General features: G+C 44.1%; 28 protein-coding genes across 33 annotated transcripts in view; 19 read left to right on the plus strand and 9 right to left on the minus strand.

Moving 5' to 3' along the window:
• The window catches only part of BDCG_16582 (uncharacterized protein), a gene marked incomplete at both ends in the record, with an annotated part of 1,158 nt that extends 242 nt beyond the window's left edge, over positions 1–916 (minus strand). Inside the window, 2 exons of the mRNA XM_045425797.1 lie at positions 1–24; positions 799–916. The exon at positions 1–24 is cut by the window's left edge and continues 242 nt beyond it. Coding sequence (XP_045280043.1) covers positions 1–24; positions 799–916 — 142 coding nt within the window. The remainder of the gene's footprint in view (positions 25–798) is intronic.
• A 21,147-nt stretch (positions 917–22,063) lies between these two features.
• On the plus strand, positions 22,064–26,790 carry BDCG_02412 (uncharacterized protein). The gene is made up of 2 exons (XM_045417952.1): positions 22,064–24,876; positions 24,970–26,790. Exons 1-2 carry the CDS (start codon positions 23,370–23,372, stop codon positions 26,178–26,180), a joined length of 2,718 nt encoding a protein of 905 aa, XP_045274641.1. The 5' UTR covers positions 22,064–23,369; the 3' UTR covers positions 26,181–26,790.
• On the minus strand, positions 26,472–31,810 carry BDCG_02414 (carboxypeptidase Y). Its single transcript, XM_045417954.1, has 5 exons — positions 31,745–31,810; positions 31,356–31,581; positions 30,769–31,276; positions 30,628–30,687; positions 26,472–30,538 (listed from the first exon to the last, which is right to left on the minus strand). Exons 3-5 carry the CDS (start codon positions 31,226–31,228, stop codon positions 29,421–29,423), a joined length of 1,638 nt encoding a protein of 545 aa, XP_045274643.1. The 5' UTR covers positions 31,229–31,276; positions 31,356–31,581; positions 31,745–31,810; the 3' UTR covers positions 26,472–29,420.
• Positions 26,806–29,110, plus strand: BDCG_02413 (40S ribosomal protein S18). The gene is made up of 3 exons (XM_045417953.1): positions 26,806–27,279; positions 27,372–27,537; positions 27,973–29,110. The coding sequence occupies exons 1-3, from the start codon at positions 27,276–27,278 to the stop codon at positions 28,268–28,270; spliced, it is 468 nt and encodes a 155-aa protein (XP_045274642.1). The 5' UTR covers positions 26,806–27,275; the 3' UTR covers positions 28,271–29,110.
• Positions 31,811–34,343: 2,533 nt separating the features above from the next.
• BDCG_02416 (guanine nucleotide exchange factor SDO1) lies at positions 34,344–36,833 on the plus strand. The gene is made up of 3 exons (XM_045417955.1): positions 34,344–34,799; positions 34,884–36,476; positions 36,526–36,833. Exons 1-2 carry the CDS (start codon positions 34,727–34,729, stop codon positions 35,879–35,881), a joined length of 1,071 nt encoding a protein of 356 aa, XP_045274644.1. The 5' UTR covers positions 34,344–34,726; the 3' UTR covers positions 35,882–36,476; positions 36,526–36,833.
• On the minus strand, positions 36,229–39,416 carry BDCG_02417 (uncharacterized protein). The gene has a single exon (XM_045417956.1). The coding sequence runs from the start codon at positions 37,796–37,798 to the stop codon at positions 36,956–36,958; it is 843 nt and encodes a 280-aa protein (XP_045274645.1). The 5' UTR covers positions 37,799–39,416; the 3' UTR covers positions 36,229–36,955.
• BDCG_02418 lies at positions 38,670–43,575 on the plus strand. Of its 2 annotated transcripts, none has more exons than XM_045417957.1 (4): positions 38,670–39,382; positions 39,456–40,026; positions 40,082–40,590; positions 40,694–43,575. In XM_045417957.1, the coding sequence occupies exons 2-4, from the start codon at positions 40,004–40,006 to the stop codon at positions 42,538–42,540; spliced, it is 2,379 nt and encodes a 792-aa protein (XP_045280044.1). In that variant the 5' UTR covers positions 38,670–39,382; positions 39,456–40,003; the 3' UTR covers positions 42,541–43,575. The 2 variants fall into 2 exon arrangements, with proteins under 2 accessions (XP_045280044.1, XP_045280045.1); XM_045417958.1 differs by having other exon boundaries at positions 38,751–39,347; positions 40,694–43,296.
• Positions 43,576–44,850: 1,275 nt separating this feature from the next.
• BDCG_16583 (glutamate decarboxylase) lies at positions 44,851–45,440 on the plus strand (the record flags this gene model as incomplete). Its single annotated transcript, XM_045425798.1, has 3 exons — positions 44,851–45,074; positions 45,209–45,236; positions 45,354–45,440. 3 exons carry the CDS (start codon positions 44,851–44,853, stop codon positions 45,438–45,440), a joined length of 339 nt encoding a protein of 112 aa, XP_045280046.1.
• Positions 45,441–45,455: 15 nt separating this feature from the next.
• On the plus strand, positions 45,456–46,167 carry BDCG_16584 (glutamate decarboxylase; the record flags this gene model as incomplete). Its single annotated transcript, XM_045425799.1, has 3 exons — positions 45,456–45,549; positions 45,753–45,855; positions 46,020–46,167. 3 exons carry the CDS (start codon positions 45,456–45,458, stop codon positions 46,165–46,167), a joined length of 345 nt encoding a protein of 114 aa, XP_045280047.1.
• Positions 46,168–47,106: 939 nt separating this feature from the next.
• On the plus strand, positions 47,107–48,845 carry BDCG_02420 (uncharacterized protein; the record flags this gene model as incomplete). The annotated part of the gene is made up of 3 exons (XM_045417959.1): positions 47,107–47,208; positions 47,467–47,787; positions 47,898–48,845. The coding sequence occupies 3 exons, from the start codon at positions 47,107–47,109 to the stop codon at positions 48,108–48,110; spliced, it is 636 nt and encodes a 211-aa protein (XP_045274646.1). The 3' UTR covers positions 48,111–48,845.
• A 2,439-nt stretch (positions 48,846–51,284) lies between these two features.
• BDCG_16585 (uncharacterized protein) lies at positions 51,285–53,565 on the plus strand (the record flags this gene model as incomplete). Its single annotated transcript, XM_045425800.1, has 1 exon — positions 51,285–53,565. The coding sequence occupies one exon, from the start codon at positions 51,285–51,287 to the stop codon at positions 53,481–53,483; it is 2,199 nt and encodes a 732-aa protein (XP_045280048.1). The 3' UTR covers positions 53,484–53,565.
• Positions 53,566–53,581: 16 nt separating this feature from the next.
• BDCG_16586 (uncharacterized protein) lies at positions 53,582–53,947 on the plus strand (the record flags this gene model as incomplete). The annotated part of the gene is made up of 1 exon (XM_045425801.1): positions 53,582–53,947. The coding sequence occupies one exon, from the start codon at positions 53,582–53,584 to the stop codon at positions 53,945–53,947; it is 366 nt and encodes a 121-aa protein (XP_045280049.1).
• Positions 53,948–54,762: 815 nt separating this feature from the next.
• On the minus strand, positions 54,763–56,477 carry BDCG_02422 (heme-binding peroxidase). The gene is made up of 2 exons (XM_045417960.1): positions 55,835–56,477; positions 54,763–55,758 (listed from the first exon to the last, which is right to left on the minus strand). The coding sequence occupies exons 1-2, from the start codon at positions 55,942–55,944 to the stop codon at positions 54,966–54,968; spliced, it is 903 nt and encodes a 300-aa protein (XP_045274647.1). The 5' UTR covers positions 55,945–56,477; the 3' UTR covers positions 54,763–54,965.
• Positions 56,478–56,587: 110 nt separating this feature from the next.
• BDCG_02423 (uncharacterized protein) lies at positions 56,588–57,383 on the minus strand. Its single transcript, XM_045417961.1, has one exon. The coding sequence runs from the start codon at positions 57,317–57,319 to the stop codon at positions 56,894–56,896; it is 426 nt and encodes a 141-aa protein (XP_045274648.1). The 5' UTR covers positions 57,320–57,383; the 3' UTR covers positions 56,588–56,893.
• Positions 57,384–58,168: 785 nt separating this feature from the next.
• On the plus strand, positions 58,169–61,976 carry BDCG_02424 (uncharacterized protein). Its single transcript, XM_045417962.1, has one exon. It carries the CDS (start codon positions 60,396–60,398, stop codon positions 61,587–61,589), a length of 1,194 nt encoding a protein of 397 aa, XP_045274649.1. The 5' UTR covers positions 58,169–60,395; the 3' UTR covers positions 61,590–61,976.
• A 13-nt stretch (positions 61,977–61,989) lies between these two features.
• Positions 61,990–63,765, plus strand: BDCG_02425 (oxidoreductase). The gene has a single exon (XM_045417963.1). The coding sequence runs from the start codon at positions 62,308–62,310 to the stop codon at positions 63,157–63,159; it is 852 nt and encodes a 283-aa protein (XP_045274650.1). The 5' UTR covers positions 61,990–62,307; the 3' UTR covers positions 63,160–63,765.
• Positions 63,766–64,330: 565 nt separating this feature from the next.
• BDCG_02426 (tetratricopeptide repeat domain-containing protein) lies at positions 64,331–66,932 on the plus strand. Its single transcript, XM_045417964.1, has 3 exons — positions 64,331–64,664; positions 64,744–65,013; positions 65,080–66,932. The coding sequence occupies exons 1-3, from the start codon at positions 64,394–64,396 to the stop codon at positions 65,793–65,795; spliced, it is 1,257 nt and encodes a 418-aa protein (XP_045274651.1). The 5' UTR covers positions 64,331–64,393; the 3' UTR covers positions 65,796–66,932.
• Positions 66,933–67,204: 272 nt separating this feature from the next.
• Positions 67,205–67,785, plus strand: BDCG_02427 (uncharacterized protein; the record flags this gene model as incomplete). The annotated part of the gene is made up of 2 exons (XM_045417965.1): positions 67,205–67,245; positions 67,344–67,785. The coding sequence occupies 2 exons, from the start codon at positions 67,205–67,207 to the stop codon at positions 67,783–67,785; spliced, it is 483 nt and encodes a 160-aa protein (XP_045274652.1).
• Positions 67,786–67,968: 183 nt separating this feature from the next.
• On the plus strand, positions 67,969–69,526 carry BDCG_02428 (uncharacterized protein; the record flags this gene model as incomplete). The annotated part of the gene is made up of 2 exons (XM_045417966.1): positions 67,969–68,359; positions 68,667–69,526. The coding sequence occupies 2 exons, from the start codon at positions 67,969–67,971 to the stop codon at positions 69,524–69,526; spliced, it is 1,251 nt and encodes a 416-aa protein (XP_045274653.1).
• An 848-nt stretch (positions 69,527–70,374) lies between these two features.
• On the plus strand, positions 70,375–75,026 carry BDCG_02429 (Pro-apoptotic serine protease NMA111). The gene is made up of 5 exons (XM_045417967.1): positions 70,375–71,520; positions 71,619–72,600; positions 72,664–73,979; positions 74,065–74,262; positions 74,366–75,026. The coding sequence occupies exons 1-5, from the start codon at positions 71,101–71,103 to the stop codon at positions 74,531–74,533; spliced, it is 3,084 nt and encodes a 1,027-aa protein (XP_045274654.1). The 5' UTR covers positions 70,375–71,100; the 3' UTR covers positions 74,534–75,026.
• On the minus strand, positions 74,301–81,036 carry BDCG_02430 (ankyrin repeat protein). 3 transcript variants are annotated; one of them, XM_045417970.1, is made up of 7 exons: positions 80,159–81,036; positions 78,439–80,077; positions 78,301–78,356; positions 77,455–78,232; positions 75,285–77,364; positions 74,815–75,213; positions 74,304–74,721 (listed from the first exon to the last, which is right to left on the minus strand). In XM_045417970.1, exons 2-5 carry the CDS (start codon positions 78,861–78,863, stop codon positions 75,294–75,296), a joined length of 3,330 nt encoding a protein of 1,109 aa, XP_045280052.1. In that variant the 5' UTR covers positions 78,864–80,077; positions 80,159–81,036; the 3' UTR covers positions 74,304–74,721; positions 74,815–75,213; positions 75,285–75,293. The 3 variants fall into 3 exon arrangements, with proteins under 3 accessions (XP_045280051.1, XP_045280052.1, XP_045280050.1); XM_045417968.1 differs by having other exon boundaries at positions 75,298–77,364; positions 80,159–80,925; XM_045417969.1 differs by having other exon boundaries at positions 74,301–74,721; positions 75,298–77,364; positions 78,439–80,534.
• Positions 81,037–82,033: 997 nt separating this feature from the next.
• On the plus strand, positions 82,034–84,399 carry BDCG_02432. Of its 2 annotated transcripts, XM_045417971.1 has the most exons (3): positions 82,034–82,852; positions 82,911–82,981; positions 83,045–84,399. In XM_045417971.1, the coding sequence occupies exons 1-3, from the start codon at positions 82,533–82,535 to the stop codon at positions 83,914–83,916; spliced, it is 1,263 nt and encodes a 420-aa protein (XP_045274655.1). In that variant the 5' UTR covers positions 82,034–82,532; the 3' UTR covers positions 83,917–84,399. The 2 variants fall into 2 exon arrangements, with proteins under 2 accessions (XP_045274655.1, XP_045280053.1); XM_045417972.1 differs by having other exon boundaries at positions 82,034–82,981; positions 83,045–84,313.
• A 5,408-nt stretch (positions 84,400–89,807) lies between these two features.
• BDCG_02434 (uncharacterized protein) lies at positions 89,808–91,387 on the plus strand (the record flags this gene model as incomplete). Its single annotated transcript, XM_045417973.1, has 6 exons — positions 89,808–90,111; positions 90,166–90,293; positions 90,348–90,414; positions 90,691–91,117; positions 91,252–91,288; positions 91,349–91,387. 6 exons carry the CDS (start codon positions 89,808–89,810, stop codon positions 91,385–91,387), a joined length of 1,002 nt encoding a protein of 333 aa, XP_045274656.1.
• A 321-nt stretch (positions 91,388–91,708) lies between these two features.
• BDCG_02435 (uncharacterized protein) lies at positions 91,709–94,391 on the minus strand. The gene is made up of 2 exons (XM_045417974.1): positions 93,494–94,391; positions 91,709–93,432 (listed from the first exon to the last, which is right to left on the minus strand). The coding sequence occupies exon 2, from the start codon at positions 93,311–93,313 to the stop codon at positions 92,261–92,263; it is 1,053 nt and encodes a 350-aa protein (XP_045274657.1). The 5' UTR covers positions 93,314–93,432; positions 93,494–94,391; the 3' UTR covers positions 91,709–92,260.
• Positions 94,392–94,615: 224 nt separating this feature from the next.
• Positions 94,616–99,803, minus strand: BDCG_02436 (inner centromere protein). Its single transcript, XM_045417975.1, has 6 exons — positions 99,271–99,803; positions 99,083–99,176; positions 96,563–98,989; positions 96,269–96,508; positions 95,889–96,203; positions 94,616–95,837 (listed from the first exon to the last, which is right to left on the minus strand). Exons 1-6 carry the CDS (start codon positions 99,450–99,452, stop codon positions 95,205–95,207), a joined length of 3,891 nt encoding a protein of 1,296 aa, XP_045274658.1. The 5' UTR covers positions 99,453–99,803; the 3' UTR covers positions 94,616–95,204.
• A 34-nt stretch (positions 99,804–99,837) lies between these two features.
• On the plus strand, positions 99,838–103,014 carry BDCG_02437 (acyl-CoA dehydrogenase). The gene is made up of 9 exons (XM_045417976.1): positions 99,838–100,561; positions 100,668–100,825; positions 100,925–100,982; positions 101,049–101,134; positions 101,211–101,300; positions 101,391–101,643; positions 101,749–102,072; positions 102,169–102,264; positions 102,348–103,014. The coding sequence occupies exons 1-9, from the start codon at positions 100,355–100,357 to the stop codon at positions 102,402–102,404; spliced, it is 1,329 nt and encodes a 442-aa protein (XP_045274659.1). The 5' UTR covers positions 99,838–100,354; the 3' UTR covers positions 102,405–103,014.
• A 6-nt stretch (positions 103,015–103,020) lies between these two features.
• Positions 103,021–107,174, plus strand: BDCG_02438. Of its 2 annotated transcripts, XM_045417978.1 has the most exons (7): positions 103,021–103,547; positions 103,722–103,769; positions 103,853–103,933; positions 104,055–104,086; positions 104,158–104,275; positions 104,349–104,545; positions 104,623–107,174. In XM_045417978.1, exons 2-7 carry the CDS (start codon positions 103,754–103,756, stop codon positions 105,187–105,189), a joined length of 1,011 nt encoding a protein of 336 aa, XP_045280055.1. In that variant the 5' UTR covers positions 103,021–103,547; positions 103,722–103,753; the 3' UTR covers positions 105,190–107,174. The 2 variants fall into 2 exon arrangements, with proteins under 2 accessions (XP_045280055.1, XP_045280054.1); XM_045417977.1 differs by lacking the exon at positions 103,722–103,769 and having other exon boundaries at positions 103,021–103,476; positions 103,871–103,933; positions 104,623–105,972.
• A 1,042-nt stretch (positions 107,175–108,216) lies between these two features.
• On the minus strand, positions 108,217–109,882 carry BDCG_02439 (APSES transcription factor Xbp1; the record flags this gene model as incomplete). Its single annotated transcript, XM_045417979.1, has 4 exons — positions 108,217–109,133; positions 109,190–109,274; positions 109,336–109,451; positions 109,534–109,882. 4 exons carry the CDS (start codon positions 109,880–109,882, stop codon positions 108,217–108,219), a joined length of 1,467 nt encoding a protein of 488 aa, XP_045274660.1.
• Between the last annotated feature and the right edge of the window lie 3,440 nt (positions 109,883–113,322).

Raw genomic sequence — 113,322 nt, forward strand, 5'->3', positions numbered from 1 at the left:
AGCTCTTTATAGTGAATGCTTGATCTGCAGCAAATGTCAATTGTTATTTAACTTCTGTCTCAGCCTGTCACTGTGTACACAAGGCCTCAATCTTGTTTAGAATCCTTGTACATGTATGAAGCTTCAATTCTGGTTCAGCAGTTTCAGCTGCTTTTCTTACTGTTTTGAGTAAATTCTCTGAGAGATTCTGCATATCTTTCAGTTCAGGTAGCAGAGAAGAGTGTTGTTTATATTGACTAGAAGAGATATTCATTTCAGTGATTTCTGATTGATTGTATAATGTCTATTATTATATCACTTGTATTGTTATATTGCTATATCACTCTATCACTATATTGTTATATGATTTCTGTTATCATTGTATGACTTCAGTGATGATCATCTCTTCTTTTATTCTTCTTTTGAGTAGAGAGTGAACTTCTTTGAATCTGGTTCACTGCTCTCATTCTCTTTCTCACATCTCATCTGTTTGTGTCTCATATGTGGTATTTGTCTGAGTGTGGAGTTTTCTCTTAACAAGCAAAGCAGTATCAATTAGATGTTCTTCTGCTCACTGCTCTTTGTATGCTATCTTTTGAGATGTTTCTAGAACCACTCTGACATGATAACTATGAATTGCTTTGTAGACAGAATTATCATGTCCTGGAGAAGCCTGTGCTTCTCACCAGTTTTTAGACATGCTACCAGATGTGATTCAAAGGTTGCTTAAGCCAGTGTACAATTACAGGCGTACACCGGCTTCTTATATATTGTAATATCATACACTAATTTAATTAGCAGCCGCTATGGCCCCTTTACACTCGTACGCGTACGCTAGTAGTTCGGAAGCGGCCGCGGTATTATCCGACGGTCGTACGTTCTTCCGAACCACATCTAGACTGGCCGCTGGGACCATGAATTTTACATTTAATCTCATTTGATCTGATCTCATACATTTCTTGATGTGAATCCCACTGAGACTGGCTATCAAAAAAACATGCAAAGTGACTATATATCAGATTTTAAAATGAAATCATGACTTGAAAAAAATGAGAAAGTGGTCTCATTTAGTCTCATTTAGTCTCATTCTTAACATAAAGTTACTATTTTTAGACATTTTAAGGTTTTTTTTTAGACTATTTTTAATTTTTTAAAAAGTAACGCTTTTTGGTAACACTCAAATGAGATTTAAAGTCATTTAAAGCAATAAAAATAATTTAAATTGAGAAGTGGAAATCATGGTCTCATTTGAAAAATGTAACAAGAGTAGACAGTAAGTCTCACTGAAACAGTATGAAACTACTATCTAATGTTAAAACCATGTAATAGAATCAGTCGAATTGGTAATAAGACTATCAAAAAATCTAGTCCTGGTCTCAGACACAGTTACACAGTCAGTCTAAGTATATCTGAATGTAAGAATATATATAATATCTGTTTTAATAGTATACTGATGATAGTGAATCACTTTATCAAGATAACACACTTTATATTCACTCACAAGAACTTGAAGTGAAAGAATTTAACTCATATCTTTGTCTGCAATGTGATCTAATTATATGAATTATCTCTGAATATTATCTCAGATAGAGAATCAATCTTCACAGAAGAGTTCTAATCTGATTTAATAACTATACTAAAGATCTCATGAGATCTAAGCACAGCTTTTCATCAATAGACAGATAATCAGATAGAATATCTGATAAGTATATTAAAACAGTATCTGCAGTGCTTTATCAATTATAATCAGAATGACTGAGTATATTAATTATCACTTACAGAGTTTATATACAATAACTTAAAGTATGTTAGTACAGATAAAACTCTTTTTAAGATACTCACTGAAACTTATCTGTAAATAATCTTGATAAACTCATAATAGTACACTATAGAGTATGATGATATCTGTGAACAGACTGAGAGAATTCAGAAGATTCAGAAGAAAGTCTGTGAATTCTTAAGAAAGACTTAAAAGTATCAGAAGAGATACTATGACTTTAAATATATTATAAAGAGTTTTAAGAAAGATGATAGAGTCTGACTGAGTCTAGAAAATATCATTATATAGAGATCTAGTAAGAAGCTGAATCTCTTACAGACAGAGTCTTATAAGATTATAAAGAAAGTTAACTCACAGTTCTATAGATTGAAACTGTTATCTGAGTTATAGATATATAATATTTTTTATATCTCTTTACTTTATAAATATAAGAAATTCTCAGAAGAGAATTCTGTGACTTATCACTCTATTTACAAAGTACTAGAGAGTGAAAGAGAATATTAGATCAAAGAAATTATTAATTCAGAGAAGTGAGATTATAAGCTCTGATTCAAGATTCAGTGCTAAGAGTATTCTGATAAAATGAATAAGTTCACTTGAGAATTATTCAAGTAGATAAAACATCTGCAGAAGCTAAGACATGACTTTTATACTGTAAATTCTGATAAGTCAGAATAGCACAGTCTTCACTAAGAACTTGATTATAATAAAGATATTAACACTGTCATTTATAAATCTTAGTCTATAAGATAATGAGTTTCTACTGAGATGAACAGTCTATAGTATATATAAAGAGAAGAAGAAATCATACTCTTATTAAAGCTAAAAAATAAGAAAATAAAAACAGAGCTGTAAACACAATTTAGAGATTAATAAAGAAAAAATAAAGAAAACTCATACTCACATTCTCAATATCTGTAACACTCAATTCTCTTATAACTATTAATTTCTCTCTTTAAAGAAGCAGAGAGTATTATATCTATGATACAGATAATTATTATATTTAGTATAAAGATTATCAGAAATATACAGACTTCAGAGAAATCAGACATCAGAGTATACATAGTTATAACAGAGTCTTGAGAGCTAGTTATCTGTGTATATAATCAGATATTTCTTATAAAACTGTATTCACTCTCTCAGTTATACTGAAGTATTCAGTCTGAAAATAATTAAGATGCAGAGAGAGAGCTTATCTACTTAGATTAACTCTTATCACAAATTTATAACATTCATATTATCTTAATTACCTGAATTTTACAGATACTTCAAGACTCATCTCTTATTAACAATGAAATTGCAAAAATATGTCACAGTGTGAGAATCATTAATAGAGAATCTAGATATATTTATATATATCTGATCAGAGATTATGTAGACAGAGAGAGAGTAATTATAAATCTGTGAGATTACAGAAGACACTGATAACACTGAGAGCTTTGCAAGAACTATTAGCTAAAATCTGTAAGAAATTACTTATAAGAAGACTTACAGTAAAGAGAGAGACTGTACTACTTAAAGTCAGAAACTGATCTGAGAAAGATATGAAATTAACTGCTAATCTGAAGATTGAGTGCAGTGATAAAACTGAGAGAGATGAAAACACTGTTATAAGCAGTGATATCTCTGCTTTATCAGTCAGTAAAAAGTGATCAGAGAAGTTACAGAGATATTCATAAGAAGCTCAGTAGCAGTCAGACATTGTTTACAAAGATATTAAAATTGAAAAATTTTTATTCTTGAGAAGTTCTTGAATTAATATATAGATATTGTTAGAAATACTCTCTCTCTATTATCTAAGCAGAAACACTTTATAAATGAATAAGAATACTCACAGTTTATAAGAATGAGAGCTGTTATAGAAAAAGAGAAAAGAAGATAAGATTTTATAAACAGATCTGAGATATTTATACTACTCTAGAGAGGTTTACTTACACTGTAAGTGATCTTATAAAACAGCTAGATCACTCTAGTAAATAAGAGTGATTATAAATTACAGATCTGAATCTTTCTATATAACTATAAAGAGTGATTGCAGACTATGAATATCTTGATTCTATAATTCTACAGAGTTGATAAAAGAATGAAAAATTCCTCACAATTCTACAGTATCAAAGAACAATGATTCATGAGAATAAGTAAAAGATTAACTCATAAATACTTCTTCTTAATAAGAATAATCTCACAGAGAGTAATTCATCTGTAAGATAAATTTATATAATGATTACACAAGAATCTCATGAAAATAATTGAGAGTTAACTGAAACTCTTCTGTATAAAAGATACAAGATGAATCTGTGTGATAATCACATAAGAATCTTGTGAAAATAATTGAGAGTCAATCAGAACTCTTCTATATAAAACATGTGAGAAGAATCTGTGTAATAGTCAGAGAAGAATCTGTAAATTATAAAGAATCTCATAGAATAAAAAACTAAGTAAGAGACTCTTTTTTCTTCACAGTAATAAGAAATTTTTCCTCACTGAGATTTTTTATAGTTATGAAGAATTTTTAGTAAGTATCACTGCAGTACTGAGCTGATTCTATAAAGTCACTCAGTGAAAGACTTTACAGATAAAGTCTTAGAGAGAGAAGAGTATATAAGAAATTCTACTTCTTACAGATTCTTTATCTCTATTTCTATCTCTTATATAATTAATAGAGCTAGCAGCTCTTGACTACATACAACTATATAGACTGAAGTTTATAAATACTATTTATAACTCAGCTTGAATACTATTATATATTTAACTTCTATATTTATCTTTCTACTGTGAATACTTCTAGTAGTTAACAGTATATATCACTGTCACGCTTCCGGCCGCGTCAAGGCCTCGCTGCGGTTCCACACGGTCCATTGCTTCCATGCGGATGATTTCATTCATCCCGCAGGCCGTCTGAACCGGTTAGCAACCGCCCTATGACATTATTTGAATATATCATAGAAAGATCTGATTGATGAATATGAGAACCCTGCTTCTATACAAGGTCAGCAGATTACTTTTCCTTGATAGTGAGACGCCGCTGAGGTATCACTCTGGCTATTCTCACTCATGAAATGAGAGGAGGTATTCACTCATTGTCTATATAGAATAGCTAGATACTGACTTCTTATAAAAGAAGTCAGTGATTCATCTTTTTCTTCTACTGAAATATATATAAGAGTTACTGCATATCTCATACAATCTTCTTAGTATACTAAGTACCACATCTGTGATATTCTTGCAATAACCTTGTAGTCTATGAGCTTGCTATTTAAGCAAGATAGTCAAGCTCACTTATACAGCTTCTCAAACAACTACTTCTATATAACACTGCTGACTAGTCACTGCTTCAGTTCTGTTATATTATAATTCAAATCACTTGATCTGATTACACATTTGAATCAGTTGAGTTCTAACAGACTGATATAATCTCATGTATCTGTGCTGAAACTGATCTGATCTCACTCTCTGAGAGAAACACTACATTATTTTCTAGAGTGTGTACATCTCTACTTCAGCAGAAATCTGAGATTTCTGAACCTACTGTGCATTTTGACATAGGCCTTTCAACCGCCCTGTTATCATCGCGGCCTCTACACATCTACATCTATTATGAAGATAGAGAGATTAAGATCAGAGATTCACTGAGATATAAGAGAAATATCTTGTCTGAATTTCACAGCTTTATCTGTATTCTTGAACAGAAATTCCACCTTAATCTGAGCTAGTATAATACTCACAAGATATAAGTAATATACACTGTCAATCTTCTTGAAGGCATCTCTGTGACTACTTGAGCCATCAAGAAGAGAAAGCTTGAGTGTATCAATGCTGTTATGACTTGAGAAGAATTCAAGAACTTTCTACTGAATTAAATTGAAGATCACTGCAACTGTGACTTCACAGCAGCACAGCAGTTCAACTCATTATATCAATGAGATGATGAGAATTCTTTCAATTTCAATGCAAGATTTGAAGAATATTGAGAGAAACTGACTGATAATTTGAATCAATTAAAAACACAGCTTTATCTCATAAAGCTGACTCACAAGATGTGAATAATAATATCATAATATCAGAGTTCATCAATCAATTGCACTGAGCTTGTCAACCTGGCTTCTCAGATCTATTTAAATAATCAATTCTCTGAGAAAAAGATCAATAAGATCTCTTCTAAGCAATTAATAACAGAATCTAAACAGCATCATAATGACTTCAGTACAGAGAAAGTAAAGAAGAATTCTAAGTATTCTGATTCTTCACTTACTGTGAAGAAATATTAAAAAAGATTTGATAAAGATCTCTGTTTCAACTGTGAAGCTGATAATCACTATATCAGTGATTATAAGAAGCTGAAGAAGAGAAGAAACTGAGAAAATATCTTCTCAAAGTTAACTTCTCTTCTGACAAATGTATCTACAGAAGATAAAGAAGAGAAAGAAAAGAATTGATAATTCTTACATCTCTGAGTTCATATTACAATCACAATGTATACTCTGAATGAGAAGATATCAGTGAGATGCCTACTCAACTTCAGAGCAGATACTAACATCATATTCTATTTCTTTTCTTTAATGAAGAGTTGAAAGAAGATAGATTCATCAGACTATGTGAAATTTACTGATGAAATGAAATATCACTATTTTAACATAATTCAAGTAAAGTGTATAATCACAGACTCTGAAGAAATCTTTAAGAAGAGCAGTCTGCTTCTTCACACAGTCAATATCATAGATGAGAATGTTATTCTAGATCTTCTATAATTGAGAGAAAACAATTCTCTCATTGATTGAGTCACTCAGATGTGATGATATCATCTCACTAATGAAGAGACAGTGATAGAGAAATCTGAAGAGTTTCATCAGAAGAATCTTGAGAAAAAGATTAAGTTGATATACTATATAGCAGATGATTAAGACTTAAGAACAGATGAAGAAGTCATCATTCTCACTACAAGAATAGCAGTAGTATTTATCATTGAAGACAGATATATACAATGTCTCTTTACAGATTTTAAGAATGTCTTTTCAGAAAGAGAAGCAGCGAAGTTTCCTGATATTAAGATATGATATAACATTTATCTTGAAGACAGTGCAACAGTGCTGTACAGGCCTCTTTATAACTTGTCTGTAAAGAAGTTGAATATTCTACATAAATATCTTAAAGAAGCACAATCAAAGAACTGAATACATTTATTAAAGAGTCTGACAGAGATGTCTATACTCTTTGTACTCAAGAAGAATGATAGACTACATCTATGTGTAGACTACAGAGATCTTAATAAGATGACAGTTAAGAATTACTATTCACTACTGTTAATTAATGAGATGATTGATTAATTATCTGAAGCAAAGATGTTCTCAAAGATTGATATACAGAATGTCTATCATAGAATCAGAGTTAACAAAGATAACATTTGAAAAATGACTTTTCATATCAAGTACAGTAATTTTGAATATCTTGTTTTATCTTTTGATCTTTGTAACACTTCAGTCATCTTTCAGACCTATATAAATGAGACACTGTGAGGTCTTGTCAATGTCTTCTGCATAGTATATCTAGACAACATTTTAATCTTCTCAAAATCAGAGAAAGAATATGATATTCATGTTCAAGAAGTGTTAAGTCACTTGAGACAGTATTAACTCTATGTAAATACTGAAAAATGCTTATTCTACATGCAGAAGATTGATTTCTTAGATTATATTATTAAGATGAATAGCATTTCAATGAACAGAAGCTGAGTCTCTGTCATTGAGAACTGATCAGTGCTGTGAATGTACTGTAAGATACAGATATTTCTAGAATTTGCAAATTTCTATAGATAATTCATCTATGTATATTCACAGATTACTGCCCCTCTTACAGATCTGTTAAAGAGAAGTATGAAAGACAGAAAAATGAGATCATTTATTCTCATTTAAGACATTATACAGGTATTTGCAGAATTGAAACAAGCTTTCACAGATATCACAATGCTGAATCACTTTAATCTTAACTTACTCAGTCAGTATGAGACTGATGTATCTGAGAATGAGATCTATGAAATCTTTTCACAGTTGATACTGAAGATCTTTCAACATTGAAAGAATCAGAGAATAATCATCTCTGAGAAAACAGATAATGAATTGTCTGTGAGAGAAGACTTTTTCACAGAGTCTATAAGATGCTGTGAATGAAGATCAGTGATCTTCTTCTTCAAGAAGTTATCACTCACACAGAGAAGATATGATACTTATAATCAGAAGATGTTAGTAATTATTGAATTTTTTAAGATCTGATTGTGGTTCGGAAGAACGTACGACCGTCGGATAATAACGCGGCCGCTTCCGAACTACTAGCGTACGCGTGTAAAGGGGCCATAGTGTACACTAATTAATTTAGCATACAAGATTACAATATAAGAAGTCAGTGTACACCTGTAATCATACACTGGCTTAAGCAACCTTTGAATCACATCTGATAGCATGTCTAAAAACCAGTGAGAAGCACAGGCTCCTCCAGGATGTGATAATTCTGCCTACAAAGTGATTCATAGTTATCATGCCAGTGTGATTCTAGAATGCCTCAAAAGATAGTGTACAAAAGACAGTGAGCAGAAGAGCATCTGATTGATACTGCTTCACTTGTTGAGGAAAAACTCCACACCCAGGCGAATGCCACGTATGAGACATGAATAGATGAGGTGTGAGAAAGAGAATGAGAGCGGTGAACCAGATTCAAAGAAGTCCACTCTCTACTCAAAAGAAGGATAAAAGAGGGGGTGATCATCACTGAAGTTGTACAATGATAACAGAGTGATATAGCGATATAATGATATAGTGATATAACAATACAGCAATATAGTGATATAATGATATAGCAATATAACAATACAGTGATATAGTGATATAATAATACAGTGATAATAATAGACATTATACAATTAACAAGAAACCACTGAAATGAATACCTTCTCTAGTCAATACAAACAACACCCTTCTCTGCTATCTGAACTGAAAGATATGCAGAACCTCTCAGAGGGTTTACTTGAAGCAGTAAGAAAAGCAGTCAAGATCATCAAACTGGAATCAAAGCTCTGTACATGTACAAGGATTCTAAATGAGATCAAGGCCTTGTGTACACAGTGACAGGCTGAGACAGAGGCCAAACAACAATTGACATTCACTGCAGATCAAGCATTCACTATGAAGAGCTTCACTGATGCAATCATCATCATCAATAAGAATAGAGAAAACCAGATCTTAGACCTGCAGCAGAAGATTGAACATTTACACAGACAGATGACTACACTGAATCTGAAGATCTCATCACAATCATTCACAATCTCTTCAGAAGCATACACATCATCAGAGACTGCTGCACAGGATGAGAATTCAAGCATGAGATATATCAAGTCAGAAGATCTGCTGGAGTCACTAAGCTTCAATAGCAACTGAAAAAATGATGCTGCAATCAGCTGGCTAAGTCAGATACAATCATATTATCAGATTGAACATGAACTCACAGACAGACAGTTAACAGAATTTTAACAAGTCTTAAGATCTGCTGCATTCCTACATGAAAAAGTGAAGTTATTATAAATGACTAATGAAAAGATGAATCTCACAGACCTGAAGCAATATTCATTCTCATAAATATAAAATGAGTTTTTCAAGTGAATCTTACACAACTTTGAGAAAGTGAATACATGAGATAAGCATTATAAATGCTTCACTGAGTGTAGACAAGTGAGTAATCTTACATCATACTTCACACACTTCAGCTTACACTATCTCACATTGAATGAAGAGCTTTCAACATCTTTCTGTTTACAGATCTTCATTCATAATCTTACATCTGAGTTGAGAGTGAAATGAAAATGCTTAACCTCACAGCCAGGCACAGTGAAGAAAGCATATAACATTCTCATTATACAGGAATAAGCAAGCTAATTGCAACAGAAAATACTGCAATTGAGTATGTCTCAGTAAAGAATGAGTAATCAGACTTCTACAACACAAGTTATACATCTGAATACAATGAATCTAGATCTGAATGCTATCACTAAAGCACTGAATCCCCTGAAAAAGAAATCCCCTGAGTGAAAATCTTGATGTCACAAGTATCAAGCTTGTTTCAACTGCAAATGTCAAAATCATGATGCAAAAGATTGCACTCAGCATACACAGTTAAAAAACTAGCAGAATCAGTGAGCTCAGAGACACTCACTGATATTCTATGAAAAGCCTTCAAAGTGAAAGAGATGCTCATGTTAGATGACTCTCTGAATTCTGCAAATGCAAAGAAGAAGCAGACTTCTGACTGAGATACAGATGAGAATGAAGTGAACACTCATCTCAATGCCTTGAGACCTGAAATGTTAATGTATAAGAGGTACTTGAGTAAGAATTGAGAGATGACTGTAAAAGTGTTAGCAGACACAGAAGCTTCAACACAATATATTGATGATTATATAATTCAAAGATTGAAAGAGATTCACTGAGTGAAGAATCTTCAATATATAAGATTATCTGATAATCAATATTTGATATTACCTGCAAAAGTAAGAGTTCCCTTGCACTTCAGAGAATGATCTTGCTATATTTGAGCGTGAGAGCTGCAGAACATGGAATACAACCTTATTCTCAGACTCAATTGGTTTCAAAGGTTCAATTCACAGATTCAATGATGTACATGTCATATGCAGTTAACTGATAGGAAGAAAATGATTCATACAATTCTATCAACTGATATGAGAAGAATATTTCACATCTCTGATATAGAAGGATTAAATCTGCTTACACATCAACAAGCAAAGAGAATAATTTGTAAGATCTCATTCAAAAGCATTCTGTATGTTATACAGGACCTGGAAGCAGAGGAAACCAAGATAAAAGATATGCAGGAGAATAAGCATATGAAGAAGCTTCTGAAGAAGCATGGAAAGATCTTCTGAACAGATCTTTCATCAGAATTGCTGCCAGAACAAGGATTCATACATGAGATTGACACAGAGGATGCAAAACTAGTCAATCAGAATGCATACCCTCTATCACAAATGCATCTTGAAGAACAGAAGCATCAGATCACAGACCTTCTAGAATATGATCTCATATAACTCTCATCAAGCACATGAGACTTTCCAGTTCTATTTATGAAAAAGGCAGATAAAGAGTGACAGATGTGTATCAATTATCAAGCACTTAATAAGCTAATGATCAAGAATGAATATTCACTGTCACAGATTCAACAACAGTTGAATACAGTTGAAAACACCTGATATCTATCAAAGATCAATCTTCTCTCAGAATACTGACAGATTTACATAGATAAACTATCAGTCCTGTGAACTGCATTTAATACACAATGAGAGAAGTTCGAATTTCTAGCAATGTCATTCAGTCTGACAAATGCACCTGTCATCTTTCAAATAATGATAAATACAATTCTTCATAAACAGAATGAAATCTCATGCCTTATATACCTCAATGACATTCTAGTCTTTTCAAACTTATATAATGAATATCTGAAGTATCTTAATAAAGTGCTTACAACTCTGATAGAGTATAAGCTCTATATCAAATCAATCAAGTGTGTGTTTGAAACAGAAGAGTTGAAGTTCATGAAACATGTAGTGAGTGATGACTGTATACACCTCATTTCAGAGAAATTGAATGTCATAGCAAATTGACCACAGCTGAGAAATGTACACTATATACAACAGTTTCTTGAGTTAATCTCATACTACTGCAGATTCATCAAGAATTTCACACAAATATCTGCATCACTCTTAGATCTCTTAAGAGAAACAGATGCAAATCTGTGAAAGAAGAAGTTTCATTCAATCATCTGAAATGCCGCGTGCGAAGAGGCTTTTCTCACACTGAGAAAATGTGTAACAACATTCTCAGTGCTTATTCAATCAGATCATAATAAACCTTTCTACATCAAGACAGACACATTCAAATGAGCTATCAGAGATGCTCTTCTACAGATGAGCAAGAACAGCAAGCTGCACTCAGTGACATACAATGATAGAAAACTATCAGATGCTGAGCTCAATTATCCAGTGTATGAAAAGGAATTACTAGCAATCAAGCACATACTGGCATTGTGAAATAGATATATCAATAACAGGCATACAACAATAGTGATCACAGATCATGAAAGTCTCATCTATTTACAATCAACAATAAAACCTTTCAAACATTTAGTACATTGAATCTCAGAGTTTCAAGCATATAATCTTCATATCAAATACTGAAAGGAATCAGACACAGTGATACTGAATGCAATCAGTCACAGACTCAATTTCATGAGTGAGAGTTCTACAAACCAGGTATAAGAAATGTTCATGTTAAACATGCTGAGAGAATGCAAGGAATCAGAATAGATGAACATCATAATCTCTCACTTAAAGAATGACAAGATGTCAGATGACAAGCATCTCATGAAAATAGTAGAAGAGATGCTTCTGAACTTCAAGCTGAGAAAATTAAAAAATGATATTGTGCTTTATCACAATCTAGAATACACAGAAGCTCTCTATCTAGAACCTTTATTTAGACACAACTTAATGACTCATATGTACAAGGAATTCAGTCACTTAGAAAGCCCTGAACTCATGAGTGTATTCAAATCAAGAGTATACTGGCCAAGCATGGCTGAGAACATTCAGATGTACACTTACAAGTGCCTGAATTATCAGGTTGTGAAAGAATCTAAGAAAGGATTGAAACACAAGAAAGTACAACATCAGATGAAATATACAATACAACTGTTTAAATGATAAGAAGTGAACCTCATAGACATATTACTGCAAATATTAAATAGAAATCAATGAATAATCACTGCTATTAATTACACTACTGACTGACCAGTCATAAAAGCAGTTTCAGAGATAACAGAGAAGATGATAGTGAAGTTCCTACACAATGAGATCTATGTCAACTATAGAATGCTGTGTGAGATTCTAACTGATAACAGTGTGAACCTCATAGGAGAAGCAGTGAGGCATTTCATGAGTCAGTTACAGACAAGACATTGTAGAACAACATCATATCATTCATGAATGAATGAGAAGATGAAATGCTTGAATGAAATCTTGAGCAACATGCTGACAAAATATCTAGTGAGCAAGCCTATGAGACTATGAGATGAATATCTCAGACAGGTGCTGTTGATCACACAGATTCAACAGTATGCAGTCTCCAAGTGTTCACCATTCTACCTGTTGTATGAATTGCATCCACACATCCTGGAGAATGCTTTGAAAAAGGTGAGAGAGAAAGCAGTTGCAGACACAGCAGGAATAACAGTTATAGATGCAGCAGAAACAGCAGTTGCAGATGCAACAGTCACAGATGCAGAACCAAGATTGAAAGAGATCAGCCATGCATGCACAAAAGCTAACAAGTTACTCCTGAACTGAGCAATTCAATTAAAAAGAATACAAGACTCACTTGTTAAGAAATTGAGTCTCAAGATGAGAACATGAGTTCTTGTACACAATGAGAGTTCTGAGAAGTTTCAATCTAGATGATTTGAGCTATATAAGATACTCAAATCACATTCTCTGAGAACATACACATTGAAAGAATCAGAGAGACAGATCTTACACAACTTAATCAATGATTCACAACTTATGAAAGTAAAGATGCAAGATCTGAGCAGATTATAATCATTCACAGCACTATTATCAGCATTGAAAAAGAAGAGACTTACAATTGAAAAGTCTCACAAAGTAAGAGAAATCATAGACACTTATGAACCAGATGATCTCACTTATTTCAATCTTTTCACAATTATAAGAAAAGAATGGAAAGAAATGAAGAAATCAGACAAATATCACACTTCAATAAGTGATGAGACTGTAGCTAGTCATATAATAACACATCACAGATAGCAGATATAACACAGTAAAGAGCAGTCTTAAAGCAGCAGACTTGTACATGAATCAGATTGCAGAAGAAAAAGAAATTCAGAGTTGAATTCAACTGTTTACATCAGTTCAATCACAGAGATCACAGAGAATAAACTATCTGAAATATCTGCAGACACATGAGATTAAGTCATCTCAATCTCTGAGAACACTCAGAGATCAGATGAGATTAGTTTCAATAAGCTGTTCACTGTAGTGATCTGAACAGATGAAGAGAGACAGTATAATATGCAAGACAGAATTACAAAAAGTTGAAAGCTGTCAAATCTAGTCACTGAACACTGTATCATATAGAGGTCATATAAGAGTAGTGACTAGCAGATAGAGAAAAAGTGTAAGAAAAGAAATAATGAATTGATCATTAACTGTAAGAGTCAGTTACAAAAGACAAATGTTATCATACACATCTTATTCATTTTCATACATCACACATTTAATCTATTTCCAATGCCATGCCACCCGAAAAATGTCAAAAACAAAGAAAATCTCAAAACTCAAGATTCACAAGAAATTCAAAGGCTGCAAGCCACTCTCACAATAACACTGTACATGTCTTCAATTCCTCTATCACTCTGTATATAACATTAATGTCATTTATCACAAGATTGACTGAAATACCAATATAGAAATGCATACACATATGTGTAGAGAAATTGAAGAAGAGCATGAGACCTGCAAGACCAGAAGCCAGAGCAGGGGGAATAAAGACAGAAGAAATGAAAGAGAGAGATGCAGAATCAGACAAATAACAGAAGTTATCTGAGACTGAACACTTATGACTCAGTGTGCACATGACCTTCTCTGCAGAAGAGGAAGAAGAAGCAACAGAAGAAGCTTAAGAGTAGAAGAGAGTAGTCTCAGCAGTATTATCATCTTCAATTAAAATGATCTCTGGCACTGAAGCAACTAAGAACTATTATTAGTATATAAAATCACAAAAACAGGGATAACAATTACTGAATGAACACTCACTGGCCTTAGAATTGTACACATAATTACAATACACATGAGGCTTCTCAGAAAGAGAGAGAAGAATACAGAGAAATACAGAAAGCAGAACACAGCATGCAAACAGCTCATTCTCACAACAATATCTCAGACAAGATATACAAGCCTCACATCTGTGAGTGTAAAAGAGTACAACATTCATATTTCTATTTCTGAAAACACAGATATTCTTCACCTGTATCACAAAGTCAGACAACAATCATCAGAGAATAGACTGATATAAGTCAATTATTCTGAAGATATTAGCCAGAGTGAATATACCTGCAATATTGAACTTTACAGTTATAAAAAGCTTCTTAATGTCTGTGAACATCATGACTTTGTGCACAGCAAAACTCATAATGATTTTTTCTAAGAACAGGAAAATCAGCATCAGAAAGAAAAAGATGAAAAAGAAAAAGACTTACAATCTCAACACTGTTGAAGAGAGAAGTGATTCTCTGAAATGAACAGATAATTATCTCATCACAAATATTTAAAATAAATATAATAATCAGCATCTGTAACTGAACTTCAAATAATTATATTATATATTATCTTCATATAATAAATCATTCTAGAGATCAGTAAGAAGGGCAGGAGTATACATACTAAGAGACATAGTTCATTAAGTCTACACAACATCTCCTTAAAATGAGAAGAGCTAGTAACAAAAGCAGAGGCAGCAAAATCAGAGATCACAGGAACAGAGGTAGCAGGAGCAGAAGAACCAGACACAGAGACAAGTGTAGAAGATTGAGAAGTAGCAGAGAAAGAGACAGAGAAGAGAGTAGCAGAGAAAGAAGCAGCAGAAGAGGTAAGAGAGAACACAGAAGACTCAGTCACATATGACACAGACAATTTCTTCATTATCACATTCTTTAAGTTCTCAATCAAGAATGCAACATCAGGTTCACTATCATTGACAGATGCAGATCTGTCAACACATGAAAATTCTACACAAATAAAAACAAACATATCAGCATCTGCATTCACACAAAATTGTGCCAGAAAACATGATCAGAAACCCGCTGAGAAGGAAACAGTTGAGAGTGTATGAGAAGATGAAGAAGGTGTGTCATCATTCATAGTAGTATGTTCTGGCAATTGTTAGAAGATAAACAAGTCCTGATCATGTTTCACAATGCATTACACTTACTGCTAACAAACTGCCCAGTATGAGCACTATGATGACACTTGTTGTAGAAATGAAGAGCCATTGCCAGAAACATGTACAATGTGATAGATGAACAGATAGAAAGAGTTGAACAGAAGAAGAGATAGAAATCTTGAATGATGATAGCATTCAATGATGATGAAATGAAGAAGATGATTGAAGAATGAGAAAAGTTAGTAAATGAGTGATATAATATAGTGAAAGTTTCTTTGTAAGGATGTACACAGAACACTAGCTGAATCAGAAATAGGCCACACAATTGTGAAACACTAGTGGTGAGCTAATCCACATGAAGCTAGGGTGTACAACATAGTCACATGAGTGTGACCAAATCTGATGAGGGAGAATGTGATTCAGAAGAACATACAATCATCAGATAATAATGCAGCTGCTTCCGAACTACTAGCATACACATGTAAAGAGGCCATAGCATACACTAATTAATTTAGCGTACGAGATTACAATATAAGAAGCCGGCGTACGCCTGTAATCGTACGCTGGCTTAAGCAACCTTTGAATCACATGATGATATTATCTTCAGAGTAGTAGATACTCAGTGTAAGTTCTCACTAATCATGCAAATCTGTGTTACTTCTTAATAACAAAGAGCTTGACAGAATGTCAAGCCAGATGAATAAAGCTGCTTTCAGAGTATGATTTCTATATTTAATACTGTTTAGATCAGCTTAACTCTGCTGATATGCTGTCTAGACAGCTCAATTATAATATTATTGATGTGAAGAAGAATTCTATAAAAGAATCTCTGTCATCACTGCAGAAGAAGCTGACTGCAGAGGATTGAAATTCTCTAAAGCTCAGAAACAGTGCTGAAGAGACAGCTGTGTAACTCAGTATAGAAGATAAAAGAGAATTCAGATTCTTGTAGAAGACTAACACTGAAGATCATAAGCTTCTTATATCACATCTTATAATCATTGAATTGATAAAGAATGAAATGATCTACAATCTTTCAATCTGACTACTTTTAAAATTCATTAATAAGTTACAGAAGAGAGATGTCTCTACTGCAGCTTAAATTCAGAAGTTGAAGAAGAAAGAGTTCAGTTTAAACTTGAGAGAGATAGACTCTGAGTGAGATGATACTGCTAAGAAATCAAGTTACTGATAACTAGAAGAATGTGAACTTCTACTGCTGAATGATTCAGTCTTTGTCTCTTATAGCAGAGCAGTGTATCAGAAGTTATTAAGAATTCATTATAATAATTCTCATACAGAGCACTTCAGATTAGAGAAGACTGAGAAGCTTCTAAAATATAAATACACTTAGAACAAGCTTCAGACAGATGTCAAAGAGTATATTAAGACTTATAATATCTATCAAAGAATAAAGATTCTGCAGTATAAGTAATATGATGAGTTAGCATCACTGCCTGTTTCAAAGAGCTCATGATAGAATCTATTAATGAATTTCATAGTTGATCTGCTGAAGTTAACAAGAGTCAAAGAATATGACTTGATTTTAATCATTATTAACTGCTTCATGAAGATGATCAGATATATCTCTACTTATAAAAAGATTAAAGTCTCTGAATTGACTGACCTATTTTTAAATATTATTATTTATAATCACAGTGCTCTGAAATTATTGATAACAGATTAAGAATCTCTCTTCATCAGTAAATACTGATCAGCTTTTTACTATTATCTTATAATAAGACATCTTCTCAGTATTACATTTCATTTGCAGATCAATGATCAGACTGAATATCAGAATCAGATACTAGAACAGCATCTTCAAGTGTTCTATTTATATTATCAGAATGATTAACTCAAACATCTTCTGACTGCTGAATTCATATATAATAATACAAAGAATGTAATCTTAAAGATATCTTCTTTCTATACTTATTATAAATATAATTCTTCATTACTCAGTGATGTTGTGAACAATATTTCAAAGAAAGAGATAGATAGTCAGAATATTGAACAGATACAGAGAACAGAGTATCTCTCAGTGTCAGAAGTAAAAGTAAGATTGAAACTTTTGAATAAAATTCATGAGAAGATGATGAAAAGCATTCACTGTGCTCAGAAGTGACAGATAAAATACTATAATTAAAAACATCTTTTAATGAAGTTCTTAATAGAGAATTAAGTACTACTTTCAGCAAAGAATATCAAGATAATAAGATTATATAAGAAGCTCAGTGAGTGATGACTAGAATCTTTTCTAATAATAAGAGTGATAAGTAAGCAGATATATGAGTTAAAATTACTTACAGAATTGAAATCAATTCATTCTATTTTTCATATTTTCTATTTAAAGCTCTATAAGCAATACTCTGAGACAGAGTCATCTTAGCTGAATGACATTGAGATTGAGAGTGATACTGAATATCTTGTAAAGAAAATATTGAATAAGTAAACATATTACAGCAAGCTTCAATATCTTGTTAAATGAGAAGATTATTCATTATCAGAGAATTCATGAAAACTGCTTAAGTATTTGAAAAATGCTGAGAAAGAGATTGTAATCTATGAGATAATTAGTAGAGACTGCTCTGTTATATATCAGAGACATTGAGTAAGAAATGCTGCTTAAAACTTCTCATTTTTCTTAAAGAGTTTTTTAAAGATGATTTTACAGTGATGAGCTGATATCTTGTAGACTCTGTAGCACTCTTCTTCTATTTTCTCTCAAAGAGTTTTTAGAAGTTTAATGAGACTACACAAGTGTAAAATTCCTGAAGCAGTTAATAAGAAAAGAAAGGAATATTTGAAATTAATAAAAAGGTTAATATTAATCAATTCACAGACTGCTGCTAATCTAATAAGGCTGCAGCTCACTGAAAAAGTAAAAAGAGAGAATCTCAGAGTCTACTTATTAATAATTATACTCTTATCAAACTCATTCTTCACTGTTGAAGTCTTCAGTATTAGTATCTTTATCTGTTAAGAAGTTAGTACTGCAGTGCTGCAGAGAAGCATGCTATAGAAGAGTATAAGAAATATATGAAATATTAATTTATTAACTTACAAAGCATCTTAGTTATCTGTTTTAATTGAAGTGAGATTCTCTTTAATCAGTAATTAATCTTCACAGTGCTTTCAGTGATGATGTCAGCTAATCTCTTCTTAAGATCAGTCATTCTGAGGTGTTTTTTTATCTTGAAAATTCATACTTTTATCTTCTTTTACAGATAAGTAAGAGAGATCTTCTTAGTCTTGATAAAATTCATCAACACTTAAAGCTCTGAGACTCTCACTCTGTACTGCTTGAGTATCTAGACTTCTTATCAGAACTGATACAACATCTTTCTGTGAGATAATACTTACAGAGAGACAGAAGTTATTATTACAGATACAATAAAAATAACAGAAGTGAGAGAAGAGATAGATGTATAAAATTCTTCTCTTCTTCAGCTACTTGATACAGTGCAGACAAGTAGCAGTGCTGATCAGAGACTGCACTGAAGCCTTCTCACAGAGAGAAGATGAAGAAACTGTGAGATTCTGCAGACTCAACTCAGCAGTGTTCTGAGCAGGGCTCAGACATGTCATAAGAGAGAAACTACAGATTGAGCTTCTCAGAGTCACTGTTTCTGAAATCAAGCTCTCTTCAAGTTTCTCTCTGAATGATCACACAGAGTCATATGTCACTGTATTGACTGAGAGAGAAAGCAGTGTTGCAACAGCAGTGAGAAGGGCAGAGAATGAACTGAATGCAGACACACTGACCAGCAGAATCATCATGACTGTAAGAGAAGCAGAAGAAGATGTGACAATGAGAGTAAAGCTTCTGCAGCTCATTGACATCATCTTCACCTTTAACCTGGCTTTCTTTGCAGTCATGAAGGCTGCAGCTGCATCACAAAGACATTTACTCATTAGAAAACATCAGAATAAGCTCTCTATTGTTCTTCAAGAATGATACTCTCATGCACTCACTGTTGTAATTGAGAGAGAGAAGAAGAAAAATATTTCACAGAGAGAAGAAAATCTTTTGAAAAATCCTGTCACTACTGTTAGCTTTGTCTCTAAAACACATCACTTTTGCAGAGAATTTCATATATAGAACAGTATATAATAAAAGATCTGTAAGTCACTTATTAACTACATTTTTCATATTTTAAATTGATATATAAGAAACTCACTTATCATATGTTTGATTTAAATGATGATGAAAAAAGAAAGATCTACACAGTCAGCAGAAAAACTCATCTATTTCTTTATATCACACACAGCACACACACTGTTAATCAGTTAGTAATCATTGCTATATAATAAAGATAATTTCTAATTCAGTAATCTTGAGAGTATAGAGACTATGCTCTTAAAGAGAAGAGTATTATCATGCTTCTAGTCATATCAAGACTCTGCTGCAGTTTCACACAGCTCATCACTTTCATATGAATAATTTCATTCATTCTGCAGATCATCTGAACCAGTTAGCAATCACTCTATAACATTATTCAGATATATCATAGAAAGATTCAATTGATAAATATAAGAATCTCACTTCTATATAAGATCAGCAGATTACTTTTTCTTAATAGTAAGACATCACTGAGATATCACTCTGACTATTCTCACTTATGAAATAAGAGAAGATATTCACTCATTATCTATATAGAATAGCTAGATACTAGCTTCTTATAAAAGAAGTCAGTGATTTGTCTTTTTCTTCTACTGAAATATATATGAGAGTTACTGTGTGTCTTATACAATCTTCTTAGTATACTAAGTATCACATCTGTGATATTCTCACAATAATCTTATAGCCTACAAGCTCACTATTCAAGCAAGATAGTCAAGCTCACTTATACAGCTTCTCAAACAACTACTTCTACATGACACTGCTGACTAGTCACTGCTTCAGTTCTGTCATATTACAATCACACTAAGCTGCAAACATCTGAATAATCACCTGTGAGTACTTATTCTTACAAATATTCTAATAATTTCATTAATAGAGATAAGAATAAAGAGAAAGTTTAACTTAAGTTAAAATATTTATCACTATCACTGAGAACAATTATAAGAAAAAATAATCAAGAAACTTATAATTATAAAATATAAAATTATTAGATAGTTTAATATCTCTGATTATAATATATCAGAGAAGTGTAGTTTTTATAAAAAAATAAAGAATAAACTTATATAAGAATGTATTTAGTTATTTCATAAGTATTATTAATAATTATTATTAAATTCTAATTATATAAGTAATTACTGAATAAACTGAATAAGACTGATTTTAATCTTCAGTCTTAGTCTTATTCTAATTTTGAAAGAATAATCATTTTTCACAGTTTATTCTGAGAAATTACTCTTATTTCACTGTTCTTGAATTAAATCTGGTCATTTTTCACATCATTTCTCTCAGAAATGATTCATTTTCAGATTTTTTTAAGACTTAATTCTGATGAAACTCACATCAAGAAATGTATAGAATCAGATTAAATGAGATTAAATGTGAAATTCATGGTCCCACCGGCCAGTCTAGGTGGTAAATTGGCAGGCAGATTGATATGTAGATTGACATGCAGATTTCATGTTAAATAGCAGTGAAGACAAGGAATAATCAAGAGCTGAATATTCAGTATAAAATACAGTGTGAATTTCTGCCAAGATTTGTGGCGCTGTCTAGCTGTCTTTTTACCGGCGCAATTCTTTTGATAGCGCCCTTCGTACGGAGTACTGTGTATTGGGATCAACGAATTTGGTAATGAGACTATGTAGTGGTCTCAGAGCGATCTCGGATTGGAACAACCTTTCGCCGGGCTTCGCTGCATATATGTATCAATTCTTAGATGATTCTTATGTGTGGTGTTTCCTACGTGTTCAATTTGATGATATTCTTTTGTGTGTGTGTGTATATAGCTATTCTTTGTGTGGTTATTCTCGATGATGCTTCTTTGATATTCTTATTATTGTGGTTCCGCTGGCTATTGTTCTCGTGCCGCAAGAAGCGCACACCCCCAGCCCCATTACAATATTTGATTGAAAAAGACGTATATTGGATGATATTGAATGATTCTAGAGAAATGTGGATATTTTGATTTTTTTGTGGTGTTTTACTACTAATTTTCAGGGGACTGGGAAAATTCTGTTTTCGCAAGCAATACGTCCACCACAATAACCCATCTGTGGAGTAAAGTTACGCTGCAAGACGGAGAGTAACGCTGTAACTTTCCCAACAAGCGGTAACTACAGGAAATCCAGCGCGCTAAAAATAGGTCGGCTTGTAGCAGCAGTTACTAGGCACCGATGCGATGACCATCAGAAAATATTTTCTGGATGAACTTTATTGAATTCCATTCCGGAGCGAAAGACTATGATAAGATCCGTTTATGCTTTGTTGTTCGCCCATCCCACCACTTCTGCATTTACATGTGTATCCTGTATCAGTGGATCATCGTCGGCGGGGTTTGTCTGCAGCAATACTATATCGAAGAGTTTCATTATCGGGTTTACCGGACGGGTTTAAGTGGAGTGAATTTAAAGCCTTGGCCTGCCCAGGGGCGGCCCATGTCCGCTGGGCCTTCCGAGGACCCATCCATGGAACCTGGCTGAGCAGCGATCTGCTCTCACTCGTCTGTTTCATCCCTCTTGGGTATGGATAATGGCGGTCGAGGTCCCTCCGCAGGTGTATATTTGTGTTTTTCTTTTTCTCTACACGGTAACTAGGCAAGTGAAGCTGGGCTGGTTCCTGGCTGCAAAGCGGGTGTAGCCACCAACTCTCTGGCCAAATGAGAAATACGAGCTTGCGGGCTTTAAGGGAACATCGGATAGTGTGGAGCTTGTTCAAGCGAAAGTCGTGCACGAACTTTCACTAAAAAAGAAAAAGAAAAATCCGAAATCTCGTAGCAAACCAACCCCTCTTTCCAGAGAAACGTCGACAGCGCAACAATCAACACGAATCGATATGAATTGGCGCCTCAACAGCTCCCCGACGACCATCCTGCCGGAAGTAAGTGGTTGGTTCAGGGCATCGGGTAACGTGACTGTCCCGCGCACTCAGCCTCATTGTAATGTCAAACGTACGTCGAACTTCAACTCCTCCAACTCCGGCTTCATTTCGAACAGCATCTTGATTTCCAGCTTCTCTCTTTTCGCGCCGGGGGAACTGCGTAGTTCCTCATTTCTTTCTTGCTTTCTTGCTTTTTTCTTCTGTTTTTCTCCTGCTCGTTCTTGTTCTTTCCCCCTCCACCTTCCCCGCGGTCATCCCTCAATGATCGGCAGCATTCCTAGGCCAACCCTTTCATTCTTACCTGTCTCCTTTGGCATTTAGGCATGCCGCCCGTCAGCGCCCTCACCTTCTGAGTTATATTTAGATCTTCTGTTTTGACCGCTGCCGCCGTGCCCATTCTGCCTCTCCCCCCGCCCCCCTAAACCGCCCACTCGCTTGTACCCAGCCAACCCCCGGTTGCTCCGATGCTGCACTCCTCGGGGTGAAACAACTCCCCGTCCAAATCCCCCTCCCCCTTTTCCTCCAAGAGGCGCGGAAACACCACTTAAACCTATTTCCACTCACCCGACTGCCTCCTTAGTGACCTTAATGTCCGCCCAGACTCATGCAATTCTTTCATAAAAATAGATCGCAGGCGTCACTAGTTGGTTCTGTCGACAACTGGTCTAATCACCCGCAGCATCAGCAACAGCAGCAACAGCAGCAACAGCATTACCACCACAACCAAAATCACCACCAACCCCAACAAGCCCCTCCCCAGGCCGCGGGCGAATCACTCGACTACAACATTGAGGCTCAATACCAGCGCTCTTCTTATGCTAATAACGAGACATACGACCAAGGCTACGCTCATGCTCACCCTACCCACGCGGTTCAGCATCCTTACAGCCATCAGAATCAGCAACCGACCGATCCTAATCTCATCCCTGGACTGGCTGTCACTTCCTTTTCACCTGCTTCTCCTCAGCCTGCTCCAAATTACTCCAGACGACCGACTCTGAATCTTGTCCCGCCCTCTGCAAGTACCTTCAGTTCCTCTCATACCTCTGCAAACCCCGAAGTGAGCTCGTCCGAGTTGTCGTGGACCCTCCATAGCCCTCAGACTTCTCCTCCATTGGAATCGCTCCCAAAGAAGTCAAGAAGGAGTATTTTCGGATTTTCTTCATCCAAGGACTCTACGACGCCTGCACCCAAAGTGTTGGGTCGGAACCTCTCCGTGCGAAAGAAAGATATAGTGCAGACAGTTCCGCCAAAAAAGACACCAGGCGGGAAGTCTATTGGTCCAACTCCGGAGTCTACTGAAGAACAAGCTGTAGAATCCCCTATGCCGCTCTCGAAACGGGCTCCACAATCCCACCACCACCAGCAGCAGCATCCCTCCTACCCTTCCAAAAACGCCAATCGATCATCTTCACATCTTGAAGCTCAGACATACGACCAGCGCCCTGAGAATCGTTCTATACAGCGTGTGAATACTGATCCACTATCAAGCCAAGAATCCTTCTACGCGCACCGAGAGTCTAGCGACTCGTTCCAGGCGAAACAATTCTCAGAAGTGCAGCAACCCGCACCCCTCAACCCTCAGTTCCAGATTAGCTACCCCACACGACGTGACTCGGTTGCCCACTTTACAGAGCCAACTTCCGACCCACCCCCGTATTCTTCCCAGCCAGAAGCCCTTCTTACTGCTCGGCCACCCTCGCAGCAGTCCGGAGGCCCGCCGCCATCCTCTCTCAACCAATATCAATCTGCTGACCAAGGCCACCAGAAGCCAATTTTCCGACAGACCCTCCAGCCCTCTGCAGGACCTGCGCAGATTCAGGGCAACATGCCACCAGAGAGACAAACGGGACTGCGACAGCAGGTAGACTCTGCGCCTCAGCATGGCGGGCAAGGTCGAGAAGGAATGGCTGGTGGCCAACCCCAATATCCACCAAATCTTGCCCAGGGCGGGAGTTTCAAAGGAAACCATTCCCAGCAGAGCCTAGGAGACCAGGATCGACAAACACCACCGCCAACTAATAATAATAATAATAGTAGTAGTAATAAAGGCCGCGAAGACCTTTCAGAAGCCGAAGTCCGTGCATTAGTGCAAAAACACGAGGAACTCCGTACGTGACCTTTGCGAGAGGCTCTATCTTCACAATATTATCTAAACCCCCGTCTACTTCAATCTCTTGGCTCTACTGACCATTTCCCTACAGAAGCCAAATATCTTAAAGTTAAAAAGTACTATTTCGAGAAGGATGCTCAGGTTCAACTACTCCAGAATACCGTGGCTCATCAGCGAATGGCTACATCTCGTACAGTCCTTGACGATAGTGAATATCTGACACGGTTTTCCCGCCTGGATGGCGCGATTAACAATCTTGCTTTCAATATTCGCAAGGAGTGGAGGAGCATTCCGGTTTGGTTACAAGGCTTCGTTAATGATGATGCGATTGCCGTCGGGACTAAGGAAATGACGGCTGTCGGACGAGCATGTCTCAGTCGATGGCTTGTCGATGAGATATTTGACCGATATTTCCATCCTGGTCTCGAGCCGAATCTTAGTTGCAATTTGAAAATGATTGAGCGCAATGTGCGGTGTGGTGCCAAGATAGCCTCAGAGGAGGATAGAGAGAACCACCTTTCCAAATTGTCTGCTTGGCGCAGGACCACGCTGGATGGATTGGGCGAGGTGTTGCAGAGCCGAGCCTCGGAGGAGAATCGATCGCAGTTAATTAAAGGCCTTGTCGAGAAGCTCACGGCGGCTTTGGAAATGCACTTAAAAGCCCCACCGCCCCCAGGACTCGAAAATGGTGTTTCCATGATTGTCGAGCTTGCCGTTGGCATCTCTTCAAATGTCCCCTTTGAATCGAGAGAGATTGCTATCGAGTACTTCCTCCCCGGATCTCCGATATCAGATACTTACATGAAATTAGAGCCATCGCTGCCTCCACTCGTCAGCTCCTCAGAACCCCAGTCTGCCGTCGATCAAGGCTCAGCGACGAAAACTATGAAGCCCGGCCTTCCAACGGAGGGTTCTTCCATGCTGGAGCTGGATAGGGAGAGCGGGAAAGATTCCTCATCTGCCTCCACCACCCACTCTATCCAAGCTCCCGTGCCTTCCGCACAGCCCAAGGAGTCGAGGAAGAAATCGGTGTTTGGGTCGCTGATTAGCAAAAAGCCGCATTCCGGCGGCCCTGGTGGCGCAAGCCAGGGTCAAGCTGAACAGCAAGCCCGACCCGCCTCTGCTCTTACGCGGGAGAGGGAACGGGAGGAAGCGGAGTTTAGAGAGGGCGAGTGTGGAGCCCCCAACACCAGCAATAATCACATTAACCGCATCAGGTTTGCGGCATTTGTTGCCGTGGAGGTGAGGAGTAAGGGAGCAGGCAATGTGATTGTTCATGCACCAGTCTATGGAGTAATGTGATTGCCTTGTCCTTGTTTTGATGGATTTCGTTTGAACCCCGCTTCTCGTTCGCCTTCTGGGCTGTTGTGATTTGATTTTTGTTTGGTTTCATTCTTCTATACCTGGGGGCGGATATCGGAGATTCTTGTTATCTCTTCTCCCTTTTTACCTTTCTTTTGGTTTTTAAATTGGCAAATATATACTCTTGCTTTTTCTTGTTATTTTGCCAATGCGAAAAATACTGGAAAGTATATGATGATGAACGCAACCTCTTGTTTCTTTCCCCCACTAGTTTCCCGTTTAGCCCCCTCCCTATTTTTCTCCCAGCGATCCTTTTTCTTAGTGAACTCAACCACTGGATCTTGGGGACCTTGACGAACCATGTCTCTTTTAGCGTCGTTCGCTCGTTGCATTCATCCCTTCCCCCATTTTCCCTTGTGTGTGAAGTAGGAGTTGAAATCTTAGGATGGGTGAGATGGGATGGGATGGCTTCATGAGCCACATTATTTATTTTCCTCTATATTCGATTCTTCCCACTCATGATGATTTTTACTTTTCAACAACGAATCGTGAGGTCTCATTGTTTTTGACGGATAAGCCCGCTTTTTGAGATTTTCGCGATCTTTTTTTTTTTTTTTTTTTTTTTCCTTTTAGACTTGGTTGTGGAGGAGATGATTTGACAGGGATCCCGAAAATGTACAGCCAATGTTGGCCTTTTTTGGTTTCTTTTTTAGAATTATACTGTCAACCCGAGCGAGAAATTTGTTTTGAAAAGTAGGAAAAAGTGTAGATAGTAGGATATACGTGCGCAGAATATCTACATTTCCACGAGCGCCCGAAATAATTCCCATTTTGGGTAAGCGACGTCTTGGCACACCGCAACATCCACTTACATAATCTCCAAGCGAACCCACGCCAAGCCTTGACCCGCGCTAGTCTGTTTCCAGCTAGCCGAGTATTTTCGATCCCACAACGGCAAACATTCTCAACGACGAGCAGAACATCACCTAACCTCCTGTCCGTCAACCAACCCTCGACTACACTCTCCGACAACCCCTCCCCTTTTCAAGCCAAGCGACGATATACCCGCCTCGTGCGCCGCATATATCGCCCATCATGTGTACGTATTGGCTCCCCCGTTGCTGCGCACTTTTTCCTCCACGAAAAGTTAAAGAGGAAGTCGCTCGCTGACGAAAAGGGCTATTGAAACAGCGCTCGTGTCCGGCGAGAAGACGAACTTCCAGTTCATCCTTCGTCTTCTTAACACCAACGTCGATGGCAAGCAGAAGATCATGTACGCCTTGACAAAGATCAAGGGTGTTGGCCGTCGCTATTCCAACCTGGTTTGCAAGAAGGCGGATGTTGATTTGACTAAGCGGTGGGTTTTTGCTTGTTCTTTTCTTTTTTTGCTTCTCTTATTCCACTTCATTTTCCTATTGGGGCCGTTCTTGGAACACCTTTTTTGGACGGAACAATGAGGATCGGGAAGTCGGTTTGGGCTTGGATTGGGATTGGGATTGGGTACTTGGATTCGAAAAAATTTGACGTGGGAGTGGATTGGATTGGGATCAGGAAAATGAAAGATGGCAATTGGAGGCCACGAATGTCGATGTTACAAGACGACCATCCGAAGAGTCGCTCCCAGTTTGCTCCATGAGAGATTCATTCCTCTTTTGGAGCCATCCACCCATCCATCTCAATGTCACCAAAGAAGCCTTTCCCGAAGCCCGAAGAGCCACATCTCCTCCTCCCCTTTGAAAGTCAAGCCGTTCTATGTGGGTAATAAACTAACATGAAAACTGCCCCACAACAGCGCCGGAGAAATCACCTCCGAAGAACTCGAGCGCATCGTCACCATCATCCAGAACCCAACCCAATACAAAATCCCCACCTGGTTCCTCAACAGACAGCGCGACATCACCGACGGCAAGGACTCTCAGGTCCTCGCTAACCAGATGGAGTCCAAGCTGCGTGAGGATCTCGAGCGCCTGAAGAAGATCCGCGCCCACCGTGGTCTGCGTCACTACTGGGGTCTCAGAGTGCGTGGTCAGCACACCAAGACCACTGGCCGGAGAGGGCGGACTGTTGGTGTCAGCAAGAAAAAGGGTTAAACGGGTGTTTTTTTATGTTTTTCTCGTTTTTCTTGCCTGTTATTTTTTTCTTTCTCTTTTGTTGGTTCGGTTTTGGGGGGATTGTGTGAGGAGAGGAGGTGAGGGATGTTTGTAAGGGACTGGTCAGTTACAATGCTTTCTACGGCATGTACTCCTTGTGTCTTTTATGCGGCTTATTTGCTTGCTAGGCACTTATGGGAATGAAATGAGGGTGTTTTTTTTAATTATGAATGGAAGGACAAAAAAATGAACTCCAAAATGATCCATCAAGAGATCTTGTATGAATCTAATCCATCTGTCAGTTTCCTCACCTCACTATGAGTGAGCCTGTTTTGCGGAAGGATGATGCGATGCATGTGTAGGGGGTGGGACAATTGCAATAGAGAGAGCCAATGTCCAGGCAGTCACAGCGAGTTTGGGCTAGTACTACTGTGCCTGATCTGTTTGTCAGCTGCTATATCCTTGATAAGAGCCAGGCCATTTTAGATGCTCTCTCTCTCTTTCTCCCTCATCTCTGCCCTCAACCGTGAAGTTCAATGTAACAATGAATATTATAATTGCCAAATCCACATGTATTAGGCACGCGCGTTCGAATATATATCTAAGGCGTCAAATGTATCTTTGTGACATCCCTTACAGCTGGCTCTAATCTACACCATCAATTTAAATCAATAAAGTTCTACTCTCCCCTAAGAAACAGATGCAGCCGCCCCGAGACGGGAAAGAAGATACACATTCATAATGTATATGTATTGTGTTATTTCTTCTAGTTATATTATACCTAAGTAGCCAGGCGACCGCATTGCCGCTTTCATGTGGGAATGGCTGACTAGAACTGAGGAAAAAACAATGTCATGAAATGAGTGAAATAGAAAAGAGATAGCGCTGCGTGATAAGAAGAATGAAATTGGCAATCTTCTGCAACTCAAAATGCAAATACTAATATAAACCGCATAATTAAAACCCCTTTAAAATAAAAAGAGAACAACGATAAGACACTACTAGAAGTGGAGTTGTGGACAGCTTGGAAAGTATCAAAATAAAATATATCCCGTAAAAAAAAGGCCTTGCATGCATCACAGGCAGTTCGCCCTTTTTCAGCTCTAGAATCTATAGTTTATCGTTATGAAAAACGTATAGAATAGACAGTCTAGGATGACGATTTAGCCGACCATTCACCCTTCAGCCAGCGGTTCATGAATTCCAAGCTCGCCTCGGGTTGGTCGAGCGGGACCATATGTCCGCCTCCGTACAGGCGCATGAAGGTGAAGTTACCGGCGGACTTCACTTGGCCGATAACCTTACCCTTGCTCTTGTTGTCCACAATAGTCAAGTTCTTCATTTCAGCCGCGGCAAATTTGGCATGACCGGGATACTCGAGAGCCTCTGCCCAGGCCTTATTGCCCAGCCAATTGCAAATGAAATCGGCATCACCGGCATAAAGGAGGACGGGCATCTCAGCGATGAGTCCTGGAACGAGACGGTGGAATGGTTTCATCCAGTCGCCACGGAAGAGGAAGTTGCGGTTAATATCCATGTTGCAGGAATCGTAGGTGCTCACTTCGGCGCCAAGAGCCTTCATCACCTCAGCCTGGTTCAAGTATTTGCTAATATCTCCCAGTTGAGTGTAGCAGAGGTTACCGCCTTCGCAATCGGTCCGTACATCGTAGGGGTTCCGACCGGTGCGCTGGTAAGGGCCGATGATTGCGTTGTTGCAGTAGATAGAAGCGGGAACACAAGTCCATGCGCTCTCGCTGCTGTAGCAAGCTTCGATCATGGAAAGGCAACGCGGCAGAGCATTATCCATGGATTGGCAGCTAGCTTGATCCAACACCGCCGGGTATCCACCTTCACCACAAGCCATGGGTCGATAGAGTGGGTATTGCGTGAGAGGATCGGTCAATCCGTTTCCAATCAGAATGGACTTGAGGTTGATATTGCGTTCCTTATGAGCCATAATTTCGGAAGCAAAGACTGGAATATAATGTCCGGCATAAGATTCACCAGCGATATGGAAGTCCTGCTTCGCATATTCCGGGAATTGCTCGAAGAATAGCGTAAGAAGGGCATAGACATCCTTGCCAGCAGCATTTGTATCGCTAACGGAGCCACCACTATAGGAGTAGCCCACGTTGACGGGCTGATCGAGGAAAATAACGGACGCGTTCGCGTTCCATGAGTACGGGTTGTAGTTAACCTTTAGATCTTCTGTAATGGACGACGGACCCAGTTCAAGAAAGAGACCTGTGAGTGAACTGCAGCCAGGACCTGTTCAGCGGGATCATGTGGGTTAGTTCGTTTGCTTGTTTTCAATTTCGTTTGTAATGATTGTAAAGTAAGTGCGTAGGAAAACTCACCGCCGTTGAGCCAAAGAACGACCGGGTCGTTCTCAGGATCGTTGCGAGATTCGAAAAACCCTGTTCGTTGGTTAACCAATAGTTACTGAAGGGGTTGTGCCTTCTTCTTTCAGATGGGAGGAGGTAGTTTGGCTGCCCTACAGTAGAAAAGATGTTTATCATTCTCGTTATCATCGAGATATCCACTGTACTGCCTGACAGTATCAACACCAAGCGATTTCGGGTCAACAGCCTTGACTCTCAAGTCATAAGCTTCAAGTTTTCCGCCGACTTTGCGATGCTTCTCACCATCGTCGCCTTCCACCCAGACGGCCTGGATTTCAGCACCGCGGACGATGTGGTTCCATTCGGAATCCGGGCGACGGTTAAATTTCTTGGGTGGAGGGGTATGAGTAATGGTATCCATGATATTTGGGACTTTGTCGATTACATCATTCCAGAGGTTTGTGGCCTGTCCGCGTAGGTGGTCAAAGGTGTCGGCGATCGTTTGGAGTGGTGGTTCAGCGACATCGGGGTTGTCTACTGGTGCCTGGAGGACCTGTTGCTGCGGCCCGGCGGCGATTGCACCTCCAACGAGGAGTGCAAGGGCGAGAGACTTCATAGCCACCAGGTACAGACCGACTTTCAGGGAATCGAGAATTGTTATAATCTATGATCCGTACGATGTTCGATGTTAAACGCGAGCCGGGAAGCGAGAGTAGGAACGAATGGGTTGTATATATACATACCTATAAAAAGGTTATTCGGACAATGGAGCTGTTTTAGATCTGAAGTGTAGATGAAACAGGATGGAGCTCGGGCCGACGGAGGAGTGAATGGATGAAGTTGATATGGGAGAGAAAAGCAGAGTTGTAGATGGTTGGGGGAAGGATGACGATGAAGCGGCTGGGGACTCATTGCGTCACGAGACTTGGCGCCTGGCGGCTATCGGCTCAGGGACGCCGATATATATAACTAACTTATCGAGGCACAATTAGCGAGATACGATTAGTGTACCAACTACGCTGTTAGCTCAGAAGCTACCACCAATAATTTCTCATACTAAATTCTATGCAATCTGATTTGTTGATACAGATTTTCTGCTCTATTCTGTTGTACCCAGCATATGTATACTTACTGTCAACTTTCCTGTTCATCATCATCAAATTTCCCTGTCATCTACTCAAGCTTGTGTCTGCAGTATAAAAGAAAGAGAGAAAGGAAGAATAAAGATAGAGTTTCAAGATTAAGATTTGTTTGTGCTTCTTATATCTAGTGGATGTCTTAATTAGGGTTAACTAGGTCAAATAGATTACATAAATTACACTAAAACACGCCAATGTAGCTGATCTCTCATATAATCCAGTAGTTTTCTTGTATTTAATACACTAATGTACACGATAAAAACCACGCTAATTGTGCGATCGCTCTCTTATGGTCCAAGGCGCCTGTATATTTAAAAGAAGAGGGTGAAATACACATGTAATTCTACCAGCATTTGAGTTGTGCAAATGACCCGTCTGCGGCTTCATGGATGGATGGTCGAACCAGTATGCAGTTTCCTACATGTTTATGTGCCTCAAACAGCTTCCAGGATGACATCATCCCTTGGAAGCGTATTGGGATCATCATATCGGACATTGCTCCAGAGTCTGCAGCGCCTACTTCTCAAGCCAATCATGAGAGGCATAACCAAAACAGTATTATAAACTTTGGCATTATTCTACCGTTGGAACTGCCCTGTAGGGAATTTGATGTTATATACCCGGTGGGGTCGCTCCGCATTTGTCCAGGAGCCAAGGTTGTATACACTAACAAGTTTTTGCGAACTGGGATAGAACTAAACTTGGGCTGTGGCCAGGCTGACATCTAGCACAAAGTGTTACCCAACCATGGCGATGGCATTATCTATGTTGCATTACAGGTTATGGAAGAGTCATGGTATGTGTCTTGCAACGGTTTCAATTATAATAAAAAAAACATGGACATCGTACCATTCTTTAGGAATGGGGTTGATAAAATTACCATGTAATGGAATATCCGCCGTCGATAGGATGATCTGCTGCAACTACTAGTCCCCAGTTAAGGAATTGACCAGACTCTGTGCGTAACGGAAAAGCCTGACGACCTTACCTGCCAGGCTCCAAAGCGGAAAACCACAGACCCCATCCATCATATGTCGCGAAGACCCCTCCCCTAAGTACTGTACATCCGGCGTGTGTGGATTTATTACTGATGGGGCTCTTCCGGGTCATCACTCGCAACCCACCGCCCTCCCCAAGGCCTATTTGTCCCCTCCCTGTACCCTGTGGATGGGTTATTCATGAAGACAGGACGTCTAATGGCGTATTTGCTGACTTTTCAATACTGTGCAGCCGAACCGGGGTGCCCCCCAGATAATTTTCAAAACACTTGTAAAACGAAATGAAATATCTGGGTGCCGTTGGACGAGGGAAACACCTATCCAGGGTGACAGCTCCTTCGTTATTGTCCTTGATTCCTCTTCCATTTTGCCTGCCACGGGATGAAAGACACGCGTGTTACGCAGAAGGCCATCATTATGTACTTACTTATTTCCCAATTCGGCTTTAAGATAGGACTCGGGTCGACGTCAAAATTTTCACGACCCTGAAACTGTTTTTTTGAGCCCAGCATGACATCGGGGAGGAGTGTCTCATTTTGGGCGATATCTCCTGTCGGTTCTATTGACCTGCATGTGGGAAGTTCCGTTTGATATGGCTGCCCATTCGATTTTAAAGAGGCAATAGCAAGGCCAATGCGCTATCACACTTGGAACACCGTTTGGATTAGAAGTCAGATGCTCCAGCACAATGACTGCATAGCTCTCCCAGTATTGCGTCCCTGTGATGGAAATATTCATTGTTATAAAATAATCCGTAATGATATTGAAGAGCAGTTCAGGTTCGCCAACATCTCGTCGGCAATCGACATTCTCCGTCTCTTGATTGAATCGGTAGGAATGGTTCGTCATCCAACGGAACGTTCGAGGATCTGGTGTAGTTGGCAAGGACTGCATGCGAAATAGGAGAAAATGGCCGTCCAATGACACCGAAATACCGCCTGGGAAGAAGGGTCCAGCAGTGCTGAGCAGAGCAGCTATATTTCAAGAAGACTCCTAGGATCCTCTTGAAGGTTCAAGACGAGAACGATGTGCCGGCAATCAGGAACAACCTCTGAGGACGATTCCTTACCAGTTTCTTGTTCTTTTTTGCTCAGGGGTCGGGTGAGCACATTTAAGCGTCAGAGAAGTTCTCTCCGCTGGAATGGGGGGGATTGTCAGTAAGGCGACTGACCACCGCTTTCTCCCGAATTGAAAAGGTATTTCCGAGAATAAAATAACAGTGAGTTCGCGATATCAATAATAGTATCACAAGGAACGAGGGTAGGGGGAGCCAAATTTAAGCATCGATTTGAAGCTGCCGACCCTAGGACGGATCACTTTTTCTCTCACGATCCACGGATGACAGAGATTGCATAGTCAGAGAGAGTCTAATAACCTTCCCCTTGAATCAAAGGATCTTCTGAATGCATCACTGGTCATCTGAGGTATGTCACTGAATAGTGCAAAAACACCATGAACTTGCAAATTGAGCTGCAAAATTGAAGGCTGTGATTTTGATTAGCTGCGCTGATTTACAGATGGTAGACCAAACGAGAGGCGCACAAAGATAGCCTGATTGGAATCTTAACTTCACTTACGCCGTGGTCATTAGTAACTTGGTTTGCGAGCATGGTGTTTCTTTTCTTCTTTTCTTCCTGTATGGAGTCAGTTCTTGACCACGAGGAGGAGGGGAACTAGGTAGGAGGCTAGCCGGCACGTGAAAGTTGGCACCGTCATGTTTGTTCTGTTTACAATTTTTCCTTCCCCCTCTATTCTTCCCCCCAAGTCAACCCATCCACGTATATATGTCTATATGTCAAGACATCACTCGATTTTATATGAAGTATTGGTTTTATTAACAAAATAAATACCGTTACCACCATCATATTTTTTGTTACAATCCTGTATTGAATCCCTATATAAGATTCCAGCATTCAAACAGCCCCATCCCGTTAAAACCAACATTCAGCTGCCAATTACCCCTCATTTCCTCTCAAAATGCCTGTAGGCATAAACCAACCCTCAAACCAGATTCGATTCACGAATGTCTCTATCGTCCGGTTGAGAAAAGGTTAGTAAAACCCCCCCTCGTCTACTGTTTTTCGTTACTTCAACCATCTCTCACACGCATAAATCTAACCACAACCATCTCCAGGCAAGAAACGCTTCGAGCTAGCTTGCTACAAAAACAAGCTCCTCGAATACCGCTCAGGGACTGAAACGGATTTGGATAATGTCCTTCAGATCCCCACAGTCTTCCTCTCAGTCTCCAAGGCCCAGACAGCCCCTGCTGCAGAGTTAACCAAGGCGTTCGGCACCAAGGCGTCTAACGATGAGATAATTCAGGAAATTCTGCGGAAGGGTGAGGTCCAGGTTGGTGAGCGTGAGAGGAGAGATGTCCTCGAGCGTATTGAGAAAGAGGTAATAGAGATCGTCAGTGCGAGGTTGGTTGATCCTGTGTCAAAGCGGGTTTATACCACTGGTATGATTTCGAAGGCGCTGGATCAGCTGAGTGCTGTGAGCGGGCAGCAAGGTGGCACCGCTGCTCCCAACAAGGGTAAAGCTTCTGAGACTGCTGATACGCCTGATGCTGCTCCTGGGGAACCAGACACTGCTGAGGAGGATGAGAAGACACCCAAAAAGCCGATGTGGACCGGCGTTGTGACGAAGAAATCTGCCAAGACTCAGGCCCTCGATGCCATGAGAGCGCTGATTGCCTGGCAGCCCATCCCCGTCATGCGGGCCCGTATGCGTCTGCGGATCACATGTCCCACGTCGATCCTTAAACAGGCTGTCAAATCTTCTCCTGGCTCTGGTGGTGGTGGCGGGAACCACGGGTCATCTCCTTCGAAAGGTGGGAAGAAGGGTAAAAAGGGCCACGCGCGTTCCGGTTCAAATGCTTATGTTGAGGATGATGATCATGACCAAGTGCACGAGACTGCCGCACCAAAGGCGTCCGGCACAGTCAAAGATCGCATCCTAAGCTATTTCGAGCAGGTCGAGGTACAAGATGTGCTAAATGCGGATGAATGGGAGGTTATTGGATTTGCAGAACCAGGGGCCTTTAAGGGTCTGAGTGAATTCGTGGGAGGAGAGACGAAGGGGAAGGGAAGGGTGGAAGTTTTGGATATGGCGGTTACTCACGAGGAGTGAAGGGCAAGTGAAGAGACTGATGTCTGTTTTCTTTGTTTTTGTTTTTGTTTTTGCATTGGTTTGCTATGCGTTGTTTAATTTGGCCGGTACTTGATATCCAGATGAAACTATGGATGGTCATAACTTTTTATATACCTCCGGGCTTTGGTTTTTTCGACATGTTGTTATTTATGAATTTCATACTGGTTGAGAATAATGAACCTTTCTCACCGGATTACTCCAACTCTAAATTTTGTTTTTCTACAAGAGCATATGCGAATTTACAAGTTTATCGTTTAAGTTCTTGCAAGTTTCACCCTTGTCACGGCCGATCAGCCAAGCCATAGACACCAAAGAAAGCCCTTATAAATATTTCGCGAATGGCAACAAACCCTATGTTAACTGTGATACTAGGTTATTCATTAAATTCAGACCCATTTCAACTCAGTTACCCCACTCGCTGCCTTCGAGTGTCATTCATAATTCGTTGAAGGGGAAAACCAACTGGACCAAAAAACCACCGGAGATAACCCAGTTGGTTTACAGACTGCGTTGGCTCCTGTTATAAAAACTTGGTGCAGAGAGAGCGTAAACAAGGGAGCCGCAATTAACTCAGGTATTTATTTAGCCATAATCTATGTTTCAGCATGACCTAATGTCTATAGATATGTCTCTATCAATCTATAAGTATAGACTCGCCATAAGTTTGAAACATTTTTGAACATCAAATCGGCCCGGTGTACTGCCAAATTGAATTTCATAACAGTTTCAAAACTTATGGCGAGGTACTGAATGTATCTAAACCTCTGTCTATGTACATGTTTAGCATAAATGCGCGGAGAACAAAGGGATAATAATAGGCCACACAAAGACAGAAAAACAAAGAAAACAAAAGAGGAATAACAAAATAAAGCAACCTACATACGAATGACAATTCAATGTAAGAGAATTCGCGCCACCACCCAGTGCTTATATGCTCATATCAAACAGAAACCCAAGCGCCCGGTAACCAATTATCTAAGCCAACAGACAAAGGAAAAGAATGAACCGATACATCGTAGCAGTGATATAATACCAACACAAAAATATCATTACTCATGATCTTAGCTTTATCGCGTGCAACGCACTCGATAGCTGCTCTGACGAGACGGGCCGGGACATGGACGGTGACACAGCTTCCTTTTCTGCCTCTGAGACCCGATTTGGTTGAACGGCGGAGATTGTTGCTGCATCCACCTGAGTGGGTAGCGTATCTTGCGTTTGCAATGTGAGGAGCGTAGAGGAGCTCATGTTTCCGTCGACTGGTTGTAGTATGGTAGCCCTGATATTAGGAGCGATAGGAGGACCACTATCGATATCCCTTCGTTCTGAGAAGGTGGTGGTAATTGGTGATGTGGAATACACAGTAGACGAGATAATTCCTGATGCGTCCTTCGACGGCATTAGCGGATGCCGCTGATGCACATCCCCTACTCCGCCATTAATGCACTGCACAACCCCTCGCTCGCTCTCTACGCTCCCTCTGCGGCTCGGTGGTGCCCTCGTCCCCATCGGAGAGAGCTCTGAGAGCATCGACCGCGGCCGATCCGCACTCAACATTGCGTTGGATATCGAATACGCCGCCAGCCGCTGGATATGGGCTTCATCGAATGGGCCACGGTATTTCGACCGCGGTACCTCGTGTGCCTTGTATAGCTCTATCTTCGGCTTGCCGTTCGCTCGATATTTGATCTTGCCCGGTTTGACGCCTATCGAAGGTCCGATTCCGCCGCCTCTGTGATCGCGGGGCTGGCTGGGCCAGTAACCGTTCTTCGGACGGCTTGATTTCTGGTTCTTGGAGTCTTTGGACGTTTGGGTGGGAGAGGAGCCAGGGAGAGACCCGGAATCGGAGCGGGAGAAGACGCGTTTGATCTTCTCGCGGAGGGGTTTTATTGACATATTGGCGAACGTCCGAAGATTCGACCTGCGAGGAATTGCGCCTTAATCGACGTCAGAGGGAAGCGGCGGAAACGGATTTGCTGGTGAAACGAGCGTGAAAGGTAGAGGAAACCTGTCGAGAAACTCTGACCATGGCTTCAAGACGTAAGATGTGCCTTTTTTGTCCTGCCGGGGAAGGGGAAGGGTTAAGAGGATCAGGTTTTTAAGGTATGGTCACGTCAGAACGAATTCAGGTCCAGATTTATTTTGGTCCCTTGGTTCCTTTTGATTTAGCCTTTCTCCAACACTCGCACCGCCTGCTGCGTCTAGAACGAAAATTTAATGCTATCGCCGGGTGGATCGGAACTGGGGAGAGAGGAGAATAGGTGTTTTTATACTGCTTCCATCAGGGTTTTGTGCATGATCTGCTGGCTATCCCTTTTCCGTACGCAAAAATCCACCACGGAATGGGAAATAATAATAATAATAATAACAGATCTCCACAAAAGACAGGAAGATGTGCTTATATAGTTAGTTCGCAAAATATGGGACCCTGTTAGCCCGCTCTAAGCCTCCAGGCTCGACTATTGGGTGGCCCAGGGGGGTGGATGAGACGGAAATAATCAGACCCCATTTTGTTGCTTGTGCAGTTACTGATTCCCGACGGGAAAAGACCCACAGATGTAACCACGTTCTTGATAAACACCTGTAGTTGAAATGAAGTGCCAGCACTGCCGAGTGGACGGAAGCGGAACAGCTGCGTCCACACCAACAAGGGTCGATCTAGGTCGGTTTTGGTTTGCAAATGTGTTTAGCCGTCTCCACCTAGCGACGAGAAAGTTTGGGGTGGATGTGCAGATGTCCGCCTACGAAAGCAGAGCCAATCGTTTATTTTGCTGCTAGCGGAAGAATGTTCCAAGCGCATTCGGTTGCACCCGATTTCGTACTTTCTTACATGCATCAGCGATGCCCATTGCATGGCGGCCAACATGGCTCATCACTGGTGCATCCGGTACAACCACAAGCCTTGGCAACCCGCAGGTGGTATGATTCTTCTGGGGAAACTCAGTTGGGGTTATCTGATTCATCCACCGATCTTGGGGGGCATGGTCTTCGATTGAATGGGTCGCGATCTAGATATACTCGGCGGAAGTTCAGGTCGTGTGTTTTATATCGTTTTTCATTTCACGCGCGGAATTATTATGTCTTTCATGACAACTGCGCCGTATTATTTACGCTGTATTTTACCACTCTGCCGGCAAAGACAACTCACACGTCTGATTGGCCCGCTTATTTCTGCGCTAAACTATTCCGACACTAGAAGCTATTCCTTTTCTGGAATGAGAGCAAACGCGTCTACCCCGGCTATTTCTTCTTGGCATCGAGATCTCGCTTACCTCACGTTGTTTCTGATATCAAGTTGTTGCGTTGTGTGAGAGATTGAGTTGTTCTCTATATGTAGTTATGTGTCTTTAGAGCTGCTTATGTTGTAGTAGATGATTAACAACTAATGCTAGCAATCACTATCCTAAAGCTTACCGCGCTCTTCGCCGCGGGAGGGAGCCGAGCAGTAGGTGGTTTCCGAGCTCACCCAATTGCTCAATGGCAAGTCAATCTATCAGCCTTGAGGAAATCTTTTTTATAGGATATACGCTAATGTTTAAACTGGGAGAAATAGCCTCAGCTATTTTGTTTAATAGTATATTTTGAGTTCTCTAAAAGCATGACCGGACTAGAACCATGGAAACCTCATACTCTGCTAAGACAGTGTGTGCTTCACAACAAAACATCAGCAATGGCTGCAAGCCCTTGTGGCGTCAACCAATTGTTGGACTTGCAAATATGACGTGCAATGACTTCATCACGTCTACTGCAACCCCAAACCCGTGCCCCATCCGTCAGCTCCATCCTCTCTTCTCTTCTCCTGAAAACAATTGAACGACTATTCCACGAGCCACTCTGTTTCTCTCTAAAAAAAATAATCATATGCAAAGTCATCATATATATCAAGCAGGGAGTTTTTTGGCCTTCTCTTTTCAACGATACCGCCCCTATATCTGCTACTCTCAGTGTCATCATCAGTTTCCTGTGTTGTGATCTCTTTCCGTTCCTTCCGCTGCAACATCGCCACATATTAAAGCAGTTATAATCATTATTTGATATCTGGGAGCAGTTTGGTGCATCTAATTTAAAAGTGTCAATTCCCCTATCCTTTAGCGATACAACATGCAAAGGGTGAAGTCGCTCGTGTAAGCTCCGTGCAATTTTCGTCTTTGTATAATGCGCGTGCTAACAAAAGGACAGCCATCGTGAGCCGAAGGAGTCCGGAAAGTCTGCATCTCACATTCAAAGAGCGCGCTCGAGAAGGGTATCGGATGCAGTCTTAGCCGGACAAGGGTCCCATTTGGCAGATCTACGATCAAGTGCGGCACCGGAAAAGGTTCAGCCCCGCTATCCTGATGAAGAGGCAGCCTTCGCAAGCCGCCCTTCATCTCCTGAGCCGCACCATCGTCGCATTGATTCTGGTGTCGCTGGACTGGAATCGTCACAGCAAGAAAGCAAGGCGCTTGTCAATGGCCCCCCAACTGGCGCTACTGCTGGAGGAACCAGCAGAGGTCAAAATGCTCCACTGCTCAAAGCCAGCATGAGAACCCAGGAGAGATCTACAAGGCCGGGTGGTGTTGCTACTGAGCAAAAGCAACAAATCGGTGCTCGAAAAGTAGGGGTCACCGATGAGATGAAAGCAGCAGCGTCTGCAGCTGCATCTGCCTACTTTCGCCGCATACCTAATGCGCCTGGAGAAACGATGAGGTGTAAGCATTATTGCATCTTTATATAAAGCCATTGCGATCATTTGAGTCCGCTCGTGTTTCTGTCCATTCCTACCTTGTCGCTAACATCCGAACTATAATGAAGCCGGGAAAGCTGTACATCGTTTGAATAAATCTCAAGAGCCTCCCATATCTGCCTGGGGGAAAGGTAGGGAGTGCCGCCCTCTTGCGCATGACCCTTTGGCTGGGGTGCCCTGGAGAGACTCCAGCACCCTTGGTTATTATGCGAACCCTGCTTCCCCGCCTTCCAGAGTACGAAAAAAAGAGCTACAGCGTCTTGCTCAACCTGAGCCCCGCGCTGCAGAGACGGGACAAACTGGGAAAGCTGAGTATGAGCCCGAAAGTTATTCTGGAATGATGAAAGAGCCAGGCAGGGAGGAACCCGAGAGACAGTATGAAAGGCCTTTAGGCATGGAAGCTCCCGTAGAGGAGAAGGCGTATGTGGTACCCAGTACTGAAGGCCAAGCGATGCCCCAGGGGGGAGGTCGTCGTCCGCATGAAACAGAGCTTGAGAGACCTACGGGTGAAGGGCTCGAGGTGCCTCTAGAGGCTCCCATGCAACCTACCGCTGTTGGACCTCCACAGTCTGCCCGAGTCCCCCAGCCTGAACATGAGTATGTAACTGCTGAGGAAATTGCCGCCCGCGAAGAAGCAACACGCCGGGCAGTTATAGAAGAGACAACGGCTAAAAGAAAGGCAGCAGAGGAAGTTGCTGCGAGGGAGGCTGTTACTCAAGAAGCTGCCACTAGAGAAAATATTGCCCGAGAGACAGCTCAGTATGAGGTCGCAGCCATGGAACAGGCGATCAGGGAGGCGTATGCTAGAGAGAATGCGGCGAGAGAATCCGCAGAGGCAGAATTAGCTGTGCTGGAGGAAGCAACCCGTCAAGCAGTAGCAAGGGAAGCGGCTGCTCGTGACGCTGCAGCTGCAACGATACAATCCACCGAAGCTGCGACCAGAGAAGCAGTTGCAAACGAAACACTTGCGAAACAAACAGTGACAGAAAGAATGTCAACCAAAGAGACGGTCACCAGAGAAGCTGTTGCCAGGGAGGCAGCAGCACGTGAGGCTGCTAATATGGAGGCTGCTATCAAACACGCAAACACACGAGAAGTAGCAGCTGAAGAGGTAGCTGTTAGAGAAGCTGCGTTACGGGAAGGTGGATTCGATGAAGCCATCGCTAGGGATGCTGCACTCAGAGAAGTCGCGGCAGAAGAAGCAGCTGCGATACGTGCTGAAGGAGGTGAAGGCTTTATGCAGCAGGAGCCCGGCCCCGGGGATACACTTGTTCGTGAACCTGGTCCTGGATCGGTTGCCGCAGGGGGAGCATTTGCCGAGGGGCCTCCTCCAGAACAGATGGCGACTGGTGGCGCAGCGCCATCTGCCATACCAGCTGATGCAGGTGCCCCTGCGGCCCCCGTGGCTGTACCAGTCAATCAATCTTCTTCTGCGGAACAAAATCTCGGCGCACAGGTCGAGGAACAACGGCAAGGAGTAGCGCCACCTGCGGGCAGGAGGCCTTCTAATGAAGAGAAGGAACTTGAGAAACAGCGAACAAAGGAGGAGAGGAAGCTTGAAAAGCAGAGAACAAAAGAAGAGAAGAAGCTTGAAAAACAAAGAACCAAGGAAGAGAAGGCTCTGCAGAAACAGAGGACCGAGCAGGAGCAGAAGCTTAAAAGGGAAGGATCTGAAGAAGAAAAATCCCGCCAGACGCAATTAAAAAAGGAACAAAAGGAGACGGAGAGGCAAAAAGTAAAAGCCCAGAAGCAGCTGAAGAAGTCACGGAAGAAGCAGGAAAGGGAAGCCAAGAGGCAAGGCCAGCAAGACAATTCACTGCTGTCCAAGATACGTCGGAGTATACGAGGCGAACGACCAGCTGATTATGGAGTGGAGCAAACTGTCCCCGACAGTGCACCTGCGACTCACACCTGATGCCCCCTAACCGTTGTCACCAGTTGTTATTGGATTTCTTTGATCATGAATTTTATAACATTTTTCCACTTCCCCCTTTTCTTTTCCTTTTTTTGTCCATTGTTTTGGTTTCCCCTTGGACCTACGGCCGGTCGTTTCAAAATCGAAGATCACTAAATAATTTTATTGAAAAAGCATGAATTACTTGGTCAACCGAGTGACGTAATGTGGAGAGGGCAACATTTGGAGCATGTGAACTGATGATAATATGTTAATATCCAAAGGTTACCGGGGTTAATGTATCTTTATTTCGGTTGGTTATAGCAAAAGGGTCTTGGTTGTGGGAGTTGAGCGGGTTTATCCTCATTATCTCCTCTTTTTCCTTGCAATACCCCCTCTATATATACATATATTGGGACGCTGTTCAAGTTAGGGGCTTTTTGTCGTTAGTCTCTCTTTATTTGTGGTTTAATTCCTTATCTTCATAATTACCTATCCTCGAATTTTTCCCCTGTTTTCAACATAACACGTTCTCTTTGCTCCCTTGGTGGAAAAGTGACTACCTTTTATGTTTAGTCTCCCAATTCTTCTATTTATTTTATTTTTACTTTTATTTCATTTTGAGTCCAGCTTTCTCTAAAGCAACCTCAGAAAAAGCGAGTCCATCAAGCAAAAAAAATTTGCGAGAAAATGTGGAAAGTGAATCGGATGCAGGACACCCCAAATACTGATGCTCATAGTGTTATTGAATATCATAATGTAATATTGTTATATATATGGTTTTCATATGTTCTAACACATGTTTCACGTAACTATTTGGGTAAATTGATAGCCCATCTAGTATCTTTGGAAGGAAGAAAGGCTCCCCTTTACATTACGCTCGGTATTAGGGCATTCTTGACCACGTGATCAGGATTGCCCTAGTTACTACCTAGGTACGAAAGCTGTCCACGGGTCTCTCTATATTCATCATGATTGATTCTTTTTAACCAGACCTAAACAACTTTTCTCTGCCCTGAGATTTATGGACCTAGGAACTAGTCGACACGACGTGAAGAAATAAGTATGCGAGCTATCAATTGGAGGCTGATGCAGCTTCCTAGATCCTTTCTACATGGCTACATTCCAGCATTCGCAAACCTAGGAATGTGGTCTTATCATCCTGTCGGAATGGGTGTCACGGATGAATATGTTGAAGACATATGAATCTTATGTGTATCAAGATCTGCTTGTTATATTATCCGTACACTATCTAATATATCTGTTTCATACAAAAGATAGAGCTATTTATAGTAAAATATATGTGCGAGCCAAGAGAGCTAGCATAAGCGAGTATTAGACGAGCATTGTAGTAAGCTGATGATGATGAGAAATATTGTAGTAATACGATGTTGGTGGCGTTCAGTAGTGTATAACCTCTTTTTCCTGACACATCCGCTCTTGTAAGCTTCTTGTTGGAGCAAAATGCCTCATAGTCACACGTTCATAAATGTATAGTAATGTAGCTTCAAGCCATCTACTCCGTACTGTACATGCCACCCTTCAACTCTCCTCGGAAATCCGCGTCATCTCTGAGCTATTCCTGGTGGTTGGACATGGTGGCTTTAGTTTCTATGAAATAATTTTCCCCTCCTACGCCCGCATCTGCAGTTCATTTAGTATGCAGGGTTTCAACTGGTAGGGATGGACAGGCTTCTCACACTGTGTCTGCAGGGATTTTGGGACATGGTGGGATTTTAATGCTGACTCTAGGAATATCAACCCCTCTCTTTTTGGGCTCTGTTGAATATTTGCCATTTGCATCCAAAATTCTTAACACAAATGCGGAAAATAAGCAATATCTGCGCGCTTTTCTTGCCTCGCTGATAGACTATAGATCAATATACATTCAGATTCTTTGTGACGCAATTGGCCAGTGGTGTTTCTGCCGCTGAAACGAAGCTGCAGTGATCGCGAGGTGAAGAATCTTGTCACTTTCCTTTCAGCCTTCGGCTAGAGAACCAATTCTTTGTCTCCGGATTTATCTTTTACGACCTGGCTTGAAAGTCAACGAGTTGACCATCCACTGGCCGAGTGGGGAGAGGTTCATGCGTCGTGGGTAAACAAAATCGAGAGCACTAATAGAGGAAGCTATCTGAAATTATTGAAAAGGCGCGTCCGAGAGTTCCTTTCTTCTCTTGGCCTCATGTCATTGTCACACCACACCATCGCTTCCTCGGCTTGACACGGATAACTACCTCATAGCTTTCATTGCCCCGCTAAGATAGTATATCCTAGCCCGCACCTACACATCAAGCTCCATGAGCACACCTAGTGTTATTGTTGGCAACCATGGTTCATCTCGCAGCAGTTCGAAGGGAATCAATTCGACCTATCCAGCGCATCGAAACTATTCCCCTTGAGGAGCTGGAGCCTCAGGAGCATGACTTTTATTCCAGCGTCTATGGCTCTCGATTCATAGCGGAGTTGGAGATGCCGGAGAAAGAGATGCCCAGGGAGGTGGCATATAGAATGATTAAGGACGAGTTGAGTCTGAATGGGAATCCAATCTTGAAGTGCGTTATGGTTTTTTCTGCTTTGCATTTACAATGCCCAGTATCTGTTTGGTTTCGTTAGGGTTGAGGAGCGTGACTACAAGGTTTTACTCTCTCTGTCTAGGGGCTTAAGTGCTGATTTCGGGAAGGTATAGCTTGGCAAGATTTGCTACTACCTACGCTGTGCATGGTAAGAGATCCAAGATATAGCTTATCCAAGCTATAAGGAGAACCCAGATGATCTTGGATATAGTTTCTGCTCGTTTGATCCGGATACTAATATTCTATCTCGAAATACAGGAGGAAGAGGCGGAGAAGCTCATGACTGAATCCTTCAGCAAAAAATTCATCGATTATCAGGAATATCCGCTGTCTGTAGATATCTAGAGCCGCTTCGTCAATATGATCGCTCGCATGTTCAATGCTCCTGGTGAGGGTTCTCAAGGCCACGCCATGGGGCCATCATGTATCGGTTCCTCTGAGGCTATAATGCTGGGTACTCTTGCAATGAAAAAGTGTTGGTAGAACAAGCATAAGGCAGAGGGAAAGGACTTCTCATGCCCAGGTCTGCTGGGAAAGGTGGCTTGATATTTTGAAGTTGAGAAATTCGTCTTTTACACGAGCGATAGATATGTCATTGGCCAGAAGAGGCTGTCAACCTTGTGCATGAGAATACCATTGACATTTGTGCAATTCTAGGAACTACTTATACAGGTCAGTATGAAGACGTACAAGCAATCAACGATTTGATTGTCCAGCGCGGCATCGATTGTCCCATTCATGTCGACGCTCCTAGTACTGGGTTTGTCGCCCCATTTGTCAACCAAACTTGGAATGGGGTTTCAGACTTGAGAAGGTTGTTTCAATAAATGTCTCCGGACCACAAGTATGGCCTTGTATGTGAAATCCCCTCTGCAAATAACACTACATGTCTACCAGTACTAACCAGTCCCCAGGTTTATCCAGGTATTGGATGGGTGGTCTGGCGCTCTCCAGAGTATCTCCTAAAGAGCGGTTCAACATCAATTACCTCGGTGCTGAACAAGCTAGCTTCACCCTAAATTTCTCCAAGGTGCTTCACAAGTCATCAGTCAAACGCGGCTACGTGCCATAATGGTCAACCTCACCCGCACGCGGATTATCTCGGCGCAGCGCTGAAGGAATTAGGTTTCATTTTCATGAGCGATGGTCGTGGACATGGGTTGCCTCTTGCGGCCTTCCGCCTGTCGCCCAAGCAGGGCTTTGAGTTTGATGAGTTATCGCTCGCACATCAGTTGCGGGAACGCGGCTGGGTAGTGAGAATCGTAGCGTTCCTCTCACCACTCAATTTTGCTAGGTAGGAGTGAAATTTATGGTGATCAACTGATCTACAGTCCTAGTTATGAGTCCAGGATCCTAGCCTGGAGATCTTTTCATAAAGCAACAGTGGTCTCGACTCTCGGCCTCAGGAATTCTGGAAGATGGAACTGCTCTGATTCCAAGTCTGCTGCTGAATGTTATGATTATCCTCGAACTCTTATTCTCCCTCAAAAGGAAAGATTCCAGTACCCCTTTGAATGAGATAGAGTGCCACTTCCAACATCGGTGGCTAGAGGAGGCGAGGTAGAAGGGTGGAAAGGGGGGGTAACAATAAACCGCCCCTTGTCCAGTTTCTATTCTCCATAGCCAGGCATACGATACCTCAGTCTTTTGATTTTCACCCTTCATCCACCTGCAATTTCTTCCTGGCGAATTTCTAGAACAAGGTGTGGACGCCACCTACTCAGTGGCTTGCTTGTTTTATAGTTACAGCGATAACTTCCTCCAGAATATACCTATGAGCAGCGGACCGATGGACTGTGCTCCCATTTTCAGTTGCACGCCAGGGGAAGTTTGATTGTGGGTATTAGTACTCGGTTTTATAGACTAAATATCAGCTGTGCATGAAGGATGCGGTCCCGACAGAGCTGTTGACTGAACCCTACAACTATAGCGGGCTTGGCGCTTATTATTTGTTTGAGATGGAATTCCTGTGCGTCTAGGGTAAGAGAAAAAGGCGGAGGATGGCAAACAAATGCTCACCAAGTGCGATCTCAGTCGACAGTTGCGGCTGAAAATTCTTCATAGGGATGAGATTGAGTGGACCAACCTCCACCTCAATTCCCTGGGCTCGCACGTATTTAAATTGGCATGGAGTCTCCATCTTGAGATCTACACTTTCCTTTCCCCAGCTCCCATACCTTGGGGATCATTTTTTTCTCACTAGTTCGGGTTATACCGTCTTCTTCACCTCTCTATTTATATCCATAAGCCTGAAACCCCAAATATTACCCCAATAGCCAATACCCCTTCCCTCGCTGACAATTCAGAATGAAGTATCTATCCATCCTTTCTCTGATCTCTCTCGCATCAGCTACTGTGCCTGTTGCCACAGGCGGATATCAGCCCGGCGGACGTGCAGCTTAGGGGAGTAATCTATGGCGGCACGGAGTGTAGCCAAGGAACATTATTCATAAAAATTGATGACCACGGCACCAAGTGCCCCGTCAGGACAAGAGACCTGTATGCCAGGGGCGGTCCAGGGACTTCCCCGAAGGGCCAGCGCAGGTTTTGCCAACTGAACTTTGACCTTGTTTATCCTTGTGGCTGGCCGTTCTCCATCTTTGGAGCTGAGTATAAGGGCCATGTTTCCCTGCATGGGGACTCGACCGCAAGCTTCAAGACCACGTATTATTTCTCTGGAGAGACGGACCAGGTATGGCTTAATTTTTGACCCCCTTTCTAAAAGACTATTCGCACGGGGTGGTGTGAGGGAATGAATCCATCAGTCAATCACCCACTAATGCACATAACACAAAACCATAGGCGACTAGCACAGTTGACTTTAAGGGCCCTACATCCGAGCATTTCTCCAAGCATAATGTGATAGCTTGGGATACCTGGTCGCCCTGTGGCTCGACCCAAACCATGCTCAACGTGAAGCAGGAGGTGAATGTGCACGGGGCGTGTAAACTCGCAAGCATGTCGGTGGATGGACGGTTTGGCCACATTGTGCTCCTCAAGTGGAGGAGGTATTAGCTTATTTCCACACATAGCCTTTTTGGTGCTGGTGCAGCTAAACATTCGAAGTTATACGGGAAATGGAGAGAGCCGGGGGTCCATCCTTTCTGACTTTGTGATTTCTAAAGGGTATTTGTGCTATTAAACAGTGTTTCATGGAAGGGAGGGAAGACAACCCACTGGTAGTCTGCTTCTGGAGCCATTGTCCATGATTAGTCCCCAGTATCTTCGTCAAAGGGGAAGATAAATAAAATAAAATATGAAATGGCATGAAACGTGGGAAATACGGGGAACAATACACAAATCGCACAATGACAGTGAAGGGGTAAAAGAAAAAACCAGGCTTTTGTTTTATTTCTGACCTCCCCTCGTTTTGAACCGGCCAATAATAACAAAAGCGAAGTTCGAAACAGAATTTCTTCTTATTTTGATAAGGGAAATCGAGGATATAGCTTATTTACTTCTCGTGGCCAGAATGACTATTTTCCATGGAGGCTTGGCAGCCTGGAGATAAGTAGGAATCTGTATACTTTTCAGGCGCTAGGATAATTAAATCAATGGACGCTAGAAATTTAGACAGTAAAGCGGGTACAGTACATACATTCATGGTACAGTTCGTGGATGATGGATGATTGATGAACCCCCAAAGATTCGGGGCTGGTTTAGGGGCTGCATGCCTGGAGCTCGGCAGCCAGGTTAGGCGTGCAGCCCCTGTAACTTCTGTTCTTGCGAGTCAGATTTATTGAAGGCCCGGTAGGTATTCCTTGTGCGCCCCAGCAGTTTTGTTGCAAACCACACTGAGCTCAACACAAACACGAACGGCCAACTTCGAAGAAACTCCATGTTTCAAATTGTCCGACTGGATGCTATTGTCCCTTTCAAAGCATCACTTGCTCTTTCAACCCATTGTCTTGCAGTTTCTTTGATGAGGAGAAGGTTGAGAAATGTTGGCTTTTGGCGGTGAGACCACGGTTCTCTCCATGCTTCATGGAGAACAGAGAATACAATATGTTCCCTTTGCAGACTTGGAGTAACTAATAAGTTACTCCTTTTTTCAGATGATGGTGAAAGCGCTCGCTCACAATCTATCACGCCCTAGCTCGTGGCTAGCACATTTGCACTCGAGACCAGCTATCAGGACACTATCAAATTGCCTCTCTCTCTGCGTTGCTCAAATGCGAATAACAGGGACGGACACATCTTTGCTTCCGCCTCTTACCTCTAGGCACGGATGTCGTAGTTAGTAGTTACTATCGTGCATGTTCTTGGACGCCTATCTGGCCTCGAATTTTCGAAATCTCTACAGTCTAGGCCGGGCTTGATCGAGTGAGAACATCCCCAACGACAACTTAGCGGTTGCGGCAGGAATGCCAGTTGCTTGCATAAATTGCTTCAAGATTTCATGATGGAGCCCGGCGGGCAATCAACAGTCTGGTTAAACTGTCTTATCAGCGGTCGGTAAAGGTTTTTCTTCACCACCTCGACAAAGAATCAGGAGATGTTATTTGACTCCTGAAAGTGACCTCTGCACTTTTTTCTTGAATCATGACTTGAGCACGTCTATGTAATAATAATGTACATGTACAAGTAGTGTAGTGGCAAGTCAGTGTACCAGGCCAGGGGCTCGGGGCTGAGAATGTAGATATCAACCCCCTCCCTCTATTTATTAAATAAAATCTCAACCAAGTATATAATATGGCTTTAGATACATGATTTGAATAGCTAGATCAATAAAGAATAATATAATCTTTAATATATTTCTCAAAATTTATTTAGATATGTGATGAAATGAAAATCAGTTGAGATTTGGAATCTCAGTTTATACCTAGGTAGCAGCTCATACACTCACTGATTATGTCTTTTTAATCTGAAGAGCCCAGACCCGGCGGCTCAATAACCATGACAGTTGAATAGAGAATGAAAGAAATTATTCCTATTCACTGAGAGAAATAAAATATTATTAATCGTGAGTAGAGAGTTTAGAAACTGTTCGGAATATTTTTTGAAACTTTTATTCTGCTTCTTTCTTGTTTTTTCACAGTAGATAATTAGAGCAGAGCAGTTTCAAAGTCTGAGTAATAGGTAAACTTAAAATAATATTGATAATAGCTGAAGAATTCTCTTCACACAATGTTCTTGATTTGAAAGGCATATTTTGATCCATAGAGTGGATGTTGAGTGGTGGAGAAATCAAGGAAGAAGAGGGGGTAAGTTATATGAGAGATGTTATCAGTTTGAGTTAGTTAAATACTGACAGGTTTTCATTCTATTCTTTGGAATAAATCGTTCGTCTATCTGCATTCCCTCCCGTCCGTCACCAAAAAAAAAAAAAAAAAAAAAAAAAAAAAAGGGAAAGGAAAAACCCTTCGGTGGTTACAAATTTACCGCCGAAGAGCTTTCCCCAGTGATTCCCTAGTTACTAGACAACCCCATATTCGTTTGGACTACGGAGTATGAAGTTAAACTCGACCAAGCTTCTTTATTTTCAGCGAGGATGTTGAATCCCAGAAGGTATCCGCCTACGGCGCCCCCATACTACTTTCTCATATTTTAAGATTAAAAAAATCCACATATAGAGGCATTTGCCGAGTGCAATACAATACGCGCGCGCCCATGGCGGCCAGATCCAAGATGTTGCCAACAGATAGATGGGTGGTTTGCCTCAAAGGGATTTCTGTCAAGGTGAGATGAAACAGCCAACTCCTTGAATGAATGCCGTTGTCCACTGAGCCTCTTCATCGGATATTTCTTGTTAAAAGCTGTTTCAACTTCAAAAGGCTTTTAACATGCTTCACCCGACCTTGCCATGAACTGGCTGGTCGATTCTATGTATTATGACCTATATTTTTTTTCTTCATCATTGTTGCTGAAACAATAACAATGTATTAGTTCTCCCTTTATATTTTTTATTGAATTTTATTTATTTACTGACTGACTGATTGATTCATTATTCTTTTTTTAAATCATGTATCAACTTCGATATAATCACCGCTTTCCCGGTATGCTTATACTACTTAAATCCCTCGAGCTCTGTTCGCACGCGCAGAACGAAGAATCCAGAACCCAAAGCCCAGAACCCGCAGCACGGCGCACAGAGCATACGCAGCATCATACCTCTATTTCTTAACTTCTCCCCACCCCGACTTCTTTTTCTTTTCTTTTCTTAATCTGCTTTTCTATCTTTGTGGACCAATGGGTAGAAAGGTACCGATGTGGGACTCATCGTATCCCAAATTTAAAATTGACCATTTAAAAGGGCCAGGAGACCCCACCAAGCTCTATAACAAAACATTAGAAGATTATACCTCAAAAGCCTCTCCCTCGGAAAATCTTGAAAAGTTGTTCAAGCACTACGGATGGGGCTTTGAGTATTCATTAGCCCAGCATGAGGATGAGGCGGTATTTCGACACCTCGTCAAGATTGTTTATTATATGCGAGACGATTTGAAGCCCAGTCAAGAGGACTTCGAGAAATGCAACTCAGATGCAGGCCCTGGCCTTCTACGACCAGAGTGTTCTGCATTACCATTTTCCCTTGACCACCCCCCTCCGGCTAACAATGTACCAATGGAATATTTTCGAAAAGCCATATTCCATTTCCCTTATCAGAGCCTTGAACGATGCCCATCCGCGTTTCCAATCTTGCCAAATGCGTCGGAGAATCATCGCATTAAGCACACTCAGCGAAGGGCTATGGACAATCGCTTGCATGGCCAGGGCGCGGCTGAAGATGAACATCTTGACGATATTCTAGACTGCACGATTGCCGCTGCATACTTGCTTGATGCTGGTTGCACGAAAGCCGACCGGACACCATTGAACTGGCATTCGACACTTAAAGACCAGGCGAAATGGTTCCTGGAGTTGATTTATCTAGATTGGGGATGTGACTCAGATTACCATACACTCAAGCGAACCCCAAAGTTGTCACCAGAAGCTCGATTCGAACAAGTAGCAACAGTCAAGCACAATATTACTGAGATGCTAGGGCAAGATGTGATTTATAAGAGGAAGTACAAGGACAGGCTTATTGCGGCGATATGGGAGGGCTGTACTAGCTCTTTTCATCAATTTCTTGTTCGATACACCCATAAGCCTCTCCACGAAGGAGGGATTGAAATGCCATCGTCCACTGGGTGCATACCACTCAGTGGTATCAGCACGGACACAACGGAAAATACCATCCAGGCACAAATGGCCCGCTTTTTCGAAGAATCATATGTGACGAAATGTTACTGTAATTTATCAGGGCTCGAAAAGGCCCCAGTCTCCACCCATCAGCTTCAACGCAGGTTTCATGAGCTACCATTGCGATTGGCGTTTGTGACAGACCCTAAAACACCGCCGACTTCTCACACCGCCACGGAAGTCACCATCGAATATTACGACTGGAAGTGCCAGCGAAGGAGAGCGAAATACCGATGGTTGGGTGGAATATACCCAATCATGAGTGGCAACTCTTTCCAATACGTCCTCTTCTGGAGTGACTACAAGCGACATGAAAAGGTTGATGAGAGAAATCTGCAAAGGTATGCTCCGCGGGAGTGCGACTGGCAGATCAAAATGGAGTCTTTTAAATATCCAGAACAATCGGAGCGTGTTCCATTATCAGGGTGGCAAAGTGGGCAACCCGCGCTCCTCTTCTATGAAAAGATCCTTGTACCTGAAGAAATAAATCTGAGAGGAGTCCTGCAAGCTGCGAAACATGTGGTATCCTCCTGTCAAGATTCTGTAATTAAGCATGGAGAAATTCAATACCCTCCCGGAAGCAGTTCTCAAACTATTGGCGTCCCTGCCGCCAGCCCACAGCGAGGAATTAAACATTCCACAGGCTATCCCAAAGCCGCAATATCTTCTCAGCCTACGAACCCACAGATCATCCCCCCTCCCAAGCAGCCAGGCCCAACCAAGAGAGGGCCTCCGGAGGGTTCGAGAGCCCAACCCGCTAAGGCAACAAGGGCTCTTCAATATGGAGACGAAGCCTTGCAATACCCGGGAGATTCTGGACCGCCTCGACAAGGCATACAGGCAGCACCAGAACCCCTTTCACACGTGAGTTCTCACAATCGTAGTGGCTATCAGCGGTTACCACAACCACACGAGGACCAAGTAGATCGACCTTCCATGCCTAGGGCTCAAATGCCACCTCCTCCAGACTATCTTGGTGACGCCGCAAACATTGGCCCAGAGTTTGGTCGCCCGAATGAGAATGTAGAATTTGCAAGCCCGTTGAAACCTCTCTCTCCAGAATACATGCCGGACTCATCACGAGTTCCCATAAGCCAGGCGCTCGAGCACGGGGAAGTTCTAGACCCCCTATTTCCGGGAATGCCTTCTGACCCTCTAGACCCTCACGGTTTAGGGCTTTCCGTAGATGACCCCCCAATGTAGGTAGCCACCCTTCCACCATAATTGTCGAATCTGTCTAGCTAACGGATCGCCGGAAAAGGTCACCCTTCTTTACCAATTATACACAACCGATGCCAGGAATGTCTCCACAGCCGGGCCACGCCCAGCCAAGTCCTGAGCATGCAGGCGGGCAGCAGACTTTTAGTTCCCAGCCAGCATCGGCAATTCCGCCGTTACCAGACATCGGCCCTACCACGTACGCCTTTCCGCTTGAAAATTATTTCGCAGGCGGGAGACTACCATCATCCCAACAAGTCCAAGGGGAAGAAACCTTTAGTCCACTCCAAGAGCTCTTCAATATGTATCCGGATGAAGCTCTGCTTCCCCAAGGACCTGGAACAAGTAGAGGACCCGCGAAGCGTAAGGAACCACCAGAATATGAAGCCGAAGAATCCGGCCCGCGTGAAAAAAGACAGAGAAAGGGAAAGAGCCTGAAAAGAAAATGAAAAGAAGAACCATAGAAAGACAAAAAATTAAAAAGAGATCTGCCTGCTTATTGGTCTCCAGGTCAGGTCCGTCTGCGATGAGGGTTTATCCTCTCTGTCCATGTTTCCTATATATGATGTTTTCCGATATAGTCCATTTTCCTGCCGTATGGTTTGTTCCAGGCAGATTCGTCATTTTTTCCTCTAAGTTTTCTATTTCCTTTATCTTTTTATTTTCGCATTTTGGGCTTGTTCTCCTTATACGCTTGTTAAACTTTTATGCGTGTCTCTAGTAGTTGTTCTAGGGAATGGCAATTTTAAATTTGGCGGCCAATTGGACGTAGCATCGGGAACAACATCCTCGGATTTCCCCTCCAACTTCAACTGCCATTTATTATATTATTTTATTTCTTCTCTAGACAACCTTTGATGCTACATGCCCGCTCTACCATGACCAGAGTCTTCCATTTTAGCATGGTTTCCAAGGAGCCTCATCGAATAACTGCAGCAAAAAAAGTAAATCTATACTGGTATTTCTTAAGGCGAATAAAATTATGGTACTTAACTAGGCTAGCGAAGATCCATATTTTGAGCTTAGCGATGATTTCTCCGCATTTTTAATTCATTCCCGCGGCTGAAGGAACAGGGTATCAATAAGAAATACGGGATGATTCCCCTGTAAACTAGCTTTGATTGTCTTCTTATATTTTCTACTTCCTTGTCTATTTGGTTTTTTTCTTTTTCCGTGATTTCTTCACAACACCTAACCCTCTATTTCCTTTGTTAAGGGTACATACAGCTCATGGGAACTCTCCTTTCAGGCTGGTCAACTAATATATGGAGTGTTTTAAGAGAGGTGTTATATTGAGTCTATCTTCTATACAGTTTCTATCATGACACTTCGCAAAATATAACGCTAATTATGCTTTTGCAAAAGGACAAACAAAAGAAATCGCAGCACGACAAGGAGGCGGCGACAAAAAGCAAAGATACCTAACCAGGAGGTAAGAGTTGTGCTAAAGAAAAGAAAAAAGAGGAATCACAACCTCGCGCGTGGCGTATCAGACTTCTTCGGTGCAGAAACATAGCCACCCAGCTTGTTATCGGTATTGGTAATATTTCCCTGAGCATCCCGCTTGATACCCAACTCCAGCAACTTGGCAAACACCTTGGAAAAGTGGTCAAAGAACAGTTCCTTATCCTCTGCATACACGAACACCCATTTCGCAAACTCCACGTCTGACAACAGCGCCATGTCCGTCGGCAACATCATCAGCGGCTCCTCATCCTCCATGTCCGGATCCACATAGTTGAACTGCTTGACTCCATTCGACAGCGTCGTTGGCTTCCATTCCAGTGACTTCAACAGCTTGAAATACTGATTCGAGAAGCGCGTTGGGTTGTGCACCCACGGGCCCTCGAAACCGCTGCGGTTCTTATGTGTGCGTCCCAGCGTGTGGGCACCCGAGAGCGCGACGATTTCCTGGTCGTTGAAGCCCATGCGGTAGAAGATGTGGCGGAGGTGGTCGCTGCCCTGCGTGGCGTCTGGTAGGCGGCCCCGGGGTGGTATTTTGGAGTCATCGACGAAATCAGTCCGGCCGGGCTTCCAGGGGACGTCGGGACCGCCCATGGCTTTGATGGCGACTACGCCCGCTAGTGTCCAGAGGTCTGAGTATGTGATCCAGGGATGTCTTTTCTTGATGGGTTCGAGGAATGTGCGGGCGTGTTCGAGGCCGGCGTTGGCGGGATCCCCGCCTTCGCCTTCATAGCGCATCCCAGCGCCATTGGAGCCGCCTGTGTCGGTCTCCTTGTCATAGGTGCCGGATGAGTGCCTGGATGAAGAGCAAAAGCCAGTTAGATATCGTGATGGGTGGGAAGAACCAGCACTCTGAGTAAGGACATTCTTACCAGGCTAGACGGACAAAGACAGGACCAGCGCTACCGTCGTCATATCCCGGCTTCTTCATCTCTGCGATGATATCCTTGCGGACAGCATCGAAATCTCCCATCTTACTCATTGTTGTGGATGTGAACACTGTTGGAAAGTACGGGGGAGGTGTATTATGAATAATGATATGTTTAGAAGGTATTTGAAATATCACCTAGACCAAAGAATGAAATTTGAAATTATGGTTTGATATATTTGATGAAGAAAGGGAAAAAGAAAGAAAGGAATGTGAGAATGAGATGACAGGACGACGAAATCTTCTTCTATGACAGGCGTTAACCAAGCTATATTACCTAGGTACAACTTCACATGGCAAAACACCGGCCGAGAAAAACAGAGAAAGCTTGTTGATATATGATACGGAAGCTCTGCAATTGCTTCAACCCGATATAATACCCCATTGCTCCACCCGGTTCCTCCTGGTGTTGATTATTTGACTGCAGCGGTTCTCGTATGTGTTGTGTGATAGCCAGCTTCAGTCTCTTCCCAATGCATTGAGAGGTTGGATGTTTTCATTCTATTATTCCCTCCTTATTTTCCTATTTTTTATTTTGCTTTCCAACTCGCAATGACGAAATGACGGGTACAATCTTTTTTTTTTTTGCCTTCGGGAATTTTCTAGCGCACGACAACCACCGAACCAATCAGAGCGCAGCATTTGCGGGAAACGGAGTAACTACCTCGGTATTCGCTCGATTATATAAGCTACGGGTGCGAATTCACGTTGGATCTACAGCAACAACCTTGGAAGACATCACAAGATTGGAATGCACACTGCAGACGCAGAGTTGCTGAAAACAGATGCAGATATATGAGAGATGATGCACCAAGGGAATTGCGCTGACTACTTATAAGAAAGACACTGTGCTCAATGCGCTAACTAGTGGGCTGATCGCAACCGGAATTTCCTCGAAGCGCATGGACAAACCGCCTCCTAGAGGCAGTGATAGCAACAACACTCAATCAATGATCAGATACTACATACATGCTCGCTCCTATACCCCTACCCTTTACTAGAACTATCCAAGCCCATCACATCTCAACCCCCTAAGCTGTTGCTCAAGCGTCTCCACCCTCGTGCTCAACTCCCGTACCGCCAAATCCGCCCCCTCTACCACCCTGCGAATCTCCTCACGATACCTCCCCGCAGTCTCCTCGATCTGCCTATCCCGTTCCCCCAGCATCTTCTTCATCTCCTCAATTTGTTTATCCTGCTCCTCCAGCTCCCTCTCCAGACGCTTCGTATGCCGCCTCCCCACCACGTTCACCTTATCAATTAGATCGTAGATGGGCGCGATCTGTTCTATGCTGAGGTTTTCGGCCGCTGCTTGCTTGGCGATGTAGATTATTGAAGCGGTGAGGTCATTGGCTACTGCGGCTATGCGGCGGGTCTTTTCGGATGGGGAGAACGTTTCGATGCCTGTTAGGCTAAGAGCGTTAGACATAAGTAGGTAGGCCGGCTCGTCGGTGAAGTATGGTAATTTTTTATTTGTTATCTTTTCCTTTTCCTTTCTGTTCCTTAAAAAAAAAAAAAAAAAAAAAAAAAAAAAAAAAAAAAAAAAAAAAAAAAAAAAAAAAAAAAAGCCTAGTTATTTTATTATTTTGGCGGTTGGTGCCGTGATTCTTGCCTGGAGGATGAGTGGAATAAAACCTTGTTAGGGTCCCTCCATTAGCTGCCCTGTCTTTCAAGTGGAATGTTAGGTTTTATATATTTTCAGACGGGGCCTCCAAATGGCTACAACATGGCTAGGAAGAAGGGGAAACAAGAAGCTTCCCTTTTACGCAGTAGTATGCAGATGAAAGTTGCACAAACCCGGACAGCTGAAAGAAAGACATTGGTATTAGTATTTTTGGATAGCTGCAGAGTAGAGGCAGAGATGAACTCACTTTTTGGAAAATGCAGAAAAAAATTAAAAATAAAAATAAACCCCAGGCTGATATCTGCCTGTTCTTGCTACACTACTGCCATGCCTAATACACATTATATGAACTTATTCGCTACAATAGCTATTTGTTCAATCTGACCAGCGCCTAGAATATAGAAAAAGAGAATTCATGCAGATGATGGTCTGTTTTAAAGTGATATTCTGCCATCGGAAGGGCTTGAGAAAGCTCTCTGAGTCTTGCCTTGATGTATAGATCCAGAACAGGAGGTCTAGATCAATCTATTGGATGGAACTGTGGGAATGTTGACACTTTGCCAAAAGTAGCTTAGCGCAAGTCATGATGTCATATCTTTGATATCTTCACTCACTCTCCAGTTACAACATCTAAAGGGAGTAGTAGATGCACATGTTCTCCCAGACATAGACACATGTAGGGAATATAGGATTGTGTTTTTCAAGTGGAGTCTTATTAAGCTGAGCATCTTTTTCTACATTCATCTATTAATTAACCGTACACCTATAAGTCCTGGGAAGAATGTCATGTATCCACCACTCTTTCATAACAACAAAGACTGATCATTTCAATCATGTTGTCCAGTTCATGAGTGGTGTGTATTTCTTCTTCTTCTTTTGGGTACTCCATAAATGATTACCTCACGCCATAAATTGGGTTCACATTTGAACCCTGAAGCCAGAAGCAGTCGTTACCATTTCCATCGATGAAACGTCCGACACCAATCGCCCCAGGCTCATGCGCTCCCCATTCTCGTTGGTCACGGTTCCTGGCTTCGCGCCACTCTCCCTTGCCGTACCGCTGCTTCCAGGGCGCAGCTCTGAATCTCATTGCCTTTCTTGAACTCTGGTTAGACACCAACAAGGTAGTGAACAATTTCTGGTTCAGCCGCGCACACAGCGTGGGTACTACACATTCAATGTATGCCTGTGCCGAAGGTAGCGAGGATCCTTACTGTGGGCTTCTGAGACCATTTCATGACCCACTTTAGATTGGAATCTAGTTCTTCGTCTTGTAGACATGCCCCGGCTTCAAGGAGGAGCTCCACAATGTCTTAAGTCATGCATCGGCCTCGCCAGGGCTTTCTCCAGGGGAGTGAAGGGTTTACCGACTTGTGGATCAACACCTGCACATAGCAGGGTGCGAATTGTATCATTTAGCTTCTTTGAATGGTGAAATGGATCAATACATGAACTGAGTGAGGGCAACAAGAGAGCAGAGTTCAATTGTAGAGGCCGCATTCGCAGAGCTTGGAAACAGATCCTCCAGCATCGATTAGAAGTTGGAGAACGGCAGCCTCATGTGTCTCTGCCACACTGAAGACTGGAGACTCCATCATGGAGTTGGATGGGGTTATTTCCGCTCCATGTTCAGTAAGGAGACGTGCCACTTTCACACTCCCAAAGTGGGCAGCGACCCTCAGGGCCGTGCATGTCAAAGTATCCTCTTGCAAAATAGGGACTCCATTATATAGAGCAATTTTTGCCAGCCTTACACAGTCATGATGCACTGCCAAATGCAAGACAGACGAACGTAGGCAAGAATGTGGAGGCCGGGAACTACAATGGTATAAATACCCCTTTACCAGCGAAATCTAGGCAGTAGCCCGACGAAAACAATCTCGATCTAACACATTTTGCAAGTCTCATGAGGTGTACATGAGAGTGATAAAATCCCGCCCATCAAGAAATCTTGCGATGTTAAGTGTCACAAAATATATCTCATCAGCAAAATCCACAGGGCCTCAAAGCATCATCAGGGAGGAAACAGCCACCAGCTGAAGACATGTTTGGATTCAATCATGACAGTCAAGGAACCTTTGGAGCCTTTTGTTAATCATACCAGAGAGGTATGTGGTGCAGCACATGGACTCACTTCACACTCATTGGATCTAGCAAGAAGAAAACTTATATAGCTGTCAGTTCCATGCTTTATTTTTTTTTCCCCTGGACTATGCAGGAGTAGCCCTTTGAATAAAAGTTGCTGCTGAACAGCTTTTACGAGATTGATGCCATCACCAACCTGTCTGGTTCTAGCAGACTGTGCTTGATCTTTATCCCGCCTGAGTGTTGGATGGAGACACAAAGCGCCTCTCCTCACCCGGGCGATAAAGACTGTTAAACATCCTTGCTCCAGACGGACCACTAGGTAGATCGAGATCGGTCAGAAAGTCGACTATTTACTCCAGACTATTTTGGCAGATTCAACACTTAACCGTGAGCCAGGCTATTTGCGCCCGGCTAAAATTTACAACGCTCTCTGACGAAGGGATTTTACCGCCGCCACACCAAAAGGATCAACCCTTCTGCTGGGGGCGACCCTCTTGAGTATTTATTATTGCATGCGCATGTATGTCTGACAAAATGATATCCATCGACCATCTCTCTGAACGATGTAAATATCATGTTATTTATTTATAACAGTCTCAGCCGCAGATATTCGGCGATCAGAGGAGTCAGCCCGACAAGCACCAGTTCTCTACATTACTATAGTCTGTTGCCTTTTTATTCTGGTCAACGGTGAAGCAACACATGCTCATCCATTCCTATACATCCCTCCTGGACCTACGTGTCTACCATCTACCAACCGCCTTCTTAAAATATTCTAGTACACATCTCTACAATGCTGTCCCTCGCATACCTCCCAACAGACATCCTCTCGCTGCTCCCCCTCTATATTGACAACATTGAAACATTTATCAGCGCCTCCAGCACCTGCCGCAGGCTCCGCTCGGTCTTCTCCAGCACCCTCCCACAGACAATCTTCCAGCTAGCCGCCGCCTCTGCCCCGACATTCTTTTCCCCGCACCCACACTTCCTCGTTATGGCCGTGGCCCCGCAACTCCGCGACTGGGCCCTGGGTAGTGAGAAGAATAGTAGCTGTCTCTGCGCGGCCTTTCAGGGCGGCATCGAGGGCCTGTACGACTTCTGTGTGAGTGATAATAGCCTCAAGGCCAGGCTCACCCTGGACAGGATTAGAAGGCTCTATGAAGCCCGCTTCACTATCCTCAACCCGTTCACGGATAAAATCGACAAAATGGCCGGCAAGCAATGGTACGATACGAAGGACTTTTGGGACGGCGGTGTCAGTGAGCCTGCTACCGTCGACATGGAGGCGCACCGCGCTGCGATGCAGATCATCATTTACGGCGAGCTGTTTGGGAGTAGCATGCGACCATTTCTGGAGCCAAGAGCTAGTAGGCAGGAAGGGCCGGATTCGGATTCGGATTCGGATCTGGATTCACCTCTCCCATATTTTGACTTGCAAACTCGGCTCAACTATATCAAATATTGTGTCCCCGAATGGGTATGCCGGAGTTACCCGGGGTTTCAGATATTGCCTGTGGGCCCTTATGCGCTGGAGAACAGGGACGATTTGCCCGCGGATCAGTACGCACTGCGACATATCTTGACGTGCCGACGGTGGCGGCGCATGTGGGCAGATGCAATGGCTATGGTAGGCCCGCTCTTTGCGGAGTGGGATGCGGAGCGAGGCCCCTTTGAGAGGGCCCAAGCGGGTGGTGAAGTTGAAGGGGTGTGGAGATTGAAATTGTTCAGAGATGCACTGCAGACAATGGGGCTTGAGGGGATGCAGCTGGTCACTCTGCCGCAGAAGAAAATTGCTCCGGAGCTCTTAGAGAAAGCACGTAGGATGCGAGAGCAGATTGCGGCGTTGGAGGCGCCTCCTCCGGTGTATATTGTGGGCGATCGTTTGAGGGCTAAGGTTTCGAAGGCACCTGATCCGGCGCAGGATGTTTATGTTTGCATGGCGCCGTATTGGTTTGGGGTTGGTGCAAGGTCGGACGAGGGCAGTTAACCAGCAGGAAGCTCAGCTTTCAGGGGGGCGGGGGTCATTAATAGAAAGTATACCTTGCAATGACTGATAAAACTTCTACTCCGCTCTATGGTTGTCTAGCATGATTCACATTTATGTTGATTACGGAATTCCCTCTAATAATAGAATTTTTCTTATTAAGAGTGTTCAGTTACTCCTCACGATGTTTCTGCTCGATTACTATTTCGAAAGATTAAGGGTATAATATCTTGACAATGTCAATATAAAATATGGGGCTTTCGTCAATATGCCTCGCGTTTACACATGGCTATACATATTCCGGCGGGCAAACACGAGCTAATTGGGTTGAACTGCAGAATACATGTGGATATTATTATCGGGCACTTCATTACAATAAATATATACACATATATATCCGATCATTTAGCCAAGTAGCAGGTCATTTTCCATGCTTCCCCATTGTGAGAATCGGTATCAAACAAACATCGTAAAACCATTCCCCACGGCAAAAATATTTAAACCAACCCCGCATCCCGAGGTTGTTTTTCCTCTTAATATATTTACACACCCGCAAATGTCTGTACTACTATGCATATATGTAATGTACATGACAGTAAGATTTAAGTTTCCATCGACCACTCATTAGAATCCTGTCATCTCCTGCAGCGACAGCAACATAGATTCTTGGCGCGTACAACCTACTCAATCGCAAACATACTATCCCCGCACGAAACCCGCGATGCCCTCCTCCCCCCTCCCCAGCATCCTCTGCCTCCACGGCTCAGGCACATCCGCCGCCATCTTCAAAATCCAAACCATCCGCCTCCGCCGCGAACTCCAACACCACTTCTCCTTCGTCTTCATCGACGCCCCCTTCGAGACTGAGCCTGGCCCGGGTGTCCTGCCCGTCTTCGCTGATGCCGGTCCCTACTTTACCTGGGTAGATCTCGCTTCCCTACCCGCTTCGCAGCGCTCGCTCGCTAGCACGGATGACACTGGGGGGAAGAAATTAACGGCGCTGCAGAGGAGTATCCTCCGCGGCCGCACGCAGCCGATGCCGGCGCGCACGGTGGAATTGCTGGAGAAGACGATGCGCGAACAGGTTGAGCGGGATGGGAGGGGGTTTGTGGGGATCATTGGCTTCTCTATGGGGGGCAGGATGGCGGCTGGGCTGCTTTTGGAGCAGCAGCTGCTCTTGAACTCTGGGAATGCGGATGGGAATGGGGATGCGAACGGGAATGGGAACGGGAACGAGAACGGCGTCGAGGGGCATGGGTTTAAATTCGGAGTGTTCATATGCGCGACATCGCCGCCGATAACGAAACTACATGATCTCCTCGACCATGAAAGTGGGGATGGGAAGGGTGACAAAATCGCGCTGCCTCAGATCGATATCCCCACGCTACATATACTGGGTAACAAGGACCCTTGGGTGGACCCCGGGGAGCTATTGGCTACTACTCACTTCAGTTCCGCGAAGAGAACGGTTCGCAGGCTAGATATGGGCCATCATCTCCCGGCCCAGCAGAAGGATAATATGCAATTGGTCGAGGGGATATTGGATATGGCGAAAGAGGTGGGGGTATTATAACATGTTAGATGGGCTTACACTGTTTTAGTTACCTCTAATTTTTTCTTCCTTCCCCCCTCCCCCCTTGTCCCATAGACGATTCCCCATTGTCAGGTGTGTGCGTTTTAATGGTCGTATAGATCTCCTACTGCAGGCTGAGAGGGATATACTAGAGTTAAACTAGGCCTAGGTACGGAGTACACCTGTATAGATTTGGGACGTTTGCAGATAGAGGCTCGGGATGATGGACAAAGAATGAGCATTGTCAGGGCTATGCTATTGCATCTTATTTCGGGTATTCTCCGAATTTTTGTATGACTATCATCATTGACCTGCGACACATCGGCTTAAATCAACTTACCTAGCTAAAACTCCAGTAAAATAGCTTAGAGGAAGTGATGTACGGTTATGTACTCAGTAAAATCATTTCGCGCGGATTTTATGGAGAGCTCCTTTGCTTTGTGAAGAGTAGTACTGGATACATCAAAAGTAGCCTCAGACCCTAGGATAAATAACAGTGGGCAGATGTAAGGAATCAGTGATTTGTGAACCTCTCTCGCCTGTTGAACTGTGAACCGCCGCGTAACAATACAAGTAGGCTTCCTGGTCATTTATATGAATTATTAAATATATTACTTCTACACACGCTCTCACTCTATTATTCAAAATATTTTAATAGAAAACATTGTTTTTTTCAAAGTAGAAAACATAAGTGGGATATATAATTAAAAAAAAAAACATTCTATATTCTCAGTTTTCTGTTCAAAATGTCATTTTTGAATCATTCAGAATCTTGTATGAATTGACATCTATAAAAATCTTAATGATCCATCCCGCAGTATTTTGGTTAACAGAGCCCTATAATTTCAGGGAGCCTAACGAAAATATAGGGGTAACCACAGCAGTCTTGACATCCTTCATAGATACGAAGGAATCTCATATCGGTAATAAGCCACCGGAGATAAATGATGTATCTATCATGAGCGAAGTATGTTTGTATTAACAATATGTTGGGGTCCCGCGGTTGATCGGCTCTTCTACCAGCAGGCGCTGGTGGTGATTGAGCTCTTTTGCCCCAGTAGCCTACACAATATTACAAAGGTGCTCATCATCCTCGGTGGGACGGATATTTGCAGTGTTTGCATTATTACATCATTTTCACCAAAAAAAAAGGGTGCAATGAACAACATCGAGGAGGGGATGAGCGAAAACACAAATATAACCTTCTCCCCTAGATTCAGCCCTTCCAGTTACCATGGTCCGCATAGAGCAGCTCCCCGATGACTTCGATGAATCCCTTGATCTCAACAAACCTCGCTCTACTGGCCCTACACTAGGCGGGCAGGCTTTGTTGAACGAAACACCGTTCGGGATCAAGAAAAATGTCTCTTCTCCACCTGACTCAACAACCCCTGCCATGCCTCCCGGCATGGCTTCGGTCAAGTCGCATACAGCAGAAGAAATACTCGACTTGATGAACAAGACTCCGCTGTTTATGACCGATCTTTCGAAAGCAACAGATGGAGGTATGTGTGTCCTGTGACTCCTCAAAGCCTCGTACCCCCCGTTTTCGCAAAGTTTTCATTTAACTCTCCTTTGTCGCAGATGAGGAAAATATTGGCATTGAGGCCATACGGGCTTTGCAATATGAAGGGACACGGGCGGAAGTGGCGCAGGGGCTTCGAGAATCAGGAAACGAGGTTACGAGAGAGAAGAAATGGAGCGATGGGAAAGAATTTTATACCAAGGCGATTGCGGTGCTTACGGGTGAGAATAAATGGGAGAAGAGTGATGATCCTGAGGGCGATCTTGTAAAGGAACGCAAGATTGCGGAAGCATGCTATTCGAATCGCGCATTGTGTAATTTGGAATTAAGTAAGAAAGTGTTGGAGTACTTCAAACCGTGGCTTTTGTCCGGATGGCTAATGACATGAAAAACAGAAAACTACAGATCAACCACGCTCGACTGTGCATCAGCGCTAAAACTCAACCCGAAGAATGTCAAGGCCTACTACCGATCTACCTGCGCTCTTTTCGCCCTGGACAAAATCCCCGAAGCAGAAGATACATGCGCGCGAGGACTGACCCTCGACCCATCCAATAAATCATTACAATCCATGTCCGCCAAAATATCTGCGCGCAAATCTGTCCTTGAGGAAATTGCCGCCAAGCGGCGTGCCGAGGAGGAACGAGCTCGCAAAGAGAAACTAATCCTCAACACGGCACTACGCGCGCGCGAAATTAAAATCCGGACTTCCGACCGCCCGCCCGAGCTTGAAGATGCTGCTATACATCTCTCACCAGATCCGCTGTCACCCAAAAGCACCCTCGTCTTTCCCAGTGTCTTCCTATATCCAATGGACGCACAGTCTGATTTCGTCAAAGCGTTTGCTGAAACCGAGACGATTGGCGATCACCTGAGTTATATATTCCCCTTGCCGTGGGATTCGCGGCAGGAATACAAACTTGATTCTGTGGACTGCTTTATGGAGACGGCGGCCGGGGGGCTTATTAAGGTTGGGAAGAAAATTCCGTTGCTGAAGATTTTGGCGGGCGGGAAAGTGGAAGTTGTTGATTCGTTGGTTAACATTAATATCGTGCCGACGGGCAAGTCGAAGCAGTGGATTGAAGAGATGAAGGCGAGGAAGGGAGCTTGATCTTGAGTTTTATATGTGGTTTCCGTACGGCGCTCATTTCTGTTATTGCGCGCGGATACGGAGTCAGACTAAATATTGAGCCCAGTGTTTCTTTGTAAGTGGTTTCGGCCGCTTTTTGTTGCATGTTAACCGGTTAGGAAAGAAAAGTCATTTCCTTGACCTCCCGGCCGCCATCAAATCGATACACAATAATGGTTTTGCATGAAAGAAATGAGAAAGTTCTCACACAGGCCACAATCAGCAGGATGAATCATAAGACGCAGGAACTTACTATTATCCCCGATATGAGCGTCTGATCCCTAATGACTTGGCGATATTCATTCGGGATAAGAGGCTTGACGCAGCCATCATTGGCAATCTAACTGTGCAGATTCGCTGGACACCTGTTAGGCGCCGGTGTTACATGTATCTCATTGGGTCCAAACTAATGATATTGGGCAATATTCCAAACCTCATCGATGGTCAGGAGGATAGGGATCTAACAGTCGGACCTGTTTGCTTCGCCTCAATGGACAAAATAGCAGACGCGTAATTCCACCTGGACCACAGGTTGAAGCAAAAGAGCATATTGTCAGCATTTTTGAATCAACTGCAGGATATTGTAAAGAAGAAGATCGATACAGCAACACGGAATGTTTTATCCCATGTAGAATCTCATCAATTCGGGATGTAACCATCATTGGGCTTCGCAACGCCAGCAGGGAAATCCGGGGAAGGTTATATGTATTAAAGCAATATGAGGCTTTGAAGTTAGTCAGTTGACATGGTATCATCTTTTTTTTGAAGCTTTCCGGACATATGAAAAGCAGCAGAGATTGCAAAATCGCAAATGGATAGAAGCATCCAGGCTGAGGTGGACTTCATGAGGACGCCATTGGACTAATGACGATGACGGTATTCATCATCAGAGATCGCGAAGCGAATTTCCAACAAGGCTTAGTAGGATTTCTGATCTAGGTGATCGCTCAAGAGTTAAAGACCGACATCAAGCCCATGGCTGTCACCGTGGCTTCTATATTATATACAGAGGCGTGCTTTTCTAGCCTATTCTCCTACACAAAGCGACTCATGAAGCAAACAGATGAACAGACACCAGGCTCTTTCTCTGGCAATCACACATTCTCCCCATCCAACCCACGCTCCCTCCTCATCCCCGAGCCAGTCAGAGTCGGGATGAAGGGATCTCCCCAGGCCCTAGGGTGCATGGATATCCACTACTGCGACCCAAGTGTAACGGCGGCGTCAGTGGGGAAGGATATTCCAGTGCCACCGACAGGGAACAGCTCCATAATAACTATCCGAACGGACAAATGAGAGCACCAAACCACCGTCAGTCATGCATGGCAATTTGGTAAACTGACGGATGGACGCCGTGATTTGTGCTGCCTGCGGGATTTGACGTCAAGCTGATGATGCGGAGGATGGAGTTGAAGATACCGCGAGAGCAAAGGTGTGTAAGGGCGTGACAGTCGTACAATACGACTAGTCCTAAAAGCAAGGCGCCAGACTGGTTAATCAGCATTCTCAGCCAATGATACCTCACTGTAGACGAATCTGGTCACGGGACCATAATATAACGCAGGAAGCAGTAATGCCCATACGGCCGGCAGAGAATTTCCTCACCGCATCTCTCCAGAGAGCCGCAACACAACGCAAGTCGCAACGCAACCTCAGACTCATCCTCAACGCCCGAGCAGCATCTCAATCCGCCCACAAACCCACTCTCGCCTTTTTTCCCGATTCCCCCATCGTCAGCGTCACCATTGGAGCTGCCTGCCGGCGCTATCTCCCACGCCGCGCCCGTAATATCCCTTCCCCTCCCCTACTAATAAGCTTGGAACCCAAACGCGAGTCACCAGAACAACACGTAAAGAAACAGTCCTTTCTGAGCCCATTTGCCAGGCAGTGGGCAGATAAAAGACGCCTTTCACGGACACCCCCTACGCCTTTCGTTTTGCTCCGTGACTTCGTGGTACTTGGCAGTTTCTGAGTATTTTTCCTTGATCCCCCTCCTTTTGCGGTTGTTGATCAGTGGCTGCCTGGCATTTTTGCTACTGTTCTGATCCCGAAGATTATTATTATTATTATTATTATTTCCGGCATTATTTATTCTCGCTATAATTATTTCCCGCCCCGAAAAATAGGAAAACCTGCACGGCTAATAATAATAATAATGAATAACCAACCCCATTCTTCCTATCCGACACTTCAGCAACATCCAATGGTTGCGATCTCTCCCGCAGGCTACCCGATGCAACATCTTCCCCAGGCTCAGGCTCAGGCACAAGCTCAAGCTCAAGCTCAAGCGCAGGCGCATGCGCAGGCTCAGGCTCAGGCGCATCTTCAGGCTCAGGTTCAGGCACAAGCACAGGCTCAAGCGCGTGCTCAGGGTCTGCCCTACTATCCGAATCCCAATCAGTTTCCTCCCCAATCGAGAGCGCCACAGATCCACCACCAACCTGTACAGCATGGTGGTGGCTACGGACCCGTTCCACTGCATGCTGGTACGTCAGCCATGATGATGTCTCCCGGCCTTCCCCATCATTCGTCCGGTCTTAGTCCCAGTAGGTCTTCCGCCCTCCCTTCTTTTCGTCTGTTTTCTACTTGATCTTATTTCCTTAGCTCCTATTTTGTGTTTTGAATCCCCGCCACTCCTGTTCCGTTGTCCTATGTATTACACCGTTGGCCAATCAAATTCTTGCATTTCGTGGTCAATGACCTTCCCTAATCCCCTGCTATCTCTCGCTCCCAATCTTCGTTCCTACATAAACCTAGTCTTGGCGTGCATGAGACTTGGTCGAACCATGTAATCTTCTTTGTGGTGGAATCAGCCCGCTGACTGACTGGCGTCTTTTCTGTCATTTTTTCCAGTGCCTCACCCGTCAAATTTCTCTAATCCTCAGTTTATGCAATCAATTCCAGCTACCGTGGCTCAGTCCCCCATCCCTCAATCGCCCTCGCCACAGAATATGGTCACCCTATCGCAAAGTCAACCACAAACAATGACTACCATTGCCGCATCAAATCCTCTTTTTTCCACCCCTCCCCGTCCCTCCCAGACTCCAAACTATCAACCACAGCAACAACAGCAGCAACAGCAACAACTCCAACAACAGACACACTCCCCAGTCGCCGCGCTCTCCCCCCAGCAGGCTGCCCGTGAGAGGGCCCGTGTGACCGTTCTTCTCGATATCAATTCAGCGCTGTTACAGGAAGTGGTGAATCTCCAAGCCTCAGGGAAGGCAGGTGTAACCCCCACCCAGCTCGCTGCCCAACAATCTTCACCCGTCAAGGAGGGCAGTACAGCCTCTCCGACTTCCCCTACCGACATCACGGGCTCGCAATCGCAGAACCCTGGCACTGGTGCAGAGGGGTCCAAACCTACGTCTGGACCCGCCAACAAGCCCAGCATTGAATATATCGACTGCATGCGACGTCTCCAGGCGAACTTGGCTTACCTTGCTACTGTTGCAGATCGGGCAAAGAAATCAGGGGCTGCGGCCCCACAGGCACCCGCAATCATGACGCCACCACCAAGCCTTCCCGGTGTTGCGGACTTATATACCAAGCTGAATGAACTCTTTCCCGGGGCGACCAAACCAGGTGGCGGACCTCCATCTACCCCTCAACATCAGCAACATCACCAGCAACGACAGTCTTCAGTGCCCCAACCTTCACCACAAGGAAATGGTGCGCCAGTTCGTAACTCGCCGGCGGGAACGGTGGGTTGAGTGGACGCGCAAAGAATGTAAAGATATGGTTTGTCTACTTTTTTTTTATCTACTTCCCCGTTGGGATTTTTCTGAAGGGCTATTCGGAGCTTGCCACAAAGCAATGTCAAAACGTCGCGAGTTCCTCGGGTTGCAAGACGCACGGGCCACGAAAGTGCAACCTGACCGCACGGACGATGCTGTAACTCGGCATCACAATGTTTGGGCGTAGCGGAAGCCCTTGAGAGAAAGGATCCACGCATGCACGAAATAGGCGTTTGGATTGCCGCAGCCTCCTCACGAGGAGCATGGGGGGGATGTGTTTAGAAAGATGTATATTTTCAAACAACAGGCGCCTCACTTGAACAGTCTAGGGTGCCTCCCGCCCGACCGCTGAAATGGGAAAAAGGACAGGTTCCACAAACTCCATTTTGTTTTGTTCGTTCGACATCTCGAAAGCGCGTCGTACGTTTGCGAATACAAGGTGTGAGGAAGGGCGGTATGTATGTGTTTGGAGGTAATTGAGGGAGGGGCATGGAAACGGATATGCTCGCGCAGATGATGGGGATAGTAACGCGCTCCTGATTTATTCTGGTAACCGTTCTACGCGACGGAAGTAAAGGGGGATCACTAGAATATATATATTATTATATGTACCCTGTTATATCATTTTTTATTTTCTACTTCTAGTAACCACGACGAGATATCTATGCGCCTGTCTGGCCTGTCCCTTTCACTTGTTTTAATTTCTTCCATGGTATAGTAGTCGGGGCACTTTGCTGGCAATAGATCAAATAAAAAAAAATACTCAACAATGCTCTGGCTTCTCATGTATTTTAAATACCCGGTGCTGCCACCAGCCACAGCCGGCGATATTACAATAATAATACTGCATACACGTACTGTCACGGCAAGCCAAACAAGCCAAACATTTCTTGGTCTTTTCTGCCGCGACAAAAAAGTGAAGGAAAACGAAGGAGTTAACAAGGGACAACAAATAATAAATGGACAATCCAACAACGCCATCAACCCTCTGCGATTGAAAGATAGATACACCTCTCTCATTACCCCCGGACACTGTACAACCTGTTAGATATCCCGCATCCATTAGCTTGGACCCTGTGGATGAATCTTCGTTGTGGGCTCCTTAAAACCCGCTAGTCGCTGTTGCTCGCTGCCTTCTGGGGTTCTTCCATTGAGCTTTAGCCACAGCCTTTGTCAAAACCTCCGCTTGATTAGTCCAGACAGAGAATACGGCTTGACGACCTGTTCTCAGCCTCGTTATCTTCTCTTCTCTTCTGTTTTATTTTCCTTTTATTTATTTATTTATTTATTTTCCGTTCCCAATTTACTACTTGTGCGCCTTCTCCGTCTTTTTGCAGTGCGCTGTATCTAATCCCCGTGGCGGAATTTTCTCCCGCTCTCCACCACACATTATCTGCCTACTACCTCACATATTAGTTAAATCACTAAGAGTCAAAATCGAAAATTCAACTCTCAAAAAGCGAAAATAGAAAACAGCCAGCCGCAGCACCGCGCTCGCCGATCCCTTTCCTATTCTCCTCTCCATCCCCCCCCTCCCCCGTCTTCACGCCATGGAAATGAGCTCCAAGCGCAAGCACAGCAGTGGGCCTATCTCCCTCCGTTCCGCAAAACACCTCCGCCCAGACACCTCCTCCCCGCAGCCATTGAGCCCAGACGAACAAACACTCGGCGAAGAGGCCGTCTACGTCCTCGAAAATGAAGACGAAGATATTTCCCACATGCTTCCCCTCGCCCCACCCGCCGCTGCGCAGACAGACTCGCCAGAATGGCAGGCCACCATCGAAACGGTCGTGAAGAGCGTCGTCTCGATCCATTTCTGTCAGACGGCGTCGTTTGATACGGATTTGTCGATGTCGAGTCAGGCGACGGGGTTTGTGGTTGATGCGCAGAGAGGGTATATTTTGACGAATCGACATGTGGTTTGCGCAGGGCCGTTTTGGGGGTATTGTATTTTTGATAATCATGAAGAGGTTTGTTTTTCTTTTTTTATTTTTATTTTTAATGATTTTTGGTTTTATACCCTTGCAGGTGGAACATTTTTACTGATCTTGCTCCGTTTCTATGCTAGTGTGATGTCCGACCTGTTTATCGAGATCCTGTTCACGATTTTGGTATTTTGAAATTCGACCCCACCGCCATTAAATACATGCCCGTCACGGAATTGAAATTGTCGCCGGACGCAGCAAAAGTTGGTGTCGAAATTAGAGTCGTGGGCAATGACGCCGGTGAGAAATTGAGTATTCTTTCTGGAGTTATAAGTCGTCTGGACCGCAATGCTCCCGAATACGGCGAAGGGTATAGCGATTTCAACACAAACTATATCCAGGCTGCTGCTGCGGCTAGTGGTGGAAGTTCCGGAAGTCCTGTCGTGAACATAGATGGTCATGCGATTGCGCTACAGGCTGGCGGACGTGCCGATGGCGCCGCTACGGATTACTTCCTACCCCTCGATCGTCCACTGAGAGCCCTGGAGTGCATACGCAAAGGCGTGCCGGTCACGCGGGGCACAATCCAGACCCAGTGGATCATCAAGCCGTTTGATGAGTGCCGCCGCCTTGGTCTATCTCCCGAATGGGAGGCTGCTGTCCGAAAAGGCGCCCCAAAAGAAACCGGTATGCTTGTTGCGGAAATCGTGCTCCCTGAAGGCCCTGGCGACGGCAAGCTACAGGAAGGGGACGTGTTGATCAAGGTCAACGGGGAGCTCCTGACACAGTTTGTAAAGCTGGATGCGATTTTGGATGCCAGTGTGGGTAAGGATGTCCACCTTCTTGTGCAGCGAGGTGGTGAGGATAGGGAAGTCTCATGTACAGTTGGAGATCTCCATGAAATCACCCCTGCTCGCTATATTACCGTTGCTGGTGCGACGTTCCATGACCTCTCCTACCAACAGGCCAGACTTTATGCGATCGCCTGTAAGGGGGTGTATGTTTGCGAAGCTGCGGGTTCGTTCAAACTTGAAAATACCTTTTCTGGATGGATAGTAGATACGGTGGATAAACGACCTACGAAAAATTTGAATGAATTTATTGAAGTTCTGAAAACCATTCCAGGTAAGTTCTACTGTCATTATCGAAATTATTAATTTTGTTTGCTAATTATGAATAATGGATCAGATCGCGCGCGAGTTGCTTTGTCATATAGGCATATTCGAGATTTACATACCAGAGGAACATGCATAGTGCACATAGACCGCCACTGGCATCCACATATGAGGGAAGCAGTCCGCAATGACGAGACTGGACTATGGGATTTCACGAACATTGCAGATCCACTTCCCGCGGAAACCCCAGTTCCTCGGAAAGCCGATTTCATCCAACTTGACGGTGCCAACCATCCAGCAGCTGCAGATATCGTTCGCAGTTTCGTCCGCGTCTCTTGCACAATGCCAGTGAAGCTTGATGGGTATCCACAAGCCCGCAAAGCCGGATTTGGCCTCGTCGTCGATGCGGAGAAAGGTCTCGTGCTTGTTTCCAGAGCTATTGTGCCTTTTGATCTTTGTGATATCAACGTAACCGTAGCGGACTCTATTATCGTCATTGCCAAAGTGGTTTTCCTCCATCCATTACAGAATTACACGATTATCCAATATGACCCTAGTCTCGTGCAGGCGCCGGTCAAGACAGCGCGGCTGAGCACTACCTACATCAAGCAAGGCGCCGATACCATATTTGTCGGCTTTAATCAGAATTTCCGCATCGTCGTGGCCAAGACGGCCGTTACTGATATCACTACGGTCGCCATACCCCCCAACGCTTCTGCGCCGCGCTACCGTGCTCTCAACCTTGACGCCATCACCGTTGACACCGGCCTGAGTAGCCAATGCTCCAATGGCGTCCTGATCGGCGAGGACGGCATCGTCCAAGCACTCTGGCTCAACTACCTGGGCGAGCGCACCGCCAGCTCTCACAAAGACGTAGAGTACCATCTAGGTCTCGCTACCCCTTCTCTCCTCCCCATCATTAACCAGATCCAAAATGGCACCCTACCCAAACTTCGAATCATGGATATGGAGTCCTACGTTATCCAAATGAGCCAGGCGCGCATCATGGGCGTGTCAGAAGAATGGATCGAGAAGGTCGCCATCGCCAACCCGGCACGCCATGAGCTATTCATGGTGCGGAAAGTTGACTGTGCCTCCCCATTAAAGGAGGACACCCAGCAGCTTGAGGAGGGTGATATCATCCTCACACTAAACGACAAGCTCATTACCCGCGTCTCGGAATTTGATATAATGTACCACCACGAAACCCTCGACGCTCTTATTGTCCGCAACGGCCAGGAAATGCGTATTAAGATCAAGACTGTCCCGACAGAAGATCTGGAAACGGACCGTGCGTTGATCTTCTGTGGTGCTGTGCTGCAGAAGCCGCATCATGCCGTTCGACAGCAGATTTCGAAGCTACATAGCGAGGTCTATGTCAGCGCGAGGGTGCGTAAATTTCCATTTCATATGATAAAGAGAGCTAAAATAAAACATGTATGGGTATGCTAAATGATTGCGTACGCTATAACAGAGTCGCGGCTCCCCGGCCTATCAATACGGCCTCTCACCAACAAACTTCATCACGGCCGTCAACGGCGTCAAAACCCCAGATCTCGACTCGTTCATTGAGCAGGTCAACACCATCCCCAATAATACCTATTTCCGCCTCCGCGCTGTTACATTTGATAACGTCCCCTGGGTCGTCACCATGAAGAAAAATGATCATTACGTATGTTTCCTCCCTCAACCCCCCTCCCCCTCAAGAAAAAAAAAAAAAAAACATTTTCTGTCGCTTATTAGGAGTATTTATTTATTAACGACAACCTGCACAGTTCCCCATGTCCGAGTACGTGAAAGATCCCTCGGCTGCTGAGGGCTGGCGGACCATCTCTCACGATAAAGAACGGCGTCGCTCGGACTCGGATAACGTCAACGCGGACGCGATGGATGAAGGGCGCGATGAGGGGATGAGTGATGTGGAGCCTGATGGTGATGAGTAGTAGGATAAAGTGTTCATGAGATAATAGAGTGTTTGCCTTTTCTTTTCCCCTCATTGTTTTTCACTTGTTCCAGAACATGGATTCGTTCGACTCTATTTTTCTAATTGTACTCCTGGAATGATATGGTTTTTTTATGGCAATAATAGAGTGGTACTACTGCACATGAGCGTGGCTCTTCATTTCATCTTCTGTTGGTGCTTGAGTGAGATATTGTTTTCAGTTTTCTGGGGTATTTGGCATGTGGTATCCAAGTAGCGGGGGTCTCTATTTATGTACTGTACCTTGCTGTTAATGGTACCTCATTTCTTATGAGCTAGAATAGAGGGTTTTTATATTTTCTTATCCCCATGTTTAAGATTACGTAGTCTTTTCTTCATCCTATGGCGTTTCAAAAATTGGGTATTAATACAATTTAACCAAGAAAAAAAGCCTTCTATTGAGTTATCCTTACATTTTACCAATATATAATCAGCATCGAGTGGCAGGGCATGATAATTAGCTCACTGCATATTCCCGAAAAGTGCGTCTGGACAGAAAGAATGTCCCTGACGAAAAACCAACATGACCAACCACGTTCATCAAAAGAATTCGAACAGCTCATTAGGTGTCTCAATGGATCCCCTTGAGCTTAAAAAAGCCGACTTTGAGAAAATAGAATAGAGTCCTCCTCATCAATATACCTGTACATACAGTAATATTAGTCGCATCCCTGGGAATGTAGGGGGCAAAGCATTGGATTTTCTGTCCTTACTTGGGAAACTCACTGATTAAGCAGGGCAGCAATTTCATGCTCGTTGCACTCAACAGCTGCCTTCCAGGAAGAGTCCAACGCATGTAGCTCCACATCGGTGTCAGATACCCATTTAAGTATGACTCGCACAACTTCTGTGCTACCGCGCCTGGTCGCCAACTCTAATATATTGTCAGGACCTCGTCGACCTGCCGAACTGTTAATATCCGCGCCGTTATCAAGAAGGAGCCGGACGACGTCGGGGTGGTTGTGAACTGCGGCCTCTTGTATTGGACAACCGAACTTGCCGACCGTTATATTGACGTGGGCTCCATGTGCCAGTAATACCCATACGGCGTTTTCATGACCCTTGGATGAGGCCGCATGCAGAGCGCTGCCGTAATATCCCCCCTCCGCATTAATAAATGCCCCATTGTCAATCAACATTTTGATGATCTCAACGTGACCCCTTGAAGCAGCTGCCTGAAGTGCAGTTCCGTACCTTCCCCCGGGAGTGTTAACGTCGACTCCACCGGCGATAAGGGATTTTACCACACATTGAACACCTCCAAGAGATGCTGCTTGAAGCACGTTGCCGTACAGACCGCCTTCCCAACGAGAGTTGGCCCCCTTGCTGAGCAATAACCGTGCGATGGATTCATGGCCTGCCGCCAATGAGGATTGTAGTGGAGTATCGCCTACCCAATCCACTGCGTCGATGGTGGCGCCATTCTGTACCAGCGTTTCTACGATACGAAGGTGGCCCTTGGAGGCTGCAGCGTTGAGCGCGTTACCGTACGTGCCACCTTTGGTGTCTGGGTTGGCACCCTTCAAAAGCAGCTGGGTGCAAATATGGAGATAGCCCTTTATAGACGCAGCCAGTAGAGGGCTCTTGTAAATTCCACTTTGAATGTTGATATCCGCGCCATTTTCAAGCAGCAGGTCCACGACTTCGTCGTGGCCGCATGTACAGGCATCTTGGAGCACTGTCCCATATATTTCGTGGTGCGTATTAGGGTCTTGGCCCTTCTGAAGCAGTAGCTTCACTAAATCGGCATGTCCCCTCGTGACGGCATCCTGTAGCAGAGAGCCAGAAGCACTGATATCGGCTCCCTTTTCAAGGAGCAATTGCACAGTTTCAGTATGACCTCCAATCGTGGCAAGCCGTAGAGCGTTGCTGGATCCATCCTTCATGAGATTAAAATCAGCTCCCTTGGCAAGGAGCTGTCTCGTAACCTCGACATGACCCATAGTACATGCAGCCTGCAGTGGGGTACCATAATGTCCTTGATACGCGTCAGGATTAATCCCCTCTGCAAGTAAGATCTCAGTCAGATCGGCTACACCAATTAGTGCCATGTAGTACAACGGAGCGCGTATGGTTTTTCGTGACTTTGTGTGGTTTGGATCTTTTGTAGGGTGTTCCGGGTCGTAGAGTCGAATCCAATTACGGTATGCAAGGCTATTCGATGACAGGAGCCTCATAGCCAAAATCCGGATTCTCTTTGTAATGCTTTTCGCTGCTCGTACGTGATGCACCCAGTACCTAGAGGCGTACCTGGCAAGTGGAAAACGGGTTTCCATTCCATCCTCAACAACAGTGTCATGGAAATAGTGCAACAGATATGCAAGGCAAATCTCTGCCATTTCCGCATTGGCGGACGATTCAGAAATGTGGTACTGAGAACCAGGTTCAGTAGAAGTAGACAGGTTGTCTGACACAATGAACTCCCTGACCGAAAGATGAGCCAACTTGAAAACTTCGCCACGACCTTGTTCAACGTCGACTCTCACAAGCGGGGAGCATATATCTAAAATTTCTCGAGGATCGAAGAATCTTCTTCTGGTATCAAATTGAAGATAAGCATTGAGGTCGATCGTAAGCATCTCAGCCATTTCAGCGATCGTCAGTGGGCGGGCAGAGAAGGCCAACCAGTGCAATACTTGAGGAATGTAATTTATCCGTCCTCCAAAGGGATCACGGAGAATCCGTTCGTACATATCATTCAATGACTTAGGTGGTGATCCAAGGGCTGCTCGAAGTGCTTCCTCGCTAAAGCAATCTCCCAGCACCTCAAGCTGACAAAAAGCCCACTGAAACCTAGCGATTAGTTAGAAAATTAAAATAAATAGACAGAATGGGGGAAGCCCGTAGGCAAGTGGCAATTCTTAAAAGGGGCTAAAGTCTTACATGCCATCAGCTTTGCTCATCGTGTAAGTTTCGATATCTTTTAGAATACCGGGATATTTCTCCCATCTCTTAAATTTTCTGTCTGTCCTGAGACATTCCTGGACATACATGCAAATATCACGATTTACCTGCGTTTTATCCATAGCGACTTTTTGTACGTTTCCAGGCAATGAATTAACTCCGTCCTCAATATATTTTCCCTGTCGGCTCGTGGATAGGATGTGGACTTTGGAAGACGAGCGACGTAGAATATCCCGAATAATGCGTAGTAACTCGGGAACGTTGGAGCATACGTCAAGGGCATCAATTACAATGAAACTTTCTTCGAAGCTTTCAATGATCTCGAGGAGCGTAGCAAGAAGGTCGCTTGCTTCCAGTTCGAAATTTGGCATACAAGACATGTCATAAATACGTTCCAATCGAGGAATATCGCGACATTTATAACAGAACTGCTCGATAAGCGACCGCATCATTCTCTCAGGCGCCATCTTATCCGGGTCGCTGAAGTCGAAGTAAAAATATGCGAGAGCTGAAAGAGGCCTGGGTAAGCATTCCTGGGCCATATGTTCGATGACCGCAGAGCTCATCACCGTCTTGCCGCTTCCGATAATCCCATGCAGCCAGCAAAATGATGGTGCACGACTTTTCCACTCGTCGAAATAATCGCTCTCTATAAACCATGATGCCGTGTTGGGATGCCTCTTGCGCCTTGCTCTGCGATAGTTGAGTGATGGATCCACCGCAGCGAGCCGTCGGTTGATCCTCCGTTGGAGGTTTTCTAATTTCAAGGATTAGCAGACGTCGTGGATAGGATTAGATATTGCTACGCTCTGCCGCGCTGCGCACCTAACTTGGATTTATTTGCAGATTGCATCGTATTGTTCATTTTGAGTAGCATAGATCTAGAAGTTTTATTTTCAAGGGGGAAAAAAATGTTAGTTTTGCTACACCGTAGGCTCTAGACAAAGGGGTAAGAGAACTCACGTTTGGTCGACCTGTACTGCCTGGAGAAGACTCTCCGTATGCTTTCTGATATTCAGAATAATTTGGTCTGCTTCCTTTTTCTTCAACGGCCACCGTAATTGCTGAACAACTCTTCTAGTTTTCGAGGCATCCTGCAAACTCAGGCGGGAGTTCAGACTTTCCAACTCTTTCTGGCACAAGTCGAAAACTCCGTTATACCACGGAGCCTTTAACATCGGCAGCACGCTCCCCGTCGCTGCTTCATCCTTGTCTGCTTCTTGCTCTAACAATGCCAATCGTTCCAGGACGGCCTGGAGATCTCCTATCTCCTGGTCTATTCTTGATGCTTCTACCTCTGAGGCATTGTAGGACCTAACCGCGCTAATGGCCGTAGTAGTCGCTTTTAACAATGTGATGAGGGCTGCAGCGAAACCCACAAATTCCATGACGAATGTATTGTATTGTTCAACACTCTCGAAGCATTCCCCAATCCACTTCAACGTGAAAATATCACTGACGATATGCGATGGTTGCTGCTAACATGAATTATTAGGTTTATGAATTTCAAATCCTATTGTGATCTGTCGTGTTGGAGTTTATATGAGCAACTCCTGATAGGAACGGTTGAGGCAACGAGAGCGATCCAAGAACGGATAGGGATATAAGAGGCGCAGTTGACCCATGCCCTCCCCGATTCAACTCCGATATGGTCTACCATCGTGGCGGGCATTGAATGGTCAACATACTTCAGGCTGATGAACGTCCTGGACATGATGCTGGGAGCCAATTGGGAGTGCGGGGACCGAATGTAATTATCACGCATTGGAAGACAAGCAGGAGGGGGAGAGGGAGGGGGGAAGGGGGAAGGGGGGAAGGGGAACAAGGCTGCCGGGCATTGATTTTGTCTGGGCACATTCTGCTGTGGTCAGGATGCAGAATAAACAAATTACTCGACATATATTCGCTCTAATTCCTCATTCCCTCGGATGCCTTGAACCCAAAAAAGACGCGTGCACGATCGATGTTCCCCCCACAGACTGGTCCACCGACGCTCAACTCCATTACCCTCGTTTGAGTTCGAAGGCAGCGGGATGTGTCACTACGCTGTGGCAGTTTTTTCCTGCGGCCATCAAGGACAGCAGTATCTTCGTATATGCAATGAAGGGACATTGTTGGTAGAGAGGAGTTCACCTCGACAATGCCCGGCGGACAAACTCCCAAAGGAGACAAAAAGAGATTTCCAGGGCCATGTTTGTCCCGACTGCTCTGCTAAGCTATCTCGAGCATCCACACCATCTTCTGTCGACGAGGTTTGTTCCCAGCCTCCTAAGTAAGCAGCGTTCGTGAAGTTGGGCTGATTAGCATTTGATTCATCCAGTCAGAGGCCGAGCTTCAACGTGGCTCTGAACGGCGCCGAGGAGGAAAAGCCCAAACCTGACAACCCCGGCCTGCTGACAAGAGATGCGGAAACAAGAACGATAACTACTACTCAATCCCTGTTGTTGTTTGTTGCCAAATGGTCCTCCTTGTCTCAACGGACGAAAATGTCAATTCGTTGGGGTTCACATGTTTTTCCTATTATTGCGCGAGGGGTTTTTTTTTTTTTTTTTTTTTTTTTTTTTTTTTTTTTTTTTTTTCGTTTGTTTGTTTGTTTGTTTTTCTGGGAAACATTTATTATTATTAGCATGAACATGAGCAGAATCTGCTCAGACAGCGCGTGTCTGTCAGCGCATATACTTACTACTAGGACTGTTCGGGACTTTTAGTAAGTTAGAACACGGGTTACAATTTCCTAGGGTTGAATTTCAGCGGAGTTGGGATAGGATTTTGGATAATTTTTTTTCTTCTTTCTTCTTCTTTCTTTGCATTATTTTTTCTTCCCCCGCAATGTTTGTTTGTATGCAAGTGCTCCGCTGTCACCCGCCACCACACCCACCACACCACACCACACCACGGAAGCCTTTAACCACATTTAACCACATTTGGGTCCAACCAAGGCTGCGGAACCGATCACTTCAAGCGCTTAACCATGAGATCAAAAAGTTCGTAAGATAGAGCTGGCTGCCTGCAATGCATGCCGCCCCCCGGCATCCGTGATCAATCCTCATCCATCGGCGAACGAAGCACAATTAGCGTATTAAATACACGAAAACTACTAGATAATGCTATCTTGGAATGTGTCTAGTTATTTGACCTATAGTTATAAGTTAGTTAACTAACTTAGTTAACTAACTCTACTCCGTAATTAGGATTGAATGGAACTATTATTATTACGTAACTACACAGTACAGTACAGCACAATCTTGAAGCTCTATCTTTATTCTATCTTGCTCCCTTTCTTTTATACTAACACCAGGCACAAGCTTGAGTGAATGACAGAGAAATTCAATAATAATAATTAATGAATGAGGAAAGTTGGCAGTGAGAACATATACTGCGTAGAGGAGAAAACCCAGGATAGCTGTTATAGAGTTCAATGGTATTGTGTTAATTGTGCCTCGCGGCCCGATAATGATGGTTAGAATTCCACTAAAATATTAGGGGTGCCCTAACGAAAATACCGGGTGGTAAGTATCCAGCATACCAGCGTAAGGCTGCTAACGAGAAACAATGAATCACTTACTGCGTAGATGCTCAGGCTTATGGTATTCTATGAGGTTGCAGGGAAGCTAAGCCAGTCCAAGTCCTCTATTATTATTCTCGCATCCCGGAGCTCATCGGCGGCATCCGATAACCTTGAACCCTGTGAGGTTTCAGACATCACACCCGAACGAATGTCAAGCATCCTTACGGCGAAAACAACTTTCGTTGTCCTTTGCTCTGTTACCTCACCGTTACCTCACCGTCCCAGCGTAGAACCTATTATTTGACCATTTGTGTGGTTGGTGCAATAAGGAGCCAATGAGATGCCTCCAACTCAGCAGAAAAAGTACGCCTAAATAACCCCATACATAGTGTATGGCACCACGAGTCCTCAATGAATGCAAATCGCCATCAACATATAGTATAGCACCACGATCTCTCAGTGACTGGAGCTCTCATTTGTTCAAATCAAAAGTGTTTTTGTTCTTTGCCTCTTCGGGCCTTGTTGAGCTCTACGAAAAGCTCTGCGCTGTACAGATGATGCGCAAGGTGCACAAAGGTGGCAGTGTGCAAGGGCAGAGAGAGTGGGGGAAGTTCTAGCGCCTAATTTACACAAAAAGCAATCTTCTGTTCCGAGCTTCCTGCAGAATTCATGTAAAAACATTATATATACTCTGTACAGATTCATCTGTATAATAGTAGTGTTGATTAAAAATATCACTAAAATGTCACTTTTACAAAGATCATTACTCTGTACTGTGAAAAGTAGTTGCAGAATCTCTCTAATATATGAGCATCATGATGTTTTGCATTAAGTGTACATGTGATTCTCATAACTCCAGAGTCCAGATTCGATAAAACAGGGGTCTAAAGAAAATTCCTCCTTTTCAGACAGGGCTGTCTTTGCATACCTGTCTTCTTTATTTGTATTGCGGAAAATCGTGGTCAATGAAAAGAAAAAGCCAAAAACAGGCAAAAAGCAAAAAGGAAAACCCCTGTTAGTGGAGACTGACCATCCTTGCCCATCCCAGCCCCCCAGCCCCCCAGCCCCCGGCCCCTCTCCTGGCGCGAACTCTGGAATCCGTGAGAACCAGCATTCATTATTGGTGTCGCATTGAGTGGAGTGTTTGTCAACCAAAGCGATCTCGTTGGAACGCTCGACTGAACCCCGAACTGTGAACATAATTGGCTTGAATATAGACCGCCGACATTGGAAACTTGCCCTTGCTCAACCCTGGTACAAGACTGCGACTCTGCAGCCAGCCTGTACGCACCTACAATGTGTTTAAATTTTGAGTCCCTAGGAGAAGGCCTAACAACGCTAGGCGTACTGGCCCGGGTTGCTCAAGCACAAGGATCAGGCGATCGCGGCAAAACTCGACTCTCACTGTGCGGTCCTTTTTCTTACTTCTGGCTCTCTCTCCTCCACCTCTTTAGCGGCCTCTCCTCGCCCTCTTCACGGTCAAGTTAACCGGGAGAAGGAAAATTGGTTTTTATCTGCATCAACTAGGAATTCCCTTCCGTGGAAGACGATGGCCGTTTCCCAAATCAGGGAGTTCCCAGACGGCTTCTTCGGAGACTGCGACGTGCGCATTCTACTGAGATTCAATTCCAGCCATATTCCTGGAAAGCCAGGCAGGAGACACATAGAACTCATCACCACGTTCTTTGAGCAAAAAGTTGGACGACGATATAGCGATGACCATGATTATGTCCATCTACCAAGCGCAATCTTTGAACATAATGTCAAGTGTTGGATGGTCATAGACTTATCGGTTAAGCGACGGAAAACTTTGGACAATGTGCCTTTATTTTGCTACCGAGTGCGGACAAGTAATGACGGAGCATCCGTGTATGTATCTACCTATCCTATGTTAAATTTCGAGAATGCTTCCCCCTAATTTTTGCAGCCAGTTTTTCCGCGTCAACTTTACCAATGCCAGGCATTACTCCAACATTTTCCCCTGGGGACGTTTCCTAGGTATGTGTATCCTTTTCTTGCAGCAGTGTTCATGTATAAAGATTCAGTTAACAAAAGAAATAGGTTCTGATACATCTGATGACTCCGGAGAGGATGAGGAGAAAGGCGGATCAGCTACTCCTGAGTCATCTGATCTGGATCATCCTGGGGGAGCTCTTGAGGTGGCCCAGCCAACCAACAGAACAGATGTTGACAAAGGCTTATCAACCGCTCCTCAATCAACTGATCCAGATCACCCTGTGGGAATGCAGAAGGTGGACACTGAACCAGATGCTGAGAAAGTCTTGCCAGTGGCTCCTCAGCCCACTGATCCGAATCATCCTGTGGAAGCGCCTGAGGTGACTTCTCCAACCACCGGAACAGATGTTGAGGAGAGCCTTCAACCGACTCAGGGAGTCGGCCACGATGAATCCGCTAAGGAGCTTGAGTCAACTGCACCAGCCGATGTGGACGAGCCTATTGCAGAGCTTGAACCAACCCAAGCAGCCGATGAGGTAACGCATACTAATCAGCTGGAACCGAGTAATACGGCCCATACAAACGATCCGAACGCTATGAGCGAGAAGGAACAGGGCAATGAATCAAAAGACAACGATTCGCGAAAGGGTACGGGGTCTTTAGAGACAAAAGAGGTTCACCCAGTTGATCCCTTTATATCTACTTGGGAAGTTCAGCAGTGGGTAGCAGTTGCGCCACTGAGCCCTATCGACAGATCTCAAGAACAATCGAATAATCAGTCCGCGGATTCGAAAACTTCTACCCCTCAAGCAGCAAAAACCCAGCCCCAGTATCCGTGTGAGAAACCTTCACAACAACCCATAACACCAGGAAAGGAAGCGTCGACCGCTGCATATCATTCCACCCCGAAAAAATTCAAACCAGGGCTGTGGTCACGGTTTTGGAAAGGTGTTAGTCGCCTCTATCATTCCATCTGATATTTCCTGCGCAAGGGATTTTCAAGGCACCAGCTTGATTACGCGAAGCTTATAGTAGGTCCGAGCTGCTGAGTGCAGCAGAGAAATCGCCCTCCAAGACGAAAATATACATTCGCTACAACTTCAAGACATCCCACAGCCTGTCTTTCATTACTCCTACGACACAGAGAGGTCGTCTATTTTCGATTGCGCGCGCGGAAACGCCAAGCTCTTCTCCAATTAAAACCTTTTTTTTTCTTTTTTTTTTCTTTTTTTCTTTTGGAGGCGTTGCCGAGCAGTCAAATCGGGGCAATTCGAATCAATTCGGAATCCTTTGAATCTCATTCAATTCAAGTAATATATCATTCTGTAGTAAATTTAATAGAGAATTCAAAATATGAAATTGGAAATTCTTAAAAAATACTTTTGAAGAGAGATAAATGAATTCGAAAATAAATATTTATAATTAATTATAAAAAATAAGAAATTCATTAACTTAGCTAGAATTAAATAATATTATATTTAAAAATATATATTATTCTATAAAGAATTTAATAGAGAATTTTGAATTTAGAAGTTATTTTCTTGAATTGTTGGCATTACAATGAAATAAGGAAAATTTTTGTTACTTCTTGATGTTGTTATAGTTTGATTGTTCAATTCATATATGCAATGATGTCCACTCTATCTATTGAAGCAATGCAGCTAAGACCAAACAAATCAGTGTGTCAAGTTACCTCTCCGGTAATTTTATACTAACTTGTTTTGTTAGCTGCTCAAATATGACGCCAAGTATAATGATAAAGATACTCAGCAAACCTGCAGTAAAAACCTGTTTGCATTAATTAGCTCTACATTGCACCTAAAGTTGGCAGTTTTATGATTCCATCCCATCATACACCACATATTTCATCTCCCATTCACACTAGCCAGGTATTTCTGGATTTCGCCACTTGCTCACTGAGTGTGCCTCACAAATGCAGGAATAATCAAAGCAAGGCGCTATAACTGTGTCCTGCATGCATAAGTACCCAATTACTGTAGAATTGTATGTAGTGCCGAGAGGTCTTGATCCGGTTGCTTCATGTTGATTTTGAGTTCGTGGAAGTTGTCGTCATGCGAATATCATAAATTGGTGGGATGAGGCTCTGAAGAAAGTCTGAGAAAAACTTGGTAAGTTATGATATGGACCGGGCCGAGAATTAGAGTTAAGGTTCTTCCTGGACCGAGATTCTCGAGTTCCGTCGAATCGGACAATAATGTACGGAGTACTAGAGGGATCCTGCAAGCACCTTTCGTAGTAATGGCCTTCCTAGTATGCGCATGTAATTAGTGCCGTACAGCCTTCCTTATTCAGTTAGTTATAATAATTGGCGCTTCATCATCAAGTTAGCCTCATATCTCATATTGTTGTAAGGCAGATTGATCATCAACTCCACCTAGGCCTTTCTCTATCCTATCCATGTTATCTATCCCTCTGATTTGCATTCACACCATACCATCACCATTATTGCCATCAAGCTCTTATATTTTCAAGATTGAAATCAAAATGGGTGTATGGAACAGGTGGCTGATATCAATATGAAAGACCTCACTTTTTATTATTATTATTGGAGTTCAAAATAACTGTACAAGCGGCGGCAGTGGCAGTGGCAGCTGCAGCTGCTTATTACAGTGACGGATTATTATTATATCCATTACCCGGCATACAAGAGGTTTTCAATTAGATGAATACAATATTTACAAGGCCTATGCCACAGCAGCGCCGAATCGTGGCATCTACGTGCGTACTAAATATTTGTACAGTCGTCCAATAAAAGAGTACTGGCGGCTTGGCGCCGAGATTGTAAATATCAACCTCGTCCTCTATTAAAAATACAATTTTACAGTATTATAAAGTAGATAAAATTCAAAATTTAAAAATATAAAAAATTAAATAGAGAGTGAAATGAATATCTCTCTATATAGAGAATAAAATACTGTTAATTATAAGTAGAGAGTTTAGAGAACTAATTAAATCTCTTTTTCAAGCTGCTTTTATTCTTTTTTTTACATTTTTCATAAAAGATAATAGTGAATATAATAGAATAGAATAGTTTCAAAGTCTGAGTAATAACTAGAAATGAATATTCTCATTTATAAATATTTAAAATAGTATTGATAACATTAATAGCTGAAGAGTGCTCTTTACGCAATAGCTTCAGTTTGAGAGACATTTTTTGGCTCATAGAGTGAAGATTGAATGATTGAGATATCAGGGAAGAAGCAGGGTATAATGATATATGCTCAGCACTGAGCCGCTAGTACACTCATATATTGGACACAACTGTACTTCACTCAGGTACTCCGCAACGCACGATCAAATGGGATCAGCAAAGACTTCATGTACTAGCTTGAGTCTTTTGAAAACCTGCTTCTTCCTTCACTTGAAGATTTGTTTGATTTGCTTCCTGATCCGTTTGTGGTAGTTTCCGCATGAACATTCAGAAACCGAGGGGCAACCAGGGCCTATACCCATATCACAACACCTCCATTGATATTGGCTGCTGATGCACTGTGAACGGCCGGGCCTGTGCTGTATTGAGGCATCTCTTGATGGTTTCTCAGTACTATTTTCTTTCGTGTGTATATTTACTGAACACAGCCGGTGTGTGTATCTCTTTGATATTGCATGAAGTTAGCCCGGAACGAACACGGAAACAATACTAACACTCCACTAGAACGAACTTCTTGAATACCCTCCATTGATCTAGCGTATTGCCATTTCCGCCATCAGGCCGGCCACAGTTATATGTCCCCTAAACTCCATCATCTTGAGCATGCCAAAAATTTGCCGGCGTCCTTCAGAACCTAGGCACGACCCTACCCCAAGTGAATTCCTGATAGAGAAAGGAGAAGAGGGCTTTTGTCAAACACACTCCACAACCAGTACAACGGTAGATGTAATCATTTATAAACCTACTATTAGGTGCAAGCTGTGCCTCACAACCCCCTCCAAGTCGACAAAGTTGCCGTATGGGTTGATTTCGTTCCGAACCAAATTTAGATGGGCTTAGTGAGACTCGTGCTAGCGGTGTCGAAGGACGTTCCTGCTTCTTGCTCTGATGGAGAGATTGCTCCCAAGTCTTACTTCCTTTGAGTAGAATGGAGGACTCAATTAATATCATTCTATCTAATTCAACAAGGCTCCTGGAGCCTGTTTCAATGACAAGTCCGCCAGATTGTTCTATATGGGGTGTACTCCTCAAAGACTGCAAAGCAAACGCTGATGAAATGTGGATACGGACAGGGTGAAGGGCGACTACTCTCTTTGTAAACTGCTAAGTTTTAGTTTTTTCAAGCCTTGAGTAGTGAAAATCGGCATTGTTTCAAACCTCTTTGCATGGCTTTGGCTCAATCATTATTGGAAAGTTCTTTTTGATGTAATGGCCGTATATTTCATTTTCCAAGGCCATACGTGTGCAGCTACTGCAGAAAATGAAGCCACTACGGCCTCACCGACTCTATTTTTAATGCTGATTCTGTCAACGGCAATGGCTGTTGAAGTAACGAGCAGGCATTCTGGTTCACTCTGAGGCAAAGATTGACTGATATAATTGATGAGAACTCAATTGAGAGTAATTTTGCACCTCTATTAAACAAGCAAGTGAGTGGTTTGATCTATAAGAGCAGCTGGACAAGCAGTGCATCAGTATCAATATCGCAGTTGCCATTCTGTGGGCTGGTGGATATCTTTTAGCGGTGAACTGCGTAAAGAGAATTGGCCCATATCACATTGAATGACCTCGGTTGACTGCAGAGGACATAGCATCCTGGGTGGACGGTGACAGGAATTCATTTGGCTTTCTTGGCTGGGAGTCCGCAGGAATACAGACCGAGAGGACACTCGTATGCAACCTCGCAGGGTAGCTTTTGCCGGGGGCGATGGCGTCAAGCAATCTATTTGTCCATTGCAATCCAAACAGACGAGGAAATCAAATACATCCTGTCACAACCAATTCGCGGACTATTGTCCAATTTCAGAATTGTATCCACACTGTCAAATCATCATCCAAGGTGTCACCATTGAACACCCTCATGAGCAAATTGTCGTTACACAATGCTCCTAGAACATCCAACCAGTGGTCGCGGTGCAGCACCTGGGCCAAGTCCTGTATAAACATAGAAGGAGCATGATCGCAAGGTTTCATTTGCCTGGCATCCAGTACTGACGGGCGGTGAAAGGTGTTTTCAAAACCTGCTGCATTGAACAAACCTGCGTCCTTCACCTGAACTAGTCTGGTTTGGATATTTTATACTAGTGAATTGTATTAGCAATCAATGTATGAAAAAGTGACCCATCAGTGGAGGGCTGTAGGCCTTGGACAGTCTCTATACCCAGGTCAGTCTCTATACTCAAGGGGGCTCTATATACCCAGGAGGACTCTATTCTCAGGGGATCTCTATACCTGGGGGGCTCTATACCTGCGGCCCTCTATGATACGCTGCAGTCTGAAAGCCAAGACTGAGCTTCCCCTTTCTACTCACGACGACGACAATCGACCAACATCGCGAGCATGTTGAAATGGCAAAGGCCAGCCCATTCTAATATTGTTTTTTTTTTTCAGGCTCTTGGGAGACGAGACTGTGTCTGTGTCTGTATCTTCGTCGTTTGTGCTGCGGAGACCCCGGCTGGATCTGAGTTTGACCAAACCAATGTTTTCAGGGGAACCAATCAGTTTCCAGCTTTGCCGCCAGCCAAAAGCGTTCTCGGACATGCATACACGACACGGGCGGTGTGGGACATCTTTATGCTTTCTACTCCGTACATCCCATCCCGTCCGTGAAGAAACAGAAAAATGGAAGAAGATCGAGTGAGTCTCGCTTGCTTGGAGAGCTGCTCTCTCTCTCATGTTCACTTGCCCATTGTTGCCGCCAATTATGGAACAAATAATCCGACATTGCTTCTTTGACGGGAGGCACAATGCTAGAGAAAAGAATGAATGATATTACGGCTTCATGGGTTCTGCAACCCTAACAGCCCTCTCCGTTTGTCGATGGCCGCTTGTCAATCCGAGCCTGCATCTCAGTCACTAAAACTCCAAGTCTAACCACCGTCTACCTACCCCAAATCAGCCAGATGGGCATGTGGATTCTCTTCGTATTTGAATGCACTATGGTGAAACCATTAAGGATCGCTAATAATACCTGCCAAATCCATTTAGAACCCCAATGCGTGTCTGCTTGTTGGGAACACTAGTCAACTTCTAGCATGCCTCTGGGATCTGCATATCGTACCTGGAAGCACGCAAATACGATATCAGCTTCGGGGGAGCGATAGCTCTTCTCACCTCTCCCCTATAACCGTTAGCCCCATTCGGCTTTCTCTTTTGTCCTCCCATCTTACCCTTGCACTGCTCGTATTGCCAGTGGTACTGCCTCTCTGCGTGGGAACTTGTTAACAAAGATCGGATATCATGGGAAACGCGGAAGCGATCAGTAGAGACTCCCAAAATTGCGAATATATAAATGATCAGGCCTTCTCTCATGAACCATGGACGGCGAGCATCATCCACAGACTCCTCCAACACATAGGGCACCTTGAGCATTATTTCTCCAGTTTTTGCAGAATATACCAAGGAATATGACAAACTCCTCCCCCTCCGTCTGGCAGATTTCATGTCGGAATCTGGCCTGGCCAAAAGAGAGATGACTTGACTCAATTGGACCCCAGAGCGATAGAGACAATTATATAAGGAAGTAGAGTACAAGTACGTGTGTAGCCCTCGTTGAAATATCAAGGCTAATGTTGGATTAGATGTCACTTCCTTCGCAATGGCAAACATGACATTGTACACAGAGGCCGGCGAACTCATAATCTCACTTGAGCGCTTCAGGCCTATGTTGAAGTCACTTCAGTGCGGAAGCAAATGATGTTAACCTTCACTTCAAAAGCGAATTTCGAGTACGCCATCCGCGCATGGAAATGGGTAAACGAGGATGAGACCCATAAATTCATCATGATCGCGGATGATCCAAGCTGTGGTCGTCTTGGTGAGCGAGTCCCCTACTTGATTCACAATGCGGACTACGATGAGAATAATTTCATTGCCTATCTTTATGGCGAAGAGAAAAAATGGGAAGAAGTAGCTCATACTTTTGACCTCGAGTATGGCAGCGCCGAATTGCCCGACTCCTCTCAATCGCTTCACAAACGCCTGGGGATTTTCGAAGAAGGTTAATCTCCCGATCAAAAAGCGCTTCAACAGCAGCATTTTATTAATATAAAAGATCCAATCAGATCTATGAGACTAGACTGCTTTGACTGTGGCACATCTGGTCGCTTTCGAGCCCAGATGAAAATCGAAGTCAAGTGGCTGAAGCCACAGGAGGTTCCCCTGACTATTTCGCCGGACAAGGTTCGAGGAGATCTAGGACTTAAACTCACCACCAAGAGACAAAATCCCCGGTAGATTCTCCTTGAGTCAGTCGAAAAAGCTATAACTATTCCTATCTGGGGCACCAGTATTAAAGGAATAGGTGAAGTTGGTTTTATATTAAAGCTTTCATTGGGTATTTCAACACGTAACAAGAACTCCGCCATAGCTAACTTGCAAAAGTTTATGACCAAAAATTCTCCGGCTGGGCACCCACCTTCTTGGCGAAGCCATTTTCGCTGGACTCAAAGTACAAGGGTAGTGCCAATGTGTACCTGCAGAACATTGGGCCGTCCTTTAAAATTTTCAAAAACGGAGTGGAGGCCATTCCTCCGGCTAAATTACCCCTGTTTGAGACTACAGTCGATTCGTACAATAGTAAAGGCTCCACATGCGCAAAGAGGAATAAACAAGGCATCAGTATCGACACTTATTATTATTAATGCTGGTGGAGCTCTTACAATCCGTGCCGGGACAAGTGGGGATACTGTGATTACTGCAGATTTGAACGACGTACCTCTTGTTAATTTCAAGACGGGGATAGACATGGACGAGGCCCAGGAGTTGGAGGGAGGAGGCATTCCACGTCTGCCAACGCCAGAGCTAGGGGATAAACCGAAGCCGAAGCAAAGCCAAAGCCAAAACCAAAACCCAAGCCGAAGCCCACGAAAAGTGGCCGCGGATGGTGCCCGATATAGATCGTGTCCCAATACTACCAAAAAGTGCATTGCGCACGGCCAGTACCCAATTGGAACAAAGGTATACATAAGCTGCAAAGGCAAGGGAAAAAGTATCCATGGCTATGAGTATGAATCCGTCGCCTCGCAGCCCCCTCTCAGAGTCCCTATTTTCTATTCTTCATCATTCCTGCCTTCTTTATATTTACGTATCCGTCAAAACACTTTCGGAACACGAGGCTGATCTGGCCATTCTTCTACAGCTGGTGGGACAAAACAAAGCAGAAAAATCATGCAGAGGTAAGGAAGACTCCGTCTCTATTCATATTTCCCTACTTGACCTAACGGGCGAAACTCTAGATAAACTCCCTACTTGTTGAATGGAGTCATATCTTATAGGTTTCCTTTCCTTCTAAGCCGTCCAAACGGGGGGGAATGGTTATTTGGATAAGATGATCGCGCACTAAATGTGTACGTGAGGAGGGTGTCAGTTCTGCACATACCAAGCCAATTCCACAATGCTGTCCTTTTTTGTGTTTTCTTATTGAGTACATGTTATGTATTTACCTTCTTTTCACTCCTTAAAACTACTTCTTGCCTACGAATGGGTTGAATAATATTACCCCCCTCTTTTTTATTTTTATTTTTTATTTTTTATTTTTATTTTATTTTTATTTTTTATATTTTTTCACTTGAGAGCGTAGTGGCTATCTATTCAAATGGTGATGATCAAAATCCAATAGTGAAGATTGGTGAGATCTAGTCATACAAACTAATACATTTGCTTAAAGTAGATTTTCAGAGGGTGACTCGCATGAAGGAAAGGGGGAAAATCAAATGGATGAATTCGGCTGAAAAGGTGAATCACAAGCATTGAGAGCAAGTGCACAACCAACTCTCCAAGGGTATCATATATCATATCCATTGAGCGCAACATAGAGACATAAATTAAAAAAGTGAATAACACAAGCCTGTGCCTTTACTTGAGTGTATTAAAAAGGGGGATCAAAACCTGTCAAACCAAATCACAGAAAGCCATTCATTCCTCAGCATGCCGCATACCCAACATCACCAAACGACAGCACAAATTCTAAATATTCTTCCTCCCCTTCTTCAGCCTCCCAATGGGCATGTCCCCCCTGCGCCACAAACGAAATATGCCCTACCTGTTCCTCAGACCGTACATCACCCAGCATCACCCTGACATCCCTCAGCTGGCGCGTTCGCACCAGCGCATCCTGGAACGAGCCCGCAGACACCGGCGCGTGTGGGTTATCCCGCGTGTATGACGAGACAAAGCCTAGGATATCTGGCGCGAGCGTGATGCGCTTTAGCACGACGCTGGCCAGCGCTAGGATCTGTAGCACGAGGGAAGATGATGAGGAACAAGGCGAGCCAGGAGCGGTCGCACTTGTACACCTCGCCAACATATCTGAAGCCGCAGGCTTCCACGGGCACGAAGCAATACAGCGGTAGGGCCTCGGTTGAGCAATCGCCCATTGCTTCGTACGTGGCCGGATCCTTGGGCAGCGGGGTGCCGCGGTAGATGGTTGCAAAGCTGGCTGGCCAGGAGGAGTTGAGGCCTACTTCCATGCGTGCGGAGAGGACTTTTGGATCCAGTTTCCACAGGTCCATGTCGATGCGGCCGCCGCGGAGGAGGGAGGTGTCGTTCACCCAGCGCTCGGTGAGTGTGGCGGAGTAGAGGTAGTTGGTCGATGTGTCGCGGTCGGTTGCCGTGGGGAGGAAATAGAAGGTGAAATTTATGTAGTGAGTTAGGGACTTGTAATTTTCGACTCGCTGTGAGGGGCGCATGGCTTGTACGCGGCAGGATTCAGATTGGCATTCGACTCGAGAGTCGACTGAGAGGTTGCCGAGGGTGCAGTTTGCCAGTTCCCAGGTGTGATTGCAGCCATGCTGGGTTCTAGATCCGAACCCGAACATGAATTTGGCGCAGGAGGATATGTCGCCGCCAACCCCATCGGTCATTGCTGGGAATTCATCAACAAGATAAGTGAGCATAGAGTGTCCGGGTCCGCTGCTCGCGCTAACCATATTATATGACAGTGTAGCGAGATCTTCTTTTTCCGCGAGGATGTTGTTCAAACACTGGACATCAAAGTGATGTGATGTTCGGTGAACGTCACGTTCCTTCAGCCACGGGCCTTCCGACAGGAAGACCTGGAGAGAGGTAAATTGTACAGCAGAATTCCAGTCTACCATGCGCCAATCGCTGTCGTTCTCACCCGGCTTCAACGAACTTATATCCGGAATTTTGACATTACCCCAAAGGCCCATGCCGGTTCCCGCAATGGTTTCAGAGGCCATCAACGATGATGTGTAGAGGGATGCTACTAGATCTCCCCCGGTTTGTATGGAACTAGTCCCAATCAGCGAGGTATCATGGATTGAAAGGGGAGATATATACCAGTTGGTAGCATTATAGGCTATTTGCCTTTTGTCAGCATAAAGTCAAGATGCAGGAACAAAATGTGAAGCATGTCGTACCCCAAGCCTTATTACTCTCTCCGCCCTAAAGGTGCCATATATTCGAAAGAAGTAGCCGACCAGAGCTGCGAAAATAATCGGGAAAATCGTGGGAGTCAACGTCGTGGCCAATATGATTCGATCACCACGCTTGCTCCTCGTGTCCCCGTCTATCGAAGCCGCTTAGATTGCAATGACTATTTCTCATTGTCAGACCAAAAGATCGGGGACAGGTAAAGATTGGAAGGAATAAGAGAACAAATGATGGATGAACAATTAAAAATAAATAAAATAAAAATGGACATCTTATGATCTGTGGCATCATCAGACCTCAGAATCATTTAAAACAGTACGACCCCGGTGAAAGCTCCAGGGAGAATGGCCAAACAAAAATCCCATATCGCACTCATAACCACAGAGCTCGGCGTTTTACTGAGTGCCACGGCATTCTGGGTCGATACCGGATTCGTTCCATCCAGCAAGGGGTTAAAAGACGTTCGCGAGCCATGCTCTATGTTCAGGCGTGTATTAATTGCTGATAGCTGAGGGCTGCTGTCTCCGGGCGTTGGAGGCAAGCTGGAGTCGGAAAGATAGATGTCTATATGATGACATTTCGGATTCACCACCGTTGACGGTTCTTCAGGGCCTCCCTTTGGACCCGCCAGCCCTAGAGACTACAGGTTGGTTGTCGGGGCCAGGAGTTACCCGCTGCTGATGTGAAGGACGAAACAACACTTTTGTTATTGTGTCATGGAACAAACCCCGAGGTGCAACATGCTTGCTGGCTTTAAGATTGAAAATAGGGGTAAAGAGCGGAACCCATTCGCTGCTTAGCAAGTTCGCAGGCGTAGTTAATAGTAATCATAACAACGAAGGGTTTGAATAGAAAAGATTTCTGTCAAGGTCGGGTCTGAGAAAGAGCTGCATCCTTGGTTTACTTACGCAGCGCCAAAAAATTAGTCGCGTTTGCTGTCTTGCTTTGGAGGGAACAAAATGTCTACTAAATCCTTTCTTCATCTTGGCTATGTCTTTTTATTCTATCATTATCATTGTATTGTACATTGTACGGTTCAATTTCTTCTTCTTCTTTTAGTTACATATATATATTATTATTATTATTATTATTATTATTATTATTGGAACGGGGGGAATATGGCTACATGCTGGCCAAGTGTGGATGAGATTCTCAATACAGTTGGTATTCTTGGTGAGATAGTTATCGACAAGTGCTGGCTGGAGAGGTGTATTTATCGCATGGCATTGCTGAGAGAAGATGGGCAAACCCCTTTCTCTAGTTGTAGAGATGGGAGGAGTGCAAAAAAACCGGCGAAGAGATGTGGAAACATTTGACTCTATCATTCATATGCAGGACAATAAATAATAAGAAGAATAGAAATAGTCGTAGTAACAAAAACAAGCTGTCCTTCGCTGGAATATCTGAACAATAAAAATCCGAAATTAACAATCAACAATCAATATATATACTTCTAAAAATCAAAACCAAAAGCCCTGAACTCAAGACAATGTTAACAAGGCACGTAAACGCAAAACGCCTGACATCCCTACAACCTATCCTCTTTCTTCCTACTCCAAAAACCCTGCACATACCTAAACCAAATACAGGCGAGAACCTAGAAGTCGCCCCGTCACCTGCCACGTAGCCGTCATACAGAAATGTAGGAGCAGCCAAAACCAAAAATAAGCGATACAAACAACTCAAAACTGCCGTTATCTATGAGGTTGCAAACGTCCACCCGCCATTCCTCTTCAGGCGTTCCCTCTCCGCTAGATCCCATTTGATCTCATCCTGCGTCAACCCGTCTGGCCCACCCCAATTGGCACTACTAGTCCGATCGCGGAATCGCTTAAACCGGTCTTTGTTATCCTTGAAGATCTCCTCCATGTGCAACGGCGCAGTGGGGCCGAATACCTGCTCCCCATCTTTGCCTTCCTGGCTAATGAGGATGTTGTTTAGGTTTTCGGGTTTGGCCCAGTCGGGAACGTTGTACGGCTCTGCGTCGGAGTCCTCATCTTCGCTGTCCGTGAGGATTTCGGGAAGTTTTATGCTATCACCGTTAGGGTAAGCCGGGGAGGATTTGAGGATTTTCTGTGGGCCGTGTGCAGGCGTTTTGTGAGTGGTAGCGTGGGGTGGGTTTGAGTTGTCAGCGAAGGGGATTTTGCCGCTGGCAAATTTAGACATTTCCAGCGGGTGGCCGTTCCGATGCGGCTGTGATTGCACGGGAGCTGAAGGCTGGAAATGGCGGGGAGCTGTAGGGTTCTTGAAAAGTGACGGGCCAGCCTGGTGGTGGGGTGGAGGTGGCATCGTTGAATAACCCTGGTTGTACATTTGCTGTTTAGGAGCCTCCTGTTTGATGTTAGCATACTTCAACAATTTTGCGAGAAGACAAAGATGTACCTTGCGAACGTTGGACTGGCGGATTGGAGGTGCCATCGCTGATCGAATTGGTGGCTCAGAGGCGGCAATCTCATCATCTGTCTTTCGCCGTTTGCCGTCTGCTTGGTGCACAGCTGCTCCTACTTTCCCAGTAACCGGACGCCCTGAGCTTTCATCCTCCAGAGCTCTCTTCGGAGGTTTGGCCGGATTTGGTGGTGGATAATTTACCGGACGAACTTGCCCCTGTATACTATGCAGTCTCGAAGGTCTGGTGGATGGTAAGTCGTTTCGCTGAGATCCTTGTAACACAGCCTTCTCTTGTTGAAGAATAGAGCCCTTGAAAATCCGCACAAGTTAGGGAGTGGTGTAATCTGGAAACAATAAGGAGGCAAAAAACCTACCAGGTCATTCACAGGCGTTGGCTGCTGGTTACGTTGCTGCTCTAATTTTCTTGCATTTTCCAATCGTCTCTTTTCGATGGCTTGCTTGTGGGCAAGTTTCTTGGGGTCGTCTACTACCGACCGCTCCCGTTCTCGTCGTTCGGCCTCAGCACGGCTAGCTTGCTCTTGTCGACGTGCCTCTTCTTGTCGGCGCACTTCTTCCTGCTGAGCTGCTCGCTTCCGTTGGGCTTCACGCTGCTCCTGAAACTTCCAGTTAGCGTAAACCGTGGACTACAAAATTTACAAGCGGCATACCTCTCTTTTCTTCTCGGCGGCCTGCACGGCCTTTGATTTCGAACTCGTGGCAGAGGTGGCGCTCTTGAAACTACTAGTAGACGAATTCGTCTGCATTGATAATTTACTTCCTTTTTTATTTACACCTGGTGCAGGTGCCTTTGGCGCTGGAGTCGGGTTCGGGGTAGGCTCCTGAATACTCGAAGAGAGGGACGAATTGGACAACGGGATACGCTGTGAAAGAGTTCCAACCCGAATAGACACGGGTTGGGGCTTTGGTTTCTGGATGTCTCTCGTAGGTCTAACAGGACGACGGCTGTCATTCTGCTTGGATTGATGGTGAGGTTTCGCAGGAACAGCAAATTTGTGCTCTATATCTCGGCTTTGTTCCGGTTCACGTACAGATTGTTGCGTTGGTGGTCTTCTGGGGTTAGGTCTTGTTGCAAGGGGATCTCGGGCCGGGGTTGTCCCTACTGATTTGGGAGGTGGACGGTGTTCTGGTGCGACATTAATAGTAGCTTGCTTTTGTATTTCCTGCTCTCTGGATTTTCGCAATTGTTCTTCCATGCGCTGCATCTCTTGTCGTTCTTTCTCTTTTCGCTTCTCTTCTCTCTCTGTCGAACTTCTGGTTCGTCGTCCTTCCTGTAATGGAGGGCTCTGAATGGCAGGAGGCTGAGGTTCTTGGGAAAACATTTCTTGTAGTTTTGGATAGAGACCGGTGTGGGAACGTGTGGTAGTAGGCGATGGCGACAGAGCCTCCTTTCTGGCAGCTGCAGATACACTGCCCGTACTTGTAAATAGTCCTTTGGCAGTTTTCATTATCGACTGTAGTCTGGATTTGGAGGCACTCAGAGGGCCATCATCCCTTCTTGGTGAAGAAACAGGAGTAACAATTTCACGGTCAGATGTGGTTCTCTGATGGCCTATGGTATTTGCTCTCGGGGACGTAATTATCGAGGTGGAGGCCGACTTCGCGTGAAAAGCAACGCCAAAAGGCTTGGCCGCAGGCGAACGCCTCTCTGGCGATCGACTATACATAATCCTTGACATACGGTCCTCTTGAGGTGCTAGCTGGCGGAGCTGCTGGGGAGATTCGGCAGTCATTTCTCTCACAGAATGGGACGACTGGAAATGTTGCGGCGACCTGGGTAGTGCTGTTCTGCTATCATAAGTTTGAGCCTCGATTGGGGATGGCCTCCGTGGTTCATCAGCAGCAGGCTCAACTTGCGACGACAGCTCAGGATATTGAACCTGGGAATTAACATTAGGTGCAGGGGCTGGGATTGACTTGGTACTCCGCGATGACTGAGACTTGCCAAGCATATTGATTTTCTCGTGGAGCAGCTGCGTTGAGGATTTGTTATAAGTAGTTGTACCCTTCATTGTAAGCTCGGATTCCTCGTGTAGAGGAGGAGGAGCGCGGTCTTCAGCAGTTTTCGTACTATCCTCAATATTTCCTTGTTCGGTGTGTTCTTCTGGCAAAATTTGTGTCATTCTTGCACCTCCAGTTTGGCGTCCATAATAACCACTCTGAATTGATTTGGATGAATCAATATGACTGATCCTCGACAATCTATGTCCTCCCATGCTTCGTTTTGTTATTGGCTCCCGAGCTGGAAGAGAAGCGAAGCTCAAGCTACTTTTACGGATAGGAGGGCGGTCAGGAGTTGATCCATCAGAAGGAGATCCGATGTCGTCGAAGTGATGATCGAGAGCAGCATCGTGTTCATGTGTTTCTACTTCCATCACGTTGGCTTTTTCAAGAGGTGTGGAATCAAGCCGTCCGGGTGCGTGAACTGGTTCTCGAGGTGATTCAAGATGCGCTGTGGTGGCGACTTGTTTAGGGGCGGCCATGGAAGTCGATTCATAAGGGTCAGTATCCATGGGCTCCACGGTGCTCTCCTTACTTGGCGCGATTTCTCTTGCGGAGTGGAAGGAAGCGTCCGTTGTGCGTCGGTCAACGGACGGGCTAAGATCATTACGATCGCCAGGGATGACAAGGGTCGAGTCTTCCAATGGCTGGGTAGCTGTTTCCACATATTCTTGCTCGGGCGCAGGTTCGTGTTCTGGCTTGCGTGCTGGCTCCGGCTCCAGTATCCGTTGGGTGTTTTGGTTTGACTTTGGCTCTCGCTCTGCTTCTGGTGCCTGCTCTGGTCCCTCCTCTGGTTCTGGCTCTTCTGGCACCGATTTTGATTCCGGCTCTGACTCCTTGTGCGGTTCCGAATATACTAGATCCATTTCATCATCCTCGTCGGGCATGCCATGGTATCCAGAGTCTGTATTGCAAGTGGGTTGTTTTGCTTGGTGGTATTGAACTGGGGACGAGTATTTCGGTTGCTCTTTCGGGGACGGTTTGGCAGCTAATTTCGTGATTTCCTGATGGAACCGGCTAGGCGGCGCAGGGCTGTTTCGGACATTCTGCTGTGAAGAGAATATGTCGCTCAACGGCTAGAAAGAGTTAACAGTCGCGTTTTATTATTTAACAAGAAAACCTCATAATCCGCGCATAAGGTTCATGCAATGGTGATACGGTGCACTTACAACCCGAGCCTCTCGTGGGGTCTTATGCTTCCTAGCTGTTCTTGGAGTCTTTCCCCGTAGCTTTCCTGGGGTCTTAAAGATCTCGGTTACGTTACTATTCGCATATATCAGCTCCTATTCCCATCATTCTTCAATGTACCCGCTATAGATCAACAAAACCGAGGAGGGGGCTGAGTGGTTGGTCGTACAATTGATTCCTGCTGAAGATCTCTGCCATATGCTCATTCAGCCAATCCATCTCATTCTGCGCAGGATACTCGATTTCATCCATCTCCTGATTGATCAGCTGTTGTATATTCTCCTTCTCAGCGGCGATCCAGGTTGAGGAGCCCACAGCTCTCTGCGCCCTCGTTGTGGCTCCGGAGGCCATTTTTTCGATGTAAACAACGCGACTTCAATGGCAGATGAGGGACGCGTCGCAGGAACAAATACGCAGATAAAAACGGGCTTCAACTAGGCGGGGGAGCCTCTCGCCAGTATCTTGCAGTCCGGCGCTAGATGCAGTGGCATTGGGGACACATTGGGTGGTTGGTGTGAAGTATTGTCGTTCTATCGATGGTTTGATATGGATCTTTCGACGTCGAGTTGTCGCCAAACAAGGAAGTTGCCCAAAACAGGACCGGATGACTAAACATGCTAACTCGTCTTGGAAGCCGCGAGATCACCTGCCTACGCTAGCCCTAATGCCAAGCCCTCCAGCCCTAACTCCGCTTTGGGTTCCTTCGGCCCGAGCTCCTAAAATCCGCATGTGTCGAGATGTTTTGAACAAGACATCACCCCGAGTTACAGCATCTAGCAAAGAACCCGCTATTTGCTTTGGAATTGGTAGATGTGGGACATGGAGAGCTCTTCCGCGCGCTGCTCGGCCATCCTCCAGTGCCCGCCTGTCCATGTAGCCTCCACCAAGCACAGCTGATTGCTACTTGATCTGGTATTTCGTCAGGCGGCGTGAGTGATGGGGACCATGCTGGTAGCCCGGCTCTCGGAACCTTCCCGAGTCAGAAGTTTATATCTAACTCTCCATGTATATTTCTATTTAATCGATTGAATTGCTACTTTTGTTGATACTTATAGGATCTTGTCACATCTTTTGCACTCTTCATCCTGCGCCTGTTGTACGGAATAGAATAGCTAGCCCACCACCCGAGAAGGCGACGGCAACCCCTACGCAGCCCACCAATTGGCTGACCTATTGGGATTTTTATTGATTATCTGTATTGACCTTGTCTTCTCTGCTCTTCTTCTAAGAACATATTGACTTCATCGACCACCATGGCCTCGCGCCTCCTCTGCCGCTCACTCTTGGGCTGCTCACGTCGCCAAGCCCCCACAAGGAGAACAGCCGCGGTACGGCAATGTCTACAAGAGCGATCATTCTCTGCCTCCCCGTCAAGTAGAATCATGGAACTCAGCTGCTTCTCGCAAAACCAACTAATGGTCCGAGATGCTATAGCGAAGATCTGCTCTAACTTTCCCGATGTGGGTGATTTTCTCGTCCTTACATATGGATTACAAAATGCAGGCACATGTACATGTTTTTCCTTGAAAGAAAAGCGCAAGCCCGATTGACATCAAATATTTGCAGGAATACTGGGCTGCGCGCGACGAATCAGGCGAATACCCTCATGAACTGCACGCGGCATTGGCCAAGGATGGCTGGATTGGAATTGCTCTTCCCGAGGAACTGGGCGGAGCTGGCCTTGGCATATCAGAAGCGACGATGATGTTACAGACGATTGCACAGTACGTTGACTTGCGATTTATTATTGAGCTCTTTGGCAAAAGGACAAAAATCAAAAGGGAGAAAAAACTCAGAAAAATGCCCTGACTGAATACTAATAGGAGCGGTGCCGGTCTCGCTGGTGCGCAATCGATTCACGCAAATGTTTACGCTACTCAGGTATTCATGACAGTGTCCAGACAATTGACTGGCCGGTAACGCTAAATATTAATTGCAAACATCTAGCCCGTTGCCAAGTTCGCGACAGAAGAGCAAAAACAGCGGATGTTGCCCAGGTTGATCGCCGGGGACTACAGAGTTTGTTTTGGAGTGTAAGACAGACAAGCCCCTTTGCCTGGTCATATACCTTCTAGGATTGCAACCTGACGAAGAAGTAAAATAAAACAGCACAGAACCAAATACGGGGCTTGAGACGCTGAAACTCCGCACGGAGGCGATTAGGGATGGTGACTCGTACAGGGTATCTGGACAAAAAATGTAAATCACCAGCAAAGTGCCATCAGGCACAAAACACCTTTCGCCAACATATTTAGCAAAGAAAAACGAAACTAACCCGGCCCCTTCAAGCTGGATATCTTCCGCCCAAGTCGCCAAGCGAATGGTCCTCCTCGCCCGCACCACGCCGCTTGAGGAAGTCAAGAAGCCATCCGAGGGCCTCTCGCTTTTCTTCATTGACTTCGACAAGGATGCGTCGGGCCTGGGCCTGCGCAGGATTAAGAAGATGGGCGGCCGCGCCGTTGACGCGAATGAGGTCTTCTTCGACAACTACCGCATCCCTGCGGATTCCCTCATCGGCGAAGAGGGCGACGGTTTTAAAATCGTACGTCCTTTACCCCCCTATTCAAAAAGAAAAAAGAAAAAAAGAGGGAGAGAGCAACATAAAAATGGAGTATGCGGTTCATACCGTTATATTAACCACCCCCAGGTCCTCCACGGCATGAACGCCGAACGCTGCCTCCTCGCGGGCGAAGCGCTGGGACTGGGTTACATCGCACTCGAAAAGGCCGCCAAATACGCCAAGGAGCGCGTCGTCTTCGGCCGGCCCATCGGGCAGAACCAAGGCATCGCCCACCCGCTCGCGGACGCCTATATGAATCTCGAAGCGGCGAAACTGGCCACGTACCATGCCGCGAGGCTGTACGATGCTAGCAAGACTGATAAGTCGATTACGCAGAAGGCGGTTGGAGTTGCGTGTAATTTGGCGAAGTATCTTGCGGCGGAGGCAGCGTTTACGGCGTGTGAGAGGGCGGTGAGTTTGGGATTGACCTATTCTTTTGCTTCCTTGGTTTGGATTTGCTCATTTGCTCACCTTTTTATGGTTACTAATATACTATTCTTTTTCTAGGTGCTCGCGCATGGTGGGATGGGTTATGCACAAGAGTATCATGTTGAGCGATATCTGAGGGAATGTTTCGTGCCGCGGATTGCGCCTGTCAGTCGAGTGAGTACTCTTTCTCTTCGACAATCAAATATTAATTGGGTATATTTAGGTTGTGAGGATTCGAGAGCTAACAGTATAATTAGGAGATGATTATGAACTATGTCAGTGAGAAGGTGCTGGACCTGCCTCGTAGTTACTAGATAATTTGAGGGATTTTTCCATTTTCTTCGTTGCCGGTTGAGAGTGACGACATAGCAGTGCAATAATGGGAATGGGGAAGGATTGTCATAGAGTTTTTTTTATCCCTGATTTTTCCCCCGTTTAAATTTCGTCTGGTTATATTTTCCCATACCAAGGTATCCATATTGCTCTATGATTGGATAGATGGAGTTGGAATAACCCTTTGCCACTGTTTATATAAATAGTATAACACTCATTGTTGGTTTGAAGATATATTTCATCATTGCTTTCATCATAGTTAACCTCTGAACAGCTCTACATAATCTGACCTGTGTATGTGGGTTAAAGGTAGAAGCTTTGATAGTTTTTATTGTGTAGTTATTTATTTGGCTAGTTATTTAACTGGTTAGTTAGTTATAGTTATTTATTTCATGTACATAAGTTAGCTAGTTTGCTGCAACTAGTTCACAAATATTCATATTGCTCTCACATGCTAGCTCTTTGGTTGTGTGCTGGCTGGCCCCTTTTGACCATATCTGGGGGGGGAATGAAATACACAGACAAATAATTATTATTATTGTCAAAAGATTGATCAGTTGTTTAAGTATTTTATTTATATTTTATAAATTTATTTAATGTATTTCCAATGCACTTATTAATCTGCAGAATTTAACTTGTAATATTTAATTGCCAACAGTGGTTCAGGCTAATCCAAATTATTTTTTATTATTTTTTTGTTTTGGTTTTGATTTTGATTTTTGATTTTTTTCCGGCTCAAACCTGAACCTGACCATTTCTTCGTGCTCTGACGTTAACTACTTTCCTTCATCCACAACCAAACCACAGCAACAAAAACAAACATCACCAACTACACTCAACTCAACTCAACTCAACTCAGCTACGTCCAGCTTCATACATCTGTCTCCAGCTGTCATCTCTTCTGCTTCTTCCATCGTTATCCCCATAGTCTCTGCTATCCATCTGCTATCTCATCCATCCAGTTCAGCTGCCTCTCGCCCTACTTGCTTCTACATCATCACACCACACACATGGCGAAGGAATCTACACAGCCGGGCGGAAGCCCTCATCTAGGTAAATCTGAATCCCCTGCGTATCCCTTATTTAATCTTCCAAACTAGTAGAGTTGCATCCTGTACATCACTGTAAGGTAGGTCTATACTTCTGCTTCTCCCCTCCCTTTTGTGCCGCTCTATTTCAAGCTACGTACGGACAATGACATTGACGCAGTTGTGCTTTGGATTATCTAGTCAATGCTCGCTTTCCCCCCTTCAATTCCACCAGCATGACGGAGCAGCGTCCTCACAAATTCTCTATAGGGGCCCAGATCGATGCTCTACAATGCGAAGAAATGTATTCTGACAAAGGTGCGGACCGCGGACCGTGTGAATCTCGGCCAAATTAGGAAAACAAGCTCAATGCTAATGTATTTTTGTTTTATCATTTCCAGATGTCTTTCACCACATAGGAAGCACCAGGGTTAAAACCAATGGGACGACTGATGCCACTGCTACAGGGCAACCTTTAACTCGTATGTGCTTCCTGTAATTGCGTGCACTGCTTCTAAGTTACATATTTTTTTTATTTTTATTTTTTATTTTTTGCTGCTTTTGAGCAAGAACAGAATTCATGTTAACTCCGATATCTCGCAGATTACCATTCCCGCATTTACAGCTTGTTGAGCGTTAGTTTCCCCAATTCGCATTTCTCTTCAAAAGGTATCAGGAAGTATCAGTGGCTGATATCATTTTCCAGTGGGAGCGCCCTCGAACCACCGCCGTCTCATTTGCTACGATTGTCAGTCTTATTATTGCAGCCCGATACCTGCCTCTGCTACGATGGCTCTTCAAGTTTTCGTATCTGTCTCTTGGATGTGAGATAGCAACCTAGGTTCCAATCTCGTTACTCCACACCTCGCCATCTTCTAACACACTATTGATATGCAGTCACCATTTCCCTCGAAGTCGCCGGGAAAGTCATGTTCTCCCGTGGCCTAGCTAGCTCCTCCCGCCCCCGCAAATATTACACCATCCCCAAAGATACCGTAGAGAGCATCCTGGAGGATCTAGAGCAATTGATGGACTTCTTCCTCATTGAGTTCCAGCGCATTCTCTTCGCGGAGAACCTCACCTACACTCTTGCCGTAAGCTCTTTCCTCTCCATAGGACGCAAACTGATCTATATCAATGAAGCTAACCCATAAATTCCATCGCCACTCAGGCCTTCACTGCCGCCCTGACCTCCTACTGGCTCGTCCGCTTCCTCCCTCTCTGGGGCCTGGCCCTCATCCTCGTTTCCGTTGCGTATCTAGGACCCCTGGTATATATTAACAACCGAGAAATTATCGACACCCAGATCGATCAGATCCAACAAATCGTCAACTCCCAAGCCACCCAGGTGAAGGAGATGGCCGGTCAGCAGACCGCCCACGCCACCCATATCGTCAAGCAGTACGTGGGTGACTACACTGCCAAAGCAAACGAGTATATGGGCTCCGCTCGCTCTCTCCCACACGTCGAGCAGGTTGCTCCAACAACCGTACAGGCCCAGCCGGAACTCAGGTCCGCCGCCGAACCCGCCGTTGAACCGTTAACTGAACCTGCTGCTGTCGCTTCTGATGCTGAACCTGTCGCTTCTGAACTTGCTGCTACTGAGCCAACAGATGCAGTGCCCGCAATCGTGCATACGGACTTTCCCACAGCACCCAAAGATGACATCGTGCTCGGTGAAGTTCCGGCACGGGAATCCAGAGAGGAGACGAAGTCAGACGAGCCACTTCTGGCATAAATTGCACAATACATACCGGAGGATCGAGACCTTTCTTTTCGCTCCCGATTGCCATGTCATTCCGTAGCCTGTGAAGTGGGCATGGGAAAATTAATAATAATGACATAAAAGGACAGGCAGCAAGGAGACTGAGAGGAAAAGAGGACAGGTTGCGGGTTTTCCCTCTTGCGGAACTTTGTAATCTTATTTCTATTATATTGTTCCGTTGCGAGTGAGTGACCTAAGTGTTACGTTCATGATACTAAAAAAAGCTGCGTGTTTTTTATCGTTCTTTTTTCTTTGTTATTTGTTCTACTCCTCTCCTCCGGTTTTGAACCCAACCTTTTCTCCTGGCCTTTTCGGTTCATAGCAAACAAAACCCTTGCTTTTTTTTTCTGAGCTTGGGTTAATTAGTGGATGATTCATTACTTTGTTCCACTTCGTTCTCCCTCTCTTCACCCCCCTTTCCTTCCTTTATGGCCTGGTATGGTGGCAATTAATGAATGTCTTTGATCTTCCAGGGTCGTTTTTTCTTTCTTCATAAAAGGGTCGGGGTTGCCGGGGGGGGGGGGGGGGGGTGGACGACGGAGGGGTTCATTCTATTTTTTCTTTGGCTTTTCCCTTTCTGCTGGACGCAGTTTTGGTCCGACTGGGCATAGGTTGAAAGTTCGAGCAAAGTAAAGCAAGACAAGGCAGCGCAGGGCAAGGAAAGGCATAAGGGAATTACTTGATGATTTTTCCTGTCGTCCTTCTTTTTTATCATGTCACATTTGCATTTGCTCTTTTTTTTTTTTTTTTGTAATTGTCGTTTTATCCTGTGTGTTTGGTCATTCCGTTCCATTTCTCTGCCCTCGATTTTTGAGCTTTTCTCTTTTCTTTTTTGTTTTTGCTCCATTACCCCTTTCATAACAAGTGTTTGCTTGCTTTGGATGACGTAACTTTCTTTTTCTCCTTTTTTCACCCTCAAATTCTTTCGTGTGTTATCATTGTCAAACTGTGAGAGCTTTATTTAATTCATCCAGGCAACTACTTCCCTCTTACCATATTGGGCCTATTTGTTTGTTTCTGATTGCTTGCTTGCTTGTTATGCGTTAACTGCAAATGGCTACCCTACCCGGCCATCCCTCTCGCTTTGTATTTATTCAAAGGGGATATCTTGTCATTTCGATTTGTTGTCGTCCCAAATTCTCAAATTCCCAAACCCAAGCCCCTGGAAGAAATATTCCATCATTTTGTATGAGTGGTTGATAACGGTTTATTTTGAAGGTCGTTTTGGTTTGTCTTTTTCTTTGCTGGATCGCGACAACTGAGATAGAGCGCATGGTTTCTGTCAGGGCAGGAGAGAGCGAGCTACCGAGGGGAAAAAAAATAAAAAAAAAGAATAAAAATAAAAAATAAAATAAAAAAAGAAAAGTTGATATATTCAGTGGGGGACAGCTTACATACAACCTTTGAACAATGGCCACGCAGGTTGCGTACTTCATCAAGAGAAGCTATTCTTGGTTTGTTTGGACTTTGAAATGGAATTGATATGGGTGATTAGTGATTACAGTGCTGTTGGTTGCTACGCCATTGCTGATTTAGGTGATATTTTGGACTTCCAAGTTCAAAAATACCTCACCCTCTCTCTATGTGTTGATTATTATTGCCGTCGAATAAAATGGATGGTTGGTTGGGTGTATGTATGCTATTGAACATGAGTATGAGTATCACGTAAAGTATCAGAAATGAAAATGTACAGTTATCACCTATCAATGTATTATATTATATTTTTTATTGTCAAATTCTCTCCTCTCTCTCTCATTCTCTCTCTCTCTGGCCCTCGCTTGCGTGCTTCCCGTCCTAGCTTCTTCCTGTCCTGTCATTCCGTGCGCGTTGCCAGCGACCAGCCAGCCAACATCCCCGTTCGTTTCCATTATTGAAAGAACTGATGAACATGTATCCTGTCAGGCTGCGAATTGCATACCTAGGAACCAGTAACTACTTACTGAACCTGCAGGGTCAATACGCTCCGTTCCGCAGTCCAATGCACGTGGGGTTCGCAGCTCTGCAGGTATGCTGCGCATTCCCACAAAGCTACTAAGGTATATATCCCCGTGCCAACGTCTGTCTTTCACCACTTTGGTCACCTTGTGCGTACATGTATGTACCCCGCCATTAATTTAGTATGCGCAGTGGCCTGGGAGATACAAGATGAATACAGCATGATACCTTCCCACGTTAAATTAGCCTAATGGCCCAGAGTGGCCAAGGCCGTGGTGAAATATCAATATGTTCTGCTAGTTAACTACATGTATATCCAGTAAATCATGGTGTCTATCAAGGATGACTAGGGAGGGGAAATTAGTGATTGTTAATTAAAAGGCGGTGGGGTGGTGAGGGAGGGAGAATGGGTGGTATGTAATTTCATTCCATTTTTTTTTTCTTTTTTCCCTTAACGGTTACCATCCATATATGTCTATATGTCGTATGAGGAGGACCCAAATACTCCGTACCAGCGAATAAATTTAAGTAATTGAAGCATGAAATAATAAAGCGCATATTGCTAGGCGTCACATCGTTTCAAAAAGCTGAACAAAAGAAATACGAAATAAAAGGGGGAAAAAGGAGAGTAAGGTAGTTGACCAGGAAAAAAGGGGAAACGAGAATGAAAAAGCGAATGACAGAATAATACCATCGGACGTACTCCTCCAACACCCAACATACAGAAATGCCCCACGTAAGCGTTGCGCAATTCCCAATGTAAGTACCTGAAGAGGTAGTTCTCCAATAGGTGCGCGATAAAAAAGAGACAAAAAAGAGACCAAAGCAAACCACCCACCCCACCGCTGCTATGCACAAGTAAGGTGTAAGCCAGTATAGCCAACCAACCCCTTGTCGCCTACTTTAAACGCATGGATAGTTAGATCAACAAAAAAAAATGACCTTACCCTCAAGTCAGCCGATAAAAGTCAAGGAATATCATTTCGTGTCCACAACATACCAGCAGAGCACTTTAGGGAATGTTGTCTTCTTTTTTCTTTTTTTCTTTTTTTCCTTTTATCCCCCCTACGCTGAAGCCCGCCTCCTCTTCCTCTCATCCACACGCACTACATCCTGCATATGCAACCTCATAAGCATATACGCTGCCCGAGCATCGTTTGTAAGGGGTAAAGGCGAACTACGCCGTTTGGCGTCGCCAGCTTCGTCCATTTCCTTGTTGGAGATTTTAGGTAATGAGCCCCCACGTTCACGTCCACGTTCGCCTTCAGGGCTGGCTTCAGTTTCAACATTCTCGTCACCGCCGTCACCATCATAGCTCTCGTTATCCGTATCGTGGTACGAGTCATACTGCAACACCTGCTCGGTGGGTGTGCTCTCTGCCGAATCCTCTAACTCCTCCGGCTCTGTCTCATCGTTGACATCTATATCCATATCCATGTCGTCCACTAGCTTTGCAGTCTTGTTCCGCATAATACTAAGGGAGGAGAGTATTGTCTGAGGAGAGGGTATCCGGGACTGGCTGGTTCCCGTCGTCCGCGGTGTACTTGCTGGAGGGTAGAGGCTATCCCATGGTTTGGATGGGGAGAGGCAGTATGCACCTCCGGCGTCAGTGTAGGCGGTGTATTCCCTATCTCTATTGGCCCCGACTCTTACTCCTATCAAATGAACCGGCTTTGCTCGAAGTTCCTTCCTCCTGCTCCATCTGGATTCATTGGGATTTGCGCGCGGGTAAGGTTCAGCAAAGCTACGCATCTGGTTTGTATTGCTCCGTGAACGCCCTTCTAGAAGTCGATACTGTTTAGCTGAATTCGCCGCGTCGCGCACTATGGACTGGTCGATCACCCATCTGCCAAACCTCGGATCGTCGGGGGGAATGCACATTGTGAGAAACTCCACACCAAAAAGGGGTGTCAGGGCGTAGCGGATCTTCCAACAGAAAGTAGCTGCAACGGCCTTGGCTGCTTCGAAGGGCATCCAATATCCTGGTAAAATCATCAGAGCTGTGAGTTCTGATAGGGGTTAGATGGAAGAGTCTCACCTTGGGCCGCTAGTGCCCCCCCTGTGATGCTGTGGCAAATTTCGCGGAGACCAGGGTTGGCATTTAGCATTTTCGCTGGGGCTGTCTGCGGAATGGGTCAGTTTCACACTGGGGAAAAAGGAAGAACTTCATACCGATAAACATACCTTGGAGTAGTTATTACATCGAAACAAAGAGGTAGTTCGAACGAGGCCGATGTTGTAGTCCCACATAACGGTATATGTCTTATCGTCGCCGGGAACTTTGAAGGTATACTGGAACACTATATATAATATTTCAGACCAACGTATACCTTTGGGAATAAACGCAAAATAATTATCAAAATATGGGGCCACTACTCATACCTTCGAAACTCTCCCGTCCTGTCTTCTCTAAAAATGACTTCTTCTCGCTATTATACGGAATATGCCTTGGATACTCGGTGATATGACCCATGGGATGGATTTGGAATTCTTTGTGCGCTGCAGCAAGCTCTGGATTCTGATACTCGCATGGAGGATATCGCAGCTCTCCCCGCGTTCTACCCCGAGTGAACACGGCAGCATCCTTGGACACCTTCTGCTTCTTCTGCCTTGGCGGGGGTGACTGGCGGTACTCTCTTGAAAAGCGACTGGGACAAGGTGTGGGGAGCTGTTGGGGATATATCTCTCGCGCTTCAGGTTCTGGGTTAAGGAGCGAGGCAATAGACGTCATGGCTTATACCAGGGAAATAGAAGAAGTGAGGTCGCCGTCTGGATCAAAATAACGTATCTCCGCTCGATACCAACGGATGTGTTGCACGTCTCGAAAAATTAAAAAGTGGAAAAACGATACTCAGGGTAAAGGGGACAAAATGAGGAAATGGGAAAGGAGCTTGGGCCAGTGACGGGACAACTGTGTAATTTCGAACGAGAAAAGAGAAAAGCATTGACAAATAGCCAAACAGAAGCGAGGACGAGGGAGAAATTTAAAGCTGGATGGGATCTGGATAAAATCTAGCAAATGTCACTTCACATGAAGCAAAAGCGCAGATGCGCAAGGTAAACAGATCTACTCCCAAGGCCAAGGTAAAATGCAGATTGATGCATATAAGACTAAGAAGGTTTGTCGGCTTTTGGCATTATGACATATGGGTGAAGGAGCAAGGAGAGAAAATAATGACCCTCTTAGTCTACATCAGGCAGATTCCGGACCGATCTCTTTGTCAGGAACCTTCCGATAGCCCTGGTGAGGAGGCGATGATGCTCTGCCGGCTGCTGTTGGGCGCTGAACTGGCGGGTGAGGTATAATGTGCCATTCCTGGGTCTCCTCTGCTTGTTTGTTTGTAGGTTGCTAGTGGCCACTTAGCTTCCTACCTATATATCGAGGCCGGTTAGGCAAGCGGTGAACAAGACACAAATGGCAGGCAAGTCAGGAGACACAGGGTAAATGTCTCAGAGCTATCCCCTAGAAGAAAGTTCAACATCTCGCCCTTTTCGTCAAGGGGTGTCCTGATGTCGACGTTGAAACAAATGTAGACCATTTGAAATGAAAAATCCCGTAATCAAGTTAATGGCCCTTCATCTCGGAATTCTGGCATGGCAGCTAAAAAATGCGGCTGGAGCAGCGGTTATCGCCCTGTAACTTCGTTTCAGTACTCCCTGACGGCTGAGAGATAGGTCAAAGATAGAATTACTGATACACAGCGCGCCGACCCGAATGAAAGGGTTAAGCCCGCTGTGCCTAGTAGTTTTTGTCAGGCAAATTGCATCCAAGTTAGCCAGGAATGGAGTGCACCCCATCGAGGCAAATCAGTTCCACTGACAGATGCAAACACCCGCGGAACGGGTGAGGAGGCGCCACATATGTACTTTGCACCTATCTAGAATCCGGACGCTGTTCAGGCAGCCGTTCCCATGGGACATCGCACCCTTAGGCATTCTTCAGGAACGCTGGTTGAGCGCTCTACCTGGCGACCTAGTGCTCATCAGGTATTCACAAAGAGCAGTATTAATTGCGTGGGGATACGGGGTAAAGAAGTAATACATCGAAAGTAGAGAGGATGATAGCATAGTATGACATGAAGCTCGGGACTCAGGTTCCCGTCTTTCTTCATTCTCTCGCTATCAAATATCCCTCCCCTCGCTCAATATTTCTCTTTTGATTTGTTATTCTTTATTCGATTTTTGATTGCCATACGCAATGCAATCCAGGTCGCTCTTTTTCTCGATTCACAGCCCCCACCGCCAGAAGCAAGGCTGGAAAGGCTTAATAGGTATCATCTCAAGCCTTAAAATTAACTTAGGAACAGAGCGTAGAGGCGAAAGGAGAATGTCTTGGCCAAATGGCTGAGAAGTATACCGGGTATGTACTGTTTGGTACAGCTCGTGTTACGGGTAGTTGCTGGCCGGTCAGACTCGCTAGATGCAGGAATGGGAAGATCAGAGACAAAGATGCAAGATGATTGGCCCGTGTATCGGAGAATAAACAGCCAGTGTGTCCAAGCACCAGTCATGAGAGCTGTCATTTTGTTTGGATTTCGAATGTTGAGGACGGGGGTATAAGGGGGTGTGAGAAGCGTAATGAATGATAAAATGCCAAAGCACTGGCATTATCTGGTGTTAAAATATGTAAGTAAAATGCCAGAAACTTTTCTGAAGACTCGGAAGATGTGTGGTACTGTCAAATGCCGTAACCTTTTTTCCTTCGTTCAGCGAGGTCCAGCTGCCCAAGAGTCAGAGGCAACGCACCAAAGCGTGGAGAGGATTGCGTTGAGAATCTCACATCCGCCTCCAAATCTACGCTGGCCCCAATGCCCTCATCCTAGGCAACCCGAAATAATGGGGGTTTCGCTTCCCACCGATGAAACCGTAATAATCAAACCCAGTATGTACTGTACATACAAAGGGCGGTAGGGGAATTTTCCTCCGATCCATGACTGTAGTGATGCAGCTACCCGCAGAGTTCTTCAGGCACGGATCCTCCCTCATTTAGAGAGGACAGCGAAAGGGAAACGAAAAAGAAAAAATCAAAAAAGTCGTTTAGGGCAGAAGTAATTTTAAGCAAGAAAATAAAATAGTAAAATAACATAAAAAATAGAATTGGTCTTTCCCGTACATTGGGATATTGATTTACTGTAAACCCAATGGTGCCCCCCAACCCAAAAGTATCCTTGCTACGGATTGCAAAGGAGCGCTTTTTTGAAAGGGAAGATAGCACCGTTATTGATGGTCAACTCTGCTCCTCTTCTCAGGAGCCAATACGGATTATTGTTGCTGGCAAATGGTGAGAAATGACGCCAGGTTGTCTTTTCTCGCCATGGCCCTTCTAACCGGCAAAGAAAAGAATTGTTCGTTCAAAGCCTAAGTGGACCAAATAGTCAGTTGGTTCTTCTGGTTTGAGATGTTTTGAGTATATTTGTTTTAATGTCTGTTTTGTTTGTGGCTGCTGGACTCACCTTGGGTCAATTAAATAAACTAACTGCCTTCTGGGAACATTGCTCTGCTGTTCTACATATAATCAGAACAATGAAATCCGAAGTTTAGAAAGATATAAAACAAAGCATGGAAATAAATGAGAAATCAATCATGATGCAAAGCTGCTGAGTGCTGTTGGTAGAATTTGATATTTGATCGAGGGAAGTTTAGCGAAGATGGTTTGGTTTGGGAAAGTTATGATGTTGTGCAAGATTTTAGCCCAATGCGGAAATAGCGTCAGTACAAGGGATTCAATAATGTTCAGTGCAGCCCAATCCACCATTATTAAATCGCATAACCCAAGTGTACATTTCACACCCACTAGACTAGAATCACATTAACTTATTATTTACAATTCATCTAATCAATTCAATTGGCCGCTCAAAAACATCCACACAAAGGCAGAAGGTAGATTTCCCAGTTGCCCATCTGTATGTATGTAGCTGCCCGCCTCATCCGGAACCTCCCAAGCCAACTCATTTCTCGCACACGCTGCCTTTCAACTCCTACCCTATGTGCAGTACTATATTGCATATGTACATTACATGCACATGTACATAGTGCACCTTGGCGCTCTCAGCTTTCATGGCAAGCAGGAGAAAGGATTGACGTGTTGGGGTTTAGAGTAGCACATCAAGAAAAAAACCACATGTAGCCCTTCCTAATCTATGAACGTGAAAATACCCAAACAAACCATAG

Source organism: Blastomyces dermatitidis, assembly GCF_000003525.1.
Source record: "Blastomyces dermatitidis ER-3 genomic scaffold supercont1.3, whole genome shotgun sequence".
In the NCBI taxonomy this organism is placed as follows: domain Eukaryota; kingdom Fungi; phylum Ascomycota; class Eurotiomycetes; order Onygenales; family Ajellomycetaceae; genus Blastomyces; species Blastomyces dermatitidis.

Bases quoted from the DNA above. Each gene is read 5' to 3' on its own strand.
- BDCG_02429 (XM_045417967.1), top strand. From the start codon at position 71,101: ATGGAAATGAGCTCCAAGCGCAAGCACAGCAGTGGGCCTATCTCCCTC. The intron at 71,521-71,618 runs GTTTGTTTTTCT...TTTCTATGCTAG, and splicing joins TTTTTGATAATCATGAAGAG to TGTGATGTCCGACCTGTTTA. The intron at 73,980-74,064 runs GTGCGTAAATTT...ACGCTATAACAG, and splicing joins AGGTCTATGTCAGCGCGAGG to AGTCGCGGCTCCCCGGCCTA.
- BDCG_02424 (XM_045417962.1), top strand. From the start codon at position 60,396: ATGCTGTCCCTCGCATACCTCCCAACAGACATCCTCTCGCTGCTCCCC.
- BDCG_02422 (XM_045417960.1), bottom strand. From the start codon at position 55,944: ATGAGTAAGATGGGAGATTTCGATGCTGTCCGCAAGGATATCATCGCA. The intron at 55,759-55,834 runs GTAAGAATGTCC...CTCTTCATCCAG, and splicing joins GTCTTTGTCCGTCTAGCCTG to GCACTCATCCGGCACCTATG.
- BDCG_02438 (XM_045417977.1), top strand. From the start codon at position 103,434: ATGGCGAAGGAATCTACACAGCCGGGCGGAAGCCCTCATCTAG. The intron at 103,477-103,870 runs GTAAATCTGAAT...TTCACCACATAG, and splicing joins GGGCGGAAGCCCTCATCTAG to GAAGCACCAGGGTTAAAACC. The intron at 103,934-104,054 runs GTATGTGCTTCC...GATATCTCGCAG, and splicing joins TACAGGGCAACCTTTAACTC to ATTACCATTCCCGCATTTAC.
- BDCG_02412 (XM_045417952.1), top strand. From the start codon at position 23,370: ATGCAATTCTTTCATAAAAATAGATCGCAGGCGTCACTAGTTGGTTCT. The intron at 24,877-24,969 runs GTACGTGACCTT...ATTTCCCTACAG, and splicing joins GCAAAAACACGAGGAACTCC to AAGCCAAATATCTTAAAGTT.
- BDCG_02435 (XM_045417974.1), bottom strand. From the start codon at position 93,313: ATGGCCTCTGAAACCATTGCGGGAACCGGCATGGGCCTTTGGGGTAAT.
- BDCG_02430 (XM_045417969.1), bottom strand. From the start codon at position 78,863: ATGGAATTTGTGGGTTTCGCTGCAGCCCTCATCACATTGTTAAAAGCG. The intron at 78,233-78,300 runs GTGCGCAGCGCG...CCTTGAAATTAG, and splicing joins TGCAAATAAATCCAAGTTAG to AAAACCTCCAACGGAGGATC. The intron at 75,214-75,297 runs GTGAGTTTCCCA...CTGTATGTACAG, and splicing joins ATTGCTGCCCTGCTTAATCA to GTATATTGATGAGGAGGACT.
- BDCG_02437 (XM_045417976.1), top strand. From the start codon at position 100,355: ATGGCCTCGCGCCTCCTCTGCCGCTCACTCTTGGGCTGCTCACGTCGC. The intron at 100,983-101,048 runs GTATTCATGACA...GCAAACATCTAG, and splicing joins CAAATGTTTACGCTACTCAG to CCCGTTGCCAAGTTCGCGAC. The intron at 102,265-102,347 runs GTGAGTACTCTT...CAGTATAATTAG, and splicing joins GGATTGCGCCTGTCAGTCGA to GAGATGATTATGAACTATGT.
- BDCG_02423 (XM_045417961.1), bottom strand. From the start codon at position 57,319: ATGTCTAACGCTCTTAGCCTAACAGGCATCGAAACGTTCTCCCCATCC.
- BDCG_02413 (XM_045417953.1), top strand. The intron at 27,538-27,972 runs GTGGGTTTTTGC...GCCCCACAACAG, and splicing joins GATGTTGATTTGACTAAGCG to CGCCGGAGAAATCACCTCCG.
- BDCG_02418 (XM_045417957.1), top strand. From the start codon at position 40,004: ATGCAAAGGGTGAAGTCGCTCGT. The intron at 40,027-40,081 runs GTAAGCTCCGTG...ACAAAAGGACAG, and splicing joins CAAAGGGTGAAGTCGCTCGT to CCATCGTGAGCCGAAGGAGT. The intron at 40,591-40,693 runs GTAAGCATTATT...ACTATAATGAAG, and splicing joins GCCTGGAGAAACGATGAGGT to CCGGGAAAGCTGTACATCGT.
- BDCG_02414 (XM_045417954.1), bottom strand. From the start codon at position 31,228: ATGAAGTCTCTCGCCCTTGCACTCCTCGTTGGAGGTGCAATCGCCGCC. The intron at 30,688-30,768 runs GTAGGGCAGCCA...ACCAACGAACAG, and splicing joins TGATAAACATCTTTTCTACT to GGTTTTTCGAATCTCGCAAC. The intron at 30,539-30,627 runs GTGAGTTTTCCT...CCCGCTGAACAG, and splicing joins CGTTCTTTGGCTCAACGGCG to GTCCTGGCTGCAGTTCACTC.
- BDCG_02432 (XM_045417971.1), top strand. From the start codon at position 82,533: ATGGCCGTTTCCCAAATCAGGGAGTTCCCAGACGGCTTCTTCGGAGAC. The intron at 82,853-82,910 runs GTATGTATCTAC...TAATTTTTGCAG, and splicing joins AGTAATGACGGAGCATCCGT to CCAGTTTTTCCGCGTCAACT. The intron at 82,982-83,044 runs GTATGTGTATCC...CAAAAGAAATAG, and splicing joins CCCCTGGGGACGTTTCCTAG to GTTCTGATACATCTGATGAC.
- BDCG_02425 (XM_045417963.1), top strand. From the start codon at position 62,308: ATGCCCTCCTCCCCCCTCCCCAGCATCCTCTGCCTCCACGGCTCAGGC.
- BDCG_02436 (XM_045417975.1), bottom strand. From the start codon at position 99,452: ATGGCCTCCGGAGCCACAACGAGGGCGCAGAGAGCTGTGGGCTCCTCA. The intron at 99,177-99,270 runs GTACGACCAACC...ATATGCGAATAG, and splicing joins ATCTTCAGCAGGAATCAATT to TAACGTAACCGAGATCTTTA. The intron at 98,990-99,082 runs GTAAGTGCACCG...AACTCTTTCTAG, and splicing joins CCCCACGAGAGGCTCGGGTT to CCGTTGAGCGACATATTCTC.
- BDCG_02416 (XM_045417955.1), top strand. From the start codon at position 34,727: ATGCCTGTAGGCATAAACCAACCCTCAAACCAGATTCGATTCACGAAT. The intron at 34,800-34,883 runs GTTAGTAAAACC...AACCATCTCCAG, and splicing joins TATCGTCCGGTTGAGAAAAG to GCAAGAAACGCTTCGAGCTA.
- BDCG_02417 (XM_045417956.1), bottom strand. From the start codon at position 37,798: ATGTCAATAAAACCCCTCCGCGAGAAGATCAAACGCGTCTTCTCCCGC.
- BDCG_02426 (XM_045417964.1), top strand. From the start codon at position 64,394: ATGGTCCGCATAGAGCAGCTCCCCGATGACTTCGATGAATCCCTTGAT. The intron at 64,665-64,743 runs GTATGTGTGTCC...CCTTTGTCGCAG, and splicing joins TTCGAAAGCAACAGATGGAG to ATGAGGAAAATATTGGCATT. The intron at 65,014-65,079 runs GTAAGAAAGTGT...CATGAAAAACAG, and splicing joins ATTGTGTAATTTGGAATTAA to AAAACTACAGATCAACCACG.